The sequence below is a fragment of the Delphinus delphis genome, chromosome 2 (assembly GCF_949987515.2).
Source record: "Delphinus delphis chromosome 2, mDelDel1.2, whole genome shotgun sequence".
Lineage (NCBI taxonomy): Eukaryota > Metazoa > Chordata > Mammalia > Artiodactyla > Delphinidae > Delphinus > Delphinus delphis.
Genome location: NC_082684.1, coordinates 105,570,304 through 105,692,199, shown reverse-complemented (window position 1 = coordinate 105,692,199; position 121,896 = coordinate 105,570,304). Strand labels below are relative to the sequence as shown.

Sequence of the window (121,896 nt, the reverse complement as noted above, 5' to 3'; positions counted from 1 at the left end):
CACTCTCTTCGAGCATCACCCCAGGTGCTATCCACCTTTCTCCTCTTATTTTCCTCTCGTCCTGGTCTCCTTACTTAACATCGTTATACTTGATAAGCACCTTCCTAACTCCCTCGATTTCTTTGCAGGACAATGTAGAGCATGTTGTTAACATGTATTTCAGGTTTCAATAACACACGTACTCGATGGCATCTTCCCATTTCGGAATGAGGACACAGGCTCCGAAGGGGTAACTTCCAGAAGGGCCCACTGCCAGGAAAGCCCAGGTTCTTACCACGTCTCTCTTCCTCAGAGGCCTGTGGGATCTCCAGCCATGCACACAAACCATCACCTCCAATTTTGCACTTATGTTTACTTTAGAATTATTCCGTTTCCCCCCCTTGTTTCATATTGTCACTGATTTTCCAATATAGTCTGGCCACAATTTAAAAACACAACAGGATGGGACTTCCCTGGTGGCGCAGTGATTAAGAATCCACCTCCCAATGCAGGAGACGTGGGTTTGATCCCTGGTCTGGGAAGATCCCACATGCCGCCCACGCACCACAACTACTGAGCCTGTGCTCTACAGCCCGCGAGCCACAGCTACGGAAGCCCATGCACCTGGAGCCCGTGCTCCGCAACAAGAGAAGCCCCTGCTCGCTGCAACTAGAGAAAGCCCACGCGTAGCAACGAAGACCCAACTCAGCCAAAAAAATAAAAACAAAACAAAAACACAACAGGATGTTTCCATATGAATTTGTATGTTAAGTAAGGGTGCCCCCCGGGCCGTACTTAAAAGGAAACCATTTTTCCTCCCTTTTGCTGCTGTTTACTTTTTCCATATCCAACTTCCCCTAGTCTTTTCTGGTGACTTGTATGTAACATAGAAGTCCCCTGAGGGACACACTATGACCTAGGGTGCTACTGTCATAAAACATTTAATGCTGCTCTAATTTGAAACTTCCAGCCATTAGCTGACATTGAAGTGTCCACCAATAATGATTAAAAACAATTCTGGATTATTAAAAAAAAAACTAAGTGACATTATGTTAGTTCTCCACCTCCCCCCACCCCCCGCCCCAGTTCTTTTTATGTGGAGGCTACTTCAAGCATTTTACATTTAAGAAGGTTAAACTCACAAGTTAAAAATTGCTTTGAGATAGCTGACTTGCGTTTGTTCGTTCAAAAAGACTATGAAGGGGTTGTTTTTGTTGTGGTTTTCAATTATTAAATCTCACTCTAGTTAACACTGTTTTGCAGGAACTGCTAACAATGACACTGAGAAAAAGAAACACAAAAACGAACAAATGGCCTTTTATTTCATACAAAGATACAAAGGAAATTGTGTGCAACAACAATCTGATGGGCAGTCCAAATTCTTGAGGGAGGAAATTCATGGTAAATGTCACGATGGCTGGCTGAAGAGAACGTCAAAGAAGGAGAGAGTTGAGACAGAGATTGCTATAGCTAATAAATTAAAATAAGAGCTACAAGGTTTCAATGCCATGACTTGAGCTCGTCTGGGCATCCTCAACACTGTTAACACGGTTAATTCTACATAGTTACCATCAAACTTCTTGAAGTGTATTTTGTGCTATTTTGCATTAGAAGTTGTGTTAAGGGAACTATATCCTTACAAATAATTGAAACATCATATTTTGTTAAAGGAGTTGTGAACTTTGCTCACTGTCTGTCATGAATGTGGCCTTTGGGGCATGACATGCATTTGGGATGAGTATCATCTTTTAAGGTAAAAGGGTTGACAATTTGGTTGGTCCCAGTTTTTGAGGCAATGCTACTTATATAACATCTTCTTTTAATCTGAGGAAAATATTTATTAAAAAATTGTCTTCCAAAATACAACAAAAAACAAGGTGAAGGTAGTGGAGACTCCTTCCGTGGCACTCCACACCTCACCTCTTCACCTGCCTGTGGGCTGCCTGGAGTGTGTAGACTCCTACAACTATTACATTTGCACCCGTGGACCTGACTGAGTAAACAGTCCGTCATGAAATCCACATTTCCAACACTTACATTTGTAATTGGGACACATCACATGATTTGTTATTAATGAAACAGTTTATTGGCTTTAAATATACATCAGTAAATTTTTATATGTTAGTTTATGTTTTACGATAAAAGAATACTGAACCAAAACATCAGAGAAAATAGAGGCTCAGTAGCATGATTTCAATATATTTTCCTGAATAAAAAGATTTTTTTTAAAAGCATATGACTTAATCTAAGAATGAAAGCTTCTTAAGCTCAATGTTTAGAATTGGATTGTTTGTGATTAAATTAAAAAACTGGAGTTCATAAAATAAAGGCACAGTGTGGGCAGCAAGAGAAAAGAAAAAGAAATAGGGAAAAATAGATTTTAATATCAAGTATAACATCAGTTGGCTGGTTTTGTTTGTTTTTGTTTCAGTCTATTTAAGGCAAGATTATCTCTCTGCAACCCTGCAGATAAATCCTAGTGTTTTAGCTATAAGAAAGTTTTAAGAGTTCAGATATACAGATAAGCCAATTAAAAAAAACCCTTTTCTTACAGTATTCTAAAGGCTTTTGAAGCATTATATAAATCTTTAAAATTCCTATCACCCACATTTTAAGAAATAAATCCACACTTTAATAAGACACTCTTAAGATATAAAACAGTTTTGAAAACAATTACATTCTACGCTAGGGCTTACCCATTCCTTTGCCACAGGGACAGAGTGGACTGTCTGAATCTAGTCAATCTCTGCACTAACGTAACACAAATGAGCAGTCGCTCAGACCATTCCGAATTTACCTAAATAGCTTAATTTTATCAGTGGGACTCTCCCATCCACTGAGGAGAGAGTTACACTAACAGAACTGCCCAAATTTAATGGTGAAACTTAAAAACAATATCCCCCTCTTTCTAGAAATGCTTCCTTTGAACACAGAACAGTGACTTCTATTAGCTCCCGCCCATAAAGGAAAACAGAATGGAAGAGAACCAATGACTCCCCGTATCCTTCCATTCTACAGATGAGACAGAAATATAAGGAACTTTACTTTTAAATGACAACCTAATAACTATGGATAACCTGACATTTTAATTATGTGTCTTATATGTATGCATGTTATCGGTGCTAATGGCTTCCACTTCTAAATAACAAGAGTTCAAATCCCACCATCCCTATTGCTAATTGAAACAAACACGAAAGCTTACAATATAGTAATGCAACCTCTAAGACTGTAACAACATGAGAGATTTCAGGGGAGTTCTCACTCTTTCCTAAGGGACAGAAGAAAATGCAGGAATAAGAAGGGTCAGACTAAGCCTGAAATACAATTTCCCTACGAACAAGGGGCAACAAATGTCCCATTGAGCAGGAGGGGTTAAACATGTGGCACTGGGGGTGTATCAGATTGAGGCAATGGTGTGGGCTGGGTGTTTGCTTCCTATGAGTAGAGGAGCACCCCTAGAAAGGTAGCCGAGAGGTACTTCTTTCTTCATCCTTCTGGGCTGGCAGCAAATGATCAATTACTTCCCGTAGAACTTTTTGTTGAGAAGGAAGATCAGGAGGTTGACATTTACCTTCGCTCTATCAAATAATTTCATGACTGCGACGCCTTCATACTGTAGTTGCAGCAGGTCCTGTTCAAAAAATCATTCTGACAGTTAATCAGGTCTGTGGAACAAGAAAAGGAAGGACACAATGTAGGGAGGGATCCAGAAGGAATGAGGCATGCCTTGTGTGCCAGGTATGAACTGGGGTGAGAAACAAGTCCCCAACTATGGAACTGCCTGCCCGCAGCCTAGTTCTTCTAAGTGATGTGTCACCTGGAGAAGGTGATGGCATTTCAATCCGTGACGAAATATACTAACAACTGAAAACAAGATAAGGCCAGTAATGTCTCAACACCATCTACTAGAGTCTTAATTTCTATTTCAAATGACAAAGCTTTTATACCCTGAACGCAAGGGGAAAGAGAGGACTAAATGTTTTTTATGTGTTTACTATGTGTTCCACAACGTAGAAGCACGTTAGTGTCTTTTCAAGTCCTGTCAAAAATCCTATCAGGTATGATTATCTCAAATTTAAAGATGAGGCTTCTGAGGCTCAGAGATGTTAAATGACCTGCCCGACAGTACAGAGCTGGATGTGGTGAATCTGGATCTGACTGCAAAGCCCCTGCTTTCCCTACTACCCTCCACTGTCCAGAACAAATTGAGGAAATCTGAGTGGTCGCACCCCTAAACTTTGGAAGAGTGGTGATGACAAAGCAAGAGTCAAAGGGCTTGAAGGGATCCCGAAAGTTCAACCAATTCATCTTTTGGAAAAATCTTAGCAGCTCTATGAGGACGAGGACCCTGGTGCATCACCTGCACCTAACATAATACCTTGCACCTGGCAGTCATTCTGCACTTAATGAATTTGTGCATGGAGGAATACACTACCTGAGGCAGACTGGGCGGCCTACATGAACTTGGTGAAACTGAGGGAATAATAGGATCTTTTCTGTGTAAGGACTTGAGTTAGCTATGTGCATCACAAAATCATTTCACATCTGTACAGTTCATGTGTTTTGAGGGTCAACTGGTCACTAAGAAGGAAACAAAGAAATACTACCTGTCCTTAAGGAGTCTGCAGTTTGGAAGTTAAGAGGAAAATAAGTCAATGCCTGTGGTGAACAGGGGTTGTCTCTACAGGTTATGGAAGTGAAGGAGAAAAAAACTGTGGCTTTGCTGGTGGGGCAAGCTTTAGGGGTTGTAACAACGTGAAAGTCCTCAATAAATGATGGAAGAATAAGGGATTGGGAGGGAGAGCCCCCATTTAAGGGAGATCAATGTGTGCAAGAGCCCAAAGGCACGTTCAGAGAAAGGCCCCTGCCCAGCTTCACGGAGTGCAGCCCTGTGTGGGTACCAACAGTGAAGCACTGTGTTCATAAAACTAACAGAGGCTGGACATTACCTAGGAATCCTTCTGATGCACTGACATTTTTCGATGCAATAAAGAGAGAGATTTCAAAATAAAAATTAGGGACAGTTATGTTACAAAATGATTCACTGCAGAATTCTTTTTGAATTTAAAATGGGATTCGGACGAATTCCCTGGTGGTCCAGCGTTTAAGACTCCGTGCTTTAACTGCCAAGGGCCTGGGTTCGATCCCTGGTTGGGGAACTAAGATCCCACAAGCCATGCGGCATGGCAAGAAAAAAAATATCATGTTGCATAATAGTTTCAGATTGGAAATCCAGGTCCATCATTTCTTTTTTCATTCTGATGTAGCTCACGCTGTTGTTTGTTATTTGGTCTGTGATCCCTATTTATTAAGTCAGATTCCAGTAAAAAGTTGTTTTCTCTTAAAAAAAAAAATCCTCAAAAAATATATAAATAAATAAAATGGGATTCAGTTTTACAAAGATGCAATTTACACACATCTTGTCAGAAGTACACCTTTAAGCCCCTATATCAAACCAAAATGAGAGGGGAAAAAATACATAAGATTTCAAGCTACTGAGAAGGTTTATAATTTTATACTGTCAAGATATGTACCTAAGCATTTTGTTCAAGCCCGAGGTATAAGCTCAATTTAGTGGCAACCTTAAGTGTAAGCTTCAGATATGCTTTCTGAAGATTTACACACCTGCAAAAGCTCTCCAGCCTGTACCGCTCAAATTAGACACACAAAACTCCTCAGCTCACTCACTGCTGACTGTGGGCAGCTTTCCCCACATGGGTCTCCTTTTCAGCCATTCTCCTGACAAGAACACAACTACCTCACACCCAAGGCTTTCGGTTTTACCTGGTGCAAACCCACCTGATAATGTAACATAAACGTCTCCATCTGAACTCCCATGAATTTGGCTTTCACTTCAAAGTCTCCAACTTCTTCTGTTGGACTGATTTCAAAGATAACATTTTTAAACCTGTTGGAACACAACATCGTAAGGGTATGATTTCCGTGTTCTCATGTAAAAATATTCTGTGAAATGCAGAAAGGAGATGAATAAAGTCTTCAAAAGTGAAAAGGCATACAAAATAAAGGTGCAAAGTACTTCTGCAGGTGAAGCAGTGTGGGACTGCTACTCTCAGTACCATCTACTTTGGGATCTGGAGAGAAGGGTGGCAGCCTCTCCTGGCAGCATTTGCTTTCCACTGGAAGAGGAACCACTGAGGAAGGCCACAAATGGCCTCTGAAGGGATGATGTCAGGAATCATGTTGGCCTTCCATGTGGCCACTGCTGAAACCTAATGATAAAAGGAGAATCAAGAGGAAATCGGGGGCTTCCCTGGTGGTGCAGTGGTTATGAATCCACTTGCAGGGGACATGGGTTCGAGCCCTGGTCTGGGAAGATCCCACATGTCGTGGAGCAACTAAGCCCGTGCACCACAACTACTGAGCCTGTGTGCCACAACTACTGAAGCCCGCTCACCTAGAGCCCATGCTCCGCAACAAGAGAAGCCACTGCAATGAGAAGCCCGCACACCGCAATGAAGAGTAGCCCTGCTTGCCACAACTAGAGAAAGCCCACGCGCACAGCAACAAAGACCCGATGCAGCCCAAAAAAAAAAAAAAAAAAAGTAAATAAATGAGAGAACTAATTATGTTCTGCAAGTAAAATGTTTAAAAAAATAAAGAGGACATTGGGCTAGAAGGAGGAGGAAAAGATGCATGTTTGAATCCATGCATGTCTGAGGACTGGAAGAGGTAAGTAAACAAAAGGCGGGGGAGGGGGGGTGGAGTGAGGATGGTCAGAATGAAAAGAACCAAGAGAGGAGGTTTTCTGAAAGGAGTAGGTGCTACAGAATAAACCTACTGAGTACCATCAAATATAAACTACTATTACTGAAAATATTTAGGGTATCACTCACTCTGGACACCTTACATGCCCAGAAGTTTTAATACACCAGAAGGTGGGAGTATGCTGTTCCCCAGGTGATCAAAGTGTGTCACCCCAGATTTCTAGAACTCAACTACAGAGCAAACTGATCTATTGTGAACAGCGCTGAGAACCATGAAGGATGCAAGAGGGCCACTAAGAAGCTAAACGAGAGGTTACAAAATCCATGTACTAAAACACATGCATTTTACTCAATAGGAGACCCTTTATAAAGATGTTTATTTTATGTGATAAATAATTTTATTTTAACTGGTTTGGTTTGTCATCTGTTTCCTAAGCCCATGGTAGCAAATTAAAAAGAAGAGTCAAATAACAGTAGGCACTTGAACAGTAGTGGCAAATAACGACAAAAAAGAAGGGAGGAGATGATAAATTATAAAACAGATTTGAAAAATGGCATAAAGTGGTCAACTAAAAAAAAACCTCAAAAGACCAAGGTCCCCAATTGAAAAAATGATCAGAGAAAACAGAGATAATAAGCCCTGTTTAAACACACACACACAGGGACTTCCCTGGTGGTCCAGTGGTAAAGAATCTACCTTCCAATGCAGCGGATTCGATCCTTGGTCGGGGAACTAAGATCCCACATGCTGCAGGGCAACCAAGCCCACGTGCCGCAGACTACAGAGCCCATGCGCTCTAGAGCCCCTGCGCCACATCTAGGGAAAGAAAACCCGCATGCCACTGCTAGAGAGAAGCCCCCACGCTGCAACTAGAGAGAAGCCCTCGCGCCACAACGAAGAGCCCACACGCAGCAACGCAAGATCCCGTGTGCCACAACTAAGACCCAACACAGCCAAAAATAAATAAAATAAATATTAAAAAACAAATAAACACACACTAAAAAACTCAACCAGAATTCTAAAAATGCTACCTTTTAATCTATTAATTCAAAAATATCAAAAACTGTTTTATTACTCAATGATGGCAAAGAAGTAGTGAGGTAAGTAAGCACTTTCATACACATTTTAGACACTGCTAGAAAATATATATATGAATTAAAAAATTTTTTCAACTGCTATGGAAAACAGTTCCTAAAAAAATTAAAAATAGAATTATCATATGATCCAGCAATCCCACTTCTGGGTATACATCAGAAAGAACTGAAAGCAGGGTCTCAAAGAGGTATTTATACTTCCATGTTCATTGTAACATTATTCATAATAGCAGAAAGTGGAAGGAACCCAAATGTCCATCAATGGATGAATGAATAAGCAAAATGTAGTACATGTACACAGTGGAAAACTATTCAGCCTTGAAAAGGAAGGAAATCTGTCACAGGTTACAACATGCATGAACCCTGAGGACATCATGCTAAGTGAAGGAAGCCAGACACAAAAAGACAAGCATTGTATGATCCCACTTATATGAAGCACCTAGGGAGTCAAATTCATAGAAACAGAGAGGAGAATGCTGGTTGCCCGGGGCTGGGGGGGAAGGGGAAATGGGGAGTTGTTATTTAATGGGTATAGTTTCAGTTTTATAAGATGAAAAGGTTCTGGATTGCACAACAATGTGAATATGCTTAACACTACTGAACTGTACAATTAAAAAATAGTTAAGATGGTAAATTTTATGTTTTGTGTTTTTTACAATAAAAAAATATTTTTATACTCTGACCAAAAATTACATTTTTAGGCATCTATGATACAAAAAAAATAATCTGAGGCAGAATCAAAGATGTACATATAAAGGTGTTATCACATGTGTAATAATGTAAAAAGTAAAATCAACTTAAAATGTTCTACAACAGGTAAATGGCTAAATTAAAACTACAATATGGAATATTATGTGGTCATTAAAAAGGATACTTTCAAACTATGTGAAAAATGCTCACAATGTTATGAGGAAAAAGCCGGATACATGACTATAAACAGTATCATCCCAATTTATGTTAAAAAAAGTAGGAAGGTAAGTAAGTAATCATAGATAATCTTTATGTGAATAGAGGCACAGAAGAAAATATACTAAAATGATTTCAGTGGCTATCTTTGGCTTGTTGGAGTATAGGTGCTTTTTCTTTTTCTTTATGCTTTACCACATTTTCAAAGTTCAACAGTGAATACGTATTATTTTATAATCAGAAAAATATAAAAGTTTTTTGAAGCAAAATTAAAAAAAAAATTTAAACAGACACAGTAACAGAAAGCTCAGCTGCCTGAGATCACAGGGTTGCCTGAGCAGGTACTCAATAAAATGCTTGTTAATGGCAGCTGGGCCAGGACCTGAGGGAGGATGGTCAGGTCAGGTCAGGTCCATGAACCACATGTAAAGCAAGCTGGTGCTTCCCAGAAAAGAAGATGAGGGTAAGCCCCTGGTTCATGCCTCAAGTGGAATAAAGTACACTCCTCTTCTTGTTATTCTTTATTTATCCTTGGTTTGGGCACAGAAAAAAAAAAAAAAAAATGGAAGGAATGGCTTCCTGCTTTAAAGAGGAAAAGTAGGATGTCCTAAGACAAATGTTCCACAAACAAGGAAAAGAAATACCTCTCTTCTATGACAGGCAAATTAACTCTGAGTATTAGGCCAAATTCTGTACATAATTAATTAATTACTTATTTTAATTAATCAACTATAAACACATATAAAATATAAAAATGATTATCCAGATAAGAGAAATAAAGTCAATAAGATAAAGATATGACAAATAAAAAAATCAACATATAAAACAAAGTTAAAAAGCAAATACTCACTGATTCACTTGCAGGTCCTCAATTTCCAGAAGAACTCCTTTTTCATGTAGTCTTGCTGCCGTGTATTTTAGAGAAATCTTTTTGCTTTTCTTTCCTTTCATTTCCCTAGGCTTTTTGGAGACCCTGTAAAAATCACATTATGTCATTTTCTATAGGTAACTATCTACTATGAATCTTTGTTGGTAACTCAAGGATATGAGGTCAGAAAACAAACTTCCCATACACAAGCGTAAGTAACAAACCAATTCTAAAATGGCAAATAAATGCTAGGATTCGCCTAAGCAATATCTCTGCAAAACAGGGAAACATTACTAAATTGCTTTTGCCTTTGATTTAAACTATACATTTGAGAACACAGGATGAATTTGACAGTGTCTGAATCCTTCTGTGTCCCTCTCAGAACCTAAGCACCTAAAGTAAGTGTGAGGGCTTCTAATGCCAGCCTGAGGGAACTGTACTGAACCCCAAGGGAGTCACTCTAAGTCCCTTGGCTGTGCAGAGAAAAAATAAAAATTGTTTAGAATACGAAATTTTTAAAAGCATTTAAGCCAGCATAGCAATTACAGAGGAATGGGAGCAAGGAAAAAGAAACAGATGTCAGAAGGCTGTTGGGATAATCAAGGCGAGAAATGGTAAGAAGAGTAAGCAAAGGAAGAATACAGATGAATGAGAATGTATCTGGGACTCTCAAGGGAAGGGTCTCAAGAACTGGGGCAGAAGAGCTGGTAGTTGTGTAAAAGGTAATAAATCCCTATGGCTGGCAACTGAAATATCTATCAAAATCACAACTGCACAAAAATCTTAACCCAGCAATTACATTTCTAGAAATCTGTCTTCAAAAACATGCCTACAGGGGCTTCCCTGGTGGCGCAGTGGTTGAGAGTCCGCCTGCCGATGCAGGGGACACGGGTTCGTGCCCCGGTCCGGGAGGATCCCACATGCCGCAGAGTGGCTGGGTCCGTGGGCCATGGCCGCTGGGTCTGCGCGTCCGGAGCCTGTGCTCCGCAACGGGAGAGGCCACAACAGTGAGAGGCCCGCGTACCGAAGAAAAAAAAAAAAAAAAAAAAGGAACCAGGGATGCTTGGAGAAATAGCTAATTCCAAGCCCAGGGAGGGAAAAGTACAAATTGAACCAGAAACATCTTGTGCCACAAAGTCAAGAAGGGCTCAAAGAATGATGGGGACATTTCAAAAGGACACAGGCACCAACTCTGCAAGATGGGTAAGGTGGACCTGATTTTCACCACTTCACAACAGCCCTGCCTCACTCCATGAAGCCTTCAGGGAGGAAGAGGAAAAGCACAGACACAAGAGTAAGCAAGCTATAGAGAGGGGAAGCTGATGTGGCAAAATGTTAAGTACAAGTGAATCTAGGTGAAAGGTATATATGGGTGTTTATTGTTCTATTCACTGAAACTTTCTGGGGTTTCAAAATTCTCAAAATGAAAAGTGTGGAGTAAATAATAAACTAACCCTTCTAATAAGCAGAACCTGTGCTTAATCACGTCGCCTCTCTGGATTTTCAATTTCCCTCCCTATAAAATGGGCAGGCTGAATGGTTTGTGGCCAGCAACAAGGAGGCTGCATCAGATCTTCCTTGGCAGCTAAAAAAAAATCATGGTCTGGAAGCCTGTGTCCAGGAGGTGTAGAGGCCAGGGAATCTAATTGTTTATGATGTTCCTTAAGTGATTTTTGAGGCACAACCTGGTTTGGGGGCCACTAAATGATCCCTTTCCTAGATTCTTTAATTTCTAGAGCCAAGAAGATATTTTGGAACACAGGATGCTTAGAAATAGGCATCCTTGAAATCCTCCACACATTATTTATTTACACCATACCATAAGAAATGGGACTAGGAAATTACACAAACAATGAGAAGAAAAATAAAGGACTATTGCAATAAATAGATCCAGTGTGTTGTAAATAAAATTTTCCTATGTCACTTCAGTTGCCTCTACTTCTTTTTCCCCTGACATTGACTCTTCAAAATAAAATACTCACTTGCCCTTGCTGGCTAAGTTATCCAAGCAGGTTTTGATGTAGCTTTTATAGTAGTCCACCTGCTCTCCATAAAAGGTGGCCTTAGAGTTCAGAGCAGCGTACGTCTGCTGCAGTTTCACCAGTTCAGCCTTTCTCCTCTGTCGGTATCTCCGCTGATTCCGAATATCCTGAGACATAATTATTAAAATTACAGAAATAATATCATGTGTTCTTGAATCATTAACACTAGAACCCAGCAGCGCTTAACTTTGCCTTGCTTGACCACACATTTTTAATAGACAGCAATTCTTTTTTTCTTACTCACCTCGAAATTTTTTAAAGATTTTTGCCCATATATCTGGAGAAAACCATAATTCAAAAAGACACGTGCACCCCAATGTTCACTGCAGCACCGTCTACAATAGACAGGACATGGAAGCAACCCAGATGTCCATCAACAGAGGAATGGATAAAAAAGATGTGGCACATATATACAATGGAACACCACTCACCCATAAAAAAGGACGAAATAATGCCACCTGCAGCAACATGGATGGACTTAGAGACCATCATACTAAGTGAAGTAAGTCAGACATAGAAAAGCAAACATCATATGATATTGCTTATATGTGGAATCTAAAAATGTTAGCAATTTTATGTTCAAAAATTAACAAAGAAATTCAGATCTCATCAATTTTTTCCCCATTTCTATTTAATGAGGCAGGGAAATGTGTTACTTTTACAGACCTCCACATTCTCATAATTGACTTGCAAAGCTGGTTTAAACCTCTTAAATATGTCGTCAGGAGAGGGAGAAAAAGATAACTTTAATATAACAATTACCAAGCTTGCAGCTGTGCATGGTGTGATTTTAGGGCGACAGCAGAGAATGCCTAAACTTCTCAGCCTGCGCCAGAGCCCCTTACTTGAGAAGATTCACACAAATCAAGATTTGATAATCAACTTGATGTTAATTTATATTTCACAGTAATCATTAAAAATATCTGGAGGAATTCTTTAAGGCCAAAGACAAACTGAGACATAGGAAGCTCTAATTAAGGTTTTCTCCCTACTAATTTAATTTAGGCCATGGAATAAGCCATCAAAGGGCAGGCTAGGACCTCATGTTGGAAGAGTCAGAAACGATTCCCCAGAAGAGAGGACTCTAATCTCCTCTCCTGAAGGTACATTGAACTGAAGGTACGTTGTCACCGGAACAGCTACTGTCTCCTCACAAGCCTCTGAGACAGCTTTAAACATGGCCAGGCCGTCACTGTCCCCCAAATGCCGTACCCTGGCAATGTCGTTGATCAGTTCCTGGTATCTGTTCTTTGGGTCCACGGTGCCAAGCTCTGCTAGCTTCTTCAAGCCTGACTGGATCTTCTCCTTCTTCTCCTGAAGAGTGAGGTTGCTGTCTTCCTTTGCAGATTTTGACTTTTTCATCTTGTCAGGAGTTTTGGCGTCACGGATAGCACGTCTCTGCATGGCCCTCTGGTGTTCTGCTTCCTACAGTAAGAAAAAGAAGTTCGTGGCAAGGTCTCCACACTGAACCACACTTGAATTTATAAAGCTCTCAAACTCTATTCTGGGGGACTTCCCTGGTGGCGCAGTGGTTAAGACGCCACACTCCCAATGCAGGGGGCCTGGGTTCGATCCCTGGTCAGGGAACTAGACCCCATGTGCATGCCGCAACTAGGAGTTCACATGCCACAACTGTCTGACTCCAGTTTATGCATGCAGCAAAGGAGCCTGCATGCCACAACTAAGGAACCCACCTGCCACAACTAAGACCCGATGCAAGCAAGCAAATAAATATTTAAAACAAACAAACAAACAACTCTATTCCGGAAATAGAGGGGAACAAACTTACCCCCACCCCCGACAACTGACAAAGAAACTGCATGAAGCAGAGACAGCTCTCTTTTCATCTAGAAGAGAAACATCTATGAAGTCAGATGTTGGCTTCTTAGGGCTTCTTTCCTGGACAGGAGATTGGACTCCACTGGGTACAAAATCCCTCGTTTTTTCCCTATCACACCAGGGACATGGAAATCATTTAATTTTATTTGAAACCCGGCTTGATGAACGTTATAACCACACCAATGCAACACCAGTGGTCAGTAAATTCTTGCTAATCCTTTTTGCTACCTCATCCCAGCTGAATCACGCTCAAGCCTTCCCTCTTTCAAACATGCTGCAAACGCCAGTAAAGAGACCCTTCTCATATCTGCTCTGTCTCCTAGTCACCAACCAACGTTTGTCTGTTATGTTCCCACCCACCAAACGATCCACACTTGCTGTTGCAGTCTTTCAGCACTTTCCTCGCAGTCTGGCTTCTCTCACCAATTCTCGTTACCATTCCGCCCATCCCCAATCCAGTGCCTTTTCTTAGTTGTTGCCTTGATCATCTTCTCTGCACTTTTTCCTTGCCCTAAGCATGCGCTGGTACCTCCAAGTGGCCCATGGTCATTTCTTTGTAAGTGTTCTCTCTCAAAACTTCAATGATCACCTCTATGCTGATAGATCCCAGCATATGGCTAAGGCTCTGGTACCACATTTTGAACTGTTTTGTACTGGGGATGTTTACATTTGGAAAGGTTTGTAGTTCAGACTTGTAATTTTTCCCGAACTGGAGCAATTCCTTTCCCAATATTCCCTTTTCTTCTAATGTCAAAATTACTCTTCATCAGATAACGCAAAGAGCATAAACTGGAGTCAGACAGAACCCGATTCAAGTTTGGTTCTGCCACTACAAGTGAATGATCTTGAGCGAGTTATTTAACCTCTAGGGGTCTTAGTTTTGTCCTCTGTGAAAGGAGGATGAAAAGACTCACCGCATAGGGATAGTGCAAGGATTACAGGAAAGAACACAGGTGAAAGCACCAAACTAATAGCAGATTCTCAGTAAAGACCAGTTCCTTCTTCCCTACTTCAAATTTCCTTCCAAGTTTAACCAGTTGCAGTTACTGGTTATGCCTCTTTTCCTGCCCATCACACACAACTAATGAGTAATTAGTCACAGCATCTAAACGCTGACAATTCATTTAAAACTGGTTTTCAAATAGTCCTCCCTGCAGCCTTAAGGGTTTCCCAGGGATGCCACGAGTCCTGGAGGGTGGGCTTCCAAGGGTCCATCCCTGGGGCTGCCAGAGTAGCTCCAATTTTACCTCTTTTATATGTTGGGCTTCCAAATACATTGTTACTTAATGAAAAGGATTCCCATGCTCAAAAAATTGAAAACGAATGACTTGACTTACTTTTCTCATTTTATAAACATGAAACAGAAGCCTTAAACGTGACCCATCCGTCCCTCCCCACTGCCATGCCACCCCTCACCCAATTGGACCTGGAACCCTGTCACACACACAGATGACTCAACTACCATCTGCTCTGACAGCACTGCAAAATTAATCAATGTCAAATGGTCCCAAAGGTTACAAAGGCCCTTTACTCCTATCTCTCTGGTGCAAAATTCCTAAGTTTTGGGTTCTACATAATTTGTCCTCACATTTAATTTCTCACTACTCACCCTCACCCACACCTTCATTCTAGATATGTAGGTCTGGTCACATCATGCTCTGCCCTCCCTTGTGCCTCTGTTCACGGGGACTCCCCGGTCTAGAACGTCCCTCTTGTCATACATGCATGTTCTTTGTAAGCTTGGTTCAAGTCCCATACCTCCCTGATGCTTTGCTCCTCACTGGACTCTTGCTTTAATTTCTAGCATTTTCAGGGCCAAAACCATAGTGAATTTTCAGTGGTTTTCTAACTGTTTCAGGGGCATATGTCACATGTCTCCAACTAAGTTCACGGAACTTAGGAGCCACATTCTATTCTTTTCTCCTATCTACCAAGGCACTTAACAAAATTCTAACTATATAGTATTCAATAAATTACTGGGCAGACTCACTGATTCTGCCTCAGGTTAAATTAAAGCACACACACAGACTGCATGTAAGTGCCAGTGAGCTCTGTGCCCTAGAAACAACCACCTCTGGATTTAGGAACCAACAACTTTCTCAATAAGCCCTAAATGCCACCACATCCAGGCCCACCTTCCAGTGACCACCTCTCGCCACCTATGTCCCACCTCCTCAGCCTTGTCACGTGCCTATCACAGGAGCACCTATGCATCTTACTGTGGTACCTGGTAAACCCCCAAACTTTACCTGTTCACTGGTGGCTGGTGTTTCTAGGATTTCAGTCAAGGTCTCTCCCGGCTGGAACCGGATGACATCCACAATCAAACGTTTTGTGCTGAAAGGAGGTGTGCGAAGCATTTAAACATTAGCAGGTGTCCTACTTCCTTCGAATGGACCTCAACAGGAGCAGAGCAAACACTACCTCACAGAGTCCCACTGGGCAGCCCTAATGCAAGGTACGCAAAGTCCCAGGCTTACTTACACAGTTATGACAGAGTGAGTACCAAGGTTAGGATTTCCAAGCTACAAATTCATTTCAGTATCTTATTAGCAAATAAGGCAAGTAAGCCCTGCGTCAAGTATAATACATGAGGTGACTGGAAATGTATGAGGCTTAAATGGCTGAGATGATCATTTTAGGGATGAACAAGAGGACTCATTCACCAAGACCAAGGGACAGAAGGGATCACTGGGTTACACTTACTCCGTTCCTCCTCCTTCCAATACTCACTTCAGTAAGATGGTCCGAGCGTCCATTTCTGCATTCTCATCTCCAGGCACATCAAACTTGTTGGTCAGTGTGAGGGACACTTCTGTCTTAGCGAGTGCCTCCTTATTTGGGTCATTTAAATTGCCAGAGCCTTCTCCTAAAGTTTTGGGACGGTAGAAAGAATCAATACCGTAAACAGAGGAGACATTGGAGAGCAGATAATAATTCAAGTAAAAGATAATGCAAGTTTAAGAAGGTAGTTGAATAAGCCTATATGTACACTGTGGTGAGGACACCTTTTACTGAGAAATAAAACATCATGCCAAATGGTAAAGGCAAAGGATCCATAATAAAATAACTTAACAAATGTTTGAGAAATCATTTCAACACTGTAACATTTCTCTCTCAAAATACTCTGTTCAGGGACTTCCCTGGTGGCACAGTGGTTGACATTCCACGCTCCCAATGCAGGGGGCCCAGGTTTGATCCCTGGTCAGGGAACTAGATCCCACATGCATGCTGCAACTGAGAGTTCGCATGCCACAACTGAGGAGCCTGCCTGCCACAACTGAGCCCGCCTGCCGCAACTGAGGAGCCTGCCTGCCACAACTAAGACCCAGTGCAACCAAATAAATAAATAAATATCAAAAAAAATACTCTGTTCATTTCCTTTATAGGACTTATAAATTTCTAGTTACATGATTATATGTATCTATGCATTTAAAATGATCTCTTCCACTGGACTTCAGTTCCTAACAGATAGGGATCACATCTGTTTTCTTTTCTGATGTGTATTCAGAGCTTGAACAGTGTAGAAACAGAGAAGGTGATAATTACAGCACTCCTGCCAATCTCCTCTCTCAGCTTCTGGGCAGTTAAGTCAGAACTTTACCTATTAGGGACTCGATGGTGGGCACATCGCCAAGGTCATCCAGCAGCTCATGGATTGGATCATTGTGCTCCGGGGCAATGGCATCCTGGTGATCTAACAGGAGCTGCATCCAACATCCAGGGATCAATTCCATTTACACACTCAACCCACTAGCCCCCGTCCCCATCCACAATGCCTAACAGCACAAAAGAGGTTAGATAACAAAACTCCCATATTCAAAGAACTGAAAAACCAATCCTCAACAAACTAACCCAAATAAACAATATGATATATAAAGCAACACATTGGCCCGTGATGAATGACATATGTTACGACATATGAAGAGGAAATACTGGTACTCTCTCAACCTTACAGATATAAAGGATTTAAACGTACCCTATATAAGAAAGAACAAGGAAACTCACAGACTTCAATATCCAAGTCATCAATATTCCCTACAACCAGTTCAAATGACTCACATTCATACTTTTACTTAAAGTTTCCAGTATATAATATCTTTTAATTCAGAAAAAAAGTGCATCAGATCAACATTATCATTATTTTAGGGGTATTCGGCAAAGCCTTAATAAGCTATTACCCCAGGTGACGTCGTCAGAAATGACAATCCCTGAAATTTCATTTTATTTCCTTATTTCCTGTTCTATATGCCCCCAAGGGGGGATGAATTATAAAAAATTGGGGAGGGGGGAAGAAGTACCCAAGGGAAAAATCACTCAAAGGTGACACAGAGGAAAAAGCTGGTATTCTAGATCATGTTAGAAAAGTAAGACAGAGGGCCAGGGTAAAAAAAAGGACCAATAAAAACAGTATTTTATCAAGTCACTATATCAGGGGTCACAATGGAGATTCTGAAGCCCAGCCATGGGGATTTTGATTCAGCTGGCCTGTGGTGGGGTTCAGGAAACTTCATTTTTAATAACCAGCCCAGATGATTCTGATGCAGGTGGCCTGGGGATCACTTCAAGAAAGTTAAGGATAATAAGCAAAGAAGATAAACAACAAGGCAGATGTGATGTCAGTAAGATCAAACTGAGATCTCTGGCTTCCAGAGATAGCAGGCAGCAGCCGGAGAAGGCAATTAAGACAGAGCAATGAAATTAAATCAGTAAAGAAAAATACTTACAGTGTGGGTGTTGATGATTTCACCAATGGAAATGTAGATCACAGGTTTGGTGAGGGTCACTAAATCAGAGTACTCATCCACATTAAATTTATCCTGAAGCTCTGGGACATCACAAGCAGTTTGGAAAAACCGTCTGAAAATAAACACAGGAGCCAGGCCCCAACAAGTGACACATGTGTGAGAAGTTGACGAAGGACATCCCACAAACCTCTGGGGCAGTGAGTTCAAAAGAAGCCAGTCAAGACAGTTAATTCTAGAGAAACTGCTGCATGTTCGTTGTGCTTGACAGCCTTGGGACGTTGGTTCTCTTTCCACTTCGTTTTAGTTCTACCCACAAGAACTGCTCAACCATAATTTAAAACAGTTCTCAAACACCTGCGTTGTTAGCAGAACCAACTTTCTAAGACAACGTCCCGAACTCGAACTCTCAACTGAATGTTTAATTTACAAATATTAAAAGCACTCTCCAATTCTTCTCTGGTTACAAAGTAACACGTGCCTAACGTAGACCATTGTTTCTACGTGAAGTACAGTCTATTTCATAGGAATACATTTTAATAGCTCAAACATCCTCTTCATCATCCCCTGGAGCTCTGAGCACATGAGATGTATACAACACTGCAGTCCAGGGAATGCTGGGTGTGGTATTTAATCTTGTCTTTACCTTCAGAGTTAGAAACACGCCCACAGAATCTTTCAAGTACCTTGTCCCTTTCCCCTTACCTGAATTTCTGGTAGGACTGGGAAAGATATTCGTTAATGATGCTTAAGTGAGCATTATCTCCCAGAAACATCTTATTGGAAGCTGCATGCTGAAGCATCTTTGCAATGGAGCCAAGATTTCGGCGTTGGTCTGTGGTAAGCTGGCCTCCTGCTGACAGGTCGATGATGTCAAAGGCATCAGGAGCAACAATGGCTGGATTCATGTACCGATAGTAAAGCAAGTTACCAATAATCTGGGAACAGAGGAAAAAGAAATGGGTGTTAAAAACCATTCCACCAAGTAAGCCATAAATGACTTTGCTAGCAAAGAAAATGTGGTCCTGTGAGAAAAAATTAAACACTACACACACACACACACAATTTCCCTCAAGGCCTGAAACTAAAATGACCAAACAGCCCTTGCCTGGATGCAGAAAAAAAGAAAATGAGAACAGAACTGAAAATCACGACAATGAAAGCGCAGATTCAGAAGGTAAAAATGATAGACTTAAAAGTCTGTTACTGAGCATTTTAGGGCATCCTTTGTTCACATACCATGGCAGCAAATAAGGCTGCTGTCAACCACATGCACTTTTCATTTTCAGGCAGATGGGCTTTCATTTTAAGAAGCTAATAAACATAGCTAAAATAAATCCTTGAACACAACCTAATTAGCAGAGCATAACCTGTCCAACCCCCATCATCCTCATGCTGAAGACTTCAAAGGTGCACAAGTTCATGCCTCTGAAATTAAAGTCACTCAACACACATCTCTTCCACAGAAGAATTCAAGGACAGTCACAGCATTTCCCCTAGAGTTTCATTCAGAAAAAAATAAAATTAATTCACCTGAACAGAAAGTCTAGAATCGAGGCCTCACTGTAGGAAAGCACAGAACTAGGAGAGAAGAAAAAAGCGTTCAGATTAAAAAAAAAAAAGAAGAAGAAGGAAAAAAAAAAGGAGGGAGCATAGCTGAGTAAGAAAGAATTATCAGCAACAGCCTTAGTGGAAACAACTGTGCTTGCTACCATTCACCTGGCCACCAGCAGAGGGAGCAATTCTTCAGCGAAAAGATAGGACTCAAAGAAATGTATCTCAAGACAGGAAAATCCATCTTCTCTACTTGTTTGAGGTCTGTGTGCCATTCAAACAACACAGGAACTATATAGGAACTAAAAGAGGTATGATTTACTATTTACAAACACTTTCAAAATCTCACAATCAACGGCAAGCTACTGACAAAATCTAGGTTAAGGTCCTTAACGAAAGTCTAAGGTCAGGCCTAGTCTTAGAACTTTTTCCTCAAAGGGCTATTATTGGTAGGGCAAGAATGTGCCAGCTTTCAGTCTTACCTTCAGCAGCTCATCTTCACCAGCATCAGGGAACTTCTCATGTAATGAGTCTTTCAGCACTTTGGCAATGAAGCGCATCCCGTAACTGTGGGGTGGACAAAACGTAGTGAGAAGGGCCAGGGAGCAGAAGGCCACTAATTCTGGGCTCAACAGGGGGTCACAGCTGACAGCACTCACGGGATTTTGTCCACAGAGCTGATGATGGCTGACAGGAACTTGTCCGTCACGGCCCGCATGTTCCTGATGGAGTTGTCTAACCGTGTCCTGACTTCTTCATGAGCCAGAGCCTGCTCTGGGGTCACATCATAGGGTAGTTTGCTGGGAAAGCAGAAATTATCCCCATGTATGTTAGACCAACAGCCAGGAACAGCCTGAGGTGAGACTGTGTCTTTCATAAACAGAAAGACCCAGAGAGAGTAGATAATTTTGTTGTGCTCGTAGAGCAGGTAAATGGTGGGGCCAGAATTGGGGCTCAGGTTTTCAACTGTGAATTGGGTGCCTTGAACTATGTGCCAGGCACTTGGGATAAAAGGTATTGGAGACATGAAAGCTTCTCGAGTCTCTCACAGTCTGGTGGAAGAGACACACAAATAAGTATCTGTAAACACACTGCACTACAAAGAAGAAGCTGACCAGAAGTGCTACAGTGCCGCAGAGAAGAGGCTTCGATTCAGACTGGAGGAATCAAGGAAGACTTCCATAAGGAAGGGACATATGAACTCAGGAAAAAGGGAGAAGAAAGGTCAAATGCGAAGAAAGGGAAGAGGAAGGAGAAATGAGGGTGGAAGAGTAAACAGGGGCCAGATCATGGAGGGCCCTGTATATGATGCTAAGAAGTCTGGACTTTCCTAGAAGCCACAGAGAGCTATTAAGAGACAGATCTGAATTTTGAGGAGGATTGCTCTGATCCACCATGAGAAATGAACTAAAGATGGACAGTCACAGATGAAAGAGCTAGAAGACTAGTGCTACAGCCTGATCAAGAAATGATGAGAGCATGGGACTTCCCTGGTGGTCAGGTGGTCAGGACTCTGTGCTTACACTGCAGGGGGCGTGGGTTCGATCCCTGGTTGGGGAACTAGGATCTTGCATGCCACGTGGCATGGCCCCCCCCCAAAAAAAATATGATGAGGGCATGAACAAGGATGCAAGCAGTGGGGACCAAGGAGACAGATCTGAGAGATATTAAGGAGACACAATCAATGGGACATGGTGACCCTTTAGGTACTGGTGAGGGAGCTGACAGTTACATATAGGAACTGAAGACAGAGGAGCTGACGAGATCATTCAGGAGAAGGCCCTGAGTCAGAAGGAACTGACAAGAGAATAGTAGATGTGCTAGAACACTGGGCCTAGGCTTAATTAGGAAGGAAACAAGGACAGGAGGGAGCTGAAAGACAAAAATGAATTGCAGGGGTCCCAGTGTGGTACTTTCAATGAGGTCAAAAAGCAGTAATGATTATCTTGGTGGCCTAAATCCAATCACAAGCATCCTAATAAGAGAGAGGCGGAGGGAGATTTGGTGCACACAGAAGAGGAGGCAATGTGGCGATGGGGGAGGGCAGGCAGAGACTGGAGTGACACAGCCACAAGGCCAGGAATGCCAACAGCCACCAGAAGCTGAAGAGGCAGGGAATGGATTTTCCACTAGAGCCTCTGGAGGGAACACAGCCCTGCTGACACCCTGATTTCACCCCTTTAATACCAATTTCGGATTTCTGGCCTCCAAAACTGTGAGAAAATAAATTTCTGTTGTTTTAAGCCATCAAGTTTGTGGTAATTCATCCCAGGAGCAATAGGAAACTAATACCAGCAAATAAGGACACAACTCCATTAGTCATATGGTGGCTGAATTACAAACACTGGTAGACTATGAACACAAAGATTCAGCAAAAATTAACAAAAGCATTCTGTCTCAAACAATTGGCTGTATTGAATTTATAAGGGCATTTATATTTTGTAAGTTATGTACTTTACATCTTTTATATCAGTAAAATATAACTGTATACGTATATGACATTTTAAAAAAGGTAGCAATGAACAAAGAGAATGAAAGTGTTAAACTAAATGGGTGTAGTCAGAGAACAGAATATTAAATTTCAAAGATTTTAGAGGTGAACACTGCCAAGAGGGACAACGTCCCAGTTTGCTATGAGTTTCGTGGCTGAAGCTCAAGGATCCGTGATGCTTACATGCTGCATGGGCTCCCACCACATACCACTACACCTCCCAGTTATCCACATTAAAAAAAATGTGTTAAAATCAATTTCCATTTTATGAAAAGCAAAATAAGACACGTTTCTGATAGGCACCTACAAGAAAAAAATCTTGAAATACCTACTGGAATTTTGATCTAAAAATGACCAACTCATGGACCGGCAGAGGAAGTATCTTAGTACCCTTGAGCCTGTGTCCATGGGGCTCCCATTTAGGGATGCCCTGAGCTTCAGTCAAACCTTCCCAGTCAACTACTGCAGTTGGCTGACCATATTCCAGGATTTGGGCCTGGTGCAGGTCAAAACAAAAATGGATTTTCCATCACACCCAGCAACGATCTGACTCTTGGGTGACAGGCTGACACAAAGCAGAGAACCAAATCAGGGTTGGTTCCCACACGATTCCCAATAGGGGATAAGCCCTTTGTAGGAGTGAGCAGAATTTTCTGTTCTCTATCCAGGGTAACCTCCCCCTTTGCCTGGTGTCCAGGTACGTGGAAAGCAGCATTATTCAACATGTAGACCATTCCACCAATCAGTCCAAGACAGGATAAGGAGCTTGAGCCAGAATGTAATCAACTTCAGAATGGATACTTCCTTCATTGAGAAAGTCTTGCTATGGAAAAAAATGTCAGCTGAACTAAACAGTGTGTTTAGCGACACTGATGATCTACAGTTACTGGCCCACAGATCAAACTCTGAGTAGCAATCATATGGAGAGCTACTCCTCCCCTGTCCTCACCCAAGCTGGATAAAAATATTTTAAACATTTTGGCCCTCTGAACTGTATTTTCCCAGCATTTCCCATATTCTACTGACACATTTTTCCTTTGGATGTGTTAACGCTGGTGGTGAAAACTACCGCCCTGGCACAGAACTCTCCTGGATTATGTTAATTTAGTTAGTCCAACTCTCAGTATTCCAGGGCAGCTCATCATTCGCCCACACCAGCTCCTCTTCCCTTTAATGAAACACAGGGATCTCACTCAGATCTGTGCGAGTCTTCCCATCCAACTGCATCTCTGCTGATGCCCAGTGTCCTTCCAGGTCCTAGACTCTCCCAAGCTCCTTCCACCTGACAGCATCCAGACATGAAGACTCTGCACCTAGCTCTTAGCAAGGCTGGCCCCACTGTACCCTTCAGGCCTCCACCATGTGATGGTTCACCTTCTCAGGGAGGCTCTCCCTAACCCCTCTAAGTTAGCTCCCTCTTGAATTCTCCATTACAGTTCCCTACAAAACATCACGAAACTCCCCTCAGTTTGCAACTTTATTTCTATGTACCTGTGTGTCATCTCTCTCACGCAATAAACTGTGAACAGAGGGCAGGGAGCATGTCTTCTTCATTCATTATTGTATGTCTCATTCATTATCGTATTATTGTAGGTGTATCTAACACAGTGTCTGGCACTTAGTAAGTACTCAATAAATATTTGCTAAATAAGTGAATAAATTACCAAGTCAACTACTTAAAGAAGGGGTTTCTAAGGAAAACCTATTTAAGCAATTACTAATTTATAAATCAAAGAAATGTTCACTGTTTAAAAAAGAGAGAGAGAAAATAATAAAAACATGGAAGAAAAGGTGTTGTGGTTACCATACCTTGCCTCTCCTGTCTGAGACTCCATCTGATTGACCCAAGATTTGTAAATATCCACAGGGTCAGTTTTGATATTGAGAGATTTGTCATCCATAATCTCCTTAACCACCGGGGCCAAGATCTGTCTCAGCGCATTCTGGCCCCTGGCCCCACGGTTGAAACTTACAACCATCTTAATAACTGTAGGATTTCCTGTCACGATTTCTTGAATCTGATCTACTTTTGACCTATAAAACATAAATACAAATTCAATTCAAACTAATCACAAATCTGCCAACCTAAAGATCCTTCCTACTTAAAGATCCCATCTCCTAAAAACAGAAATATGATAGTTGGAAGGAAAGGGTTACAAGCTCTCTCTCTAGAAACACTCCCCAACACTCATCTGAATACCGCACCTTCCTGCTGTTGTTGCAGACTCAATCATAGGAACATGATCAGGTCCTTCATTAGCTAAAGATGTGAAATCTTCATGTTTGGACCAGCTTTTAAAAAATTCTATCTTAATACAGAATATTCCTAAAACTAATTTAGCGAATCTCTATCACCTCCCCAGAAACAGTGACACTTTATATTAGTGTTTATTATATTAGCTTATAATTAGCATATTAGTTTATATTGTGTATATATTATTAGTTCATATTGGTATACAGTATATATATAATTAACATATAATTACTTTGTATTTTCAGTATAATTAGTTTGTGTGAGTGCATAATCTATATTATTACATTATAAAAGGTAAATGCTTCTTTAGAGTAAGTATCTCACACATGTCACAGTATTGAGAAAAGGCACAGGCAGGCCTGAATCTCCAACTATGAGCACCTATGACGGTGGGGAGGGGTCCCATGTATGCCCTGCAGAAATCTGTCCGTACTTGATTTCCTCCTGCAGTGCTGTCTTAAACAGCCGCAGGAGCAGGTACTCCTCTCGCTGGTTGGATGCATAGTTGTAGAGTGTGAAGATTACAGAGTCCATGAACTTGGTGGACTTGTTCTGGGGCATCTGAAAAATCAGCTTCGCCAGATAGGTGGGGTTGGTCTGAAACGAAAGCAAGGGATAAGTAATTTCTAGATGACATGAAGGCTGGCACAAATATTCAAGATTTTTCATCTTGAAGGATTAGAAAGTACCTGAGTAATAAAGAAAAATAAGATAGCCCTTTGCTCATCTCTCAGTGGAAATCAGAAGGACTTTCACAGAGATCTATGCATAAGGTTTTCTTGAGAAAAGTAAATTAACTAAATTTTACAATACTAATTCCAGGAGCCACTCACCTGCAGTAAATAAAACAGGTGTTGATATGCTTCCAACTTCTCTCTCTTCTCCTTGCTCAAAGCCTTGAGACCTCCCTTCTGTTTATTTAACATCATCATATCAGACAACTGTTCCTTATTTTTTTTGGTAAGTTTTTTACTGTGGGAAACCACGTCCTATAAACAAACACATATACATAAATCAAAAAGCTTTCAAAGATGAAACTCTGGGCATTATGGAAAGGTCTTTTAGCACCTAAAAACTTTCATGAAGGTCTACTGCACTGGCAGATCCCCTAAATATTTTAGAATCACTACACTGTACCTTATTTTCAGTACATCAATCAAATCCATTCCTACTTCCATCTTCCTATAAAGAACCTCATCTATAAAAATGTCCATTGATTCAGGAAACCAACTTCTAGGAATCTATCTTACAAAGTCTTAAACACAATAAAAGCTACATATACATTGAAACATTAACTGCAGTGTTATTCCGTAATAATAAAAGTTGAAAATGTCAAATAGTCTAGAAAAAAAGAGGTAACTCAGATTATTTCCTGATAAATTATTACACTGCCACTAAAAATAATATTTATGATGACTTAACATATGGAAAGTGTCTTATCCTCTATATTAAATAAAAATGTAGGATATAAAATGATTGTTAGGGTGGTGGAATTATAGGATGGTTTTTATCTACTTTTCTCTATTTAAAATTTTGTGATTAAATCACTTGATTTCTTATTTAACTTAAAAAAAAACAATGTATGGCGTTCGCTGAGAAGAAAGCCAGCCTCCTACCCCCTCCCTGCAAGTCACCTAGGGAGAGACAGGGGTACCAAGCAGGACAATGTACCCCAAGGCCCTTACTGGCACTGGACCATACCTGTAGTGTAATTTTATTTTTCACTAGCAGTCCAATTTTGATATCCATGAGATTGAGGTCATTCTCCAGCTGCTGGTTAGAACGGATGAGGGTAATGACCTCTTCCCTCATCTTCATAAGATCAAGCTCCTCCTGAAAATCCTGGTCACTTTGGTCGAGCAGGTGGACAAATTTTCGGACCACAACCATAGGGGGATCCTCAGCATTGACTGACAGAAAGAAAGCATGTGTCAGACGAGGAATGGAAGCGTCAATAAAATGGAAAACATCAGCACTGTCTTAAAAAAAAAAAGCTCTATTCACACGTAAGATATTTGTTTATTTTTGAGATGTGCAAAGACAACCACCAAGTGCAGTCTTCCCAGTCATGCTATTGCTATGTTGTTATGTGGAAGGCGAATACAGCAAGCAACAAGACATCAAGTCACAGGTGAGCAATGGGGCTTAAGTCACAAACAGCACCCTACCCTGCAAGCCTTGCCTGCAGGACAAGAAAAGAGATCCGTGGAGAATACTCAGAACCTGACGGCTCTCAACCACTGCCTCAACTGTCCTCTGCTGAGCCACAGTTACTCACTGAGAGTCTTGTAGTCATCACGAGCTTTGTTTGCCCGAATAAAAGCCTGGATTTTGATAATGTCGTTCATCTAAGGAACAAAAAAAAGAAATTCCTTTGTTCTTCTGTCCACCACAAACACAGCAAAACTAACTCTACTGGTCCTTGTTACCCAAGAGTACTCACATGGTCTCGGAAATACTGTAGGCGATCTCTGTAGCGCTTTCTAGCTTGATGCATCCTTGCCAAGGACTGAATCTGTGGAAAAGGAAAAGGCGGTCCTGGAAATTAGAAGAGCCCTTCATCTCCACACATATCATGCTCACGCCCCACGCTGAGAAACCCTGCCTGGGCTACACACCTTTATAACTTCATCTTTATGGGAGCGCAGGTAAGCTAAGCGGTCCTGATACGCCTTCTTCTGCTTGTATCCTCGCCACTGCGACTGAAACCATCAAACATTACATGCGACACATTATTTCCCAAGGGTCAGAGGAAGTTAAAAGATTCTGTCTTGAGATACCATCCAAGTGCAATTCATGATGCAGCTTTAAAAAGGATCACGTCCACCAGTGACAGGGGAAGAGGGGCCTGGGCTGTACCTCTACCAGGAGAGCACACTGGCTAACTTCCACCTCCCTGATGTGAGCACAGCACTTCACACCTTAAAGTGCATCTGCACAGATGCTCTCATAGGCTCCTTACAACGAATCAGGTGAGGAAGGTAAGATAAATATTAGTATCCCCATTTATAGATGAGGACACAAACTCAGAGAAGAGGTTTACCACTACCTGGCAGTGCTGGAGCCATAATTCCTAACCCAGAATTGTTTCTGTGACATTGTGCTTCCCTGTCATTGAAGCAAAATCGCAGTTGCTTCTCTCAATATTCAAATCTGACACAAAGGAACAGTCTTAGAAGACAATGAGGTGCCCAAGAAGAACTGCCACTGAGCTGGACAACTCACCACACTAAACAGCAATGAGCACACATTGATTCCAATGGTAGGAGAGGAAGTGCTTGTCAGAAGAAGGACAAGACTAAGAGGTCAGAAGACAGAGGACATACTCAGACATTCGATCGTAGGAGCTGACTTTTTATTACCCCTGCTCTAGAAGCCCACTTGCTGTCTGCATAATAGGCTCTGAAATACCTGAATGCAGGTGATAGCAGGGATTTGTTTCTTTAGGAAATTTATCCTGGATCGGAATTCCTGCCGAACTAAGTATCCCCTGAAGCAAGCCTGCAGCTTGGTGATCAAGCCTTCGTTGGCCAGCCAAAGCTGTTCTCGGTTATACGCAGCAGTCACCCCAGAGATGGAACTCTGAAAAAGCAATGGTCACATGAGAAGACAAACACAGGTGAGAATGGACACAAATTTTTACACAGTATCACACAAACTAATGCTTAAGGCTTTCCAAGGCTATACTAGATCTTTAGCCAAGAAATGGGAATGCAGACTTCAGATCTATTTTTCAAGGCCAAGTTGTCCTCACATTCCCCCAAAAAGTCATAAACAAAAACTTCACCTTCTTTTACCTCATATGTTATTTCCTTTACTCACCTACCTAACACTGGCTGTGCCAGGAAGTGTGCTTGCTGATCTGGGGTCATTGCTGACAAGAAGACAGAGTAACAGGTGACAACACCAAGGCCCAGATCCCCTGGAATGACACAGAGGAGGGCCCTGCAAGGGAGTGGACAGACTACAAATCGTCTTGAGAAGTAGCCTAGAGTATTTGAACTGTTACTACAAGCACTGGAGAACCAGAAAACTTTCAAACAGGAATAAAGCCATCAGATTTATTTTTAGAAAAGCAGCACTGTTAGCGGAGTAGCTGACAGATTAGCCTGAGTGGATGAATTAGGATGCTGTTATCGTATAATCCAAGTGGGAGAGGACCTGGCTTGAATGAGGGCAGGAGTGGTGAGAATGGTTAGTGAGAACACCTGGTTACCCACCTACTATCCATGGTATATGGATATACCATGTATCCCCCCGTCCTTGGTATCAGAGCCTTGATTTTTTTTTTCCCTGGGCAACAACGTGTGCAGTTAAAGACTGCACTAAATTCTGGAAAGCACTGATCTAGGTTACATATTAGAATAATCCAAAAAATGAGAGGAGGTGGAGTACACGGTCTGCAAGGAACTGGGAGAGAATAAAATCAAGAGACAAGATAAATGATAAGTTTGGGAAAAGAAAATGATGAAGGATTCAGTGAAAATCCAGATTCACTGAAAGGGAGGAAAGTGGAGAGTGGGAGAACCAATTTGATGGTCACTGTTTTTTGTTTTGTTTTGTTTTCAGGGAGGTAGGAGGTTAGGTAACGTGCTGAAGTGAGGTAACATCACTCCTCTGTTTAAAATTCTTAGGTCCAGGAGCCTGACTCCAGACTATACTACAAAGCTACAGTAATCAACACAGTATGGTACTGGCACAAAAACAGAAATATAGATCAGTGGAAGAGGATAGAAAGCCCAGAGATACACCCACACACCTATGGTCACCTTATCTTTGATAAAGGAGGCAAGAATATACAGTAGAGAAAAGACAGCCTCTTCAATAAGTGGTGCTGGGAAAACTGGAAAGCTACATGTAAAAGTATGAGATTAGAACACTCCCTAACACCAATACACAAAAATAAACTCAAAATGGATTAAAGACCTAAATGTAAGGCCAGACACTATCAAACTCTTAGAGGAAAACATAGGCAGGACACTATATGACATAAATCACAGCAAGATCCTTTTTGACCCACCTCCTAGAGAAATGGAAATAAAAACAAAAATAAACAAATGGGACCTAATAAAACTTAAAAGCTTTTGCACAGCAAAGAAAACCATAAACAAGACCAAAAGAAAACCCTCAGAATGGGAGAAAATATTTGAAAATGAAGCAACTGACAAAGGATTAATCTCCAAAATTTACAAGCAGCTCATGCAGCTCAATAACAGAAAAACAAACAATCCAATCCAAAAATGGGCAGAAGACCTAAACAGACATTTCTCCAAAGAAGATATACAGATTGCCAACAAACATATGAAAGAATGTTCAACATCATTAGAGAAATGCAAATCAAAACTACAATGAGATATCATCTCACACCAGTCAGAATGGTCATCATCAAAAAATCTAGAAACAATAAATGCTGGAGAGGGTGTGGAGAAAAGGGAACACTCTTGCACTGTTGTTGGGAATGTAAATTGATAAAGCCACCAGGAGGTTCCTTAAAAAACTAAAAATAGAACTACCATACGACCCAGCAATCCCACTACTGGGCATATACCCTGAGAAAACCATAATTCAAAAAGAGTCATGTACCAAAATGTTCACTGCAGCTCTATTTACAATGGCCAGGACATGGAAGCAACCTAAGTGTCCATCAACAGATGGATGGATAAAGATGTGGCACAGGCTTCCCTGGTGGCGCAGTGGTTGAGAGTCCGCCTGCCAATGCAGGGGACACGGGTTCGTGCCCTGGTCTGGGAAGATCCCACATGCCATGGAGTGGCTGGGCCCGTGAGCCATGGCTGCTGAGCCTGCACGTCTGGAGCCTGTGCTCTGCAACGGGAGAGGCCACAACAGTGACAGGCCCGTGTACCGCAAAAAAAAAAAAAAGATGTGGCACATATATACAATGGAATACTACTCAGCCATAAAAAGAAACGAAATTGAGTTATTTGTAGTGAGGTGGATGGACCTAGAGTCTGTCATACAGAGTGAAGTAAGTCAGAAAGAGAAAAACAAATACCATATACTAACACATATATATGGAATCTAAGACAAAAAAAAAAAGATCATGAAGAACCTAGGGGTAAGACGGGAATAAAGACACAGACCTACTAGAGAATGGACTTGAGGATATGGGGAGGGGGAAGGGTAAGCTGTGACAAAGTGAGAGAGTGGCATGGACATATATACCCTACCAAACATAAAATAGATAGCTAGTGGGAAGTAGCCGCATAGCACAGGGAGATCAGCTAGGTGGTTTGTGACCACCTAGAGGGGTGGGATAGGGAGGGTGGGAGGGAGGGAGACGCAAGAGGGAAGAGATATGGGAACATATGTATAACTGATTCACTTTGTTATAAAGCAGAAACTAACACACCATTGTAAAGCAATTATACTCCAATAAAGATGTAAAAAAAAAAAAAAAAATTCTTAGATCCAGGGCTTCCCTGGTGGCGCAGGCAGTGGTTAAGAATCCGCCTGCCAATGCAGGGGACACGGGTTTGAGCCCTAGTCCGGGAAGATCCCACATGCTGTTGGAGCAACTAAGCCTGTGCGTCACAACTACTGAGCCTGTGCTCTAGAGCCTGTGAGCCACAACTACTGAGCCCACGTGCCTAGAGCCCATGCTCCATAAGAGAAGCCACCACACTGCAACGAAGAGTAGCCCCCGCTCACTGCAACTAGAAAAAGCCTGCGCACAGCAATGAGGACCCAATGCAGCCAAAAATAAATAAATAAAATAAATTTATTTAAAAAAAAAATCTTAGGTCCATACACAAAACACCAAGTAGGAGTGTCTCTGTGGAGGTTAGTTAGATTCTCAAAGGTGTACACGACCCAAAAAGAGTTAAAAATCACTCTGCTGGAAGATCACCCTGGCTTCCTTCAAGTGGCCAGTCAGGTCCTTGCCTCTCTTCTCTGCCTCCTCCACTTCGCATGCCAGTCAAAGGACCACTCGTCCTCCCTGAAATGGCCCATGTTCCTCCAGTCCTCGATGTCCTTCCCCACACTGTCCTTTCTGTCCAGAATAGACTTCCCTCTGTTTCTCATCTGCTAAAATGTTATCTACGCTGTCTTTCTCCAGGATAGAATTAACTGCTTCCTTAATATTTCCTCTATTTTACTGTTATTAGAGCATCTATTTCTCTCTGTCTTACATTGCAGTACTCAGTTCTGTGCCTGCTATTTTTACCACAATATTGTTAATAACTGGAAAGTAGAGACTCTGATACATCTTTATAGCCCCTCAACGCCCAACAGAGAGAGAGTTCAATGAGCTTAGTTAAATTTAATCACCTGTGAAACCATTAGCAGTGAAGATGAAACACTGGGAAGGTACGAGACTATAATTTCCCTCACAGGAGAACTTTAATAAACACAAGATAGAAACTCATTCCTCTGATAGGTGAGTTCTGAAGAAAGGGACTATTTCAGTTTTTACATATGTGAACATTCCATTTTTTTCTATACAGGATTTGGGAATAACAGCCCAATGGAAGTAGATAACCTTTTTAAAAGTCCTTTACTGTCCCTTCTCTCTAGGAATCTTTGTGTGTATTAACCATGTGTCTAATCATGACCCACAGGAGCCTACTGAACAACTTCCCTCAATATATTTCCCTCTCCTTTCATGTACATTAGACAACTCCAGATTGATAACCGCGAGCTTAGCACCAGGTAATGTTGGAAGTGCTCAACAGCCCGTCAAGGTCAAAGTAAGTGGCCATTACATACAAGGACTGCAAACTTAGTACCTCACCTTAAAAACTAACAGTGGGCATAAGGTAAGTACACACACGACTGAAACAAATCCAAGTTGGTTAAATTCTAAATGAATACAAAGACTATGGGCGGGGGGCTTGAAATGAAGATGGAGTGGGGAAGGAAAAGGAATTTTAGTAAGCGTTGTAGGGGAGGTGACACTTTGAGATGGGTGTGCCTGGAAGGATAAAATTTTGACAGATGTAGATGGCAGGGGAGGGACATCTCACGACAGCAGGAACTTTGTTTCGTTTATGACTATATCTCCAGTGTTTAGAAGAGGGTCTGGTACATATAGGAGGTATTCAGGAACTGCTGAATGAGGAAATTCTAGTAAGAGTGAACAGCATAAGCAAAGACACGGGATGAGAAAGAAGCACTTTAAAAGCTGCTATAAGAAAAAATGCTAACTTTATGTGAAAGTGCAGGTTATATTCTAACATAGTACAGTTGGAATCTGTGGAATAGTCAGAAAAGAGATTAAAAATGTACACTGGGAAAGAGTAAGAGTAGTTGCATTTAATGAGAAGTCAGAGCAACTTTTTTTGTTCTTTGCTGGATCATCCAGTTTTCTTTAAAAAGCACACAATTCATCTGACTTAAGTCTATAATCCAGATGTTTTACTAATTTAGGCCTTAAGCACTCCCACTGGAAAAATTACTCCAAAGTAGTTTGTTATGTAGCCTTAATTTTAGTCTAGGGCTTCCGACCACATGCCCTGTTCCTCCTAAGTAATATTACCTCTAAAATACAGGTACTTTCCCTCAGCTTCTTCTTTTGTGAAGAAATGAGACCTACCTGGATCTCCTCCCGAGAAAGCTGCATAGAATTCTGCACAAAGTCTGGGGGTTCATCCCATCCTCCTGCCAGCGTCTTCAGATTGTGGTAATAATAATAGCCACCTTTTACCCAGTGCTTCACCCACTTGCTGTTATAATCTCCTGGCAGAAAATAAAGGAAAGATGAAAGAAACCCAGAGCCACACGCCCCACATTCACATGTCTGATACCACAGGACTGTTCTGGTAAGGGTTAACAAGCTGAATGAAGACCATTCCAAAACCTGTCCCTGGGTCTATGAGAGTAAAGAGCGATCCTAAGTCCCTCTTAAATTATGACTTTGGGGCTTCCCTGGTGGTGCAGTGGTTGAGAGTCCGCCTGCCAATGCAGGGGACACGGGTTTGTGCCCCGGTCCGGGAGGATCCCCCATGCCGCGGAGTGGCTGGGACCGTGAGCCATGGCTGCTGAGCCTGCGCATCCGGAGCCTGTGCTCCGCAACAGGACAGGCCACGGCAGTGAGAGGCCCGTGTACCGCAAAAAATAAATAAAATTTTAAAACTATGACTTTGTAATGTCTCATTTAGCTCATTCATATCCACAGTATAAAAAGAAAATACCTATGAAGTCCAAATGGGGAAATCAACCTTGACTGCCTCTGTTCCTTCCGAAGCCTATACCTAAGTAAGACCTTGTGTGTCAGAAAACTATTCTGATAAAAAACTTACAGCCATTCAGCCTCTCTAGTTAATTTTAAAAACAGGGCCATGAAACGGGATGAAAATTCTTATCTTTATTCCCCTCTTTTTGCAGATAAACTTTTAAATATCTACAGGCTTAGGTAATCAGAACTACTAACACCCTATGAAAGATAAACGTTTTCAGAAAACTGACCTTTTTATTAACATAGCCACCCTCAAGGGGAAGAAAAAGAATATTTTCAAAAATAGGAATATTATCTCCTTGGGTCTTTAAAATAAGCCTAATACTGTACTTCTGAATTTCCCTATAGCTTGTCCCTTTGCTCTACATCTGCCCTGTGATATTTTCAAGTTCTTACTTTCAGGGCACATATTTATTTACGCAAACTCACCTGCTGCCAGTTTTTTCTTCTTGGCTTCAGCAAGGTCACTCTGGTAAGTTTCACCACATTCGGGGATGACGCCATACAAGCCGACATCAGGGGAACGAAGGGCACTCAGTGTTTTTCCTACATTGCCCTTCTCCACTGCTTCATTAATGGCAAAGATTCCTAAGGCAACTATCCCAGAAGAGAATTGTTACTGGAATAGTTTAGAAGGTGTCTAGATTCACCTACTAGCAAACTGTTCCCCCTACATCTTTCTATCTTGGTCAAACTGAGTTCTAAGATACGGAGCACCTCGCCACCCCCACTTTCCACCAGAGTAGAAATAAAACAACTGATACATACACTTTTGTGCTTCTTGGGTGTCTTTGTTGGACTGCCAGATTCCACCTTGAATTTCATCCAACCATAACACAGCTGACTCATCCTGGGTTTCCTACAAACCATTAAAAGCAAAACAATACTATAGTCATCAAATCAGGGTACATGTCATGATGGCGGCTTCTGAGACTCAATTAGAGACAGAGGAAGAAGTTTCCAACATACAAGACACATGGAATAGTCAACTGGAAGAAGCCGGGCACCAAAAAACTGGTAAAGGGTTACAAGAGAAATATCACAGATGTAGGTGATGGATATAAGAAGATGGATTCAAGTTGTTCAGGAGGACAAGAGCTGCTAGAAGGGGCAAAACATCCCAACTGGGAAGGGGCGTAGGGACTTAAATACTGTGACAAGCACCATGACATGAAGTACTTTTTAGAAAGCCTCCTTTGCCAACAATATTCAGAGGGAGTTAATATTCTCTATGACTACTGTTTTTAGGACTATCAAGATGTTATCACATGTGAAGCCAGGAGTCACTATAGGCAATTTAATCTTATCACCAGCTTATATTCTAAAACTTGAAAGTTATATCAGTTGTTGGAAACTTAAAAACACATTTTCACACAGAAACATAATAAATGGTGATTAGTTTTCTCAGCATGGCCAACAAAAGCCTCTCTAGTCCATAGTGTAGTTTGAGCTGAATACTAGGGACAGAGGTGAAATAGAAGTGGAGTCTTTTTCTCCTTCTAGACAAGGCACCTCAGGTTTTAAAGTGTCCAGGTTGAGAGTCATGTCTGAGGCAATCTTGACAGACCCAACAAAAGTAACTGTTCCTGAGGCTTGAGCTAATAGCAACTGGGATAAATAGTAGCTCAAAAATCCATCGAGACTACTTGATGTAAATATAATTTGCCAAGGCACCAATGAGGCGGCTGGGATCAGTAACTATAACTGTGTTGCCAGGTGAGGCAGGGTCTGGGCTGTGGGGCAAAATGGAAAGTTTCACTGCCTTCTGCAGGCCCAGCAGTTGAAGTGCAAAACCTTAGAGGAGGCTTGGTTTTCCTCCTGCATTACTGGGGAGAGATACACAATATTTCACTCAGCAGAGCCAAGCAGTCACAAACCCCTGCAATTTATAAAGCGCCTTGGAGACAGGGTAAGGCCAAAGGAAGGCATCTGAAATCGAAAGATGTCTCTGTAATTCAGAGTTTTAGAAAGATCATTTAACTTACAATCATAAGAGGCACCATCCCAATTTAAGAAGCTCATAGTCTTGGGAAAGGAAAAGAGTAACCCGATAAATAGAATGCAAGAACAAGTCACCTAATAGCTGCAGAACTTAGCACTTTTCTACCACTGGTCAGCTTCTGTTACTGAAAATAGAAAATGGCCACACACAATTCCCTAGAGTCATACGAATAAATACTGGCAATGCTAAGCAATAGTTTCAATACGAGATGATACAATGAGTCAGCAACAACTTAAAATGAGAAGTCATAAGCTAGACGGCTGAAGGTGCAGTCTCCAAGACAAGTGGCATAAAAACCCTTGCACCCCCAAAGCAAGTATTTCCACAGAACCAGGCCACTTCTGGCTCAGTTTTAGGCTAATGCACGCGTCAGACGGCTCTGAGCAGAGTCTACTGTAAGCAAAGCCTGGGGGCTTGGCACAACCTTCCTTGCATCCAGAGAAAGGCGCAGCTTATCATGATTTCTGACCATTCAGAGTTCTGTCTTCTCTGCCCCGGACAGACTAAAGCAGAAGGATTAAAGCAAACACTTCCATACATACTCCCCCCTAAGAAACAAGGTACAGAGCTGTGGTGTGAGAGGAGGAAAAAACAACAACAACAATGGAGCAGTACATCAGGGGAAAATGATATATAGAAATACCCCTCACCAGACTGATGGAGGCAAGATCGGTGACATACACCTGCTCATCCCAGTGTGAGGAAAGAACAGGCTCTCTCTGCTCCAATTAGATCGAATAAGATGACAAAACCCAACATCCTCCTGTTAAAGTTTGCTCTAAAGATTAACTCAAATCACTCAGTAGAGAGTTAAAACCCTGAACGACATATTGTGGAAAATACTGAGATAAAATAGATTTAATGTGAAAATGCTATATAAAGTATACTGAAATAACATCCCTAACAACTCTGACTGACACTTAGAAGCACACTGACTGCATTTTAGAAGAGGTAAAGAGATAGGGACCAGAGATAAGAACCAAACGAGTGGGCAATGACTAGAGGTAAAAGAGGTGGAGAAGCCACAAGACACGGCGAAAAGAAAGGGAAAAGAGATGAAAGAATGGCTACCATACATATATGTGTGTATATATTCGGAAAGCACAAACACACACACTTGCAAAGGGCACTTCTCACCCCTTAAAACCTCCTTAAAAGTCTCTCCTATTATATGTGGCATGGATGCGTGTGTCATGATTGATAAAATATTACACATATGTACTGATAATATATATGTAACATATTATAGATACATATATGTGTAACATAAATATAATGTTTTATCGCTCATCACATATGTAAACTATGCTATATATACATATAAACCACTCCATACCTACCATATACACATGTAAACACACACACATGAATCTATACAACATATTTATCAACACAAGCACTGATCAATCAGAGTGGAGCAGAGATCTCATGGCCCCTTGCTGGTTTAGGTGTTAATTCTCCAGTTGCTCATAGCGGAAGTTCAGGGAAAGAGCTAGAACTGGGGGTGGAACACATTTGGGAGGCCTGGGACAGGAGCAATGTACCAAACAAAAGTATTCAATATTCTAACAACTGGTACAGCCATGTCAGTGCACACCAGCTGATTTTTAGCTACATGCATGTATGCCTGTCTGTGTACACTCAGACTGTGGGGTGGGGGAGGAGAAGCCAGACTTAAAAATCATTCATATTTGTAATTATAAAATGAGTTCCTTGAGAATTCCTGATATCTCTGTCTTGGCATTCAAACAATACTACCCAGTGACCAGTAATCCACTTTTAACAAGTATTCCAAAGGCACTAAATTTAAATGAAGAGAGAACTGACAATGGTGAAAACAGTAGAGGAAGGACCTCTGAATATCCCCTCCTACATAAAAGCAACAAAAACACTGACAAAAGTCATCAGAATCAACTTTTTCAAAACTACAGAAATGAACCAAAGGCTTGCAGCAATCAGAGAGAGTTTATTCAAGAACAGTTGACTCTCAGTAAGAACAGTGAGGCCTATGGCACTTAAACTGCCCTATTCCCATTTGTGCTCTGCCCACCCCCCTCCGCCCCCACCCCATAAACACCTACCTCCTTCAAAGCCCTATCTATTCCCACAGAACTGTCATTAGTTGCCATGTTAGGTAGTTCCCTGGAAGACCACAGCTAGGCTGTCTTTATTTGACCTGACTTAGAGCTTGCCCAGTGCAAACAGCCTTTTCTCCAGGGGTATTTGTCCAAAACAGAGGTAACTGCTTCACATCACAGATGCCTGGGGCAGTGGGTAAAAACTTAGGCAAATAATAGGTTAACCAAAAAGCTTAAAAGGAAAAGCTAGAGAATGAGATGTCCACAGAGAGCTTTGAAAAGCTCTGACAAATTCCTGGGATGGGAATCTAGAAGGTCATAGTGCATTATGGGCTATGCACATGCTCAGAAGAGATCTGATAAGGCTGTAAGCTCTGACCTCTGGCTGACCTTGAGGCTCTGGGCAAGCATGAAGTGAAGGGTAAAGCAAAATTGTAAACTGCCTGGCTGAGAGTCGAGGGCATGCCCCAACACACACAAAGGCCCTCAGCAAAGGCTGGGAGCTTTATTGGTTCTAGGCATTTAAGGAAATTTCTGACTAATCATTAGCTGACCACTAGCTAACCAAGCAGAGACTTCAGTGGACACACATGACAAAGAATACAGACTTGAAAATCACTAAACAAACAGCAGAAACAAACAGGGACAACCATAAACCCTGAGGAGGGGGTAGAATCTGATTTCCAAAGTTGACCCATTATTATTAAAATGTCCAGCTTTCAACCAAAAATTACAAGACATGCAAAGAAACAAGAAAGCATGGTCCAAACAGGAAAAAAACAGACAACAGAAACTGTCCAAATTGAACTTAGTAGACAAAGACTTAAATCAGCTATCTTCAGTATGTTCAAAGAACTAAAGGAAACCATATCTAAAGAACTAAAGGGAAGTATGAGAACAATGTCTCACCAAATAGAGAATATACATTTTTTAAAAAAGAACCAGATTAAATTATGGAGTTGAAAAATATAATAACTGAAATGAAAAATTCACTAGAGGGATTCAGCAGATTTGAGTAAAGAGAAGATATATGCATAATGGAATTCCCTAAAGGCAAAGAGAAAGAGGCAGTTTACTTGAAGAAAATCTGAACAAACCTATAACAAATATAGAGATAGAATCAGTAATCAAAACATATCCCACAAAAACAAAACCAAAAATTCAGGACCATATGGCTTCAACGGTGAATTCTACCAAATGTTTAAAGAACTAATATCAATCCTCTACAAATTCTTCTAAAACATAAAAGAGGAAGGAACACTTCCCAATTCATTCATTCTATGATACCAAAACCAGACAGAAAGATATTACAAGAAAAACAGATCAAATTTAAAGATCTTTTGCTTGCTAAATTTGGAACTCAGATGATTATTTTTAAAACTACTCCCAAGAGGAACTTAAAAGCTGAGCTGAGGCTTAAAAAAAGACAATTACACCTAAAGTATAGTCTACCCATCTGAGCACGGCACTGTTAAGCACATTTTCCTCTAACTCTCCCCTTCCTCTGCCTTTGATGAACTCTGAAAAGTTATTCCACAGCAAAAGGAAATGCTTCAAACTCTAGTCACATCCTCTAATAAAAGTTTAACTCCTATGATCCAAACAAAAGGAGCAGTAAGGCCCATCACATGTGTGAGAGCTGGTACAAATTATATCCTCAATCTACTTTCCTTTTTTAGACATGGACTCAGACCTAGCTTATTCTTTCAAAGCCCATTCCTCTGTCAGTTGGACCGGATATAAGACTCCTTTCGGACTAATAAGGCAGCAAAAAATAACACTACCACCACTGGCCTACAGAGAATCATTGCAGCCAGGCCCCAGGTTAGAGATTCTGAATTAGCAGAAATAGAATTAATGCTTAGGAATCTGTATTTTTAAAATGACTTTTCCAGCGTTCTAGTCATCAGTCAAGTTTGGGAAGCTCTGATCCAGTAAACTGATATCAAAGACAGGCCTCTATTTACAGCTTCCCTACAGCCAACCGCTTCTCACTTGAGTAAGTAAAATCAGTTAATGCCTTTGTCTAGATTTCCTCGCTACAAAATGGGGGTTGTGATTCAACCTTCACCACAGGATCAACTGACATGCATAGCAATGACCCTCTTTTTTTTCTTTTTTTTTTGCTGTACGCGGGCCTCTCACTATTGTGGCCTCTCCCGTTGCGGAGCACAGGCTCTGGACGCGCTAGCTCAGCGGCCATGGCTCACGGGCCCAGCCGCTCCACGGCCATGTGGGATCTTCCCGGACCGGGGCACGAACCTGTGTCCCCTGCATCGGCAGGCGGACTCTCAACCACTGCGCCACCAGGGAAGCCCAGCAATGACCCTCTTAAAAGGAACCTGGTACTTGCTACACTTATATGTTTAGGACACAGTAATGTCAACTACTCTCATGACAATGGAATCAAATGAGATCTATCAACATTATATTATCCACAGCTCCTCCCCCACAACCCAAACTTCTAGAGCCCACAAGGCTGTCGGTGTACAATAGCTCCCTTAACACAAAAGCCCTGATCTGTTTTACCACTTTTGGCTTCCCAGAAGGAATCTGACCCCCTGAATTAAGAATTTCTTTTAGGGCTTCCTAAAGCAACATGGCAACTTCCTATTCAGCAAGAGGACTAAAAAAGGAGTAAATCTCATCCATTTCCTCAACAAACTAGCCACAAAGTGGAAACATGATCACTGACTCATGAATAAATGAATAAAATGTGGTACAGCCATACAATGGAATATTATTCAACAGTAAAAAGAAAATACTAATACATGCTACAGCTTGGATACACCAAGCTAAGAGAAAGAAGCCAGTCACAAAGGACCACACATTGTATGATTCCATTTATACGAAATGTCCAGAATAGACAAATCCATAGACAGAAAGTAGACTGATGGTTACCTAGGACTGGAGAGATTGAGAGAAATGAGGAGTGACTACCTACACAGGTTTCTTTTGGGGGTGATGAAAATGTTCTAAAATTGATTGTGGTGATGGTTGCACAATTCTGTGAATAGACGAAAAAACCACTGAATTGTATACTACAAAACAGTGAGCTGTATGGTATGTGAATTATATCTCAATAAAGCCATTATTTAAACTAAAAAAAAAGAAACTTTACGGCACTACCTACTAAAGCTTAACATATGTATTCCCTATGACCCACAAATTCCACTTCCAAATGTATACCTAATAGAAATGCATACATATATTTACCAAAAGACATGTGCTAGAATAAATCAGGATAGTGGTTTATTCCTGGGGAGTGGGGAGGTGAATAAGGATGTAAGGGGATATAAGGGGGTTTCTGTTAATGCTTTTTATAATCCGAGCACCAATTACATAGGTATGCTCACTTCTGAACATTTATACAACCGTACACTTAAATAACTGACACATTTTTCTGGATCTTATATTTCAATTGAGAATTTCTTTAAAGAGACATAAGAGATGTGTCTATAACCATAACAACAAAGGACAACAAAAAAACCAAATATGTAAAATAGCATAAGCTTCTGGAGGGCAGAGTCTATGACTCTTATGTGTCCCTCCAGTGCTCTGAATCTAAGGGTGCCCAGGAAATAGTCATTGAGAGAACACCCCTACCTCTATCTCCGTTCTAGGAGGGATGGAGTTCTCGGAACAAAAAGGAACAATTTAGTGCCACTCACCTGGGCTTTCTCTCTCTTTGCTCTGATCAGCGTGTCTTGGTAATGCTGGGCCACTCCTGCAAGGACCCCCTCGAGTTTAGCTGCAGGAATCTGCAGGGCCTGCAGAGTCTTTTGGGCATCACCTTCATCCAGGGCTTCATTAATTAAACCAATGGCTAAAATCCCTAAATATGAATGGACAAAAGGTTATTTTTTAGATTAAGAAATTGTATAAATAAAACAGTCTTTAAACATGGTAAGTGACCATAAATCCTCTATCCAAGAGTTACCATGATTCAAACTACAATTTGTCATTCATAATATTAAACAGCATTTAAATCTTTTTCCTTTAAATTTAGTGGTTTTTTTCAACTAAGTAAACTCCCTTATATCCATATTCCTATTGAAATCTCAAGTCCTTTTGTTTTATTTTTACTTGCCCTAACTTAAGAGTGATGAGGATTTTGATGAAACTGGCTTTATAAAGGATAGCTTTCAAGTATACTCCAATGTGTGATCAAAACCATTCTTGATTCACGAAAAGTCAAGAGTTCAAGGGATCTTAAAAGTCACCTAGTGGGACTTCCCTGGTGGTGCAGTGGTTAAGAATCTGCCTGCCAATGCAGGGGACGGGTTCAAACCCTGGTCCAGGAAGATCCCACATACCGCAGAGCAGTTAAGCCCCTGTGCCACAACTACTGAGCCCACATGCCACAAATACTGAAGCCCATGCCCCTAGACCCCATGCTCTGCAATAAGAGAAGCCACCGCAGTGAGAAGCCCACGCACCACAACGAAGAGTAGGCCCCGCTCGCTGCAACTAGAGAAAGCCCGCACACAGCAACGAAGACCCAACGCAGCCAAAAAAAGAAATAAATTAAAAAAAAAAAAAGTCACCTAGTTCAACATTTTTATAGAAAAAAAAGATGAGTCTTAGGAATCTCCTCTCCTACACCACACAGCAAACAAGTAAGAGACAGAGAATCAAAGCTCAGGGTCTCCTACTCCAAGGGAAGACTCTTCCCACTAAATCACTGAATATTTCTCACAGGAAACACTAATTAAAACTAGAAATAGTCACTCCTCAGGTATCTCATCCAACTGGACTACTTTTGTAAAGACTCTGTTGTATAATAAAAAATTTGGCTGGTCTTTGTCCCTGGTTTCTGGAAAGGAGGCTCTAAACCCTTGGAATTTCCCAAGCGATAGGAGTATCTTCATTATCCATAGTGGGCCCCTAGAACCACACCTGAGTTTATGCCAACCAGGTGACTGCTGGTGGGCCCCTAGAAACTTTTGGGATAGGGGCTGGTCACGCTGGAAAGACCAACCATGTGATTAGAAGATTGGGGCTTTGAGCCATGTGATCTCAGAATATCAGCCCAGCTATTCCAGGGAGGAGAAGCAGACTGGAAATTGAATTCAATTACTTGGCCAATAGCTGGCCATAATTCAATCCATTATTTGTATGGAACGAAGCCCCACTAAAAACTCTGGATATCCAAAGCTCAGGTGAGCTTCCCTGGTTGTGATACTCATCAATGGGCTAGGAGGGCAACACACCCTGAGGATACAGCAGCTTTGAATTTGGGACCCTACCAGACATTGCCCTCCTGTTCTCTTCTTTTGACTCATCCTGATTTGTATTCTTTACAATAAAACTATAACCGTAAGTATAGTGCTTTCCTGAGTTCTGTGAGTCATTCTAGCCAATTATTGAACCTGAGGGGATAGAGGGAACCCCTGAATATATAGCCAGTTTTTCAGAAGTGTGGTGACCTGGGAACTCCAGAGATTAAGGCTGGTGTCTAAAGTGAGAGGAGTCTTGGGGAGGACTGTGCCCTCAATCTGTGCAATATGACCTAACTCCAGGTAGTCAGTGTCAGAACCACTTCTTATAATAGCATTTAAAAATAACAGATCATGTTCAATTCGCCTCCTGAAAATTTTAGTTCTTATTACATACTTATCTAATCATAGCAGTTGCCTGGTGTTTCGAAAACAATATACAACTGTAGCTTTTTGAGACAGATTTTTTTTTTTTTTCCAATTTCCAAAAATCCTCCCGGGAGTAGTGTTTAGAACCAGCTCATGGAATCACATTATCTGTAACTGTGACATTATCTGGGGGGACGGGAAGTAGATTACTCACTCTCATGTTCCTCCTGCACCACAAGATTCACATGGTCCACACAAGCTTGGATGTCATTCCACGTAATAAATTCATTATTCTCTGCATCTGCTTGAGCTTTCAGTTTCATCAGCTCATCGAGATACCTGCTCCATTCCCCCAACAAAAGAGACAATGAAGTGCAACATAAGAAAAGGGACCTTCAGGATTATTTTGGTTGACAGGAATGAGAAGACATGGGGGCAAAGGATCCAAGGAACAGAGATAGCTAAGGAACCCCAACAGCTTGATGTATTCTAGAGGTCAGCTTTGGGACCGAGGAGTTACCTTGAGCAAAGTGTAAAAATGCAAGGATATCACTTATTCTTAACGGCCTATTTATATTACATGTTCTGAATTCCAAGTAAGACCAACTCTGGAGTCAGTGGCAGCAGCTCAAGCAATCCCTCTAAAGACAAGAAAACAAGGCCATACACCAGCTAACAAACACAGAAGGAATGACAGATCAACAAATCACCATTCAGCAACTCTTACTGAAAGTATATGGATTTAGGCAAGGATTATCAATTGGGGTTAAAAATATTAGATGAATGGTTAATGGGGAACTGGACATTTTGATGCTGCAAAAGGTACAAAAATGATTATATTCTGGGGATTCCCTGGTGGTGCAGTGGTTGAGAATATGCCTGCCAATGCAGGAGTCATGGGTTCGAGCCCTGGTCCGGGAAGATCCCACATGCCGCGGAGCAACTAAGCTTGTGTGCCACAACTACTGAGCCTGGGCTCCAGAGCCTGTGAGCCACAGCTACTGAAGCCCGCAGGCCTAGAGCCCATGCTCCGCAACAAGAGAAGCCACCTCAAAGAGAAGCCTGTGCACCGCAACGAAGAGTAGCCCCTGCTCGCCACAAACTAGAGAAAAGCCCACGAGCAGCAACGAAGACCCGAGGCAGCCAAAAAAAAAAAAAAAGTTACATTAAAAAAAAAAAATTATGTTCTGGTGATAAGGGAGAAAAATAAATATGCAATTGGAGGGATTAATGTCCCTTAGTATCTCTAATGGTGGGGACAAGCAGATTTTATATGCCTCTTGATATGAGAAAATATGAAACACACGTCGCCAAAAATATTTAATTGAATCTTGACAAGTCTTTAGACCTAATTTACAATTTACAGGAATAAACCAAATATTAGGAAGCAACCAGAACTGAAGATGGGACATTTTATAGGACAACTGGCCCCATCTCTTTAATATGTCAGTGTCATAAAGAAACGGACAATGCTAGATTAAAAGATACCAAAGGGACACAATAATCAGATGTTAACATGTGGTCCTGGATTGGATCCTGGTTTGAACAAACCAGCTGAAAAAACAAACAGTTTTGGAACAAGAAGTACGAAAATGGACTAGGTTTAGAAAGTATTAAAGAAGTACTGTTGATTTGTCAGGGTATAAGAGTGTTATTTTGGCTATATAACATCCTCATTGTTTTAAATAAGTATACTTATAAATTTAGGAGTGGAATGTTATATCTGTAATTTACTACAAAACCTTCAGCATAGTAAAGAATAAAATGTATCAAAATAGAAAAAATAAAAGACAATCACACTGAAGTCACAATGCCTGCAAAGAAAATAAGAGTGTTGGCACACGAAAGACAGAGGTGACAGCTACCTAATGGATTCAACCCAGCACTCTGGGCACCCACCTCTGGCAGTTTTCTTCTTCAATATTGGTAAGGCCTGTAACTGAACTGCTCAACTGTTTCCACACTGTATTCATGTCTCCGGATTCCAGCGCCCTGTTGATTAGGGCCACCGATGACAACATCTCCACTGCAACAGAGAGCTCAGGATGGGTGAGGCTATGCTGTACAGAAAGTGAGGGGGGAAAGAATAAGGAAAGACATTCTGGAATACCAAGGGAGGTCAGAAGTTTAATAAAACCATAACGAGTCTAAGTTTCCAGTAAAACAAAACAAACAAAAAAAACCCCTCTACCTAACTACACCAAGAAGTGGGTATTAAATTTTAAATTCACGTCCACTCTGTTTTGCTCACAAACAGCACAGGTTCAGTTAACTCACCTGAGGACTCTGTTGCTGCAGGGTAGCCAGTTCCTTCTGATAAAGATCGGCAGCAAATGGAAACACCTGGGGCAGCTGGGCTTCGGGATTCATTAGCTCCATAACAGTCTTCTCAGCAACACCCTTCTGGATTGCAGCATTGATCGCTGCCACTGCTGTCAGTCCTGGGTAGAGAACAAGGAGGTCACAAAGGCAGCTGGCTTTGAGAGGCCCGAGGGGAAGCAGATGCCAATTTTCACAGAAGAAAGTTATATTCTGTGGATAAGCTATTAGCCATGACGTTTGAAGTAGAACTTTCATCTTTAGAAAACAGCCTCCTTTGTATGAGGGTGAACTGCATGGTATGTGAACTACATCTCAATAAATCTGTCTCTAAAAAGCAGCCTCCTCTTCTCCTCACCCCTTTTTTCTTTCCACTCCAAATCATCCTGCCTGCCACCACTACGCTCTACCTAAGACATCCTTCCCCTACAGAGGGGAGCCTGGCAAAGAACTAGCTTGTTAAGCTGCCATTCAAAGCTTCCCACAATCTTTCCAAGCCTTTATCTTACACAACTCAGCCTAAAACATCTACAAAAATTTTATTCTACCCACTGTTCCATAATACATCTTTCACCTTCTGTCCCTCTGCTCACACTTCCTCTTCCCCTGTTGCCCCATATTAGGAACACCCCTCTCTCCTGTCTCTCAACATACAAATCTTGCCAATCAATCCCTAGTCCTGTCTCCTCCAGATGCTTCCCTAACCAACCACGTAAGCACGAGCTTCCTAGCCAAAGTGAGCCTACGCTGACTCCGGTTCTACTTTTAAAACTGGAGGAACCCTTCTGCCACCAAAGGTACCTGGTAGTTGACTGCAGCTAGTAGCCTTGGGGTGGGGTGAGGAATGACAGAATCTAACCTCAGGTCCCTCAACGACACAAAGCCACTTTCCTCCCCTACTCAGGATCTCAGTGGACACGCAGCTGAGAGGACTCTTACTTCTCTGATACTGCTGGGCAGCAGTGTTTGCGGCATCCACTCCAGACTGTAGCTCCTCCTTCTGCAGGGCCTCAGCCTGACCACCGTGAGAAAAGCAAAGAACACTTAGGTAAAGATGACTCCTGCCTAGGCCTCCGGGCCTTGTAGTTCTCATATCTCAACAGCAGTCACTAGGGACAGAGAGCCACAGGCATAAGAGACAGCTTCAGGCTACACACAGCCAAAGCGGCAGCCTGAGCGAGAGCCGAATGCCCTTGTCAAATCTCGGGTAGAGTGACTCTCCTGATATAAGCACATTAAAAAAATATATTTTGTAAAGAGCATCAAAATGTTCTGAGATAAAATGTTTGTAGAATCATTAGCACATTAATGCTGCTTCCTCTGGCCAATGCTGAGGATTTGTAAAATGTATACTTGTCCTTATTTAGAAAAAGAAAAAAAAAAAAGAAATCCCCTCATATTTGTTCTCAAAAAAGAAAACCATAAAGTCCCACACAGTCTACTCTTACTGCACATTAAGTACTTTCCCAGTGTTGGCCAGAGGAAACTCATCAGGTATGGTTTTTTAAAAGTGGAAATTCCTGAAGTAAGAATAAAAAATTTCAGGTTCTCCCCAATGGCTTTTAGTTGGGGATTTAAGGGACTTCAAGTGAAGGGGTGGTCAGATTCACTTGCCGGGATGGGCAATGTTTATTTTAAAAGACGATTTACAACTCTAAAAGCAAAAGAGAGCTGAAGACAATGTGTACTTTACCTGAGTATATTAAACAGCCTAATTCATCTGCAGGAGAAAAAGTTATATTAGGGGGGAAAAAAAGCCCCATATATACCTTGACACAACAGCATGGGATTCAAAAGGATGTATATAAACTCTTGCAGGTGCAACTCAGGGTACTTTTACCTCTCTCTTCTGCTGTCTATCACTGAGGAGTTGCTTGAGGTACCAGTCACTATTCTGCTGCTGCAGTCCTCGAAGGCCCAGCGCTGGTGACTGCAGAATCTTGAACAAGGCCAGTGCAGATCCCTGCTTCAAAGCCAGGTCTATATTCGCTAACGCAGCAAACACTGAGGAGGAAAAAAGGCAAACGCTTAAGAAAAAACTATGTTAACATTATAGCCTAGAATATTTTTTCCTTCCTGAAAACCAATCCCAGTTCCAGATCAGGGAAATATAATTAGATAGCTTTTATTCTGGAGTATCACAGAAGCATTAGACTTTGGGGTTGGAAGAGAACCTTAAAGTCATCACATCCAGGGGTTCCCAGGTTGTTCAGATTTAACAGATTCCTGGATCACACCCCAGGCCTACTTAAAAGCTTCTAGATGCAGAGAGCTTGGCACCAATATGGTCAGCAATATAAGAAGCACCAATAACACATGCCTAAATTCCCTCTAAAATGCCAAGTCATTATCCAGACTAAACTACTATACAGGAGAAGGTATCCCACACAGCAATTTACTACATCTCTGGACAATTCTGTTTATAAAAATTGTTAAAGCTCCCACCCTAGAGTTGATACTTGAATACATCCAACCCCCTTCCCTGTGACTGTCTACTCCTGACTAAAGAACCTTAGTTCCTCCAACCATTTCTTATACAGCATCATTCTGAATCCCTTCATTATCCTGGTGTACTCTGGTGAATGTACTCTGCCCAAAGCAGTGCTTAGACATCAAGGCTGGTCTGACTGCGTGGAGTGGAAGGGGCTCTCTACACCACCTCAATATTCTCTACTTCTAGTCACAGAACCTGACGTCACACAAGGGCTTTATTATCCAACAGTAAAAATGCAGACTTTCCTTCATCTGAAAATGATAACAAAGATACCCTCCTCATAAGATTAAATAAAATCATATACATGAAAGTACTTTTATATTGTAAAATAAATAAGGTATTATTAAGTTGAAAGTCAACATATCGTACTTTCTGATTTCAGAAATGACAGCCACTGGAAAATCATAATTATTGTATTATTTTCAGCTTTCCTATTTTAGAAGAGAATATAGAGTTCGCCCTCCCATGTCCCACCCAGGAATGACCATATGATTTTACCACCAAAGTAGCAAAAAAAAGTCAATAATAAAATACTAAAAATTAAAATATTTGGGGCATAGCAGTATTTATCAATTTTAACTGTTTTCATTAGTAAAGAAACAAAACGAAAATTAATGTAAGCTGTTATAAAGAAACAAAACAGTGCAAGAGAAAACAAAGTCTCAAACTAGAACTAAAAAATAACACCAAGAGGTGAAAGGATGAAAAGGTTAGATTCCTAAGAGACTGTCTCCTTCTTCCCAACATCCCCTGCAATTCAGCTCACTGATCACCACACGAAGGAGGTGAGCAGCTCCTTGAATCATGGCTGCAGGTCTATGTGGCCATTAGCCAACTAAACGAGCATTTTTCAACAACACAGACCAAGGCACCTGCTGCAAACACAGCCATGAACAAAGCAGACAGGTTATCTCCATCTTCAGGAAGTTTTTGTAGTAGTGGGGGACAGAAAACAAAAGCAATATAGGTAACAAGCAGGTTTCCTCTACGTATGCAATGCAGAATCTCAGACTATCCATCTGCAAAGGCATCTGGTCAATTATGCTTTTACTAGAAATGTAAACTTACTACTTAAATATGTAAATATTTAAATGAACATTTACTAATACTATAAAGTTTACAACATTATTTAAACACTTTCTCCCACTATGCTTTAATTACCTAACTCTAATTTTCCTTATCCTACTTAACAAAAAATAAAAACTTTTTCTCATTTTTAACTATCTGGCCTGCAGCTTTCTTCTGGGGCAGCGTGAATGGCTTCTCAAGCCCTAGGGAAAGAATCTTATCTGTTATTACATTAAGATGATTCCCAGGACCTAAAGTCCCTCTATCTTCCTACCATACAACTTTCCCTTGTCTCAGACTTTCTCTACTATTAGGAAAAGCTTGTCCCCCTATGGGGAATTCTGCCTTATCCTCACCTTCTTAACTACCCTAAGAACCCCAGTGAAGGTTCAGATACAAACCTCGAGGAAAAGTCATCATTCTTTTCTTTATTCTATGACTGTACTTCACACACCTTTGGTGCCTTGAAATTACTCACTGTATTGTTCTAACCAAGTTGCCCTGAAATTATTCATTTGACTATTTACCTTCCTCACTATACTGAAAGCTATTTGAGGGAATTTTTACTATTTTGCTCCTCTGACCACATGAGAACAATATGCATGAAACACTTTAAAAATATATACATATGTTTCTCTCCTTATAAGTTTATAACGGACTCTAATACAATTAGCCAGGTAGGGCTATAAGGCTAAAAAATCCCAGACAACATGGTAGAGAAAAAATCCCTTAGTAAATAAAAGAGTATTTTACGCGGTGTATGCAGCAGGAAATGTGCTGGACTTTCTTCTCACACAGAGAACTAACTACAAGGGCATTCTAGTTTATACTTGCTGACTTAAGTAGTATTCATACAGATACAGCACAACAAATCACCCATACGTGAATGGAACTATCACTCTGTTCAGAAAGCTATTATCCTAAATGAGCCAGAATGGAACAGAATACAAAGACTCCTGGTCAGGATTTAGAACTCCCTATCACATGGAGTTGGTAAAATCTTATAAATTCACTCCAGTTATTCAGAGTATTAGTTCAAGTGAGAAACTGGGATCTCCAAAGGAACGAAGAGGACACTGATTACTTTTACTATTATTATTATCTTGATCAAGATAAGATCAAGTCTGGTTGAATCAAGCAAGGTTTTTTAGTTCTTTTGGTGAGTCTAACCCTATTATTCTAGGAATTATGAGGATTTGAAAAGCAGAACTCAGAAGTAAACTCTACTTTAAGTTTATAAATGTATCAGAAACAAAAAGCAAGCAATTAAGACAATACATAATTAAGAACAAAATTGTGTGGTTTAGCATATAAATGCAGTAGGACATGTGAAAGGCAAGTATATTGTGAGCTAGGATGGGCACTGAGGTGAGAACTGAGCTGAATCTTGAATGATGGGTATAATTTGGATTAAGTAAGAGATGAGGCGTGAGGGCATTACAATGGCGAGATTACATGATTAACAAAAGTGATAATAATATTGTTTACTGACTGCTTACTAAATACCAGGCAATTGACATACATTATCTCATCATTCGTATAATGATTCTATGCCACACATACCCAATTCCCACAGCTATTACTACGAGGGCAAGAGATCAAATCCCAGTTCTGAACAACTCCATAGCCATTTTTCATGAGTCATGAAATAAACAATGAATATGGGAGACAATTAGGCACATGAGTTTCTATAGAGTTATATGCATAAAATACTACATAAAGAACTCCACCAGGCTAGGGATCTGCCTTTTGTCTGGCAAGTAATAAGGAACTAATGCAGGTTCTTTTGAAGAAGAGTAACAAAATGAAAATGACACTTTCAAGAAGTTAGTTTTTCAAAAGTGTGCAACATACACAAAATCAATATGAACAGTACAATCTCATTTTTGTTTAAATATATGTTTTGAAGGATATGTTAAAAATATCAAGAGTGGTTATCCTAGGTGATGGGGTCTAATTTTTTGTTTGTTGTTTATTTCTGGATAACTTGTATTACTCTTTAAAAGAAAAACAAAACTATATAGGAAAATAGGGACTTCCTTGGTGGTGCAGTGATAAAGAATCCGCCTGCTAATGCAGGGGACACGGGTTTGATCCCTGGTCCGGGAAGATCCCACATGCTGCAGAGCAACTAAGCCCGTGCACCACAACTACTGAGCCCGCGAGCCACAACTAGTGAGCCCGCACGCCACAACTACTGAAGCCCGTGTACTCTAGGGCCCGCATGCCGCAACTACTAAGCCCGTGTGCTGCAACTACTGAAGCCCATGCGCCTAGAGCCCGTGCTCTGCAATAAGAGAAGCCACCACAATGAGAAGCCCGTGCACTGCAATGAAGAGTAGCCCCTCTCACTGCAACTATAGAAAGCTCATGTGCAGCAACGAAGACCCAACGCAGCCAAAAATAAATTGTTCTTTTAAATTTAAAAATAAATAAATAAATAAAAACAGGAAAATGAAATCCCTATTCAGATTTAGGTGTCTAACACAGGGTGAAAGAGTGAAACCGTAGCCAAAATATCCAGTTTGTAAGTTACAGTAGATGAATAGATGGAGGAGTGGGGGCCTGTCTGAGGACAATGGTAGCCCAAAGAGAAGACGTATGAACACAAAAGACTTAAGTAAATGAGTAACAGTTCCTAAGCAAACCCATGAATGTCTGAAATAAACAAACTTAAACCATGCCATAGGTCCAAGAAGAGATCAACAGCTGCCACATTATTCTGTCACATTCTTTTAGGTGCCTGATGTGGGGACATACTTACTGTTGACTTTATTTATATTGCCTTGAATTTCAGCTTGAGTGAGCAGCTCCTCATAAACGTCCCTCTCTCTCTCAGAGCTTTCTGTCTGAAGATGAATAAGAAAGTGTAACTAAATTAGCTCAGGTCTCTAAGAAGACCACAGAAATATATTTGTGCTCCTCCCCCACCACTACAGAACCAACAGCAAGTAAGGGTGTGGCTTAAAATCCTTAATAAAGAAAAGAGCAGAATGCTACACAACTGTAACTAAACACATAAAAAGCAGATCTGGGCTTCCCTCGTGGTTCAGTGGTTGAGAGTCCGCCTGCCGATGCAGGGGACACAGGTTTGTGCCCCGGTCCGGGAAGATCCCACATGCCATGGAGCGGCTGGGCCCGTGAGCCATGGCCGCTGAGCCTGTGCGTCCGGAGCCTGTGCACCACAACAGGAGAGGCCACAAAAAAAAAAAGCAGATCCACTTGTAAATAACAAGCCCAGGGGTTCTTCCAGAGTCAGGCAAGAGAAGGAAGCACTGGTGAACCCTGCCCTGCTCACTTGTGAGTCTGCATCCTTGCCTCAGACCTGAGCAGAACAGGTACATCCAGGGATTAGATCGCAGAGCCTGTCACTGGTTTGCACAAAACTCAAGAAGGAAGCAGAAGTCAAAATAGAATCTAATACCAAAAGACTACATACTGGGTAACTCCATTTCACTTATATAGAATTCTAAAAAAATAAACTAAAGTGATCGAAAACAGACTGGTAGTTGCTGGGGTCAGGGGTGGGGAGTACGAGGAGGTACAGACTGACTGCAAAGGGGAGACGTGGGAACTTTTGGGGTGGTTACACATCCATATACATTTGTCAAAACCCATCAAACTGTACACTTTAAATGGTTGAATTTTACTATATGTAAATTAATACCTCGATAAAACTGATTTTTAAAATGGAGTCATATCAAACAGTGAAAGAATATAAATCAGTTAGAAAGATCAAATGTTCCATTTTTACCCTGTTTTTAGCATTTGTCATTTTGTCCTGCTTGGCCTGGTAAAGTACATCCTGGTAAGTGGAAGCCAGGGGCTCTTCAAGGTTCACAAGCATGGCATTGGGATTTTTCAAAGCTGCAAACGTGTCAGCTGAAATTCTATGGTCAATAGCTTCATTAATGGCAATAACGGCAGCATGTACTAAAAAAAAAAAAAATTCAAAACATAGAACACTAAGGTTATACAAAGTAAAGGATATACATTACACATTCAAACACTGCAACCCCCTATCACAGAAAGAGGCTCCTTTTCATAGAGGGAGGGGTTAGAGGACCCCCAGATCTTCAAGCCCAGTCTTTTTCCTCTGATGCACAAACCCACAGCTCGGCCTGTGATCCATGTCTGAAATGCTGAATCTGAAATCTTAACAGGGAAATATTCATAAGAGACTCTGAAAGGAGCCTCTGAGCATTTGTTATGGAAATGTTCACCTTAATCATCACGTAAACACCATCAGAAAATAAGAAACTCCAAAAGGCACTGAAATGTAGAATTCACTTTCTAGTGCTTTTATTTTAATCAAAATCACTCACTTATTTCCAAATAACAATAGCATAGATAACTGTATAGTAGTGTTTAAATCTATATCTACTGACCTAAACTTGCTAGCAAAATTCCTAATGTCTAAGACCATCATTATAGTATTAATCATTAAAAGTAGTAGCAACAATCCCATTTGAACCCACAAAATTTCTCTCTTCTTACATGCGGCTTCATCCACTGACAGTTCATTAGCCAGAATGCCCCCGATCTTGCTAAAGGCAGGCATCTGGATCCCATACTTCTCCAGTTCAATCTTCATGTTGTTGATTTCTTCTTCTACAGGGAAAAATTAAGACCCAAACAAGCAAGTTAAACACCTTTCCATAACAGAGAAGGAAACAGATTCCTCAACTACAAAATGTATTGGATAAAATGACATCTACCTCTTAGGGTTGTTAGAAGGATTTAAATAAGATAATATATGGAAAGCACTTAACATGATACCCGGTACATAACATGCACTCAATAGACACAGTATTATCAAGAGCATCAGAAATAACTATAACATGAGACTGGCTCTATTGAAAATAGTTCTCCCAAACTGCTACTTATGGCATTCCCTATAATGAACTTACGAATGGAGCAGCTTTAAAGGCAGCTCGAACAAGAAGTGAATCACAAGCCAGTTATCTGTCTTTACAATCCAAATCACTAGCTACTATTACACAATTTCGTTTCTAAGGCAGAAAGCCAAATGATAAAGAAAACAACATGTAAGGTTTGGCCCTTGCCCCAAGTCTGGGGAACAACTTCTCTGGAAGGAAAAATATCACAGATAAAAGTTTTATTTACAATTTTTAAAACTCCCCGGCCTACAAAAGATTTGACTCTATCTTACCCCTAACCAGTATTACCATTGTTCTTTTGCTCCCCAAGCCCCCATCTCTTCAAGCATCTGACTATAGCAAACACCCACCCAAATAAGCTAAAGTTTTAAAATTAGTAAATTGTCATCTTTGTATCATCTCGCTCCCCTTCCCTTGCCTACAACTGGTGCTCACTGGAAGGGAAGGGGCAAGACTGTTATAAAGATTTTTCACTGTACATGAACCTTTAATGTTACATGTTAGTATTATATTATTTTTTACATACTATATGTTAATATTCTTTCTAACTTACATATAAGAAAACTGAGAATTATCAATCATACCCATGTCATAACTGAGAGAACAGAGCTTGAAATTCCAAGTTTAGTGGAAGAAGAGGAGAAGCAGGAGAAGCAGGTTACTCATGCTTTTTTTTAATCTCTGTTGGCACAGTGTTTTTAAAGCCGTACGTCTTTAAGATTTGCACTGTTGACTCTCCAGGTTATTTCCACATAAATCAAGCACTTCCTGCCAAGTTTGTAACTTCTTACCTGTGAAGTCAACCTTTCCATATAGGTCTTGAATCTGAGGAGCCAGGCCTAGTTTGAACAGGTACAAACTAGAAGATATAATATGCAAAAGAGTCAGGCCTCGCAGCTGAACCTCCCTGTTGCTCTAAGTTCAAAGGGGAAAATCAGCATAAAGGACAGAAACACTCTGAACACAGAGACTCCCAGTACTCTACCATATTCCACTTTGCAGTTACAATACTTTACCTCAGAGCCTTTTTTTAGTTTTACATAACAAGGAGGTCCTTAAAAAGTCACATAATGTAATGCAAAAAGCACTGGACTGGGAATCAGCAGATGCAAGTTTAAGTCCCAGCTCCAGCACAAATCCAATGTGTGATTAGATGTTAATATAAATGTTAACATAATAAATATAAGTGAAGTCTCTTCACTGTTTACCTTCCTGTGATCAGTAAGTTTTAAGTAACAGGACATTTTAGAAAAGTCTCATAAAAATGATTCAGACAGCAAATCTTACTTAAGCTGAATTCATATTACTGATGGAAAAGTTTAATTCAGGTACTTTAAGAGTTTTAAATAAAGTATATATTATAAATCTTTACTCTTTAAATAAAAATATCCTACACTCTAAGCTCCATGAAGGCAGGGACAATGAAAGTCTTATTTACCAATGCCTACCCAGAGCCTGGCATATATTAATAAATATTAATCAATATTTCACAGATGGATGGAAGTCTGTAACATGAGTTAGATTAACTGGATTCTAAGGCTCTAGCAGGTCAGAATCAATAAATTAGAAGAGATCAGAAGGGTGACTTCCCTGGTGGCGCGGTGGTTAAGAATCTGCCTGCCAATGCAGGAGACACGGGTTTGATCCCTGGTCCGGGAAGATCCCACATGCCATGAAGCAACTAAGCCTTTGCGCCACAACTACTGAGCCTGCGCTCTAGAGCCCGCGAGGCACAACTACTGAGCCCACGTGCCACAACTACTGAAACCCACACGCCTAGAGCCCGTGCTCCGTAACAAGAGAAGCCACCGCAATGAGAAGCCTGCGCACTGCAATGAAGAGTAGCCCTGGCTCGATGCAATTAGAGAAAGCCCGAGCGCAGCAACGAAGACCCAACGCAGCCATAAATAAATAAATTATTTATTTATTTATTTTTTAAAAAAAGAAGAAGAAATCAGAAGGGCACTCCACAGGGATTAACGTGAGCAAGACACTGACAGCCTATCAATAAGGGAGGAAATAAAAAAATGTCTAAGAAATAAATCACAGAAACTCAATAGAGCAGTCTACAGTTTTTGCAGATAGCCTATAAACCTCAATATTATCCAAATACAAATATGTATCACGCATATTGCATTCACAGAACTGATCAGAACCCAAACTGCATATAATAAACCCCAATGCATAATCTAAAAAAAAAAAAATCAAGTGTTCTAAAAATACATTAGAATATATACATCCACAATAACTAATCACTTTCTCAGATAAGTGCAAATATAAATCATACGTATATGATTAAGGGCTTTTCTTTAGAATAAAATGCTCAAGATGGAAATACATGAAGTTCCTCTCTGCAAAGATTTTACATCTATTCAATAAAGTTTCCAAAGCCAAACAGCTAACAACTTTCTATACACATTTTACCTTATATACTTTCCCCACACAATGTTCCATCTGCATTCTAAATTAGTAGAAATATTTTTCTCCAGAAATTTCTTCCTCTTTTATTCCTACTTTAAAACAAGAAAGTGGCTGCCACACTTTTAACAAAAGCTTGGGCATGTCACTTTCACAGCCCCAAGAACAGTGAGTTAGCTTTTAATATCTTTCAACAGTAAATTAAAGGTGTTACAATGATATCACTAGCTGCTATAAAAAGTAGAGGAGTGGTAAGCAGAAAACAGATGGGCATCATCTTTCTTTTATCTCATTTTAATTATTAGGAATATTTTAAGGATATGCTGGAGTTTTAAATGGAATCATAATGGCCACTTGGATCCTCTTATCCAGCATCCAAAGTATTTAACCTCACAGCTAAAACTTAAAACTCCTAACAATAAACACCACTTTCAATCTTTGTTCCTAGTCTCCTATGTCTGCTTACAAATAAGCTGTTAGGTACCTATAATAGTCAGCCTGTAATTGAGCTCAGATTTCTTTTTCTTTTCCTATCTAAGATATACTTTATAGCAATGAGGAAAAGGAGGTTGTGTTAGCCTATCTGGATTCCAATTACTGTTACTGATTGTAGAGTAACCTATGAAAGAAAGTTTTACAGTGTAAACAGCATTATAAAACACCCCCAACAAGCCTTGGGGAAGCACCCCTAATCAAATACATTACTTTTCTGCAAAGAGACATATGAATAATCATATTAAGTAGATAAACATTCTAAGTAATCTCAATTAATACTGATCAGATCTTGCCAACAAAGGAGTTTGAACTAAACCAAAACTCATTTTTCAGATCTTTCAGCATGTTTTTTTGAATTTAGGATAAAGGATTATGGGCCAATTTAATCCCAAAATCAGTTCTTAGAAAGATAAAGCATCAGAGGAAATGGAAAGGAAGTATACAAATATATTTGAAATAATGGAGAATTAGGGTCTTATCTGAGAGTGGAATGTAATCTACAAGAGTAATTTAGTCTCACTAAAGTACAGTAACTATCTCTGGAATAATGCCAGTCAAGACTGAGGGAGAAAAAAAAAAGATGGCAGGAAGGGAGAAAACAAGAAGATAAAGCTTCTCTATCACTGTTGATCCAAAAGGGAAACAGTGCCTCACCCAATACAGGTAAGTGAAGTGAGGAACCTGCCTTGAACACTGCTGTGTAAAGGTAAAGAAGAGGCTCAAGCACTTACAAACACTTCCTACATACCCTTCAGGAAAAACACTGTAAGGGAGGAAAGAAATCATAAATCACCAACCAGAACACACTGCTGTGTATATACTTTCTAAGCACGAACTGCATATTGAACAGAAATGGAAAACAGTAGCAGGCTTCCTCCCTTTCTCATTTTGACTCCATCATTAGAAAGGCAGTTAATTCTTCAATCTGTCTTCAGAGAATTTGAGGGCCTGGGACTCAGGTTACACTGCAGAGAGTAGTGGCTACAGAACTAGCAGAGAGGAATTCTGCCAGCTTAGTTGCTGTGCCTGCCAAGTTCAGATATCCATTGTAGGTACAGCCTTCACAAGGTTATCAACATAGACTTCACAGAACACTAAGCCAATCACAATACTCAGAATTTAGCTGATTTTGGCTCAGACATATGCATCTGAAATTGCTACATTCTGAAAATTCTCCAATATATCACCTATTCCTAAACAATTTTTTAAAAATTCTCATGTTACCATTGTTTGTCCAATGTTATGCTATGTACCTTGGAGGGGGAAAAAAAGTAAGGCATGACTTCTGTCCCTAAGATGCTAATAAATGTAATAGGGAGAAAAGATATGAAAGAAGCAATATATAACAAACAAACAACAAAACGAAAAACACACACACAAAACTAAACCAAAAAAAAAACAAAACAAAAAAACCCCCCAGAGGTTTAGAAAAAGGAATGAGCTGAGGTCATTTGAGAAACTTCACCAAGAATGTGGGAACTGAGCTAAAACTTGATTGGATAAGCAGAGACAAACATGAAGAGCCCTTCGACAAAGTACCATTTCCTTTTTCATTTATAGGACAGAAAGTACCCCCTTGAGCTGGGGGAGGGAGAGGGAGATTTGTTATAATGTATAATTTTGACACACATTTATTGTGATTATAGGCTAGGCATCTAAGTGTTGATACTAAAGACACATGGATAAAGAACAAAGGAAATACTTCTTGTCCCTAAGGAATCCACAAGAAAGCAAGTTATAAGAACAAACAGTAACCAGAGTACAATGTAACAAGCACTATGCTTGAAGTAAGAGGTATGTTATAAAATGCTAAAGGAGCACAAAGATGGTAAGTAGCTAATTCTGCCAGAGAGGGAAAAAGTAAGAGAACATATTAATGGTAGCATTCTGAGGTGGCACCTGGAGAAAAGCATACGTTAAACCAAGGAGAAAAGGCATTTCAGGGCTTCCCTGGTGGCACAGTGGTTAAGAATCCGCCTGCCAATGCAGGGGACACGGGTTCGAGTCCTGGTCCGGGAAGATCCCACATGCCGCGGAGCAGCTGAGCCCATGAGCCACAACTACCGAGCCTGCGCTCTAGAGCCCATGAGCCACAACTACTAAAGCCCACGCACCTAGAGCCCGTGCTCCGCAATGAGAAGCCTGCGCACCGCAATGAAGAGTAGCCCCCGCTCGCCGCAACTAGAGAAAGCCTGCGCACAGCAACGAAAACCCAATGCAGCCAAAAATAAATAAATAAATAAATTTTTAAGAAAGGCATTTCAGGCACAGGAAACAGCAAAACCAAAGGCAAGAGTACATAGCCTGTTTGTTGAAAATACTAGAACATAGGTACACAGGAGAGAATGGCTGGAGGTGAGGCTAGAAAGGAAGCCTCAAAATATTTTATGAAGCGTCTGATACCATTAGGGCTGTTTTGGAAAGAGCTCTGACAGCAGCATGGCAGATGGATCAGAAGGGAGAGAGCCTAGTGAGGGAACCCTCTAAGGAGGTTAATGCATTCATTAGTCCACACAAGAGATCTATTAGCCCTCAGTTATATTCTCTCCTTTATGGGTTTCACACTGATTCCAGTGATACCAAGGATCTGGCAAACATTTGATCCAGAAACTGGAGACAACAGGTTTCTTGTGGGTCAATGTATATATTATACATGCATACATATAATTAACATTTATTAAGTACACATACAGGATGCTATATAAGAAGAGCAGCCCAAGAAAAAAATCTCATCCTCATGTCCCTTCTCATACTTACTTCTATCATCTTCTGCTTTAGGCCTACGGCCATCAAGTAAATTTGCACCACTCTGAAGTACTATACTACTAGCACCTACACCTCTCCCATCCCATCCTCCATCCAGACATATCACCTCTTCCCTCCAATTTAGTACTTCGTTCATTCTAAGAGCTGAGGACCTGAAATTAAGTCATCTTCCAAATTTACTATGAAGCTGTGATAAAACTATACCTTGTTTCAGTTCCTATTTATTATTTTTGCATTGACATAAAAATTACTTAATGAACAAATGACTTGTCAAGGTCCTAGATAACTTAATAAATTATCAATCAACCATTTGATATTTGCTGGTATTATTTGAAGATGTTGCCAAAATTTAACTGTACTACCAAAGAGTATCAAGACACAGTGTATTTAGTAAATCAGTTTATCAGCTTGAAACAAAATGAGAAACAATAAAAGTTTTCAAATGTATGTAGTTTTTATAATTTTTAAGAGACTTTAATTTAAAAGAAAGGGACTACATCTCAAGAGAAATGCATAGTTCACTGAAACACTAGATCAATAATGAAAGATTATATTATGTTTTTAGAGGAAGATTTTTTGTTATTATAGGAATAAATAAATCCTTTCTCCCTAGAAGAACACAGCTGTTTCTCACCATTTTGTTAAGATAATAGTGCTCTATTCTATTTGAAAATTCTGAAGCAAATGCAAAAACTTTTTCATCATACCCTGGACAACAAGCTACACACTCAATTCAGATGTGACTCCTAAACTGCTTTTTTTTTAAATTGAGATATGACTGACATATTATATTAGTTTCAGGTGTACAGCATAATGATATGATCACCATAGTAAGTCCAGTTAACTTCCATCACCACACATAGTTACAAATTATTTTTCTTGTGATGAGAACTTTTAAGATCTACTCTCTTAGCCACTTTCAAATACATAATACAGTATCATTAACTGTAGTCACCATGCTGTACATTACATCCTCAGGACTTATTTATTTCATAACTGAAAGTTTGTACCTTTTGACCACCTTCACCCATTTCGCCTACTCCCAAATCCCCGCCTCTGGCAACTACCAATCTATTCTCTGTATCTATATACTGCTTATTCTACCAAGAAAATCTGATTACCTAAGTGCATGGATACAGTAGATACATCTTGGCATGTTCTTTCGATCATAGATGTCTGTAGTTTCCGGATAAAAAATCTAAAGAGAAATAAAAGAAGTAGAGTAAGGCATCCATCCACTAGAGTTCATTTAATCATTCAACAATCATGAATAATACAAGTAAAACTTTGGACGATTAGAAAACATTGTCAGCATTTGGCAAATAACCTCATTAGGGTGAACAGACATTTCATTATAAGTAATGTAAGGAACAAAATGATACAATACACAGTGAAAAGCACTACTTGGAAAAGACTTATTTGGGTCAACCCACTGAATTTTACTAAGTATGTGAGAGTGAGTTACTTACTGCAGACACAGACATGGGTAAACAAAACTCAAGTTCCAGTCCAGCTTAAATCAGTGGCAAGTGTATGAGGCTCTGAAGGATTGCAATCTTCCTAGTTGCTATCTAGCAGGCCTAGATTGAGTAATAATAGCTCAACAATGAACATTTACTAAGTGCTTCAGTATGTGTAAAATCACTACATTTAGACATTGAAAAAAACTACAAAATATTAAAATGTGTTATAATGCTTGGGGGAAGTAGAAAGATACACAGATAAAGTAGGTAGAATAGAGGATGTATATGGGAATGAGAGAGATGGGGAGTTTTCCTTGGTAGCATGTACCACAATTAATCAACTATGTGCACTGAAATTATCTGTCTGACTCCTCCAATAGACTATAAGCCACATGAAGGCAAGGACTAGGTCTATATTGTTCACTGCTGTATCTTCAACGCTAAGCCCAGAGTCAAGGTCATGGAGGGAGCTCTCTATGTTTGATGAATTAACGAATGAGGTAGGATAGGAACAGGGTAAGTTTAGATGGAGAATTGCCTTGAATTTCAAGACCTTTTCTCATGGTAATGTGGTACTATACAACTCAATCTGTAATTTAGAGGAATAAAGGGGTAACAGTGGATTAGAGAAGTGAGACTGGATTATGAAGCGATTAGAGGAATCTGGATGAGCAATAAAAGGCAGTGAGAAGAGTACTATAGCACTTTGTGTCTAACTCTATTATAGAACTTAACACATTGTGTTTAATTACTTGTTTTTATGCTTGTTTTCCCCCACAATACCTATTGCTCCTGATGAGGAAGAACTGTGCACCCCCAAGAGAAATGGGGGTCTTTTTTGATAATTTTTCAAACTTTCCATGCTCATTTCCTAAGATTGAAATGTCTTCTCCTGAACTGTGAAAATCATGGTCAAAGTCAGTCACCCTCCCAAAAACAGTACAGAATACATTTTAGAAAGCAATAGAAAAAAAATAAGGTTGGGAGGGAGGATAGAGGCAGATTATGAGGACCTTGAAAGTCAGACAAGTTTGAACTTGATATTCAGGCTTTAGAGAAGTCCTAGCTTTGGAGCCAAGGCTAAAAACAACCTCAGGAAGATCTGACTGGAGACAAGACACAGGATACACCGAATAGTGAAGAGATTGAAGCTGAGAAAGCAGGCTGGGAGGTTGTTTCAACAGATAAAAGAGACATTGCAAATAACTGAGGAAGGCTTGGGGAATGACTGCATTTAGGAGTCCAAGGTAAATCCAAGGTTTTGAGACCGGATGACTGGGAACATAATGACATGGTACCATTTATGCGGAGGAGAGGAGGTTCACTTGGGGGAAAAGGTAGGTTTAGTTTTACATATGAGAAACTGTAGGAGATAGAAAGCTATCCAAGGGGAAATGTCCAGCAGCCAATTGAAGAAACTGTGTTTACCTTATAGCAAAGAGTCTTCAAAACAACTGAAACCATGAGAATGAGAGAATGTAGCTAAAATAAGAATTGCATCTTAAGGAATGCCTGCCACTAGGATGTAGAAGGCAGAATAATTGAAGAAAACAGAGGACTATTAGGCAGATTAAAAACAATTTTAAAAATCAAAACAACAAAATGTTTCATGTAGGAGTTGGCCAACAGCACCAATTATAATAAAGAGTCAAATGGATAAAAACCAAAAAATTATCCTATTAAGTCTCTATAATTTGTATGTACCATATAAAGAGATTAGGGAAGATATCCCAATAAATACTATTATTGTCAATTATCGATCACATGTTACATTATGAGCAAAAACACATTTTTAGGCTAAGTATCTTTAGTCTACATTACTCAGAAGTCTTCTGGACTTAAATCATATAGAGCAGACATTTCAAGGGTAATAGCCATAATAATCCTATTGTTCCTGATAGCCTCAACAGTTTGTTGAGATTGTGGTCCAGGACAATGCACCACTGTTAGTAAACAAAAAAGGTAATAAGATTAAATTATTAAAAAGGCATTTTGTAGTAACAGTACTATTAGCAATAGCAAATATTAACAAAGCTCTTAGTACCATTCAAAAGAGGTTAAATTGTTATTGCCCATTGGGCATACTATATAAAAAACAGGAACAGGAAGTTACAGGTGCATAGAAAGGCCAAGTAGCTGTAAGAACTTGACGTATTGCATTTCCTGACATTTGTGGGGCTTAATTCTCAAACATACCAGTGCAAGGAAGAGAACTTCAGCACTTTGCTCTGAAAAAAAGAGGACACAAGCTAGTCTGCAAAGACTTAGCTCTGAATTTACTCAGTTCAACAGGTATGTATGCAACAGTGAGCTGAGCACTCTGCTAAATGCCAAGTGTTCATTCCAAGTGGTTTCAGCCACTTTCTGATACTCCACATCTCATTTCTTTTTAATCTTTCTTTGGTTACAGAAATTTAGACTCCACAGAAACGTATAAAGAAAATAAAAACCACCCTTTAACCCCATCACACAGAAATGAAAACTATTTCTCCTTGCAGATTTTTCCCAAGAATACTCACTTTATTTTTAGACAAAAATAGTGATCTCATTTTAGCCAGAACACAAGCTCTTATAATCGTAGCCTGATTTTTTTTTCACTTAACACATCACGGTTATATATATATAGATTGACATCATCCTTTTCAACGGCAGCACTAGTATTTGACTGGCTGTAACACAATTAATACCCTGAGTGAAGGAATATGTGGTTTGCTATCAATTTTTTCTATCATATGCAATGCTGAAAAATCCTTACATATACATTTTTTGTGCTTGTCTAATTTTTTCTTTCTTTTTTTGAGCCGGTGGGGTGGGAGTGGGGATAAATTCCTAGAAGTAGAATTCTTAGGTCAGAGGATAGGGGGGAAAAAAAGCTGTCCATGCCTCTAACAGTGACACTGTATCAGGGCCTCTACGGATTCAAGGTAGGACTAGGTAGCTAGATGTATGATCAGGCCACCCAAGATGGCTATTCTCTTGCTCTCTGTACATCTCCTGCTCAACCAGTCCCTGCTTCACCTATACCCTACTCATATGGCTGACATTCCCTCTTAATTATACAGCCTAATCAGTAAATGTTAGTGATCTTTAGATCAGAATGGCTCCACTATGATAGCTTATCAAAGGGGAAAAACTCTGCCCAAGGGGCTATGAGGGACATGCCCCTCTGCTGCTTTCCCTGGTAACTAACTGATGAGCCAAACTGACGTCAATTCCCCCATAACTGGTAAACTCCTCCTCCCCCTCATCCCCACCCCCAGTAGCAAAGACTGCTGCCGTGTTCTGCCTGCTGTCTGCCGTCCACGGTAGGGTGTCACTCCAGAACCCTGACTCGGACAGCTGAGATCCCCTATCTAATAAACCAGTGATGTCTCTGTTGCTGTCTCGGACTCCTCCCTCATTCTCAAGGCAACTACAAGGCTTGCAGGCCTGCAAGGTGCAGCCCAACACTTGAGATGGCAATTTCATTAAGAGAAGCACTAAATAAACTCTTGAGCAAAACACTCAAGGATGCACACTCCCGTATCAAAACTACAGCTATCATTCCAAACTCATTAAATTGTATACATTAAATATGTATGTTTTTTCTGTAATCAATTACACCTCAATAAAGCTGTCAAAAAAACAAAAACAAAAAACCTACAGCCACCTCCAAAACCAGATAAAAGAAGTAAATCTCATTATACTGCCTCTACAATTTGAAATGTAAAATAAACCCTTCATATTACCTACAAATTTGGTTATTCTGAAGCTGGAAGATGACATTTCTAAAATATTTCCTTATGTTTCCTAAAGTCAAACTTGAATGTAGCAACTTTGTGAATAAAATCCACTGAACTGTACTCTTTAAAATGGTGAATTTCATGGTATATGAATTTGTTTGTTTTGTGGGGGGGAGTCACATTGCTCAGCTTGCAGGATCTTAGTTCCCCAACCAGGGATTGAACCCAGGCCCTGGCAGTGAAAGTGCCGAGCCCTAACCACTGGACCACCAGGGAATTCCCTCATGGTATGTGAATTTTTTTTATTTTTATTTTTTATTTTTTATTTTTATTTTTGCAGTATGCAGGCCTCTCACTGCTGTGGCCTCTCCCGTTGCAGAGCACAGGCTCCGGACGCGCAGGCTCAGCAGCCATGGCTCGCGGGCCCAGCCGCTCCGCAGCATGTGGGATCTTCCCAGACCAGGGCACGAACCCGTATCCCCTGCATCGGCAGGCAGACTCTCAACCACTGCGCCGCCAGGGAAGCCCTGAATTATAATGTTTATAATTTGGTGTAGTAAAAGTAACTGACATCATAGGGAATTTCTCTAGGGTGAGGTGAAGCAGGGATGAGAAATATAAAAGAAAAAGAACAAAGCTATTTCCTAAAACAAACTGAAGAGATCCTTTAGTATTAAAATATAGATAGACAGATAGATAGATAGATAGATAGATTACCAAAGAATCAATTGAGAATAATTTTACAGGTAGAATGAGAACTGTTATGCCAAACAGCCAGAACTAAGCCAGAACAATGAATATCACATAAATTACCTTAGGCAATCCAATCTCACCCATGGCATTCAACCACTGAATCACATTATCAGTGTGTCTAAAATGGAGGCCAGTTGCCTAGAACAAATAAAAGACCATTAGGCACTGTTTGGCAATATTGAAGCAAATACTAAATAAATACTCTGTATCAATAAAAGTTTCCCTGTAAGACTTTACATGGTCCCCTTAAACTTAAGGTCTGTCTGTATCATTACACATTCTAATCTCCAAAAGCCAAATCCACATCTCAGCTCTCCTCAGTTAAGAACCATCTGGAGAATCTTCCTGTGTACAGTGTGCTCAGCAGAACATGGTCTTTGGAATTCAATTGTGTTGGATTCAATTCCTGACTTGGCTATCTATTGGTGACACTGGGCAAGTCACTTCACCCTACTGATTCTGAGTTTCCCCATCTTTAACACCTACTTTATGTTTGTTGGAAAGATTAACTAAGAAAATGTACATAAAGCACTCAGTGTGGTGTCTGGCAAGTAGAAGATACTCCCCAAATGAGGTATTTTCATACTACACATATAAACATCCCCCTCTTAACCTCTACACCTGTTGTTTTTTAGGAAGGTTTACCCTCAAGACGGTTAGAGGTGTAGGCTATTGTCTTTACTGTTGCTGGAGACTGCTCTGTCTGCCTGTTCTGCACACATTTTTTAGAGTCAACAGAACAGCTCAGGAGGTGTCTTCAGAATAACCACTTATTTAAAATTCAGCATATAAGTCTTTGCTTTTTGATGAAGAAAAGTTTCTATTTGGGATGTTAATTTTGGCTTAAGACCTATACTTTCCTTGTTTTCCTTTTAATTTAAATATTAAAAAGCCAAACAAAAAAACCAACTCTTTTGATTCTGTCTTCATCCTTAACTCATTCTGAGCTCTTGCCCAATTCTTACAGTTGACCCCTCTTACATTTGCTCTTGGTTTTGCAATCTTCCACTATCTTCTATACTCATCCTTTTTTCAGATAAGAGCTCTTAGGAAAGCTCCCCACAGAAACTCTGTGAGCAATGGGAATTCGGTCCTTGTCAACATCCCAACTTAATTAAAGCAGTCTTCTTTTTGAGGGCCCTGGGCCACAAGAATCAATCACGTATCTCAATTTTCTGAAATCGGATCACTGTCCCGTTTTACCTTAAACTTTAATATCATGGGGTGATTTTCTTCCCCCGAAGTTGCTATTGCTTTCAATTTGCCAACAAATCTCAGAGCTTGGTTAAAATTAGACTTAAAGTAGTAATTCCCCTAGTTACTTCCTCTACCTTCTAAGAAATAAAAAATTCATCAAGGACCATGAAAATTTCTAGATACAAATTACTCATTAGAATTGCGCCAGAAATACGGACAGCTGAAGTTCTTTTACTACTGTATCTTGACTTTGCACTAAATTTTCTCCACTCTGCCAGGTATTTTATTTTGTTGGAACAAACACACTTACACATATTTCTCAGTAACTCTTTCACAGGATAAAGTATGCTAAACTTCTCTCTCAAGTTTACAGAAATTTAAGCACCAAGCAAGGATGGACTCACCTTGTATCTGGTCTGCTCTCGATCATAGATCTTCTTCAGTGACACCACTTTAGGGGAGAAGAAGTTTCCTAGTTTGGCAAGATAGACCCCATTCCGAAGTCCCTCTTCCAGTTCTGTGGTGGGAGGCAGGTCTTCCCCCAGGCATGCTTCCATCCACCTGCACAGAAGGAGGGAGGACATGACAAAAGAGAGGGAAGGTATGAACCCCTCCCCTCTTCAGAGATTTCAAGCTTAATTTCCATTCTCCTTGGAAAAGTTTAAGTTGAACATAAGCAATAGTGTTTGAAGACTCAATTTCACACACATCCTTGTTCTGGCCCAGTCAGATCTCAGAGGCAGGGAACTTAGGAAAATTTCCAAGTATAAACGCCACCCTCTTCTCCACCCTACTTTCCTCTCCTGCAGCAAGAGAGCCAGCTGGCTCCCCAGGTCCTAAATGCCCCACGAGCCTCAGCCCAGACTGTCTCCCTTACTCCTTCAGTTGCGCCTTAAGAACTCCTAAGAAAAACCTTTTGTAACTGAAGCCACCATCTCTCAACTGTTCAGAAACTTACATTTGCAGCTTAGGTTCTTTTCTGGTTTGAGAATTCAGCATCCATAGTGAATTTCTAGGTTCAGATTTTAAAGTTGTTTTGGGGATTCCAAAATAGTCAATCATCTCACCTAAAATACTTAAGGAAACTCCAATGGAAGCAGTAAAAGTGAATTCTTATGTGTTTTTTTAGAGGGGAAAGGAAGTTGTAACGGAAAACTATATTGTCCCCCTCGGACACCTCTCACAAGATTTCAGGGAATCCCAAGATAAAACAAAGCCAAGTTTATTTGCATGTATTTTCTACCAACAGAAATGTAGTTAACTAAAAAAGTCATTTAGGGCAATGGTTTTAAACTTTTTTTTGAATCACAGAATCGTTTGACTATCTAAGGAAAGCTACAGATCCTTCCCCCCCAAAATGTATATATACTTAAATTTAATATATAATTTCAGAGATTTCATTGACCCCGGTTTGAAAACCCCTAATTTATAAGTATGCTACTCAAATTTTACAAGGCTACTGTATCCCCAAATTCTTTACTATTCTTTACAGGGGTTGAGGGGGACCACTAGATGATGCCTGGTCTGTTTCCCTAGTAATAAATCTTTGAAAAGCCAAATGGGGAAAGAAAAAATCCAGAGATACAGGAGACTGAAGTAAAAGCTAGATTTACTGCCAAATGGGACAATACAAGAATGAAACATTTATAATGTTAATTGATACCTAAAATTTAAATTAAAAGACAAATAAAACTGAGCCACATTTAAATATGCCATATTTTATACACACACACACACCCATGAAAATTTATAAGAAAACTCTAACATACCAATAGAAAAATAGACCAAATAATATATAAATGTATTTATAATCCCATTTATGTGTGTTTCTATATAATTCTTTACATTAATAAAATTGCCTGAAAAGATGTACAATAGAGCTTGAATTTACATACTTTTAAAATTATTAGTCTTATAATTCAGAATAAAATTTCTTATATTAATTCTATCTTTTCAAACTGAGATTACCACTCAGAATCTTTAAAAAATAATGAGGGAACTCCCTGGAGGTCCAGTGGTTAGGACTCAGTGCTTTCACTGCTGGAGCCCGGGTTCAATCTGTGGTCAGGAGCTAAGATTCCCACAAAAAAAAAAAAAGGAAAAGCAACAATGTTCCTGTTTTTCTCAAGTTCTATAGAATAGTTAACTCAACCTCACTTTCAAGTCTATTCTACTTCTAAAGCAGCTAGCATACTGTCTGACACATAGTAGATACTTAAATAAATACTAGCTGGATAGATGAATGGGCCAGAGAATTTTCTGGTTATTTCCTACACCCAATGATATTAAGTTTTCTCTTCTGGCTTTTCTTTTAGGTAGTTGAACTGAAATGTCATAAGGGGAAAAAGAAGAAACGAATTAATTTTCCAGAAGAGTTACCATAGTAACTAAATTAGATATCAATTTGTAGCAGCTACAAAATCCAAACTATGCTTCTCCAAGAGCCTACGACCATAGGACAATGTGGAAAAGAACATAGGTCAGATAGGAAAATAGCTGTAGTCTAAGGACACATCTCATGTAATTGTCCATCCAATATTTTACTGCTAAAAAGGATACAGCAAACAGCTCCTGGCAATCCCTGCTCTCAGGGGACAGTCTAACTTATGTTCTCATTAACAGGGACAAACCTAGAATAAATCTTAAGCCCAAAATATCCCTTTACCACATAATAGTATGAAGAAAAAGTTACTTATTTTCCTCTCAAAATGGGGAAGACTGTGGATAAACAACACAGTAGTGCTTTTGGCTTGAATCAGAGCCAGCTACCAGGGCTGTTTAGGTTCTCCTCTCCTCTGAGATCACTGGATTAAAATCAGAGTAAAAGGAGGGACCACAGCCACATCTCCCACAATCCTTTACCTTCGCCTTCTCTTGTCTAACTGCTATAAAACAGTCCTGACTGATGACAAGACTCACAAGCTTTCTATAGCGGAGTAGAATACCCTAAATATCACACAAGTGTCAGGCCTGAAGAAAAGCCACCTGTGATCTGGTGGAAAGGAATAAGCAGAGAGGGAGAGCTAGAGGAAACAGGCAAAGCACAGAAGTGTCTCTAAACAACCGCCGCAAGCCCAAAACTGCCCTCCAATTCCCTGTGTGGCTCACCCTCCATTCTAAGCTCTGCTCCACAGCAGAGAATCACCTGGTTTGTTTATAAGAATAAAGTTAGTTAAATTAGGACCAAACTGCTTGAAAAATTAACAGCATTAAGTAGGATGCTATATTACTAGATTCTTAATCTCAGCATCAGTTTGGATTCTACTATAATTCTGAGAAGATGCAACAAATTCTCCTGTCCTTCTCTACAGCCCATCTGAGATTCCCCCTCTGCCACAAACTCATAGCATCACAAAATGTGAGAGAAAGGAACTGAATGCACTTCTAGGGCAAATCCCTTTGGGGTTTTCCCCTCTATATAAAATCTATCCATTGAGGAAAATTACAAAACATTTCTCAACATTTTATGAATATTTTTCATGTTACTATACAGTTTCTCAAGACTTTCGAGTTACATTAAAATTCTACCAAATGCTAATCAGTCACCTATGTTGGGCATTTATATCATTTCTAAATGTTTTCAACCATTAAATAATTCTGCAAGGAACGTCTTTGTACACAATGTTCTTCCTTATTTAGAATTAATTCCTTTGGAAACTCCAAAACAAAAAATGTTATTGCTCAAAAGCTTACCCAAAGGCTGTACCTATTTGTACAACTCTCTCATTTTACAAATAAGAGTAAGGCCTATCAAAGGTTACCTGCTAGCTAGTGACAAAGGTGCGATAAGAGGGCCCTGATTCCTAATTTAGAATCCTTCTCACTAAACCACTATTGCTCTTACCACATCACCCCCAAAGCCTAACAGAGCTGAGCTCCACAGGGCTGTCTAAACAGGACCAAGTTTCAGATATCCCATGCAGGAAAAAGGCTGGTATCTCTCCAAGTTCTGTCCACTTAATAGGGTTTTAAATATTTCAGTTTAACTGTAAGACCACCAGTAATTCTCAACTCAGACACAAAGCTTCCTTATAAAACTTAAGCATTTAAATTAACTTTATAAATACACTTAAGAATAAATCTATGCATTGATTCTTATCTTACACCAGGCACAAAAATCCACTCAAAACGGATTAAAGACTTGAATGCAAGACTTGAAACCATAAACTCCTTTAAGAAAACACAGGGGGTAAGCTCCTTGACATCAGTCTTGGAGATGCGTTTTTTGGATTTGACACCTAAAGCAAAGGCATCAAAAGCAAAACTAAACAAGGACGATTATATCAAACTAAAAAAATGCAAGACTTGAAACCATAAACTCCTTTAAGAAAACATAGGGGGTAAGTTCCTTGACATCAGTCTTGGAGATGATTTTTTTGGATTTGACACCTAAAGCAAAGGCATCAAAAGCAAAAATAAACAAGGACGATTATATCAAACTAAAAAAAGCCTCTGCACAGCAAAGGAAACCACCAACAAAATGAAAAGGCAACCTATGGAATGGTAGAAAATATTTGCAAATCATATATCTGATAAGGGGTTAAATCCAAAATATATGAAGAACTCATGCAACTCAATGGCAAAAAAAACCCTAACAATCCAATTTTTAAATGGGCAGAGGAACTGAATAGTTTTCCAAAGAAGACATACAAATGGCCAACAGGTACCTGAAAAGATGCTCAACATCATTAAATCATCAGGGAAATGCAAATCAAAACCACAATGAGCTATCACCTCACACCTGTTAGAATGGCTACTATCAAAAAGACAAGAGAAAGTGTTGGTGAGGATGTGAAGAAAAGGGAACCCTTGTGCACTATTGGTGGTGTAGACAAAGAATGTCCTCTGCCACTTCAGTAAAACAAAGAACGTTGAGGCCATCAAGCCATCAGCCACTGCAGCGGCCCATGACGGTGCACCCTAAGGGGAATTCAGGATGGAGAAAAACAGGTTGCCTGCCACCAAGCCATGAACCTCTACATCCAGCCCCAACGGTATATCCTGAGAGGATTCAAGAGAGAGAAAAAAAGAATACTGGCTCTACATAAGGTGAATATCAAAGGAATAATTTCAATAAGCCCAGACTCTTGCATCTTTCTGTAAGTAGAAAAGCACTTAATTCATTAACTTGAGATGTCTGGGTTTTTTGTTTTGTTTTAATAGCAGTAATCTTATGATGGTCTGACTACCTGGTTTGGGTTTTGTTTTTTGTTTTTTTTTCTTAAAAAAACTCATTTATCCTGGTTCCTCCCTTACCTCTTTGGAACAGTCCTTCAGAGCTATCTGAGAGGCTGTCTCCTGGGCTTTAAGTCCTCATTAAAGCTGCCGAATAAAACGTAATTCTCAACTTTTAGGTTGTACATTTTTTTTCAGCCAACAGTGGGAATATAAATTGGTGTAGCCACTATGGAGGCAATATGAAGGTTCTTCAAAAAATTAAAAATAGAACTGCCATATCATCCAGCAATCCCACTTCTGGGTATACAGACATCCCTGGGTATCAACAGGGGATTGGTTCCAGGACCCACGTAGACAGGTACCAAATTCAAGGATGCTCAAATCCTGTACATAAAATGTCATCGTATTTGCATACAACCTAAGCACACTCTCCTGTATACTTTAAATCATCTGCAAGTTATTATAATACCTAATACAATGTAAACGCTATATAAATGGTTGTCTATATAATGTAAATGTTATGTAAATAATTGCTGCCAAGCAGCAAATTCAAGATTTGCTTTTTGGAACTTTCTGGAATTATTTTTTCCCTAAATATTTTCAATCCACAGTTGATTGACTCCACAGATGCTGAACCTGCAGATATGGAGGGATAACTGTATAGTCAAAAGAAATGAAAACAGGATATCGAATATAAATCTGCACTCTCATGTCCACCGCAGCATTATTCACAATAGCCAAGATATGGAAACACTAAGTACCCAGGAATGGACGAATGGATAAAGAGGTTGTGGTATATGTCTACAAAGAAATATTATTCAGCCATGAGAAAGAAAGAAATCCTGCCATTTGTGACAACATGGATGGACCTTGAGGGCATTATACTAAGTGAAATAAACCAGACAAAGAAAACCAAGTACTGTATGTATCACTTAAATGTGGAATCTTAAAAAAAAGTCAAACTTTAGTGCTTGCCATGAGGTAGGGTGTGGAGAAATTAGGGAGAGGTTGGTAAAAGGATACAAACTTTCAGCTTTAAGATGAATGAGGTCTGAGGATCTAACTATAGTTGCTAACATTATATTGTATAATTAAAATATGTTAAGAGAGTAGAACTTAAATGTCCTCACCAAAAAAAAAAAAAAAGATAAACGTGAGGTGATGGATATGTTAACTACATCCTTTCACAATGTATACATATATCAAATCACCACAAAGTACTTATTTTAAATATCCTATAGTTTTACATGCTATTTATACCTCAGTAAAGCAGAAATTTAACAAATAAATCAATCTATGCACAAAAGAAAAGTCACTGGTCAACACAATTCTCATATTACCAATTTTCATGTTTAAAACTGTCTTAATAGTCATAGAACTTCACAGTTGGAAGGCTCATTAAAGCTCTTCCAGTCTACCCCAACTCCTCCACTCCCCTCTCACCTTCCACTCCCTCCCCCACTTTAATGCCTGAATGCTTCCAAAACATCTTGGCCAAATCATGATGTAAGCTGACCCTGAACACTGATGCTGACATGGAAATCACACATTCAAGTTAACCCATTTCATCTCAGGATTCTAGTAGCCAAAAAGTTTTTATTAAGCCAGCAGTTAGCTCCCCATTGACACCCTAAGCTGCCTTCTGAAGCAAGACAACATATGGAATTAAAATATAATGTGACCAGTATTGGCCAGGGACTTTTAAAGACGTGGATTTATATCCTGTCCCTGTTACTTATCAAGACAGCAAGTCACTTACCCAGTTTCTTCATTCGTTAGAAGGGAATAACAATATTTTCCAAATAAGGCTGCTGTTGAGGATTAAATAAGATTACACGTGAAATACAGTGCTTAGCACAGTGCTTGGCTGGGTATTTAAAAATTTGTGCTTTTCCTCCTTTCCCCTCATATGATGAGTCACATGCTGACACTTTTGTCAGTAAAATGATTCCTTTTCCTTCAAGTACTCTTCATGAAAAGAGAACAGCACCTACCTCACAGGACGATTGTGAGGATTAAAAGAGATAACACACATAAAGAGTTAAGAACAGTGCCTGGAATAGAGTAAGCGCTCAGAGCGTTAGCTGATATCACTGCTAGTGTTAGACATGACTCCCTGCCCCTCACATCTTTCTCATTCATCTCTGAACACTATGCTCCAGGTGTGGTCTGACTGGCCTGAAATGGAACCGGAATATCACTCCTTCATTCTGAACACTCCAAAACCACAGACAAAGCCTCAATTAAATTATTTTACAACACTTTTCCACTCAACAGAGATTCTTCGTATTTTTTTCCCCAAATATGCAGCTGCTAAACCCGATCTCTACAGCTCCATATTAGATCCATTATTTGCACTCATCTCTACTATGTTTCTTCATGTTTGATTCAGCCCATTGTCCCGAAATGTCAACACCTTTTGGGATCCTAATTCTGTTACCCAAAATACCAACTTCTCTTCCAGCTTCACATTATCCACAAATATTAATGGGTTTTAAAGAATGACGAGGAGGAGTTCACCAAATGGCCAAGGCAGAGAAGGCCTCTAAGCAGAAGAAATACCATGTACAAAGGCAGGGAGGGCCGAGAAAAAATGGTGGGTTATGCAGTAGTTCAGCACTGTCATTGCTAGAAGGGAAAGTAGGAGGTGAAGATGAAAAAAAGAGCAGGCTGGATGGTGCAAGGCCTGTTTATCATGCTAAGAAACCTTTCCTTCTGTCATGAGAGACACTGAAGGATTTTAAGCGGGAGGTGATCTGATCAGATCTGTTTCAGAAAATCACTGTGGCAACAATGTGGGGTTTTAAAATTTTTCAAGTACGAATGTTTCTACGAGTACAAATGTTTTAACAAAGAAGTCACTTTAAAAAAAAAGTTCTGAGAATATTATACCAAGTGGTGAGACCAGCACACCCAATCTGTGAACAGGTCTCGCAGCCACGACCACAGATAGAACTCAGCAACAAAACTCTTATATGAAGGAAACGGAGAATAGAGTTGTTAGTCCTTCCTCCCACAAAAAGGGATTAAACTTTCAACATTTTCTCCTCCTCAAGTTTAACCCTAGAACTGCTTTAACAAATCTAACTCAAATGAAAATTACTAAAAAAAAAAAATTTTTTAAGTGACATCTGATCTGAAACACAACTATTAAACAGGAAAACAGTAACATCTGAATGGTTCATTTTCTATAAATAACACCAAAAAAAAAATCTCTAACACCACCTGGCAGATACTAAGTTAAATACTTTACATGTATTATTTCACTTGATCCTTGCAAAAACCCCATAAGGTAAGTAGTATTACTATTCTTATTTTACTGATATAAGAAAACTATGGGCTCCTCAAAGTAAAGTAACTTGTCCAAGATTACCCATCTAGTAAGTGGCTGAGCTCACACTTGAACCCAAGATGGTGTGATTCTAAAGTGCAAACTGAGGTGCTACATTCCAGCAATTTATTCAAAAATAATAAAAGCTACTACCCTCCTTAATACTAATAAAAGCTCAAGTTCTGGAGCTGGGCCTCCTGAAGCACCCTAAACCACAGTGCATGACCTCATTAACAACACTTACTCTACCAAGGACCAAGAGAGAGGCCTATAAAATATTAAACATTGAAGTTGACACAATTAGTGTGAAAAGTGCTTATATAAAAGTCTATCTTTAATATAATTGCATAATAATTCTTATAAATAGTCCTGATACAGCTTTCATATCTAGTGTATTTTGATAAAGCTTTGTTTTATTCATATTTTAAATCAATTTTCCAAAAAAAATCTACTCTGACAGCTAAATATCCATTTAGGAAACATTTCTAACGGCTCACTCTGTGCGACACTTATCAGTGGCATAAAATGCGCTAACTACCTGGAGATCACCCTCTGGGAACAGAGATGCTTAAACGACTAGCTACAATAGTAGATGATATTTGAACTAGGCTTTTAAGATAAATTGTATTTAGAAAGGTGAAAACGGGAAATAAAGACATTTCAAATAAAGGAGAACAGCATAAAAAAGAGGGCAAAAAGGCATGAAAACAAATGGCATATTTAGGGAATGACAAATCACTGTGGTAGAGGAGTAGGAGATGTACCTGGAACAATAGAATTTTAATCTGCAGGCAATGGGAACCACAAAAGTTTTTGAATAGAAGAGTAGCTTGGTCAGATCTGACACTTAGTATGGTAACTAGGACAACAGCACGGAAGATAGATTCAACAGAGCAATATTAGGCAACTACTTCAGGAATCCAGGTGAGAGATAATAAGGTCTCCAACTAGGGCAATGGCAGAAACAGAAAGAAAAATGATGAGTAATTTCAAAGGAAGAATTGACCCCATTTGACAATCTGTTAGATGGCTGGGAGTGGGGGTTAGAAGGGCACTGAGGAAGATGAGGTTTAACAGACAATTGGAAAAGAAAAGAAAAACAAAGTTAGCTCCTGACCTCACATTTTGCTACTGACTTTAAACATCAAGTGGATTAGAGATTTTAAAACATAAAAAAATGAAAGGAGGAAAAAAATATAAATGAATGGTTGTATAATCTTGAAATGAGAAAGGCCTTTCCAAACAAGACTGTGAGGCAGAAATCATTTTGAAAAGGGGGAAATAAACTGTCTACACAAAAGCAGTTGAACTTCTAGAAGGAAATTAAAAAAAAAAATTTTGAAAGATAAGCTGGAGGGAAAATTTGCAACCTATAACAAGGGGCTAATAATCTCTCATAATCTTCATTTTTTAAAATTTTTAAAATTTTTTGTCTGCACGGCATGCGGATCTCAGTTCCCCCACCAGGCATTGAACTTGTCCCCCACCCCTCCTGCACTGGAAGCGTGGAGTCCTAACCACTGAACCGCCAGGGAAGTGCCCTCTCCCATAATCTTTATTTTTTTTTAAAAAAAAATAAAGCTTTATTTATTTATTTATGGCAGCATTGGGTCTTCGTTGCTGTGCGTGGGCTTTCTCTAGTTGTGGCGAGCGGGGGCTACTCTTCGTTGCGGAGCGTGGGCTTCTCATTATGGTGGCTTCTCTTGTTGTGGAGCACGGGCTCTAGGCACGCAGGCTTCAGTATTTGTGGCACCTGGGCTCAGTAGTTGTGGCTCGCGGGCTTAGGTGCTCCGTGGCATGTGGGATCTTCCCGGACCAGGGCTCGAATCCATGTTGCCTGCATTGGCAGGCTGATTCTTAACCACTGCGCCACCAGGGAAGCCCTCCCATAATCTTTAGATGCATATATATATATTTTAATGCTTGAAATAAATGACAAATATTTTCCTAGGAAAATGCACTAGAAACACAAACAGGCAATTCACAGAAGAATATAAGTAGCCAGCAATTATGGGAAAAAATCTTAATCTCACTACTAATCAAAGGAATGCAAATTAAAGTAACAATAACACCATTTTCAGCTAGCAGATAAAAAAGGCAAAGATAAAAAAGAATGATAGTAACTTATTATTGTCCAGTACGTGGGGAAACTCAACGTTCTCACACTGTTCCACAAGAAAATCTGGCAACACGTACCATCTATAGGAAACTTGCAAGAACTTCAATAAAAGGAAAAAGGTTGTTTTGTTTTTAAAAGATGATTTGGTGACTTGTGGCATGGATGACTAAATAAAAGATTATGCCATTAAACAAGGCTGGGAACACAAGAAGCAAGCCAGAATGATAAGTTCATGCCTGAAATATGTTCAGCTTGAAAGGTCAATGATACATTTAGGTAGAGACATCCTACCGGTTGTTGGAAATACAAGTCTGAAAAACTCAGGAGAGAGACCAAGTTTGACCAGGGACCCAGATTTGAAAAGTGGCACCAGGACTTCCCTGGTGGCGCAGTGGTTAAGAATCCGCCTGCCAATGCAGGGGACATGGGTTCGATTCCTGGGCCAGGAAGATCCCACATGCCATGGAGCAACTAAGCCCAGGCACCACAACTACTGAGCCCGCCAGCCACCACAACTACTGAGCCCACCAGCCACAACTACTGAAGCCCGCATGCTCTAGAGCCCATGTGCCACAACTGTTGAGCCCGTGTGCTGCAACTACTGAAGCCCGCATGCCTAGAGCCCGTGCTCTGCAACAAGAGAAGCCATTGCAATGAGAAGCCTGCGCACCACAATGAAAAGTAGCCTCCCTCTTGCTGCAACTCGAGAAAGCCCATGCACAGCAACGAAGACCCAATGCAGCCAAAAAAAAAAAAAAGAGAGAAGAAATAGAAGCGGCACCACAGGAGTGGACGAGCTCCCTAGAGAAAGACTGTAGAGACAAATTTTAAAGTTCAAGGACTGTGCCTTGGAAAAACACCAACACTTAAGAGGCGAATATTACAGAGAAAGAACAGTTACTATGGTAAAAAGAGAACTATGAGAGAATCACGTGATGGTAAGCAAGGAAGAAAAAAATTTCAGGAAGCTGGGAGAGGTCACCCATTTCAAATGCTGCAGAGAGATGGGTGGCAAAGAGAAAAGGATATGGCAAATAAGGAAGAAGGTCATCTGGGATCCCAATAGGGGGGAGTCTCAGTGGAGTGATGAGGCAGGAGGATCAGATTACTATAACTAGAGAAGTCACTAGAAGTAGGGAACTAGAGACAGAAAATGTAGAGTTCTTCTTCAAGAAATCTAAGAAGGGAAGAAGAGAAATTGGGGGGATAAAGAAAGGGTTAGTCTGAAGTGGCGGTATGTCTCTGTCTCTTTTTTTAAATAACTGAAGAATAGGCACATATTTGCGCCCTGCAAGAAAAGAATAAGGAAGAGGGACTAAAGACACAAGAAATAAAGGAATAAAAAAGAAGGTTCTGAAGAACACAATGGGCAGTTATCTATGAGAAGGAACATACCCACTTCTTCCTTGAGAAAGAGGGAAGGAAATAAGAATGAGCAAGAATGACGTACCTAACTAGCCTCTCTTGAGCTTCAGTTTCCTGTCTGTAAAACAGGATTAGGAACAGCACCTACTCTCATAAGATTGTTGGGAAGACTGAGATAACGTATAGAAGCACTAGTAGGCTCTAAATAATGGTAGCAACGTGTTTGTGTACGCGTGGGGGACAGCTAGATCCCAGAAATAAACGTACTTCTAGAGCCTGACACCCAGTAACTTGCGTAATACCTATCTACTTTGTCTTATTGATATCATTTGTCAAAGAGAGCATATACTTGACCCTACCCATTCCACCACTCAGCAAGACAAAAAATGACTATTCAGAGAACTCTAGTGTGATAAGCCTTAAAACAAGCCCAGACCAAGAGCATATGGAGAAAAGAATCAGGGTGGGAATCTGAATTAGGTGTCTGTGAAACCAGCTGAACAAGTCCTGCAGACCACACGACTTCAGTGGTTTCCCGGCTCTGTGCAATACAGAAGGGGAACATACCAATGCCGGAACTGACTACTCCAAACCACTGAGATTCAGTTCCTCCAGGAGCAGCTCCGCTGGCACCACACCCAGTTTGCAGAGCAAACGCCGCCCCCACCCCCACCCCCGCCGAATGTCAGCATTACTTACTGCTAAAAACCTCCCAAGTTGGGCCATCTTTCCTTGTAAATAGGATTTTACTAAGTCGCTAACACATTTGAGTACCATCTAGGCACTGGAAACAGCCTAGTAATTTCAATACAGTGCGGCAAAAACAAGTCTTGAGAAAAAAGACTTTATTATTCAATAAAGCATTCCTCACCATATGAAGAGGGAGGGGAATGAGAACTGGTTTCCCAGAGAAAATGACATTTATGCCTTGAAGGACGTGTGTGTGTGTGTGTGTGTGTGTGCACGCGCGCGCACGCGCGCGCATGGGGGAGAACATGTCAAGCTAAAGGAAGAGAATGTACAGACCTTTTGAAGGATTTCAAACAGGAAAGAAATGATTAGATCTGATTTAAAAGATCACTCCAAGCACAACGGATTAGGAGGGGGGACTATTAAGGGGTGCAGAGCTACTAAAGAAAGTACAGCAGTAACCCAGGCAAGAAATGACAAACGCTAGTCTTCCAAGCCATACAAGCAAAATGAGAAATCCTGATAGTATCTGTTTTAAAAGAAACTTCTGAGTATGAATTAAACCAATCTGAACAGCTATAGGAATTGTGAGAAACAGAAGGGATTTCTTTTTCTTCGTCTTAAGTTAACTTAGTTAACCTCTGTGTTTCTTGATACCTAAAACAGACCTGTCCCTGAACAAATCATTTCACTCTGCTGAACTGGACAAGGTATGTCAAGTTTACTTGCCAATATTAAATGTCTAATTGTTATCATATTTCAAAAGGGTCCCTCGTCTTATTAGAGTGGTAGAAACTAGACTATGGTGATGGTTGCACCACTTGGTAAATTTACTAAAAATTGTTGACTTATACACTGAAAATCAGAGAATTTTATGGTATGTAAATGGTACCTCAATGAAATTTAAAAAGAAAAAAAAGAAGTCCCTGAGTGAATAGGATTAACTTACTTCCAGACCAAGTATTCAGAAGCAAAGCCTAGTGAAACATTACTGTGTTCAACCTATACACCCACCCACCTCTACTTTACCATAAATCATGAAGCATGAAACACCTTTTAACACTAAATGGAAAAAAAAAAGACTTCAAAGTGAGCTCAAGTCTCAGCGTAGTCACTGCTGGTTGTGGGCAGCTCTTGAGGAAAAAAAAAAACAGGTGAGAGTCCTCTACTAGGTGGAAGACAGGCACATATTTCTTTGCAAAAAAACCACTTCTCTGAGTCACTGCCTACTGCAGCAGCTGTCAGAGCCCAGGGGAACAAGGAGAGGCTGTAGAGCGAAAACATGCCAAAAAGTTAATTTTCAGATGTAGTCGTTAGTGAGAACGTATCAGGAGGCGGGTTAACTGTTGAGTATGAACCTCACTAAGGACATATAGCCCTTGCCCTCCAAGCCTCAGTCAATTAGGGAAGAGAAAAAAATAAAGCACTTACAATTTATTGTGAAAAGCTATACTAAAGATACGTGGGCGGGGGAGGGGGGACGATAGAGACACAAGAGAGGAGCATCTAACTCAGACCTGGGGTAAGGGTGGGTGTCCAAGTAAGCTTCTTGGAGGAGGAGCTGCCTGAATTTTTCTTAGATCGGCAATATATTGATACAGGTCAAAAATTTTTAAGTATAAAAAGATACCCAGTTAAAAGGAAGAAAATCTCATGAAGTGAATAGACAAGAGTGTCGTATGCTGCATAGATTAAGTAAAATAAGTACTGAAAATTTTCCAATGGGCATAGCAATTAGGTCACTGGTGACCTGAGCAAGAGAAATTTCAGTGGGAGAAAGGAGGGCACACGAATCGCATCCATGTGAGTTAAGATTTTAAAAGTGTATATAAGAAATAAAGACAAGTTTTCCTTGAAGGAAAAAAGAAGGGACAATAATCCTAGACAGGGTCTAGGATTGAGGGAGTATATCTGGAATGGGTGAGGATGTTTATGTGCGAAAGAGAAAGAACTGGCAGAAAACAGTTCAAGTTATAGTTAAGAAAATAATACTGGACAAGAACCCTAGGAAACAAGGAGGGGTAGGATCCAGACCACAGAGAGAAGACTGAGTCTTAAGAAGAAAAATTGTTCTCCCGTTGCTACAGGGAAGGAGGTCAACATTGCATGGTAAACGAGATAAATTTGTTAGGGCCAGAAAAATGGAGGGAGTTTGTAGAGAAAATTGAGGTCATCAAGTTGTGATATGGGAAGCTAGGGATGGAGATGCCTACTAAGAATAAAGGTTGATAAAACTTTTGATCAGCCCCACCCATCTCTGACAATTCAAATGTTACTTCCAAAAGGCACCTCCTCCATGAACTCTTCCATAATCTACCACTGGAAATAATCTCTTCTTCCTCCAAATTTCCTCTAGACTTTCTTTTTTTAATTTATTTATTTATTTATTTTTTTGCGGTACACGAGCCTCTCACTGTTGTGGCCTGTCCCGTTGTGGAGCACAGGCTCCAGACGCACAGGCTCAGCGGCCATGGCACACGGGCTTAGTTGCTCCGCGGCATGTGGGATCCTCCCGGACCGGGGCACAAAGCCGTGTCCCCTGCATCGGCAGGCGGACTCTCAACCACTGCACCACCAGGGAAGCCCCTAGACTTTCTTTTTAATGGTTTTGTTTTTAGCTGCGTTGCGTCTTCGTTGCTGCACATGGGCTTTCTCTAGTTGCAGCAAGGCGGGGCTACTCTTCATTGCAGCACATGGGCTCAGTAGTCGTGGGCTCTAGAGCGCAGGCTCAGTAGTTGTGGCGCATGGGCTTAGGTGCTCCGCGGCATGTGGAATCTTCCCGGACCAGGAATCGAACCCGTGACCCCTGAACTGGCAGGCCAATTCTTAACCACTGTGCCACCACGGAAGTCCCTCCTCTAGAGTTTCTTACAGCACTTTGTATCTCTTTACCTCTTAATGTTACTTAAGGACATAAGGGTGGAATCCTTTTCTGATTTCTATTTGAAGCATGGTGCTCAATAAATAACTGCTGAATGACACAAACCATCCTTTCTCTCTTGCTTGAGGACCACAGTCCTGGTCTCAATTACAGCCAAATAATAAAAGAAAAAGAAATTACCCTAAATTCTCATCACCACCAATACTGAAGTTCTCTTAACCACCACAGCCCCCACATTCCACACAACTTTTCACGAATTCAGCAGAAAAATATTCCTGAGCATCTACTTTGTGAAAAGCACTGTGGAAGGAGCTGCTGTTGGACACCAACAAGTAGAAAAAGACGGTCTCACTAAAGAGACTGTCTAAAGGAGCACAAAAAAGTAAGACAAACATACATACAGTTATGCTGTCCCTTCTCTGCCATATAATTTCAGACTATACTGCAAAACTCAGCCATAAAATAATCTCTCCCTTAGATAAATTTTAACACATTAACTGCTTGCATCATTTCCTTGGCAATCTATATTGCCTTGTGACATTAGTTAGATCTTTCATCCTTCGATGGTGAGTAACTTTTCAAATGGTTATACCCTGACTGTCCAATTAATCCATAAGTCCCCTAAGGGCAGGATTGGGTTATACTTTCACATCTTCTCCAGTTCTACCAGAGGGTCCTGAACAATGGAGGAGCTCAGAAAATTTTTACCTGTTTTATTATATTGGAGGTGTTTTTCCTGACTTTTTTAGCCGTGTCAGAAAAAAAAAAAGAGCAATGGAATATTATCAAGTCATTCAAAATAAAAATACCTTTTAATAACAGGAAATGAAAATAAAAACTATTTTAAGTAACTTGAGAAAGCACTTAGGTTAGAACATAATCTTCCATTAACCATTATACAGTCTATGCTTGAAAATCTGCAACATGGGTTTTCTCAAAGCAAGTTTTTGGGGAATTTTTTTGGAAACCTCTTATTGCTATAAAGTTCTTCCTCATATTAAGCAGATTTCCATTGCCTAGTTCTGTTCCTCTGGTACCACATATGATAAATTGAACCCCTTTACCATTTTTCAGGAATTTTAAAATAATATCGGCAAAATATTAACAGTTGAATAAATTCCTATACTGGATGAGAGGTTGATCTTCTGAGATTCTATGATTCTATATTCTCTCTAAATTTTTAAAATTTTTATTTATTTATTTATTTTTATTTATTTTATTTTGCGTTGGGTTTTCGTTGCTGCGCACGGGCTTTCTCTCTTGCGGTGAGTGGGGGCTACTCTTCTTTGCTGCGTGGAGGCTTCTCTTTGTGGTAGCTTCTCTTGTTGCGGAGCATGGGCTCTAGGAGCACAGGCTTCAGTAGTTGTGTTACTCGGGCTCAGCAGTTGTGGCTCGCGGGCTAAGTAGTTGTGGCTTGTGGGCTCTAGAGCGCAGACTCAGTACTTGTGGTGCACAGGCTTAGTTGCTCCGCGGCACGTGGGATCTTCCCGGACCAGGGATCAAACCCATGTCCCCTGCATTGGCAGGTGGGTTCTTAACCACTGTGCCACCAGGGAAGTCTCAATATATTCTAAATCTTGTTTCCATATTAAATGATCTGTTCAATAATTCCTCATACCTCATAATCTCTAGACCCTTTTTAATCCTGGACATGCTCATCCAACATGCTCTAGTCCTGGAGCAACAACCAAGTCTCAACTAGTGGACCAACACCCACTGCCTGGAGTGGCTCCTCAGGTAAGGATTCTGATCTATCAGCAGTGCCTGCCATGGGTGTGAAGGAAGCCCACCACATATCTATCATCCCTGCTCTAGACTAGCAAGGTCCCTCTTAAAGTATGGCCTCCAGAACTGAAAACCAACTTCAGGTAGCCTCTCATCAGTACAGAGGACAATGGAACCATCGTTTCCTTTGCTGCATATACCACATTTCTATTAGTGAGTTAATAAACATCTCAGTTTTGTTTCATTTTGTTTTTTTTCCCCACTAATCCTGTCCCTACTAATGCTACTTCTCTCTCTATCCTGTATTTAGACACTCCATTTTTTGAACCTCAATGCAGGATGACACATTTCTCACTATTAAATATCATCATTAGATTCAAGGTATTTTGAAAGCAAAATCTTTCATGCAGTGTATTAACCATCCCAGCAACACAACTGAAGATTTGATCAACATACCACTGATGCATGCATAAGTCCCAACACAAACGTTTTACTTGTAACATGACCTACTGAGCTTTCTTTGAATTAAGGATCTAGCAGCTCGGGCTTCCCTGGTGGCGCAGTGGTTGAGAGTCCGCCTGCCGATGCAGGGGACACGGGTTCGTGCCCTGGTCCGCGAAGATCCCACATGCCGCGGAGCGGCTGGGCCCGTGAACCCAGCCCGTGGCTGCTAAGCCTGCGCGTCCGGAGCCTGTGCTCCGCAACGGGAGAGGCCACAGCAGTGAGAGGTCTGCGTACCACAAAAAAAAAAAAGTTCTAGCAGCTCCTTTTTCTGAGCTAAAATGTATGTAACATAAATTCACCATTTTTAACATATTTAAAGTAAGCAATTCAGTGGGTTTTAGTATATTCACAATGTTGTGCAACCACCATGACTATCTAATTCCAGAAAATTGTCACCACCCAAAAAGGAATCCTTTGCCCATTAAGCAGTCACTCACCATTTAGCAGCTCTTTTTGAATATGATTTACTCATCTGGCTACAAATCTTAATTACATTACAGTCTAGTCCACATTTATCCAATCTGTCTGCAAAAGTATCACAAGACATACTTTCAAATGCCTTAATGAAATCTAGACATTACTCCGTTTCTCTGATTCACCAATCTGGTGAGTCTGTCCAAAAGGCAATGATGTTACTGTGACAGGGCCTTTCTCAGGGAGTCCTGGTTGACTCTTAAGCACCCCTTCTTTTCTCTCCATAAGCCATCTATTTGACAAAATACATGCTACAGAATTTTGCCAGAAACTAGTTCACTAGACTAGAATTTGTGGTATCTTCTCCTTTTTAATAACTAGTACATTTTCAATCCCCCATTTTAAAAAAAACACACTCTTGTTCTTCACAATGTCTTAAAGATCACTGGCGAAGTTCAGCAATTACACCTACCCAATTAATACAATAATGGCTTTAATTTAAGCTCTATCAACCAAGAACATGAGAACTCAATGGAGAAAGGAAAGAAACTACAGATAAAACATAAAACAGTTAATTTAAGAACTGACCATGAACAGGTCTCAAATTCTTAGCTGAAACAGTCCCACAGATCCAATATTCTGAGAGAGCTCCCGAACAAGTATACCCTGGAACACTAGTCCTAAGAAAGACGACCTGTGAGGAAAGAGTCTGATAGTAAACTAGGTTGGAGGAATATTGTTTACACTATCCTCTCCCTTGGAGATTCAGAATTTACAGCCCATGACAGTCTAAACAGTCCACCAGCTAAATAATCTGTTTACCTTGGTTTAATCCAGTATTTCTGAAACATATTTGACCACCAAAAGCTTTCCTCCTTAATGAGAGGAAATTAATAGAATATGCCTCAAAAGTGATTAAGAATCCACCTGCCAATGCAGGGGACATGGGTTTGAGCCCTGGTCTGGGAAGATCCCACATGCCACGGAGCAACTAACAACTAAGCCCATGCGCCACAACTACTAAGCCTGCACCCTAGAGCCTGCGAGCCACAACTACTGAAGCCCGTGCGCCTAGAGCCCATACTCCACAACAAAAGAAGCCATGCAATGAGAAGCCTGCGCAACGCAAGGAAGAGTAGCCCCTGTTCACTGCAACTAGAGAAAGCCCGTGTGCAGCAATGAAGACCCAATGCAGCCAAAAATAAATAAATAAATAAATTTATTTAAAAAAAAATAGTGATACAGAAGTCAGCTACACAGTTTTCAAAAGTTCTTCAAAACTATACTCTCCTTTAACACAAAGAATAAATTGTTAGTTTGACAAGTCTATTCATCTCTTCACAGTATATATGTCAAAGTTGTTCATCCAAAACCTGTTTTCTCAATGCCAACTTCATTACACTATTAATCTTTTAAACATAATACAACTTGCTTGAAAGCACTCTGGGGACTTCCTTGGTGGTCCAGTGGGTAAGACTCTATACTCCCAATGCAGGGGGCCTAGGTTGGATCCCTGGTCAGGGAACTAGATCCCGCATGCATGCCGCAACTGACTCTGCATGCTGCAACTAAGAAGCCCGCATGCCGCAACTAAGAAGCCCGCATGCCGCAACTAAAAAAAAAAAGAGAGATCCTGCATGCCTCAACAGAGATCCCGCGTGGTGCCACAGCTAAGGCCCAGGGCAGCCAAAAGGAAGGGAAGGAAGGGAAGGAAGGGAAGGAAGGAAAGGAAGGGAAGGAAGGAAAGGAAGGAAAAGAAGGAAAGGAAGGGAAGGAAGGGAAGGAAGGGAAGGAAGGGAAAGAAGGGAGGGAAGGAGGGAGGGAGGAAGGAAGGAAGGAAGGGAGGAAGGGAGGAGGAAAGAACTCTGGAAACTTCTAGCTAATTTTTCTAAAAGGATATTTAAGCCATATGTTTCAAAAAATCTCAGAAGTTGAAGCTGCCTTGTTCTGAAAATAAAAAATTAAAAATTAAATCTCAGTTCATAGACCAGAGAGTTTGGCAAATTCCAGAGCACATTTCATAAGAGAGCCATTGCTGGTGCTCAATATTTAAGATACTATCCAAACACCAACTAGAGAAAAAAAAATAAAGCAGGAGCTCTACCTCACTCTTCACACCAAAATAAATTCCAAATGGATCAAAGGGTCAAATGTTAAAGTTCTTTATATCCTAAAAATACTAGAAGAAAGCCTGGGGGAATGTTTTTGTATAATCTCAGTATAGGACTCTCTAAAAATGATACAAAGCCCAAAAGCTAAAAATAAAAGGAATAGAGACATAGATGTAGAGAACGGACATGCGGACATAGGTAGGTAAGGGGAGGGTGGGATGAATTGGGAGATTAGGTTTGACATAAATACACTACCATGTGTAAAATAGATAGCTAGTGAGAACCTGCTGTATAGCACAGGGAGCTCAGCTTGGTGCCCTGTGACAACCTAGATAGGTGGGATGGGAGGGAGGTCCGAGAGAGGGGATATAGGTATACATATAGCTGATTCACTTCATCGTACAGCAGAAACTAACACAACATTGTAAAGCAATTATACTCCAATAAAATAAATAAATAAATAAAAATAAAAGATTTAGTAAAATCAGATGTTTTAAAATTCTAAATTATTTTAAACACCTTAAAATCAAAAGTTAAAAGACAAGCTAGAATAATTATTTACTACACATAAATCCAAAGGATCAATCTCCTCAGTATAAAAAGAGCTCTTACATCAGTAAGACCAATAACACAACAGGGAATGAGCAAAGGATTCTGCCAAAACAGCTGACAGAAAAGGAAATACAAATAGCTTTTAAACATATGTAAAGATGCTTGGCTTCACTCAGAGTAAGATAATCTGAAAATGAAACTACAATTAAAATACCATCTTCACCTATGAAATTCATAAATATGACAAAAAAACTTATGATACTCTAGGTCAGTGAAATCATAGGGAAAGCAGCCCTCTCATGTATCATTGATGTACATATAAACTGGTACAACCTCCAAAGAGAGCAAACTGACAATATTTATCAAAACTAAATGTAGATATTCCCATTAACTTAGAAATTCTACTTTTAGAAATTTAACCTAAAATACTCACAAGTGCAAGATGGCACACATACAAAGTTGCTAACTACAACACTACTAATAAGAGAAGAAGCTGGGGTGGGGGGGAAACGTCCACTGATGGGTTAAACCCATACACTGAAAAATTATGCAACTGTGAAAGAAAAAAAATGAAGCGCTATAACATATTCATGTGGAACATGTTACAAGATGCAAAGCAGAATGTACAGTGCTATCATTTCTATAAGAGGAAACAAAAGGTATTTGTATTTAGATGCACAGACTCTGGAAGGATATACAATCATAACAGTGGTTCCATCTGGGAAGATCTGGGTGCCTGGGAAACAGGACTAGGGAGACTTTTTTCTTTTTTCTTTTTTTTTACTGAATATCCTAGCAGAGCCTCTGAATTAAGTGTCATATATCCATATATTACCTATTTTTAAATGATTAAGAGAAAGTTTTAAAAGTTGAGACCAAATCTACCTAAAACACATTTTTGTGGGTAATTCTCAAGTTTTTAAAGGAAAACTCCCAAAGTCAAGCCACTGTCTAGCACTACCTCTTCAAACTAGCAATGATTAAAAAGCACTCTCCAAAGTAATGACATAGTAATATGTCTTCAGGGCAGAAAAACATTTTGTTGTAATAGTCATGTAAGTGGTAAGTAACTTTTGTCTCCTTTTAGCTGTTTTAAAGATCATCTGAGATGTATGTTATTTGTAATAAAATGATCTGCTATACCACAAGACTTTTTCTATTAAAAAAAATTTTTTTTCAGCCACGCCTTTCAACTTGCGGGATCTTAGTTCCCTGACCAGGGATTGAGCCCAAACCCTCGGCAGTGAAAGCTTGGGGTCCTAACAACTGGACCACCAAGGAATTCCCTTAAATTTTATTTTTATATCATTTTTCTATTTTTAATGATCATAGGTATTTTTCCTTTTCAATTTTTCCTTTTCTAATTTTGCCCCATTCCCTCTTTTTACACTTCAGTTCCTCTGCTTCAATTTTAAAGGAAGACTAATTAATCCTATTGAAGAAAATATCCTTAGTTTTTTATGTTGCTGATTAATGACTCCTAGCAACCGGCTGATACTTTCTACCTTATGGATAAATACCTATCACAACAATAGTATTTCCTTCTACTACAAAAGTCTCCCAATTTTTCTTAAAGCCAGAGTTCTCTCAGTCCGCAGACATCTGCCCCAACAGAAGCCAAGCCCTGGGCTGGCAGCTGCCTCTCCAATGCTCCTTCTGCTTTTTGTTATGATTTCCAATGAGTCAACAGGAAGGTATTCAGAATAAGGAAGAAATAAAGGCCTTGAGGCAGGCCTTTCCTCCACCCACAACACCAAAAAATACAATTCTTGCCAAACAATCCAAGGCAATTTCCAATGCCACTCCTGTCTGCATGAGGTCACTACTGAAAAAACAAGCAATTGGGAAGAAGGAATGCCTTTCTAAACTGAATCAAAAATAGGTGCTAGAAAGAAGAAAACCAACCAGGCACTCTCTAGTCTCCCCAGAGTCACTGTATGTAACCATATAACCTCTACTGCATCAATTTCCAACTCCAAGAGACCTCTTAGTGAGCAGGAGTTAGGTCAAAAAAGTTAAATATACACATTTATCGCAGACCAGTTATGTTTCTAGACACCTATAAAAATCACTTAGATTTTATGTTTACTGTATTTCTTGTAAGCATTCATGCCCAAATTTTTCATCAATCAGTTAACTGTTACTTATTTATGTCTATCACTATCTTTAGCTCTGCAATGAATAAGAAAAAGTGTAAGACAGAGTCCAACAACTTGTTAGACACAAAAATACATGAGACATGGGACTTCCCTGGTGGCACTCCAGGCAAGTGGTTGGGACTCCGCACTCCCAATGCAGGGGGCCCAGGATTGATCCCTGGCCAGGGAACTAGATCCCACATGCATGCCACAACTAAGAGTTTGCATGCCGCAACTAAAGGAGTCCGCGTGCCGCAACTAAGACCCAGTGCAACCAAATAAATTATAAATAAATATTTTTTTTAAAATACATGAGACAAATCAGAGAACTGTCCTCATATAGGCAGACTGGCAGGTAAAAGAGACTGCAATTAGAAGCAGGAAACAGCTCACATTCCCTCACCCACTTGACAGCTAGGCAATTGTTTAATGTCTGGGAACTAGGTGACTTAACTTTGGACTTAAATGCTGTCCCTTTAGTGCCTGTAGAGGTTGACAGCAGTAGTGACGGTGTCACACAGACCTGGGCTTGAATTCCACAGTTACATGACCTTGAAACACGTGATACTAACTCATTTTTTTCCTTCTTTAAAATAAAAATAATGCCTATCTCACCATAATGTTGTATGTAAAGTACATCATCGTTCTATTTAATTACTGGTAGATACTGTTGTTGTAGTTATTATTTTTAGAAGCACAAGTAGTACTGCAGTGACAGACTGATCCAGGGAAGAGCAAAGGCTTTGGAGTCTTTGCCAAGCCTGAAATCTGGATCTATCACTTAAGAGATGGACGAGTCAACCTCTCTGAGCTTTGCTTTCTTTTCTGTTAAATGTAGATAAGAATAAGCACCTCATGGGACTTCAAGAATAGCTAATTAGACAATGCATATGAAGTGCTTAGCACAGTGCCCAGCACATGATAAGTGCTCAATAAATGGTACTGATGATGATGATGATGATGATGAAGGAGGAGAGAGGGGAAGGACACTGACCTTGGGTCAGACAGGTAATATTGTATATCATGATGTCCTTGCAAATCGCAGGGTTGGTTTTTGGTTTTGGGGGTTTTATTTTGTTTTGCTTCCTCTTAGCTGGTGTAAAGGTATTTGAAGTATTGAGGTTTATATAATAAAATACCTTATTGAAAAATAATTCTTCCCAATGTACAATTATATGGAAGAAAATTTTTAAACATTCAAACTTAAGCAAGTAGACTTTCTCTTCAACATAAACCATTAACCAGATCTTTCATTTATATGTTTAAGATTTTTTGATTCACACACTGTCAAAGCACAGGGATCAATGAGATTACCAGAAGCTCTGTCAGAAGAAAAATCAAACAGCAGTCCTGATTTGATCAGGTAGGCAATGGGACCTCTGCATTCATGTGGCACTTCACTCAGCTTGCTCAAAGATATGGTCTCTAGGCAACCAAGTCCCAAATTAAACAAACAACACCAGTCATATGAATCACTTCCGGATGGTCTCACTTTGCCTACTAGCACTTTTTTACATAAATACTTCCTGTGAAAGGGTTTATTTAGCAGCCACAATTGGAAACAACCCTGAGTCCATCAAATACCACATGGCTTAAAAATGTTCAAAACAGGTCCTGCTACCAAAAGGTATCCCCATTGCTAAACTGTGAAACTGAAGGAATTATACAGAAATCAGAGACAGATCATCACGCAAAGCCAGAAAAATCACATTCCTAGAACAATGCCAACTTAGGCCCTCAAATATATTTTTACTGTTTTTTCAATTAGGAACATCAAAATATATAAACAATTGTTGCTTTGACATTTAAGACTAGAAGAAATATATGCTAGATTAGGTCAAACTGATGGTCCACTTAGCCCACCCAGACTTTCCTAACCTTGACTGGTGGACAATCCAGTTAACACAGATTTCCTATGGTGACATCCACTCCAAGACTTAATGAAAATAAGGGGAATTGGTAAAGTAAACAACTCTCTTGGCTACAAGCTCCTTTTTTCCACCTGAAAAGGGTCCTGTATGTGTCACACTATTCTTCATGAGCTAATCAGAGACCATTTGATCTATTAACAAGAATAGAGAGGGAAAAGGAGTTAATAGTCCAAAATAAAAATTGCAATAAGACAAAGCAACTACCATTAACAGAACCAAAGAGGAAAATCAAGTTAGTCAAACAGAAGATATATATGTAGGACACATATCTAGAAAGCTGACTTAAACAAAATGAAGATCAGCCATAAAACACTGTGCAGATCTAACCTACCAACAGGCACCCCCAAGACAGAACTACTGAATTAGAACCAATTATTAAAGATATAACAACTTCCTAGAGCTAAAGTAAACAAACAAAAAAGATATGTCAAAAAATAAAATAAAAATAAATAAAAGTCAAGCAGTATTAATAATCCCTTAAAAAAAAAGATATAAATCAAGAAGAGTCTCCACAGTACAGGCTAAATTACTAAGCCGGTATCAACTCTAATATGTAACATGGGGAAACTTTTAGAAATAAGAATTTTTACAAGTTTCAAACTGTGAAAAAGTATTTTAAAAATGTTACTTTTCATGGAAGTAAAAATCAAGCTAGTTTCAGATGTTGTTTCTCATTAATAAGTACAAGAAAATGAAGTCACACATTTCTTCAAGAAAAATGAAGAGAATTCCCCAGTGGGCCAGTGCTTAGGACTCTAAGCTTTAAGAGTGCTTTAGGGCTTCCCTGGTGGCGCAGTGGTTGAGTCCGCCTGCCAATGCAGGGGACACGGGTTCGTGCCCCGGTCCGGGAGGATCCCACATGCCGTGGAGCGGCTGGGCCCATGGGCCATGGCCGCTGGGCCTGTGCGTTCGGAGCCTGTGCTCCGCAATGGGAGAGGCCACAGCAGTGAGAGGCCCACGTACCACAAAAAAAAAAAAAAAAAAAAGAGTGCTTTAAGTGCTTTCATTGCCGTGGGCCCAGGTTCAATCCCTGGTCCGGGAACTAAGATCCCACAGGCTTCATGGTACAGCACTCCCTACCCCCCCCACCCAAAAAGAAATACAGTTCACAATAAAAGAATAAAAAGTCTAGAAACAGAACTTTATGTAATTTAATATTTAACATCCTAGATGTCAGTTGCTAATAGGTAGTAAAAGATTATTTTTAAGTAATATCAGAATAATTTAGAAACACCATGAAATTTAAAGACTTAGACGCTTAAAAAATTAAATAACTATATCATAGGAAAGTTAACAGAATATAAAACTTCAAATTTTAGCAAGGCCTTACAGAAATTAAACTATCTAGATAGAAGAAATTACAAAGAGAAAGATTAACACTTAAACTGCATAAAATTTAAAACTTCCATACAGTGAAAGAATAAAATGGAAAATCAAGAGAAAATGTTTGTAGCAATACCACAGGTTGACACCCATATTATAAGAGAGCTCACAAAAGTCAACATCATGACCCTAGAAGACAGACAAACGTCATCAACAACTTGCATAAAATAAAGATGGTAAAGAAATATATGGGAAAATGTTTACTCTTTCCAGAAATCAAAGCAATACAACTTTTGGAATAAGCCTAAATAAATTATGGACATTATGTATCCATTGAAAATAGTAATTAAGATGACAATACAGCAATTTAAAAATCTAAATTCATGATAATCATTATCTAAAAATTATATACTAAGTTTTTCCTTTTTCTTAATCTATTCCTTTTTTATTATAAAATTCATGATTATTGTAAAAAGCATTTAAAATATACAGAAAAGCATTAAGTAAAAAGGAAAAGTCTTCTCATACCTTCCAATCCCTAGAGGTATCCTCTGTTTCTGGTGTTTCCTTTCAGACAACAGCTTAAGTATGAAGTGAAAAAACTAAGAGCTACCAACATTTAGAATCTTGAAAATGCCCAGAAAATTCCCCAGAAAAGTTTATGAATGCCTCTTCATCTTCATATTAAATCTGCTTTTGCCCCAAGGACCAGGATAAAGAATACATTTATCGAGTGCCTACTGTATTTCAGACACTGTGCCAGGCACTTAACCCTCTCAGCAACTCCCTAAAATGCACAGTATCTCCATTCTGTAAAGTACAAGCTTAGGCTCTACTCCCTAAGGTTAAGTAACTTGCAAAACCAGAATCAGAACTTGCAGCTGCCAAAACTGAAATTGAGACACAGATGTAGAGAACAAGCGTATGGACACCAAGGGGGGAAAGCAGGAGAGGGTGGTGGTGGTGGTGTGATTAATTGGGAGATTGTGATTGACATGTATACAATGATGTGTATAAAATGGATGACTATAAGAACCTGCTGTATAAAAAAATAAAATTCAAAAATTTTAAAAAAACGAGATTTTCATCTATGTCACCATTTTAAGAGTTAAGAATAAATCCCACCCCATACTTCTCCTTGATAATCATAAATACATGAATGCACCTAGCTTGTAGTCCCAAAGTACCATTAAAAAGCTACGTTTTTTGTGGCCCCTTAATCATACTGGGTCTCATGAAGCGATTAGTTTTCTCATCTACAAAAGGAAAGCTTGGGTCAATCTAAAAATGATTCTCCTCAATCTCTTAGTGATATTCCTTCATTATTTGAGAATTCTAGAAGCTGGTGGGCAAGCTTCTAGTTAAACGTCTTTAATTTCTCTTTTCATGATCACAGTGTGCCAACCTAGATATATCCAGATGTTACTGGAATTCTGATTCCACTTAGAGGAGAGGAGATCTGATGAGCCCATCCTGGAAAATGTTCGATGCCAACAACAAAGACATACGCACAAAAGAGAATTTGTTCTCAAGAGCTGATTTCTTTCCAAGATACTTTTTCAATTCCCCTAAATTACAGAAGGTAAAGTGCCTCTACTTAGTGTTAAGCTCTTGTTAACATCACATGGTTTTTGACAGTCTCCAGCCAGCCACAGGCTTCACTTTCCACCCCTTGTGGGGGGAGGGGTGTGCCCTGCCCTGTGAGCTGGGGTATGGACACTGAGCAGGAGGAAGGTGGCCCATGACAGGCTCAAAAGGACATACCAGCAAGCCTCTGAAAGAAGGAATCCTAAATTAAACTCGGGGAGTGCTAGAATTAACCTTCCTCCTGTGACCTTTAACCTAACTCAATTTTCTCCCATTTCTAGTACTACTCATACATTCTCCTCCTCTGCAGACTGCCCTCTTCTGCCCTGCCTGTTATGTTCTCTTCTTGGTTCTTTTCACCTGAACCTTCTAATCTTTCTTTTCTTTCTTTCTTTCTTTATTTACTTATTTATTTATTTTTGGCTGTGTTGGTTCTTTGTTGCTGCTCCTGGGCTTTCTCTAGTTGCAGCAAGCAGGGGCTACTCTTCGTTGCAGTGCGCAGGCCTCTCATTGCAGTGACTTCTCTTGTTGGGGAGCACGGGCTCTAGGTGCGCGGGCTTCAGTAGTTGTGGCTTGCGGGCTCTAGAGTGCAGGCTCAGTAGTTGTGGCGCATGGGCTCAGTTGCTCCACAGCATGTGGGATCTTCCCAGACCAGGGCTCAAACCCGTGTCCCCTGCATTGGCAGGAGGATTCTTAACCACCAGGGCAGTCCCTGATCTTTCTATTACTTCTTCCTGTCCAAGACCTGAGCACCTACCATATCTCACATATTTAAACCTCACCTCTTTCAACTGAGTGAAAATGCTATTTACCTCTACTATACAACTGCTCTTTAGCCAAAACAAATGTAAAGTCCAATCAGAACAGGCAAAAGGATAAAACTAAACCCACATTTAAGCATAAATACATAATTTAAGATGTCTTGCTTTATAAAGTCCTTGGTCTGCTCTGCAGCCCTTAGCATAAAACCCTGAATCCTTAGATGATACTTCATTAGACCAATAACTTAACTTCCATATTTAAACTACTCTCCAAACAATATAGAAAAGCAGAATCTCTATATTTTCTATTTCGCAAGCATTCCCGAAGTGCATACTTTTATAGAATCACTCCTAAATTTTCCCGCTTAACCTCTTAGGGAAACACAAATTCACAACACATTCTCATTTCTCTACATACACTCTTACTTATACTCCCTGTCTGCACACATTTATATGCTCTCCCTCTCTACACACTCTCCTCTCTTCCCACAAAAGAGCTGTTACAGGTACAGGAGAAAATGGAGTGCCCTAGGATACACAATGGGGCCACTGTGCTATAAGGTGGAGCTTTTAGTGGGAGGAGTAGCAGTATTATAAATAGAACTAAAGAGGGGAACTTTTTCTCCCTTGGATCTCTTCGATCTTTCTTCCTGGCCTTGGAGTGGGTGTAAATTCCAGACCTTGGGACTCCTCCAACTTGGGAGGGGTGGAGGTTATGAAGGAAACAGGATGGGGCCAATCCAAAAAGGCAAAATGGACTTGTGCTAGAGGGTAAAGAGGGGCCTCAGAAGCACACAAGGTACAACCCAGCTCACCAGGGTAGAAGACACAACTGGGAGCTGAAGTCGCAGCTAATAAGGAAGAGCATGTGATTTGTCTGCGGTGCACCTTGAACACTTTTTAGGGGTGGCAACAGCCACATCAGGTGGCCAGGAGGGACCCCGGTCTTCTTTTTTCAGTATGACATTCCCAGGCTTCTTTTCCTAGCCCTCTCTAGTTGTAAAGTCTAAATAGGTGCTTCCAAAGTTGATTTTCTAATCAAAGCTTTAAACAAAAACAAAAAAAAAAATCACTGCATCCAGATTTTATATGATTGCCTCCATAAAATAAACCAGGCACATTTCCTTGATGCGAGGCCAAAGTGCAGATTGTACTAGGACAATATGCCGCTATTATGCTCTCCCTTATAACCAAAAGTATGGAAAATAAAGACTATCACAAATGTCTCACTGCCTTAGTCACTTCCTAAGTATGCAGAAGCACCCAACGAAAAAACGTCCCAGGGGATCATGGTCCCTGGATGGATTTTAAAGGAAATGGGATATTCTTCTATTCTGGGGAAAAAAACACCTGACAGAAAAGAATATGCTCTGGAGTAGATGGAAATGAAGTGCTCTTGTAGTACAGCGCTTGAAGAAGGAAATGTGATAAAGGACATCATCCTATTCAGGCTATCATAACCTAGCATAAGGTAGAGTTCTAAAATGTTTTCAATCTCATTTCTCTACTCGGGGGGTCCATCAGAACCGCTAGAAGCATTTAAAATATACAGGTATCTGGACCTTCCAGCCTAGATCTACTGAACCAGAATCTCTGTGGTAAGGCTCAGATAGCCTTTTTTTTTTTTTAAAGTTCCCCAGATGATTCTAATGTACACACCTGGTTAAAAACCATCGTATAAAATGATGAAAACTATTCTTCAATCAAGAAAACTACAAGTAGACTGTGGACACTCAGGCCTCAGTTTCCTCACTGAAATGAGATGGCTGAACTAGATTAGTAGTGGAACTGGGGAATTCCCTGGTGGTCCACTGGTTAGGACTCTGTGCTTTCACTGCCGAGGGCATGGGCTTGATCTCTGGTCATGGAACTAAGATCCCACAAGCCGTGTGGAGTGGCCAAATTAAAAATAATCATAATCATAATCATAATAGTGAAACTGAATTAGTGGTAGCAAGGGGATGTTAGCCAAGATACCCTCTTTAAAAAAGGGAATTTTACTGCGGAAACCCAATATTAAAAGCAGAAAAGCTTTTGACAGGGGGAGGAAGCCCTTTTCTCTCACCCCTAGGTCACCCCAACAAAGACACCAAGACTCCACAGAGCCCAAGATGGTCTCTCATACTAGCTACAGCTTTCAAATTGTTTACCTTCCAAAACTAGATCTAGTCCATAATTTAAGTAGCAGAGGACTTAATATTTTTGTTCACGGGATCCTTACAAACTTTGTATGAGAAACATCCCCCTTTCTACTAACACATTCACCTCCTTCGGTCTAACCTTCCATTTAGAAAAACAAGTGTTATTACCATTCTCTCCACCTAAATCATCACTAATCTCCTCACAACCCTCTCCCAATCTAATGGAAGGGCTTTAAGCTCAGAAAAGAAGCCCGGATTCAAGAAGATGCACCAAATGCATGTTAGTGGTATCCCCAGGAATGCAAAGGAGAATGGGACCAGGGAGGTGCACAAAGGGGACTCCAACTGTGTCTTTTAAGAGAAAAGGGAAAAAATCTGAAGGGTTAACATTTGCTAGTTTTGGAATACATGGATGTTTATTGTATTGTTCTCTGGACTTTCCTGTAGCGTTTAAGATTTTCAAAACTAAAAAGACAAAACAAGACAAAAAACACTCTTGATTACTAGCACCATTTGAAACATCCTTGATTTTCATTAGACTTTAACCACAAAATCTCTCATTATCCCTTGCTGGCCTTTTCCACCAAAGCTCACTCATAGGGGGCTTCCCTGGTGGTGCAGTGGTTGAAAGTCCACCTGCCGATGTAGGGGACATGGGTTCATGCCCTGGTCCGGGAGGATCCCACATGCCTCGGAGCGGCTGGGCCCGTGGGCCATGGCCGCTGGGCCTGTGCATCGGAGCCTGTGCTCCGCAACGGGAGAGGCCACAACAGTGAGAGGCCCGCGTACCGCAAAAAAAAAAAAAAAAAAGCTCACTTATAGGATACGTGATCTGTAATTACATCTATCTACCCTGGGACTTTGCAAAAAAACACAAGCACCAGAACAAAAGAAATGAACTACTGATAGCAAATCAACACTCTAAGAATAAGACCACAAGGTCTTCGAGCATCTGAAAAAAGAAAACAGCAGTTGTACATTTACTTCACAAAGAATGCAGAGGACGCTGCCTTTGGTAAACAGACTTTGAATATTGCCAAATGCATGGACCCATACCCAGAGCACTACCAAGCGGAGAATGGACCCAATTCATATATAAATCAAAACCAGTGAATAACTGGTGAAACATTAAGGCCAAAAACTTCAAACCTTAAAATTGCTTTTCTTCCCTATAGCTGGTTGTACCCAAAACATGCACCATAAGCATAAAACTGAACAACACAAATCTGGAAATTTTTCAGTATATGTAGGTGCCCATCAGACTGTTTCATGATAAACTGCCATCAAGGCTACTTGCTCCCATGAAAAAAATATCCTACCTGTACTTACTTATTCCTTCAAACTACCTGCCTCTCACAGTCACACCTACAACATACTCAGAGATCTTTATCTTTGTTCACACCAGATCAGCTCCCTTCTCCCAATCTTCTCTCCAGCCAACCTTTACCTCTTTGCTTCTTCCAAATGACAAAGGTACTCATAAGCCACATTCTGACGTCTCCTTTCATCCATCTCCTCTGCAGTAAGTCTCTCATTATCCAGGACCGCTAAAACATGAAAGAAAGAATGTAAGCGCAAGAATCTGTACCCTTCCTGAGAGATAAAAGAATGCCATAGCATCAAATTCCTGCTAGTCACCTAGAGAGTCAGGGTAACATGTGGACAGCCAGCGGTACTATCAATACAATGACTTTCCTAAGACAGGAACCATGGGGTTTCAACTATATTCATCCTAATCTTTGTTTAAAAGTACAATATTATGAACATGTACTAAATTTCAGTGTGACTTGAAAAATACTGACTTGAGATTCTGGTCCAAATTTGTGCTGGTCTATCTGCCAAACTCTCTCTAAATCCAGAGCTGTTCATGGTCTTTTTTTCCCCACTCTTTTATGAATCACTAAAGCCAGCAGTCATTGAGAACTAAGTGGCAGTAATTGTACTATGCATTTTACATGCATTCTTTCATGGAAGTCCCACAACAATCCTGTGATTATCACTCCTGTTTTACAAATGAGGAAACTGAGGCTGGTTGACCATACCCCACAGCTAATAAATAAATGATGGGGCCTGGATTCAAATCCAGGCAGTCTGTCTCAAGAGCCTATAAGATTAACTTCAAAGCAATCTGCTTCCTTTAATGGGCACCCAGGATATGGAATAAATTCCTAACTCCTGCGGTTGGCATTCAATGCCTTTCCCAATTTAGCCCCAACTACTTTTGGTAACTCTTCTCCCTCTCCCTCCTCCCCCTCCCACCACTGTGCACTCCACACCACTCAGTTCCCAACACACACAGTGCTCTTCTACTCTTCAGTACCTTAGTTCCTGCTCTTCTCTCCACGTCCTGTCTCTTGCCCCACCCTACCCTGTCAAACTACACAGCATCCTTCAAGGCTCTGATCAAAGGTCCTATCTGTGTTCCTACTGCCTTCCCCAAGCCCCTCCTTCTCACCCACATTACTGTTTAAGCCTAGTTAGTTCACACGGCATCTTTATTTCTATCCCTCCTTATTATCATTAGATAATACACCTGCCCGCCTCTCTGATTAAAACGTTCTTTGAAAGCGGGACCTGCTCTTACTAATCTTTAATGTCACAAACGTGACACAATACCTCGCATGTAACTGCTGAGTGAAATTATCCTAAAACATAACATCATTCGCAAGAATATAAAATAAAACGGAAAACCTCAAGACTCTCAAGGACTCTCCTTTGGCCAGTGGTAACTATCCCGCCTGCAGTTCAGTGATGTCCCAGGACAGGGACAGAAAATGAGGTTCGGAAAATGAGGAAGTCAGACGTTTGGGTTTTTTTTTTTTTTTTTTTTTTTCACTTTTGAGATCCTGACGAGGGAACTAAGCCCGAGAAAGCTGAAGTGACTTGTCCAGGGCCGCACCTCTCAGCTAGCCTAGGGCCGGGGAGGTCTGGACCCTGGGTCTACCTCGCAGGCAGCACTCGGGCAGCACCTTCCCAGGAAGCCCGAGCAGAGCCCGCGTCTCGGGTCTCCGGTCCCCGGGACACGCCCTGCACCGTCCTCCTGCCACCTCACCCTAGGCCGTCTCCCCAATCTCGGTCGAGCTGGGAGTCGGGAGGCGCTGGGTGAGGCCCTCCAGCCGCCGCGCCCGGGACAAGGCGGGGAGGCCGCCTGGGTCCTCCCCGCCGCCTCGGAGACCGAGAGGGCGAGGGCTGCGGGCCTCGCCGCCCGCCACCTCGCCGCACCGGCTCTTCCGGGTCCGCGCGGCCCACAGCAGCCCTGCCCCACCCGCCCGGCGAGCCCCCGGGAAAACGGCGCCTCAGAGGCAGCGAGCCCGCCCCGAGACCCCAGTGCCGCGGAGCCCACACTCACAGCCATAGTGTGGCCGAGCCACACCCAGTCCGTCAACCTCGTCCGCTGCAGACATGGCGGCCGAGCCCGGGTCTCTGCTCAGGAAGCCGCAGAACCTTGGAAGCGCAGGCGGCGGCGGCTGCAGCCCCTGCAGACTGCTCGAGCTGCCCCGGTCCCTGTGGCCCCGCCCCGCGCCGCAGGCCCCACCCTCAGACCCCACCCCAGCGGCCCCGCCCTGCCGCGCCGACCGCAGCGGACGGAAGGAGGCGGGGCCTGGGCCTCCTGACCACGCCCCTAGCCCCGCCCTGCGCCCGGAACGCCCTCAGGAGGCGGAAGAAGGAAGGCGGAGCCTGCCCGTCAGTTGTACTCGCTGTCAGCGCCGCCCGACGGCAAGACCCGCCCCGGTCCTGGATACTTGCCCTAGCCGGCGGCCGTCCCATTCGCACCTCTTCGCAAAGACCGCCAGTGTCCGTAGCTTGGAGTAAAAAACGTGGGCACTTTACCTTCCCCTGCCTGCCTAGCCAAACTCTTCTGCACCAAAGGGCTCAAGGAAGGCCTCTTTTGAAGTGGCCCAGTGTGTTCTTGCGGGCACATGCAGGACCCAAACTCCCGTAAGGGGCCGCACAGCCTGGCAATCTGGACGCAGCCTTCTCCCGGATTCGCCAGCAGTCGCCAGAGTTGAACTGCTTAACCCCGCTAGCATTTGAGAAGTGGATATGCTAAAGCAGGAGAATTGTGTTTGTCCAAACTTCCTTCCCTTAGATTCCTTGCCACTATTCTTTGCAAGTTCTTCTTTTTAGAGGACTCTTTGCCCCTTTTAGGGATGCGTCTTCCCCTTGCAACTTGTGGCCTGCCCTTAACATATTGGTACTCAATGGAATTCCGTCCTCAGCCGTCTTCCGTTTTTTCTTTGCCCACTCTTTCTGAATAACTTTATCCACGCTCACCTTAAACTGCTGAAGAGCCCTAAATATATATCTCAGACCAGACTTTCTAGAAGCCCCAACTCATTATTTTCAGCCGTGTAATGGACATTTTAAACCTGTGAATCCCGCAGACACTTTAAAGTTAACGTGTCGAACACTGACCCTGTTCCCGTTATTATCCTATTAATAGTGCTCAGTTCCTCACGCCCTACATGCAATTGGTATTATTACTGAAGTGTCTAGCTTTTGTGTCTGTCTCCACTGTGATTACATCATCTCCGTTCTCTCTCTGCCAAACAACTCCCTGCAGTCACCCGCGTGTTCTTTCTAAAGTGCAAATACGGTCGTGTTCTTCCTTTTCAAAGTCTTTTCCTAATATTTCCTTCAGGATATGGTCCAAATTCCTTACCATGCCAAATAAGCCACTTCACAACCTGACTCCAGGCTGTTTGCTCTAGCAATTTTCAGTTTATCCATTCTTCCTTCAAAATAGTAAAGTGAAATACTTGAAAACCTGTAAAAACAAAACACCCCCATTAAAAAATGGTCAAAGATTTGTTACAAATTCAGAAATTAGTTCTTTCTTAAGCTTTTAAGTTTAGCTTGCAAATTTTATTATTCTATTTATAAGTCTAGCATATTTTACCAATCACTTTGCAGAAACTTAGAATAATTTTTGGTCCCATTCACAAACTTAGTTAATTCAACATCTTCCGACATTTAAAATTGTCTATAAACTTAATCTATTAGATTTTCTTTTAATGTCTTCAGGTGTTTAGCCTAGAATCTTCTCAAGGCTTAGTAATCCTTACAAATCAAATATACTTACAAATATAATGAATTTAAAGTTTTCTTAGATGACCCAGTTCCATGTGTAAGCAGTAAAATTTCAACTCAAACCTTAAGTCTAAAACTAACTCAATTATACATTTAAAATAAGAGTCATAAGACCATCACTCTAATAAGCCAAATTTTCTTAAACATTGCAAGTGCCTAAAAAGTGAAATATGCACATATTTCTTCTAAACCCCAACATATTAATCACATAGTTTTTACCCCCATTAAAGCCTTTTTGTGCTTAATTCTAAAGCTTCTGAGTTGAAACACACAGAACTGCTAAGAAAGACAGTTTCAGCCTAATTAATTAAGATTACTTTTGATCAGACTTTTTTTGTTTGTTTGTGTCATTCCCCCACCACCACTCCACACCGAGCAGCTTGTGCGATCTCAGTTCCCTGACCAGTGAGAGCGCTGAGTCCTAACCGCTGGACCGCCAGTGAATTCCCTGATCAGAGGTTTTCTACCAAACATAAGTTCTGGAGCTACAGACTTTCAGAGCCATTCTTCTCACTATGCCAACTGATATTTTGAGCCCCTTTTAAAATTCTGTTATAGACTTCAAAACTCATTACCTCATCCTCTGACTACTCTTAGAAATCTGCAAATCCTACCCAGTTTATCTTTGGATTTTATTTTATATTTCTTGGCTTTTAAGATATATACATGTTTTTATTTTAATTCTAAAGACCTTTGTAATGGATGAAATTCAAATGTGTAAATGCATTTCCTCTCTAATCATAAAGGTTATGAAACTAATGGGCTCTTGCATTCTTTCTTATTCCTAGAACCATACAATTCTAACAGGTATTTAAACTAATATCCCATTGAGTTTCAGATATCTCAAATAGCTTTATCTGATTGTCACAAGTTAAGTCATTCTTCATAACTATAATAACTGAAATGTACTGAGGCTTTACTGGACTCTGTGTTTTGTATTTATTTTCTAATCTGAGCCTTATAATAATCCAACAAAGAACTATTATTATCTCCAATTTACAGATGAGAAAATGGAGAACTACATAACTCAACTGAAGCCACACAGCAAGAGGCAGAGCTGGAACTCAAACCCAGGTCTGTCTAGTGACAAAACCCACATGCCTGGTCAATAAATACAAGTTTCATAGAAATTCACATTAAGGTCATAACTGACATCAGAGTAGCAATGTTTTCTTTTGTTTTTTTAATTGATACTATTGGCAAAGGGGTGAAAAAGCAACCTTTCTCACGCACTGCTGGTTTGGCTATAAACGTATAACCTTTCTGAAGTCCAACTTTGTGTTATGCAGTCATCCTTCAAACAACAAATTTTACTTCTTGGAATATATCGTAAAGAAGTTATTTTTTAGTGTGCAAAAATTAGTGATGAAGATGCTCTTTGGAAATGTCTTAAATGCCTGCCACTGGGTTGTTTTTCTTTGTTTCTTTGTTTTTTACTCAGTGATGGCAACTCCACACAATGGAATTCTATACAGCCATAAAAGTCATGATTTGTGGTTCTGGTCAGGCTTGAATGGCTACAAGGAATAGAGACCCACTTTTCTTTTTCTTTCTTTTTTTTTTTTTTTTTGCTGCCCCGCACGGCATGGGGGATCTTAGTTCCCCCACCAGGGAAAGAACCTGTGCCCCCTATAGTGGAAGAGTGGACTCCTAACCACTGGATAGCCAGGGAATTCCAGAGACCCACTTTTTTACCTCTAGAGGAAAATAGGCTGGAAGGGAGGTATTTATAATAAAGCTATATATGGACTAGAACTGGAGCAAGAAAAAACAGGACTAACAGAAGCCTGAAGGCATGGCTCTGTCCCTCTGGGCATCTCGGCTTCTCCACAGGTCTAATCTACCCTCCTCTCTTTGACAACCAGCTTCCTCCATTCTAATATTTTGTGCTCCCTCACAACTCTGCCTTCTATTTGGTGGAAGGCCATGGTATCCTTACACCATCAGCTCCATTGAGGATATCAGTTGCCCAATTTCATAATCCAGTGGCATCTGATTGGATTAGCTCATCTTTCCACCCCATGAGTATGTCTCTGACCACCTACAGGTGGGCTGTTCTTGGATCAGATGCCAATCCTTTAGTTCAATTAGCTGGGGTCAGGGAATCAATCAGTTAAGAATAGAAAACTGTGAGCTGGCATTATTTCCTTCAATGGGAGACTGGGTAGGCAAACAATGATCAGTATTTTAAATGTGATGGTTAAGTGAAAATAACATTATGAACTAATAAATATATTATGATATCACTTTTGCTTTAAAAATATAGATAGATATAGATGTACATATAAATAGAAAAAAGGCTTGAAGCACATACACCAGTATAGTAACAGTGGTTTCTCCAAATGGGGAATTACAATGGATTTGTGCCTTTGTGTGTGGGATTTGTTTATTTGCTTCTTTATATTTACCAAACTTTCTAAATGAGCTACTCAAAATATTATTTTGTCAGTAAGTATATATATGAATAAAGTTAGTAAATATGAAATGAATAAATAAACAAAAATTAAATGGCAAAATAATGAGCTAATGGGTCGCTTTGGAGATAGAATTGGTTCATGACCTCAACGAACTTACAGATTCATGGGAGTGGAGCAATATTAACAGAATAGCTTCAGATAAGCACCATAATAGAGATTTCTCTTGGCCTGGGATACCTTTTAGCCTCTTATCTGCCTGGGAAACTCCTACTCAACTTCCCAGACTCAACTCAAATGTCACCTCCTCCCCAAGCAAAATTAACCACTTCCTCATTTATTTTCCATAACACTTAGAAGCATATGTCTTCCAAAAAAATGTCCCAATTCACATTTTTAATACTTCTGAAATCAGGATAGTCTTACAACCAGTAATAAAAGAAACTAGCCAGGGCTTCCCTGGTGGCGCAGTGGTTGAGAGTCCCCCTGCCGATGCAGGGGGACGCGGGTTCGTGCTCCGGTCCGGGAGGATCCTACATGCCACGGAGCGGCTGGGCCCGTGAGCCATGGCCGCTGAGCCTGTGCGTCCGGAGCCCGTGCGTCCGGAGCCTGTGCTCCGCAGCGGGAGAGGCCACGGCAGTGAGAGGCCCGCGTACCGCAAAAAAAAAAAAACAACAACTAGCCAGCTGCCAGGTAGAGAAGCAGTTGGGAAAGTACCATAATTGTCATTGTAGATGTGTTAATTTAACTAATTTCTCAGAAAAGATCAGAGAATTTTCAGAGCTGGAATCCATGACGGATTCATGCTTTAGGAATGGATAAGTGGATCCAAATAGAGTTAGACTCGTCACAAAAAGCTTGGCTCCAACTTTGATTTAGAGAAGAGGCTAGTAAGTAATCCCAGTGATAAATGTACGCTACTGTCAATCAAGTTTTTTAAAACATATACATTTGATAAGATATTCTCAATGTCCCAAAAAGCTGTTGGAATTTGATGGTGTACCCCACAGTCAAAAGTATCTTAAATTCCAGGAAGTGTGTACCTTTATGTGGCTCTATTATAGCACTTAACTCATAGAATTACAATTAGTTATTTACCTGTCAATCTTCCCAGAGAGATCATTAACTTCTCAAAGACAGAAATTTGGGTAAATAAACCCTGTGTGAATAGTTAACAAATGTAGCATCCTTACTGTTGGAGTTTTAAGATTTGCTTTTTATATAGTTCATATAGAAAATTTCCAGAAGGATGGATTCCTTAGGACAGATGGCAACACTTTGGACTGCTTTGGTTCTTTGTCTTGTATGAATACATGTAGGGCTTTTGATACATATAGCCTCTTTTATAAAAGGCTGGAAAATCTGAAGTTATAGCTTCTCATCACTCTTAAAGATCAAATGTTAAGGAATTAATTTGAGGGATAGCTTTTCAGGAGGTTGTAGCTATGCTGGGGTAGGCAGAATTTTAAGATGATGCCCAAAATTCCATGCTTGGTTATCCATTCAAACACTAATCTAGGTAATGTTTTGAAGGGCTCTTGCTGGTGTAATTAAGGTTACTAATCAGCTGATCTTAAGGTAGGGAGATTATCCAGGTAATCACATGAGCCCTTTAAAAGCAGAGAGTTTCTTTAGGTGGTAGCAGAAGAAGTCAAAGAGGCTGAAAGTACAGGAAGGATTTGATGGGCAATTGACAGTTTTAAAGATGGAGGGGGCCACATGGAAAGGACCTGAGAGCAGCCTTGAAGAGCTGAGAGTGACCCCTGACGAGCAGCCAGCAAGGAAACAAGGATTTCAGATCTACAAATGCAAGGAACTTTGACTCTGTCAACAATTTAAATGAGCTTGGGAGCAGATTCTTCCCCAGATCCTCAAGATAACAGCCCAGTTCAGAGAACGTTTTTACTTTGGTCTTATAAGACTTGAGCAAAAAATCCAGTCAAGCTTGCTCAGACTTCAATAGAAAACTAATACATATGTCCTAGGACATTTGGGTGTATGGAGAGGGGAATAAGGTTGTTCAAAGGTAGTATTGCCAAATATGCTGATGATAAAATTTTGCATTAGAAGAACTATGAGCTAGCTGGGCACTCTGCTCCGCTCTGACAAGTCTGTCTCCATATATTCAATGAGTCTTTTGAGCAGAAGTAGCTACAGGACTACATGGCTGGTGGTTGGTTGAATCCCTGGATGCTGAGGAACCACGGATACTGAGGGCTGACTATATATTACATGAAGATTAATCTAGGAGTTGTTCAAGGGTCAACTATAGTAGAATTCTCCAATTTAAGGACGAGGAAACTAAGACTCAGAAAGGTTAACTAATTTTCCAAAGATTACACACCTAATTAGTGACATAGGCAGGGTTCGAAATGCGTTTGACCCAAAACCCATATATACTATATATAAAATAGATAACTAATAAGAACCTACTGTACAGCACAGGTAACTCTACTCAATACTCTGTAATGATCTATAAGGGAAAAGAATCTAAAAAAGAGTGGATATACGCATATGTGTACTGATTCACTTTGCTGTACAGCAGAAACTAACACAACATTGTAAATCAACTATATTCCAATAAAATTTTTTTAAAAAAACCCATGTATATGAACACTACTGTGTGCTGATGTGCCAATCCTTGTTCACGGTAGGGGCTACCTAGTGAGCTGAGTTGAGAGATTTGTGAGGCCCCATTTGCCAAGAACATGATGCCCAGACATGGCAAAGCACTCCCAAGGAACTTTTAGACATCAAGACAGATTAGGGAGTACAGATCAGAGAACAGTTGATTTTTACTAGGTGATATAAGATTTTCTAGAAGAGGTGTCATGTAAGCAAGGCTTCCAGGGAAGGCCAGTGGAAAGGATGAGAAAGCACAAGTTGGGGAAACAATGTAAACAAAGTCAGGAAATTGTGAAAATGTATGGTGTATGGGGCATGTGCATGTGTGTATGTGCCCTGCTTACTTCCTAACTCACTTCACTGCAGCCTCCTCAAAGAGCAGAAGCCACATGATGCTTCAAAAAGTCCAAGTGGGGACTTCCCTGGCGATCCAGTGGTTAAGACTTCGCCTTCCAATGCAGGGGGTGTGGGTTCGATCCCTGGTCAGGGAGCTAAGATCTCACATACCTCGTGGCCAAAAAACCAAAAACAGAAGCAATATTGTAACAAATTCAACAAAGACTTTAAAAATGGCCCACATCAAAAAATCTTTAAAAAAAAAATTGTCCAAGTGGAACCTCTTTGGAAAGACACCCCATCTTTGCAGAGGGTATAACCTTCTCTTTCCTTGGGTACCACGGATTTTTGGTTGGGGAATGGGTAGACCCTTTTGGTGAGAGGGATTATAAATACCCTCTTCCTTTGTCACTCCTCATTCCCTCTGATTGGTATGCAGATGGCAGAATGCTCACCTCCTTTGTGGAATGCCACTTTCCTATGGGTTCCTCCAGAAGTGGAGTATGGAAAAATCTTCCTGGGCCTCTCATGAGATTACAGGCAAACTGGGGACATTTCTACTACCATTTGTATTTACAGAACAGGGCAATGTAGAATACTGTGAGACTCCAAATATATGTAAACTATCACAGAAAAATAATGGGAGAGACACACACATATGTAGCCATATTTCTCCCTAAGACAACAGTCAGTTAACTGACCCATGTCCAGTCTGGTAGGAAAATGGCCAAGTTGGAACTGCCTCCTCACGATACAGAGATGGGCTTTCCAAATCATAAGTACCAATCACATTATTCAGTTCAGGAATCACTGGTAACATCCCATGAATCAGAGTGTCTTATGTGGCAGAATTCATGCGTGAAGCTTAAAGAAAGTTTAATTTCAAGATCATGCCTTGTATTCATCTACTCATTCATATACCAATTGCTCTAAGTGACATCTCCTCCAGGAAGTCTTCCTTGACTCTCAAGATAGCACTTCTGTGGCTCCCATATTCTTCTTTGTATTGAAAATATGTGTCTGTTATGTCTGTCTCCTTCAACTACTCTATGTGCTCCTCGAGAGAACGGTCATGTTTATATCTGTATCCCTAGCACCTTGGACTGAGCCTAGATGTAATAGGTAAATAATAAGTGTTTACTGAATTAAAATGAATCAGTTGGGAAAATGCAATGTGGGTTGGGCATGTATTCATATATTCTGTTTGTGATATGCCTCTGACTCTGAAGAGGTAGGACAGGCTGCATCCAGGCCTAGACTCTAGGCTAAGGTGCTGAAGTTAAGTGCTTTGGGTTTTCTTCATTTGAACCCAAGCCACCTAGATAAAGAAATGTATGAACTCTTAGTACACAAATGACAGATTCAGGGCAAAATCCCTGCTCATTAATAAAAGCAAGCTTCTAACTTCAGGATCCCTAGATTTTCTCTTATAATCTGATGGGCAGCTAAAACAGGTGGGATCAACCTGCCATCCTGACTGCAAGGAGAGAAGCCAAACATTTGAGTACTGGGACCTCATTGTGGACAAAGAACCCAGTATCTGGGACAGAAGGCAGGGTCATACCAGGAGAAGAGTCAGGAAAGGAAAGTTGTTGCCAGAGCCCACATAAGGGTCTTAAATTCTATACTAAGGAGATTCGACTCTCCCCTATAGACAACAGGAGACTAAGATTTTATAAGCTGGGAAGGAGTATGATTTGATTCAACAAAGATTTATGAAATGTTGTACTTAGGTACTAACGTGGTCATAAAGTTGAGTTAAACATAGTCTCTGCTCTTTAGACAAGTATACAAATGAGAGTACAAGATGGAATAAAAAGTGAGTGAAACCCAAGATATGGAAAGGGTTATAGAGATCCAAAGGAGAACCCATCTGCTTGATGGAGGAGATGTAGAAATATTTCCTGGAGAGGGAATGTTTTAAAGGGGAGCTAAAGAATGGGTACTTTATGAACATAGAATTCACTCAACAGCCAATAAACCTGTAAAAGTTGTTCAACTTCCCTACTAATCAGGGAAATGCATGTTAAAACCACAATGAAATGTTATTTCATACCCATCAGATTGCAAAAATTCAAAAGTCTGACAAAACTAAGGATTGACAAGAAAGAATAGTAATGGAAATATTTATATACTTCTGGTGAGAATGGAAATTAGTACTACCACTTTGGAGAATAATTTGGCAATATCTAGCTAAAGATGCACTCAGCCTGTGACTTCAGAATTTCACTTCTAGGTATGTATACCCAGAGAAACTCCTATCTATGTACACAAGGAGACGTACCAAAATACACAGAAATACCTGTGACAGCAAAAACCAGAAATGACCTAATAGCTATCATCAGGAAAACAGATGAATTGTGCTGTGATTATACACTGAATATTAAAGCAAGGAAATTAAGTATATGTGCCAACATGAATGAATCTCACAAACATAATATTTGGGGTGGTACAGGATACTTACCTTGATACTCATTCATATACAATATAAACAAGTTTATGCAAAATAATATTATACATTGCTTAGGGATCTATATCAATATCTCCATACAAATATACACAGAGAGACAGAGAGCATAAATAAATATAAAGGCATAAGAGTGAGAAATACCAAATTCAGGAGAGTGAAATATGGGTTGGAGAAGGGCTATATTTGGGGAGGGGTTCACAGGAAACTTTAGTGTATTGGTGTAAACTTTAAGTGTAAAATCATTTTTCTTTCTTTCCTTCTTTTTTGAAATTTCTTAAGCTGCATGGTAGGTACATGGTTGCTTTTGCTCTACTCTTTATACCTTTTGTATATCTTTTTTTTTTTCTGGCCACACCACATGGCATGTGGGAACCTAATTCCCCGACCAGGGATTGAACCCTGGCCCATGACAGTGAAAGTGCTGAGTCCTGACCACTGGACCACCAGGGAATTCCCCCTTTTGTATATCTTACATATTGAATTAAAAAAAAATAAGTGAATACTTGTTTAGTCTGAAGAATTGAGGCAGCAAGTCATTCTAGAGAGAAGCATGTTCTGGAGAGGGCAGGCTACATTCAGGGAACAAAGTGTCACCGTTCTGTTTGGCAGAATAAAGGGTATTTTATGGAATAAGCACAGCAACTTGCATTTATATTTATATAACATCCTGCAGCATATAGATCATTTTCACATACACCAGCTCATTTAATTATCAACTTGAAGAAAAGTATTCTCATTTTATAGATGGGGAAACAGGCTCAGAAAGGTTATGTGATATGTTTGTGAATATCTTTGTTAGAGAAAAAGTTTAAAAGGATGTACAATAAACAGTAGTGATTATCTCTGGAAGGTGGGGTAATAGGTGATTTTACCTTTCTTGTTTGCTTAATTATATTTTCTGATATTTCTAAAATGAACATGTGTAATTTATGAAGTAAAAAAGTAATAAAGCAGGGAGGGGAAGGGAAGGGAGCAGGAAAAAAGTAACTTCCTCAAATAGTGGAGTTCTTTGATTCTGATCCTATACCCTAAATACAAGAATGACAAACAACAGAAGAAATAAAGAAGCTAACATAGGAAAAAATGTTCAACTTCACTGATAAAGAAATGTACATTAAAACAAGATGTAAGAATCATGTCTATTAAATTAGCAAAAATGTTTTTTGAGGGTGAGGGTGTGGTGAAATTGGTAGTCATTTATTGCTGGTAGCATTGTAAATTGGTACAGTTCACTCGGAAGATGATTTGGCAGCAAGCAACGAGAGCTGTAAAATGTTCACACCCTGTGGAAATAATCTAAAATGTGGAAACATTTTTTTCTGAGAGGAAAAAAAAAAGGATGTTCGCAAGAGCATTATTAATATAGCAGGGCATCCTCCATTCAGACAGCAGTATGAAGTTGGCTATTTATAGGAGGGTGGGCTTGTAATCTTCTGAACGGTCATTTGCACTAATTGATATACATAAAGGGAGGGTTTGTTTTTTAGCTGAAGGAAAAGTGAGAAAGTGTGAGTGTGTGATTGAGAAAAAATGGAGGAGATTGGCCAGGTGTCTGTTCAGACCCAGGCATTTTGGATGGTCTTTTTTTATTTTTTTCTCTCTTCTTTCTTAGTGTAACTCAACTCTACGAGGTTTAAGTGGAAAAGGTCAGGGACTTCCCTGGTGGTCCAGTGGTTGAGACTCTGTGCTTCCAATGCAGGGGGTCCAGGTTCAATCCCTGGTCAGGGAACTAGATCCCACGTGCCGCAACTAAAGATCTCACAGGGTCGCACACGGCAATTAAGACCTGGCGCAGCCAAATAAATAAATAAATTTTTTTAAAAAAAAAAAAAGTGGAAAAGGTCAGTCTCTGGAAGACTATTCTGTTTTCCTATTTGCTTTTTTCTTGTGAAATATCTTGTAAATAAAAAGTATATAAATAATGTATATTAAAGAATTATAATAAAAAGAAACTCTGTGTGCTCAGCACCCAGCTTAAGAAATAGAAACTTAGCATCCTTCTTCCCCATTCTAGTTAACCTCTACCCTGAATTTTATATTAATAAATCCTTTTCTTTTCATTACAGTTTGTGTGTCCTTATTACTTAAGCAATATAATATTTGGTTTTGCCTGTTTTAGTCTTTGTTGTATTTTGACATTTACTGTATGTATTTTCTGTGTCTTATTTTTTGTGCTTAATATTGAGTTATTGAGGTGTATCTGTGTTAATGCTTATAACTGTAGCTTGTTCATTTGTCCTGATGTATTCAACATTTCCACTGTGTGAATTTACCAAATTTGCTGGAGGTGGGGCCACTAAATCTGCATTTTAAACAAGCACCCCCGAGTAGGACTAATGCAGGTAGTTTTGAGAAATATTCTTAGAGGATAAGTCCAAGCTGTTACTTTTTATTCTTCCAGCTCTCTAAATTTACCTTTTAATTTCATTTAAACTGCTTGTCTCTGCTTTTCCAAAAATATTTTCCCATCTTTCTTCACCTAGGTAATTCTTATTCTTCAAGTTTCCTCATTAACCTATAAACTCCTCCAAGGCAAAGATTATCATCATTATCATTGTTGTCATTGACATTTATAGAGCAGATACAATGTACCAGGCACTATGCAAAGAGTATTCTATGTATCATCTCATTAATCCTCATCCAACCCCATAAAGAAGGTACTGAGCTTATCCTCATTTTACAGATAAGGAAGTAAGTGTCAAAGAGAGTAAGTAACTTGCCCAAGTACAACAGCTTTTTAAATGTGGACCTCTTTCACTGTTTTGTCTTTGTACTTCCAGTGTCTGGTGTAGGACTTGGTACATAGCACTCAATAAATGTTTTTCAAGCTGAACTGAAGGGAAAAATCAAAGAGAAGAGGTGGAAAAACCATGCCTTTAGTTCAGATACTGGAGTGCGGATGGAAAAGAGGAGCTAGGAACAAGATTTGGGATGCCAGATTATCACAGAGTTGAAATCCGGGGAGTGAGGTTGTGGGAAGGAATGAGGAAAAGACAAGGCATTTCCATTTTTTTACTTTGGGCGCTTCTGTATTTTTTGGAAATTTTTACAGAAAGCACGTGGTGCTTTTACAATTAAGGGGGTGGGGGCAGTGTGGAGGCAGAAGCTACGTGACTTGGCACCAGCAAAATACAGGAAACGGGGAAAGTGAAATCTAAGCCAGAGGCACGCTGGAGGTGGGAAGCCTGATTAAAAGAACCTAGACATGACAACCCTGAGAATATAATATATATTAATATTAATGGAAGTTTGACAAAAAGGGGAGGGAAGGAATGTGACACTAGGGTTTAGGAAGAATTCTTTTGAGGTAGAAAGGTTTATTGATCTTGCCTTTTTGTTCTGTATCTCCCAGTGCCTGCCACAGTGCTTGGTGATAACACTCATTTATTGGAGACTCACTATGGGTCAGACACTAAGCTCTTTATGTCATGGATTGAAGCAACGTCTTTAATTTTTCTCTCTTGAATATGACTTACACATGGCTGCCAAATCAAACTTCCTCAAATGCTGACCATGCTTCTCCTCTATTGGAAACCCATCAATGACAGACACTCCATTCCCCAGAGAATAATATCCAAACTCAGTTTGGCAACTAAGAGCCTTCTTGGTGTGACCCTCACTCACCTGTCCCGCTTTGTCTCACACTGCTGCTTTTCTAGCACAAGTTCCTTGCCTGTGAGCACGCCTTCATTAATTCATCCAATGAACATTTACTGAGCACCTACTACATAGCAGGCACTGTTTTAGGTGCCAGGGAAAGAATGGCAAATAGGAGAAATGGCTCCCTCCCCCCAGTGAAGTTTACCAAAACAAATAAGTAAACAAGAAAAGATCAGGAAGGTGTAAAGCCTTTGATGAAAATAAAAGAGGATAAGGGCTTCCCTGGTGGCGCAGTGGTTGAGAGTCTGCCTGCCGATGCAGGGGACACGGGTTCGTGCCCCGGTCCGGGAAGATCCCACATGCCGCGGAGCAGCTGGGCCCGTGAGCCATGGCTGCTGAGCCTGCACGTCCGGAGCCTGTGCTCCGCAACGGGAGAGGCCACAACAGTGAGAGGTCTGCGTATCGCAAAATAAAAAAATAAATAAATAATACATACATACATAAAAACAAAAATATAAAATCAAATCAAACCTGCGACGTCAGTTGGGAGGCCACTGCAGGAATTCAGACGAGAGATGGTGGTCCCCTGGGACAAGAGCTTAGTGGTGGAGATGGGACGGCTGACAGATGGGGTTGAGAGGAATCTGGGAGGTAAAGCTGATAGGGCTTGGTAATGACGTGGATTCTGAAGTGAGGGAGAGAGGAGGTGTGGAGAATGTGCAAGAAGCCCAGTCATAGGGTAGAAACAAAGGGAACTATGAAAAGTCAGTCATCTTGACTCTCGCCAATACCATTTAAGTATTCCCTGCTCATGGCTGGGGGGCGCGGGGTAGGGGGCAGGTAGCAGAGCCGCAAAGCAAGTCATGCATCGCCCCTCAAGAGCTCACATCTTATAAGGTAGACACATCTGTACAATATGAGAAACAGGGTGAAAGAAAAAGACTATTTATGTTATAAGCCAGTGAGCTGTCTGTTAAATACTACTAGGAAGTCTGCATAGGAGGGGCCGGAGCCTGGGGAGGGCCGAGGAGTGGGAAAGAGAGAGGGAGCCAGGCTATCGATGACCTGCTTTTATCCCCTCAGAGCTTGAAGGTGTCCGTGTGGAAGCGCTTGCTCTCGACGTGGACGATCCTAGGGTCTGTGAGAGCCCCAAATTTGTAAAGTGTTAGAGACAAAGATGTTTTTTCTGATTTCTCAGATAGACTGAAGCCTAGAGTGATCAACTGACCTGTCCAAAACCAGATGGCTAGTAAATAACCTCACCAAAACCAGAGGCTGGCTCTTCAGACCCTTGGTTCTGTGCTGCTTCCACACCCTGCCTCCTAAATCTAGGGTTGCTCACAGACCATGAGCACACATCACATTCCTAGCTGGGGTGAGGGTTATGCCTGCTTGTGCTAATAATGCAGCTTTTGTGTCCCTCCATGTCCTCTAACTGACTCCTTCTTGCAGGACACTCTTCTAGGACATTTCACATTAATCCAGTGCCAGATTCTCAGAATGTCCGAACTTTCTCATTCCCTGTTGTACCCCCGCCCCAGGCCGAAACACTTCCTCCCCTGGAGAGATGGTACCCCTGGATTTCACATGAATTACCCCGTACCTCTGCCTGCCAGTTTTTTTCCTTACCTTCTGATCTGATTGTTATACCTTATTGCTGTTATTATTTAACATACTGATCATATTTGATTTAGAACAATGCTTGGGTAGATAAGATAAATGAAGATGGTATACTCTCATATTACCATGAAAGGGATGTAAAACCATTCCCAGCTAATGGGAATGTAATTTCCTCTCCTGTTTTCAGGCCTGGATAGTATCGGGAAATATTAATTGGCAACTTAGCAAGTCCATCCCTGAGGAATCACTCAAGTATTTAGTGAGCTCTTCAGCACAATGCTTTCTGGCGAACCTAGACAAACTGGAGAGGGGTAGGCAGGAGAAAAACATCAAAGGCCATGAGAAAAGTTATTCTGAGTTGTATGCATGTATAAATGTCCTGTCAGAGAAGAGTCTCTCACTGGAAGGGACTCCGAAATCTAAGGCATGGAGGCCAAAATTTATATAGTGATATTAAAAAAAAAATCAAAGGAGTCCTAATCAAGCAGCTGTTGTGCTGTTCCTATACAAACTGTACCTCAGGGAAAAACCAAATAGTTGATTAGGGGTAGTTCTCTTTATAGAAGTATTTCAACTAATAAATGAAGAAGGAGCGACGGATTTAAAATATCATCATTTGGCAAACCGAAGTGAAATCAGGGCTTATCGATGGCTGCTAACATTACAAGAAAAGAGACAGAAAAACGAAAACAAAAACAAAACGCCAGGTACCTCTTGATAGAAGTTACATAAGATCACTATGGAGTATTCTTGCCCCCCCTCTCCCAAATCTGAACCTGATCATGTTTACAGATCCAACTACCAATATTAGGAAAGCAGAGGATAGAGGAGCATGTTAAAGGACCCCCATAGGATGGAATTAGCCAAATACAGACCTGTGGGAGACAGTTAAAGGACAAGGTTTTTTTTCAACAAATGAAATACAAGAAAAAGTGAGAGAGAGAGAGAAGAGGGAGGATTTTGTGAGGAATATATCAACCAATTGAATGTAGAGACCTTATTTGGTCTCTAAAAAATAAAAACAGGGAATTCCCTGGTGGTCCAGTGGTTAGGACTCGGCACTTTCGCTGCAGCGGCCCAGGTTCAATTCCTGGTCGGGGAACTGAGATCCCGCAAACCATGCAGCAAGGCCAAAAAAATAAATAAATAAATAAAAACAAAAAACACAAGATAATTAGGGAAACGTGAAAATTGACTGGAGTATTTGATGATTACAAAATCACTGTTCATTTTTGGTAGGAGCAATAATAGTACTGTGTCTACATTTAGTAGAAGAGCTACCTTTTAAAGCAGTGGTTCTCAACCTTGGGTATGCATTATAATCACCTGGAGGGCTTATTAAGCCACATATTGCTGGACCCCACCCCTAGAGTTTCCAGTTCAGTAGGTCTGGGGTGGGGACTTAGAATTTGCATTTCTAACAAGTTCCCAGGTGATGATAATGCTACTGGTCTGGGCTCACATTTTAAGAATTTACATCTCTGGATTAACCAGATTTTTTTTTTTTTTTTTTTTTTTTGCGGTACACGGGCCTCTCACTGTTGTGGCCTCTCCCGCTGAGGAGCACAGGCTCCGGACGCACAGGCCCAGCGACCATGGCTCACGGGCCCAGCCACTCCGCGGCATGCGGGATCTTCCCGGACCGGGGCACAAACCCGCGTCCCCTGCATCGGCAGGCGGACTCCCAACCACTGCGCCACCAGGGAAGCCCCAGATTTTTTTTTTTCTGATAATTACCTATTAAAGAAAGAGTTTAGGTTATCAGCTGAGTTCTATCCCCACATGAGTTACAGCACTCAGGTGGTACTCCATATAATGGAAGAGAACTAGTGTTCCAAGGCTGATGTATTAATTTAGTCTGTATTGACACAGGAAAGCTTGAAAGAAAACACCTTCAGTCCCCCACTCTTCTCTCTGGAGTGTTCAACACCCAACTCCCTCCTTAACCACTTATATCTGCCATGAGGATCGAGGACCCCAGCACAGGACCCTATAAAGCTCTCGGGCATGTAGGCTACATCCCTCCATCATTTCCAAATTCAGAGGGGTTTGATGGATATAATATGGGTCCTCCAGGCCTGTGGTGTCTCAGAGACACTCTAACAAATCCTAGAGCTGGTCTGTTCCATGTCGTTGAAGAGGAGACCTGCAGAGATATCCTGGCTCTTCCGTTAGTTCATCACGTGACCCGTAATGAGTCACATAATGAGTTGAGCATTTGGAGGCCTTAGGTTTTCAATAGGTAAAAAAAGAAGTCCCTCAATATGAGAGAAAGTGGGACACCTTCGGAAACATTAGCCACAGCTCCTTGGAAGAAAAGACACTGGCAACAATACCGTAACATTAAACTTTACAGGTATTACACTTCATAGTTTAACAACAAAGTGCTTGCGTGTGTGTGCACGTGTGTGTATATGTATCAGATCCTCACAGTAACCTTGTGAGGTAAGTAAGGTAGGGCCTGAGAGAAGGGGAAAGTCTGGCCAAATTAAGTGTCAAGGGGCCAAGACACAAACACCTCACCTTCTCAACGAAGTTGGTGTGCCTTCCAACACACTGCCTTCCCTCCATTTCTTCAATTAAATAGAGGACTATACTAGTGCATAAAATGAATGACCCTAAAAGGATCAGAGACTTGCCTTAACTTACAACTAAAGGGCCAGTGACCCAGCAAATTACAAAGCAAGGGTTACATCCTTCAGCTAAATGCCAGGAAGGATCCCTGCAATATCATTTAACATTCTCAGCAACTTTGCTTCCAGAATTTTACAGTCCTCATCCAGGTTCCTCTGGACTGTTCATCACAGGATATTTTCTATGCCTCAGATGGCAGCAAACTTCCAGGGGGAGTACCTCATACACTGCTGTACAAAGAGCTTCTAAAATTCTTCTAGTCTCCAAGTCACAAGACTGCAGACATCCTCTATGATAATTCTGCCTTGTCATGGCAATGAGACATCTGGTGACTGCATAGCACTGGATTAGGAGAGTGTTTTCTGTTTTATTAAATCTATGTGTTCACACCCCGAATCTTCTAGTTCCAGTCTAATTTCTTGCAAGTTCTGGGCTTGTGGGGCTGCAATAATAAATTCCTCATTGAGTAATAAGGCTGATGAAAGCAACCAACCCTGTACTGAGTGTCTTTTAAAGGCCAGGCATTGTATCAAGGGCTTTGTATAAGATATCAAATATGAATCATTAACGATGAGAATGTGACTACATTTATCTCACTTCTCTTTTAGTAACCAGGCATCAAGCATTAAACTCACATTTTTCTGTCCAAGAGTGAGTCAAAAACACTGAAGGAATGCCTTTTGTGTTTAGAACATTATTTGGACCCTGTAGGTTTATCCTCACCATTAAAGCACGGAAAAAGAGAACAGATCAGGGCCCGACTTGAGCCGCCGACACCCAGTTTCAGGTTTTCTCTATTTGGAGCGCTTAAAGATAATAGCAATGGAAATTTGAAAGGGAGGAGAAGAATCATTAAAGACTATCTCCTAGATCAAATGGGTGTTCTGATGGCATAAAAGGTGTGCCTTCTGTCGGAAGCTCTTGTCACATTTACTACAGTGAAACGGTTTTTCTCCCGTATGTGTTCTCTGGTGTGTGAGAAAATGGGAACGCTGATTGAAGGTTTTGGCACACTCAGGACAGCGATAGGGTCTGTCTCCTAAGTGGATTCGTTGATGGGTAATGAAGTGGGAGCTCTGATTGAAGCTCTTCCCACACTCGCCACATTTGTAGGGTCTTTCTCCTGTGTGGATCCGTTGGTGCTTGATGAGGGCAGAGCTGTCGGCAAATCCTTTCCCACAGCTGTCACACTGAAAAGGCCTCTCACCTGTGTGTGTCCTCTGGTGCGTGACCAGATGCGAGCTCTGACTGAAACTTTTGTGGCAGTAAGGACAACTGAACGGCCTTTCTCCTGAGTGAGTGCTCATGTGAGCCACAAAATGGGAACTGTCTCTAAAGCCCTTCCCGCACTCCGGGCACTTAAAGGGCCGTTCTCCTGTGTGGGTTCGCTGGTGCTTAATCAAATCCGAGCTCTGGCTGAAACTCTCCCCACAGTCATTACACCTGTAAGGCTTCACTCCCGTGTGGGTCCTCTGGTGGGTGATGAAATTGGAGCTGCGACTAAAGCTTTTATGACACTCGAGGCACCTGTAGGGCTTCTCTCCTGTGTGGGTTCTTTGGTGCATTATGAGGTGTGGTTTCCGTCCAAAAGTCTTCCCACACTCCGGGCACTCGTGGGGTCTCTCACCTGTGTGGGTTCTCTGATGTTTGATGAGGGTTGAGCTGTCGCTGAATTTTTTCCCACATCCATGGCATTGGTAGGGTTTCTCCCCCGTGTGTGTTCTGTGGTGGGTGACAAGGTCTGAACTCTGTTTGAAGCCTTTCCCACACTCCATGCATTTATAAGGCCTCTCACCGGTATGGGTTCTTAGGTGTCTTATGAGATAGGAACTCTGGTTAAAGCTTTTTCCACATTCTGCACACATCGGCTTCTTTCCTATATATCCTTCCAGAAGCTTGTTTAATTCCTTCTCCTGTGAAAAGGGCTCCTGCTGGCCCTTTCCTAGAAGGGTTCCATGCTGCCCTTCTAATTCAAGACCCCTCTCCCAGTTTCCTCCCCAACGAGGAGCATGAGAAATATCTTTCTTGGCCCTTTCTGAGGATGTTCCACATTGTTCTGCTGTTTCAGAAATGTCCTGATTGAGTTTTACCACCTGATTCTTAAAGTCTGAAAAATTAACAGAAGTAACAGAGAATAAAGTTATCACTTATCAGGAAAGATCATCAGAAAGCAGCAAGAAAGATAAAAATTAGTGTTTTTGCAACAGACCACATTTAGTTTGACTACTCTCGTTTTCACTTTGTGAAAAGTTTATTGAAGATCATTGAGCTTACAGAAAACATGAATTCCTAATCCCTTTTTATTTTAAGATGGTCAGGTGAATCTTGAGGGGACCTTCATATCAAGAGTATACCATATATTGTCAAAATTGGGCAACTCCTTTCAAAGATGTTAGAGTCTAGACAAAAGTGAAATGTTTACTTAAAATGAAGACTTTATCTGGTCAATGACTGATTGCCCAGGAAGTCAAATTTAACCTTCTAATAGTAAGAACAAAAGTCTAGGGCAGCATTCCAAATTCCTCATTTAAACAAGGGCTGAAACGCTAGATTTCTGCCCACTGGGTAACACATCTCACCTGTGTGACTTTCCCTCAGGATCTTCCTAGTCTCAAAATTTTGGAGTGGTAGGACCCATGGCTCTTCCTTCTGCTCTAGCTGGGAGATTGCACTTGGTCTAGAAATCCTATAAGGAAGGTGAACACAGGATGTTAATGTGAGCCATCACACAAGGCCTGAGCAAAATGCAATCCCCCCTTCTTCCCTAGGTGGAGTAGAACACCCCAGGAAACTCTAATGTGTGTTAAGTCTCTTTAAAAGGGCAGCCATGATGAAGTGATAAAAAAGGGTGCTCTCCCCAAGAGGCTGAGAAAAAGCTCTTTTCCTCCCATTAAAAAAAAAAACATCAGACTTGGGTGATAGAAATTCTAGAATAAGCACAATAACTCATCTCTCAAGGCACAAGGCTAAACCCATGTGGAGATATAATTTTGTTTTGTTTTGTTTTGTTCGGTACGCGGGCCTCTCACTGATGTGGCCGCTCCCATTGTGGAGCACAGGCTCCGGACGTGCCGCAGGCTCAGCGGCCATGGCTCACGGGCCCAGCCGCTCCGCGGCATGTGGGATCCTCCCGGACCGGGACGCGAACCTGTGTCTCCTGCATCGGCAGGCAGACTCTCAAACACCACGCCACCAGGGAAGCCCACGTGGAGATATAATTTTATCAAAACAAAGCTGCCATGACCTCCCCCTTAGAAAGAATCAAAGAAGTTAACTATAACTATAATGTTTACTTTTTATTTTTTATTTATTTATTTTAAAAATATTTATTTATTTTTGGCTGCGTTGGGTCTTTTTTGCTGCGCGCAGGCTTTCTCTAGCTGCGGTGCGCGGGCTT

General features: G+C 40.6%; 2 protein-coding genes across 8 annotated transcripts in view; both read right to left on the bottom strand.

The window, feature by feature from the left end:
* Window positions 1–1,280: 1,280 nt before the first annotated feature.
* Window positions 1,281–101,201, bottom strand: IQGAP1 (IQ motif containing GTPase activating protein 1). Its single transcript, XM_060005376.1, has 38 exons — window positions 101,059–101,201; window positions 99,157–99,256; window positions 67,363–67,519; window positions 65,822–65,899; window positions 60,945–61,021; window positions 54,936–55,003; window positions 53,741–53,854; window positions 52,998–53,176; window positions 52,008–52,092; window positions 47,522–47,685; window positions 46,621–46,696; window positions 45,640–45,803; window positions 45,262–45,422; window positions 43,577–43,701; window positions 41,446–41,609; window positions 34,463–34,553; window positions 34,124–34,291; window positions 33,053–33,195; window positions 27,910–28,080; window positions 27,117–27,200; window positions 26,942–27,013; window positions 26,777–26,846; window positions 26,200–26,408; window positions 25,332–25,487; window positions 24,932–25,095; window positions 24,054–24,278; window positions 20,413–20,553; window positions 20,236–20,320; window positions 18,905–19,137; window positions 18,182–18,314; window positions 17,059–17,161; window positions 16,188–16,323; window positions 15,704–15,791; window positions 12,828–13,040; window positions 11,556–11,722; window positions 9,556–9,678; window positions 5,779–5,887; window positions 1,281–3,610 (listed from the first exon to the last, which is right to left on the bottom strand). The coding sequence occupies exons 1-38, from the start codon at window positions 101,111–101,113 to the stop codon at window positions 3,497–3,499; spliced, it is 4,965 nt and encodes a 1,654-aa protein (XP_059861359.1). The 5' UTR covers window positions 101,114–101,201; the 3' UTR covers window positions 1,281–3,496.
* A 17,875-nt stretch (window positions 101,202–119,076) lies between these two features.
* Window positions 119,077–121,896, bottom strand: part of ZNF774 (zinc finger protein 774) — a 6,751-nt gene continuing 3,931 nt past the window's right edge. For 4 of the 7 annotated variants that reach the window (XR_009518234.1, XR_009518235.1, XR_009518233.1 and 1 more), the window contains one exon: window positions 121,801–121,896. This exon is cut by the window's right edge. Coding sequence is in view for 3 of the 7 variants with exons in the window: in XM_060003619.1 (XP_059859602.1) it covers window positions 119,366–120,606; window positions 121,079–121,185 (1,348 nt within the window). In the remaining 4 variants the exon portion in view is untranslated. Of the gene's footprint in view, window positions 120,607–121,078; window positions 121,186–121,800 lie in introns of those variants that run through there. The other 3 variants (XM_060003619.1, XM_060003620.1, XM_069540466.1) reach the window with 1 other exon arrangement.

Bases quoted from the DNA above. Each gene is read 5' to 3' on its own strand.
- IQGAP1 (XM_060005376.1), bottom strand. From the start codon at position 101,113: ATGTCTGCAGCGGACGAGGTTGACGGACTGGGTGTGGCTCGGCCACAC. The intron at 26,409-26,776 runs GTGAGTAACTGT...TCTTTCTGTCAG, and splicing joins TGATGACTACAAGACTCTCA to TCAATGCTGAGGATCCCCCT. The intron at 18,315-18,904 runs GTAAGGGGAAAG...GTTTATTTTCAG, and splicing joins CAGTCCTACCAGAAATTCAG to ACGGTTTTTCCAAACTGCTT.